The sequence below is a fragment of the Podarcis muralis genome, chromosome 5 (assembly GCF_964188315.1).
Source record: "Podarcis muralis chromosome 5, rPodMur119.hap1.1, whole genome shotgun sequence".
Taxonomy (NCBI): domain Eukaryota; kingdom Metazoa; phylum Chordata; class Lepidosauria; order Squamata; family Lacertidae; genus Podarcis; species Podarcis muralis.
In genome coordinates this window covers 76,559,795-76,686,428 of record NC_135659.1, presented here as the reverse complement: position 1 = coordinate 76,686,428, position 126,634 = coordinate 76,559,795, and the positions used below count along the sequence as shown (strand labels likewise).

General features: G+C 44.1%; 1 protein-coding gene across 3 annotated transcripts; it reads right to left on the bottom strand.

The window, feature by feature from the left end:
• Nucleotides 1–8,300: 8,300 nt before the first annotated feature.
• PPP1R16B (protein phosphatase 1 regulatory subunit 16B) lies at nucleotides 8,301–117,600 on the bottom strand. 3 transcript variants are annotated; one of them, XM_077929248.1, is made up of 12 exons: nucleotides 117,271–117,600; nucleotides 76,244–76,631; nucleotides 24,503–24,573; nucleotides 22,592–22,648; nucleotides 20,025–20,170; nucleotides 17,079–17,182; nucleotides 15,721–15,845; nucleotides 12,850–12,975; nucleotides 12,169–12,244; nucleotides 11,707–11,836; nucleotides 9,838–10,006; nucleotides 8,301–9,082 (listed from the first exon to the last, which is right to left on the bottom strand). In XM_077929248.1, the coding sequence occupies exons 2-12, from the start codon at nucleotides 76,488–76,490 to the stop codon at nucleotides 8,561–8,563; spliced, it is 1,773 nt and encodes a 590-aa protein (XP_077785374.1). In that variant the 5' UTR covers nucleotides 76,491–76,631; nucleotides 117,271–117,600; the 3' UTR covers nucleotides 8,301–8,560. The 3 variants fall into 3 exon arrangements, with proteins under 3 accessions (XP_077785374.1, XP_077785375.1, XP_077785376.1); XM_077929249.1 differs by lacking the exon at nucleotides 117,271–117,600 and adding an exon at nucleotides 82,770–82,859; XM_077929250.1 differs by lacking the exon at nucleotides 22,592–22,648.
• Nucleotides 117,601–126,634: the final 9,034 nt, after the last annotated feature.

Below are 126,634 nucleotides of genomic sequence, written 5' to 3'. Positions count from 1 at the left end.
TGGGAAGAGAGGCCTCGTGCTGCCTGAGAGATCCCTGCCCCCTCCTGCTTGCACGCAAGTAGGAGTTGGGATGGGGCTGCCCCGAAAGGCAGTGTGAAGCCTCCCTTCCCAGCTGAGGGACCCCCGCCCCCTCCTGCTTGCACACAAGTAGAAAAGGGATCGGGGCTGCTCCGATGGGGAGGCATCGCGCTGCCCGAGCCTCGCCGCCACCACTGCTCTCGGCCCTCCTCCGCCTTCCATGCCTGACCCACCGTGCACTGCTTCACCACCACCACCACCACCAAAGAACGAACAACTCAGGGGCTGCCCAGGCTCATGGATAAAGGAGATAGAAGCCTCAGAGGAAGGGGAAATGTGGTGATTGAGGTCAAGGCGGCGGCTGCCCCTCTGCCATCGCTGCAGCATCAACACCCCGAATGTAGTTTGTTTGTTTTTGTTTGTTTGTTTGTTTGAAGTGTTCCCGGATTCATTGAAAAAAATCTGGTAACCTTAGTATAGTTGTCCCTGTTGCAACAGCTATGGTACCCCTTTTTCTCATTGTGTGTATAAGTTGCTGGTGTTGCATTTAATTATTGTTGTTATACCCTGTCCTATCACCAAGGAGCTCACAGCAGCTTCCAAATGGTTCCCGGGTGGTCTCCTATCTACAGACCTCCTTAGCTTCTGCAGTAGAAGTGGGGCATGTGCTTTCATTCTCTGGGCACTGATGTGGCTAGCACCAAAGCATGCTTTGTGCTGTGACTGGTAGGGCAGTTTCTTCCAGGAACACATGTAGGTGTAACTGCAGCTTTCTGAAGGTTCTCAACGCATGCAGCCCCAGCCACTGGAAAATGAGGAACCACACACAACCAGCATTATTTCTATGTGCAGTTCCCCATCCAGTTATGTAGCATAACATGCTTTTGCTCACCTAGGGTCCCTAGTTGGACATGGTCTTTTTGCAGAACTAGGCCGCACCTCTTTGCTAGCATGTTTTCCAGCTGAAAATCTGAGCGATCCTTCTCAGAGATGGGGCTGTTATGCAGCAAGCCATGAACACAGGTTTTGCGATTCGGATGGGAAAATTCAGACGGCAATGAATAATAGGAAGCACGTTTTGCAATGGATGCTGCGAACATTCTTTTGCAGGGTGCGTCAGCTTCGCCCGTGGAATTAGCTCACTCATTTGGATTGCTCCGTTGCAGAAACCAGCCTTGCAAATAGTTCACGGGAGAACTCTGCCCTGCTCCTCCTTCCACAAGCCTCTATGCTATCAGAGGACCACTTCCTGACAGTTTTGAAGCCAGGATGGGCATGGGCAACCTGCATTACTGTCCTCCCTGCTTCCACACATATTCGCCCTGTCCCCTGTGGATATCCAATATTCAGCACAAGCACCATTCCAACGTTAGTATGCACTAGCTGTTCCTTGTCATGGAGAGCAGCACTGTGCATTTTATTTATTTGTTTCTAATACTGCTTCTTCCTTCCCACAGGGCAAACTGTGTGTCCATTGGCTCGGGGTGGGGGCAAGTCAGACTGGAGCAGGCCCCAATTTTAATTAGGATCTTGGCAGAAGAGCAATAGGGTTAAAGTCTTCCTCCTTGCCCCCTGCATACCTGTTAACTATCAATTTACACTTAATCCCAAGATGCACTTAATCCCATGTCCAGCTTGGCCTTAAACCACGTGCTCCAAAATTTCACAGAGGAGAGCAGGGATATACTTGTTCCAATGCCAATAATCACTACCTGATGTAACCCACTGTCAAGAGCTGTGACGTGCAGTTGTCCATCATGAGAAACCCCTGCACTGCAAGTGACTGCTGTCTAGTAAAGTATCTTTTGGCCCTGGACCAGTTTTGGCCTACACCTGTTGCCAGATGCTCCCCATCCTCCAGAAACAGCTGTATATATATGTAGGCATCTTTCAGCATAATGAAAAGCCAATCTGAGAGGGCAAGTCTTTCTTATATTGTGTTTTAACTCGGCACAAGGACTCAACACTCAACTTCTATCTTGTTCTTAAAAGTAATTTAATAGTTTTTAAATTAAAAATTGTTCTGTTAAGACACCAAAGCCAGAAACTAATACTGTCACACATATACTGTTTTGTCATCATACTCGCAGACAGTTTTAGATTTTATATACTTGTTTCAACAGTTAAGGAACCACCATCTTATCATACATACATTACAGCAATATGAAGTTGATTCCATAAAATATCAAATCATCCTTATTTTAAAAGTTGTATTAGATTCTGTGTGCCAAAATGACATTTTTGTACACAATGCTGCTAATGTAATATACAGGTGTAGTTCCCCTGCCAAGACCGCCCACGCCCCGTGGCCCCACCACATAAACAATCTCATTCTTTGTTTGTACATCATTTATGGAGATCCACAGAGTCAAGTTATTGCAAAGGGCTGATCAAACTGTTATTTCCTGAATGTGCAGTAGCTTATCTTCCCTGGATAACATTTACAGGACTTACTCTGTAATCAGCTTCCTTCCTTCCTTTCCAGTCAAAACCTGGAAAAGTTGAATTTTTAGATGTGAGATATGTTAACATCTAACTCTGTCACTATCTTGAAGGAGTGCACTTCTCCAGTAGCAACATTCTGTATATTGCCCTTGAGTGTAGGCCTTGAAGGACAGTATAATCTTCAGGTGAGCACAAAAAAATGTGTGTAGAAATCAAGACTGTCGTCCTCATACCTACTTCTTCCAGAATAGCCTCATTAACACTCACTGGATTGCTCTAGAGAAGAATTTAAGGGTTGTAACCCAAGACTCAACCTGTGCAAGCCACCATTATGCAAATAAACTCAAATGAATGAAAAGAGATCTATACTTTCCACATAAGATGCACCGAAAGTATCTTTTGTTAATACTCTGTAGGAAAACCATCAAGAAAATCCCACAGCTATATAACATAATGGGCTGCTTTTCTTAACTCTCCATTATGAAGCAACACTGCTCTAAAGTAAGGATACTGTTATAGACTTTATCTGTTGTTTTACCCAAGACCAAGATTTTGGAAATGTTAGGTGCTAATCTGAAAAACCCTGAGAAAGGGAGAGAGAAGCATAAGATGACTAGAAGCTGCATTACAAGAATAACTCTTGGGAACGTTTGTCTTGTCAGGAGTTCAAAAGCAACTTTAAGTTTCATGGAACTGTTGCCAAACACTAAGCAGAGCAGCTCTTCGTAAGACTGGAAGCCACTTACAGCTTCAACATTTCCATTTACTGAAAACCTTAAACAAGAAGAGCATAACCATAACACTCTTCAGACAGACACCCCAATGAAGCAAATGAATTCCTTGGGTGACCTGATGTGGATGCTTAATGCGAGACCCACTATGATAACTGCGTAGGAATCCACATCCAGAGCTATGAGATGTGCAAGACTAGAGATGGAGCAGAGCCATAAAGTTCTTTGATGCCCATTAGGAAGGCCTCATACTAGTGCTCTCCTATTGACAAGTTCCCTTCCTTCTCAATGAATAAGTTTACATATCCTTCACGTCTCCATATACAACTAGCATTTACATCTTACAGGTCACAGTGCCTGCAAGTGATTTGCTCCTGTGAAAATTGTGCAACATCACAACGGCTTTCATACATATGAAGATGTCCGGGAGGATGTTGCATCTTCGACCACAACCTCTCAGGGTTGCGAACTTCATATGTGCTTTCAGCTTATGGCAAATAATAAAGTTTTCTTTTGCATGTAATTATGCAGTTGTGATTAATAAACAAATGATCACTAGGTTGAGTTTTCAGCAGATGCTTGCCAAGTCTGGATTTGGAATGAGTACCCTGGAAGGGTGATAAGCTATGAGATTTGGTTTCCCCTAGTGGTTCTCAGAGCTACCTAGTGGTAACACACATTTTCGCTGCAGCATAGGAAGGTGTGATCTCTAAGGAGGGAACGGGTGTGCGGGTTGCTTTCTTTAAAACAACAACAAAGTACATAGGTTGGGCACCTGAGAGGAACACATTCCATGCTGCACTTCAGACAACATGTAGGAAATCCTCAAGTGTCAGGGAAAGGTACAAGAAGTGGGGGCTGACAGAAGAAGTAGCCTACTGGTCAAAGCCTATGTACAACTTTTTAAAAAATGAATCATTTTCAATTTTTTGGGGAAAAAAGGTTGGAAATGTAAGCTGTAATACAAAACACATATATGTAGGTGATCTTGCCTCTTCCTTCAGCTCTCTGTCACACTGATATGGTGGGACAAGCCCTGGAAATAATAATAATAATAATAATAAAATAATAATAATAATAATAATAATAATAATAATAATAATAATAATAATAATAATAATAATAATTTATTTATACCCCACCCATCTGGCTGAGTTTCCTCAGCCACTCTGGGCGGCTTCCAACAAAATATTAAAATACAATAGTCTGTCAAACATTAAAAGCTTTCCTAAATAGGGCTGCCTTCAGATGAGTTCTAAAAGTCTGGTAGTTGTTTTTCTCTTTGACATCTGGTGGGAGGGTGTTCCATAGGATGGGTGCCACTACCGAGAAGGCCCTCTGCCTGGTTCCCTGTAACTTGGCTTCTTGCAGCGAGGGAACCGCCATAAGGTCCTCAGCACTGGACCTCAGTGTCCGGGCAGAATGATGGGGGTGGAGAAGCTCCTTCAGGTATACTGGACCGAGGCCGTTTAGGGCTTTAAAGGTCAGCACCAACACTTTGAACTGTGCTCGGAAACGTACTATGGAAAGAACTGTGTCTTCAGAAATTGCCAGATTTATTTAGGTTACACGGATTATGAAGGATCTATAGGAAAATGGCACTGTGTAATTCACTAGCTGACAGCAAAATAGATGATGTGCAGTAACAATTACTCTCCAGTTGAGGGCACAGTAGACTTCTGTTCAGAACAGACACACTGAACATTAAAGTGATCTGTCACATTCAAGATGTTAAGGAACTATTTGTATCTTCAAAAACTACCCCCATATTCCTTGTGCATATCTACTTCTGCTTTTCCATCTGATAACAGGAAAGACAACAACCTGGTTTTGAACATACAGCTAAGCTGAATTGCGGCTTAGAATGAATGAGCAAACATGGATTCCCAGCCTGAAGGTTGTGATCACTTTGGTCAGCTTCTGCTGCCACCGCTGCCACACTACCCAGAACATCCAGGCTTATAGTTTGTCTCCCTTGCACAAACCAAGAGTGGTGAATCAAGGGGGGGGGGAGGGGGGTTTACAGCTTGTGGTTTAAGTGGGGTTGATTGAAGTTACAGTCCCAATGAAATCTGGAGGGCACTAATTGGGGCTTTTTCAAAATCTGTGGTGTAAATTATACTGCGAGGAGAAACAAAGAATGCACTAAGCACAACCTGATTAACTGAGCTGAAAGAGTTTTTGCAAGTTTACTGCATTGTGTGTGCAATCTTCGATTATTTTACTAGTTTTCTCAGCTCTAGCTCCAGAGGTGCTTTCTCAACAAAATCACTTAAATGAGATATATGAGCCATAACTGTTATTGCTTCTATACTCTCTTACACCGAGGCTTATTTACATGTCACATTTAGGCAGGTATGTGGCCCAGACCCAGGACATATATGGAGGAATTTAATGTTGTGCTATGATAGATAATTCCATCAGGGAAAACATTTCAGCTTGCTAGCTGGAGTGATCTCCCCCATGTGTTCTGCAGTTCTCACAACCCTCCAAGCCAATTTCAGGTGGCACAGGGGAGGGAAGTGGAGGAAGCCCTGTTCCACTAGTGGGAGTCTTTCCATGGGCTTCCACTGCTGTTGACTCATTGGTTGAATCCTGCCCATACTATAGCAGTAAGTGGCTATAGTTGCTTTCCCTCCACTGCTTATACCTGGCACATATATTGCTATGTTCTGGGGTGGCAAGGGGTGCCAAGATGCTGGGATTCCTCACAGCCTCATGGTTCTTTGTAGAGTTGGATAAGAAGAAAGCAGATGTGACAAACAGGATTGTTCAAAACGAAACAAAATCCTTCCAGTAGCACCTTAAAGACCAACTAAGTTAGTTCTTGGTATGAGCTTTTGTGTGCATGCACACTTCTTCAGATACACAGAAGAAGTGTGTATCTGAAGAAGTGTGCATGCACACAAAAGCTCATACCAAGAACTAACTTAGTTGGTCTTTAAGGTGCTACTGGAAGGAAATTTTTTTGTTTTGACTATGGCAGACCAACACGGCTACCTATCTGTAACTAGGATTGTTCAAGATTATCTTGATGGCTCTGGCAGAATGGTCAAGGACCCGACTCGGTTAAGGAGATGTCTCAATGGATCAGTGATTCTGGAAGGGAAGAGCCATTTGGGAATCAGGGCTCAACTCCCACATGTCACTTCCTCTGGCTGGGAGCAAGTAGGAAAGAAGGGAGCCGATCTAACTTTGTCACCAAAGACAAAGAACATACAAAGGCCTGATTTCACTCGATGAGAAACCAAAGCAATGACTGTGATGACCCATAACCACAAAAAAAGCCCCCCCCCCAAATAAACTATTAGGAAATCAAGTTCTGTTGGAGTGTTAATGATGTGAACCCTTTTATCTTATGCTCAACCTGTATGTGTGTTATAAAGCCAGGCATCACAAAGACACCACCACAAACTTCCAGTGACCAACTTCCCAAGGAAGCTCAACTCAAGTATATACTGAGCCCCCTGAGAGATTACCCCACTTGGAGATTGGGGACTGCACATGGCCTATAGCTGCTTTGAATGTCACTGCAGCAGCTTTGTATTCTGCAGAGGGTGAGACGGCAAGTCAGCCATCTTAGATAACTATGCTGTGCATTGTATATTGTTTTTGCCATAAAGGAAAAGCTAGGCCTCACTCTCAAAATGGATGCCGCAGTGATGTGGTCTTTGAGCTGTCAGAGAAAGAATTCTGAGTCTAATCTTTAAGAGATGAGACTGCACAGCACATGCAAAACTAAGCAGCCTTTCAGAAGTAAATAAAACTGATGTTTGGGGGAATTAAAGATGAATGCCACTTCTTGCACAATGGTGTGGCCGAAGGAGAGGCTACTCATGCTGAAGACCTTCAATGAGCAGCATTGTTATTTGGCCGCAGGATTTGCTTCCAGCCCTTGGATAATATTCTTATTGCTGTGTGATGGCTTTTGTTCACTGTCAAGAGCTTCTCATGCGAGCAGAATTACACGAGACAGATGATATAAGGCTGTCTTTCCATAAGATCTGCTATTTCTTGCACAATGTCATGACATGAAGTGTTTCCCCATCTGCAGTCACATCAGCCAATGAGTAAGGTGAGGTAATGCACAATGTCATGACACCACAACATGGGATAAATGTTACTGCTGCATGTTATGGTAGAGGAGAACTCAACCCAGCAATTTTCATTGAAGGCCCTGCATCTTTCTCAATGTACAGTACTGCCTATATTTTTTAAACAGCTGAGTGTTTCCAAACCTTATTTTAGTAACCCTGGTTACTAAAATAGCTGAGGAATAGCTGAGAAAAAGCCAGAAATTGTAAATATCAGAGGATGATATGAGAATCACAGCAGAACAGGAAGATTTTGCCAAAACAAAACAGGCCACACACTTTAATGTTCAAGAGCCATTTCAAATACTCTCTTAGGCATAGTAAGCATGGGCTAACCAAAAATACAATTACAACGGTCCAAGTGACAAAAAATAATGTTTAGACAAATGGAAGAAGATCCAATCCACCCTAATCTTTCCCCAACAGTGGTTTGGGGGGGGGGGGGAAATCCAAACACAGCTGCTCTCTGATGAAATATGATGAACTTAAAGTTGAATTTGCCAGCCATGTGTCAAATTATGCCCAAGTGCTAAGTGAAAGGACTGCAATGGAGGTGATGTGTGAACCATTAATCCCTTTTAGCTGTATCACTCCTCTAACGAGCTCATAATATCCCACCCATTTATAATAGGGTTGCCGCTTGCGGAGAAGACCTATCCAACTCTCTGTGTTGAGAGAGAGCACAACAGGAAATAGTGGCTCAAAAAAATTGGCAACAGGATGGCTAAGTGTCCCAACTGTGTTGTCACAGAACAGTCTACTGGTTGTTGTAGTAAAGTGCATATGTCTTCTGTGTGCAAAAACCTCACATTTGTGTAGGCAAAGTGAGTCCTTCAACAGTCCACCTACGCCGCTCGTAAAAGTGCTCGGGTTTGGATCGCATACCTTTGGTAATGGTGCACCAAGGATGTGTTGAGAGGGTTTGTTCCCAAAGTGCCATTTTTCAGGAGCATGGTGGCCCAAGAAGCTCAGAAATAGAGATGGGGTTAGCAATCACATGGATGTAATGAGATCTCTCTCTCTCTCTCGTGTGGACAAGAGTATGCAGTAAGGAGCTGTCCTGGATTTCTCTCTGCCACCTACACTTACTTGATTTTGTAATGGAATTGCAAAAGCAAAGTAAGGTACTAAAAATGAGTAAGCCTGGTACAGCCTGGCCTGAGATGACTGATCCAGATTCTCCCGTTCCGCAGTGATAACAACCAAGACTCAGCAGAGGAGGCAACATGCCTACCCAGCTTAGCATCTCAGCTGGTTAGCAATGAAATCGGATCAGGAAATTCTGCAGCACCCGTGCACCTTCTCCTCCATTTCTTCCATGGGAGCTTTGAACTTTAAGAGAGGTGGATCACCACTCGACACTGTGTAATAAACTGAAGTCCCATTGGACGTATAGGAAGGAGTCCTGGAGCTAATGAGGTGCTCTTTTGCTTCTCCCCCATTCTCAGCTGTGCTGCCCCCGTTGCTCCCAAAGTGTGTGCTGATGAAGGGGTGGTTGAGAAGCTTCGCTGCTGCCCGCTGCCGTTTCAGCTCCGCGAGGGTTTGGTGGCTCCTTTCTTTGTAGCCCCCCCAGATCTGATGAGAGTCGGGGACTCCGGGGGTTTCATAGGGCAGTGCTTGGCCTGCCTCATTGTCCAGGGCAGAATGCATTTTCCAAACATCTCCATTAGGGATAGAGTATTGGTAAGTGGCAGAGGATAAGTTGAGCCCGTTCTGGAGGAGGGTTTCCGAGTCACACTGCGTGCTTTTGGTTACCAGCTCCGGAAGGACTGTGGGTGAATCTGCTGGAGAGTTCTGAAACAGAGAAGAAAATGAAAAAGGCTCAGCCGTGACTAACCATTTATCTTTTTTTTCCAAAATATATATTTTTATTAAATTTTTCAAAAAATAAAAATTAAACAAAGAAAAACAAAGAACAATACATAACACTGTAAACACACTTATATACATATTTTCCAAATGAAAACTAATAAAAAGAAAAAGAAAGGAAAGGAAAAATACTTTTCATAACCTGGAACATTACCAAATTCTTGCTTCAAATACTGCAATATATAAATCTTAGTTAAAATATTATAAAAGACTTCCACCGCATTTACCACAGGTCTCTTACTTGTCTTACTCGCTTTTACATCTGTTCTTCAATCATTTCCCTTCCTTAGATTCTTTCATAATCAATCAAATCTTTATGTTCTCTCTATTCTTCACAGACTAAACATTTATCATTTGACTGACGCTTACTGATTTCCATGCACCAAGGAGCTATGCATGCCTGCTATGTTAGGCTAGCCTGTGGCTTATGAAAACATTCATAAGCCGATAAGCAGACACAGGGCAGTCTGCTTCCATTCTTTTTGTCAGATTATCCAAAACCTTCTGGGATTGGTGGGGAGGGGGGAGAGGGACAACCCCATGAGATCGGCATGAGGCGACAGATGAGCACACGCTGGAGCATAGGCTATTGGGATAACGAAACTTCCACTCTACTTTGGAGCACTGGAAATACCTTCACTCCAACAGAAGGATTAGTTAGTTATTACTTTGCCCCTTACTGGATCTGTGTTCTCTTGGTTGGAGCAAGACTCCCTGATGTCACCGTTGTAGCCAGAGGTCCTCTGCTCTTCTGAAGATTCTATTTGCTGCCAGATGATGGCCTCCTTCTCATACTCCTTTCTGTAAAGGTTGGTTCGATCAGAAAGGCTTGCCCTCCGTACCACTTTCCTGAGGAAAAAAGGACAGAGGAGAGGGATTGTGAAGATGATAATCACTGAAGTGGAGCAGCTACATTCATCGTTCTGTAGCTACATTTGCGGTGTGAACAGCCCTTCAGAATATTTCACCAAGTTGCATATAAGTTGCATATAAGCATCTTCAGGTCTTGCTAATAAGAAAAGTACCCTTCACCCTTTGTACTTATTATTATTATTATTAGAAGTAGTAGTAATAGTAATAGTGATTAGGCCTATGGGACTTCAGAGATTGACCCGCCAGGCCTAAGCGCACCCACCTTTCCCAGCCGTGACTCAAAGTCATTTTTTCCAAGGTGGGGTGAGGCAATATCTTGGATGCCCTCATCTCAAGCTGTATAGAGCTTTGTACACAAGAACAAACACCTTGAATTGAGCCCGGCAGCTTATTGGCAGTGAGTGCAATCCTTTCAGCAGTACCATAACATGATGGCGATAGGCTGCCCCAGTGAGAAGCCAAGCCACTGCATTTTGCACTAGCTGCAGCTTCTAGGCCAAGGGCAGCCCCATATATAGCATACTGCAGTAATCCAACCCGGAAGTTATAAGCAAGGGATTCTGACTCCCAGTTATATTTAATAATAGCAGCAGCAAAATGACTCCCCTTGCACCCTAAGTTATACTGTTGAAATGAAGAGCCCAGGAGTGGAGTTCTGCATGGAAAGGCTGTGAGCTCCTTTAAGTTCTGTTACTCAAATTCATAATTCTTTAATTGGCCAAAGAGTATATCTTTTACATAAGACTGCAGCTTGTGAATCTCAGGACAGTAGTAAAAAGAATTCAAAAGATCCCATGTGCAAGCCTGAAATCTGTCAACTTTTGCCTTGGTTCAGCAGCAGCTGAATTCATTGAAATGCTTGTATAAATTATTGTGGATAGGCAAATATGCAAATCTGCTATAATATTTTTGTCTAGGACATGTAATTGCTCCATAATTCATAACTAAAGCATTAGTTCCCATGATGCTAAATGGTCAGTAGGTGGCTCTCATTCCATGCTAGCAAACTGTGCGTCTTCCCTCAATATACTGTAGGTATATAAAAAGGTTGAGAATCCTTAACCCCTTAGTTCTCACATTCAACACAACACAATCCTATGCAGTCCTAAGAAAATCTCACTGTGTTCAAGGGACTTAGAGCATGTATAGAGCTGCATGCAACTGCATTTGATCAGATTCACTTCTTGTAACCCATGCCTTTCTCTCCCTTTCCCCCCCCCCCCTTTTTTTTGGATCTATATTTTAAAACTAACACAGATAAAATTGTTTTTGTAAGATCTTGGTAGCAAGAACCACCTGATGTATTTTTTTGCTTATGTTCTTCTGTAAAACAACACATTTTGGTAACAGTGCAATATAAAATAATAATAAGGAAAAGGTTAATTTTAGCCCCCGGTAAATCACACTGTAGGATTTCCTCCTAAAATATCTCTTGTAGGAAATCAGTATTGTCCCCACCACAAGCCCACATTCTCAAGTTAAATCTTGCAGTCCTGGCATGCATTTGCCATGTTGCCTTTCTTGCTGAATCTGCTTTTATTTATTGAAAGTAAGCTTACAGAAGTCAACTGCAACCAGTTGGAAATCCCACTAAGCGGCTACAAAGCTCAGACTCGCCAAGCACTAAGGCATGGAAATATACATCTAGCCAACATGGCTTCTCTCTGCTCACTCACCCTCTGCTTCCAGTGCTGGAGGTTCTTCTGCTCAAGGAGGACTTGTGCCTCATCTGAGACTTCATGATGACATCGTGCTTATGCTTCAGCTCCAAGAGCAGAACCTTAAACTCTTCTTCTTCACAGAGGTCTAAAGGGAATAGAAACCAAACCCTTGAGTTAAGCTGCCTTGCAATGATGTAGCTAAAGACTGCATAGTAACCACAGTCCCCAGCTCACACACTGCATTTTATTAGGAGTACTCCAAGCCCAGCAGCACCTAAGACTGAGAACAGAAAACATGAGCTTATTTTATTCATGTGCATAAACCAGTCTTGGGTTCAGATTCTTCCCCCTCCAGCAATTTGTGGGGGGTGGAGGTGTAAAGAACATGCCCCCAGAAGACTGATATTCAGATGGGGAGCCAGGATATGCATTTGCCCAAGAATGGAAAGTGCAAACGGAGGCAGAATTACAGCTCACCTATTGGCATCTCATCCATGGTGGTTCGGGCGCTCAAGCTTGCGCCGTGAGACACCAACAGCTCTGCCATATGCATCTGGAATAAAGGAAAGAAAGCAAAATTCTTACTAGTCCTCTGAACACTAGGGCCATGTCTTTTATACAGATGAACCTGGCATGGCAAGAAGAGCCCTGCTGAATCGGACCAAAAGTCCATCTAGTCCAACTTTCCCCAACCTGGTGCCCTCCATATGTTTTGAACTTCATCTTCAACCTGGCCAGAGCAGGTAGGAGAAGGCCTTGTCAAGAAGAGAGTTTGGATTTGATATCCCGTTTTATCACTACCTGAAGGAGTCTCAAAGTGGCTAACAATCTCCTTTCCCTTCCTCCCCCACAACAAACACTCTGTGAGGTGAGTGGGGCTGAGACTGTGGAGGAGCAGGGACGTGAACCCGGTTCACCAGATTATGAGTCTACCGCTCTTAACCACTACACTACACTGGCTCTCCAGTCAAGTCCTGCAGCATCTTGTCTCCCCACAGCAGGGAAGCTCACAGGTAGGATATAAGGCTCTCTTCATGGTTGCTCCCCAGCCAATGATATTGAGGTTCTATTTAGCTATCGTAGGTTAAAGTCTTTGAGGAACTACTTCTCATGAGTTGGTCTAGCCCTCTTCTGAAAGGATGAAAACAAAACACGTACGTGTCCCCAGAAGGCAGCAGCATGGAGGGGCTCCCAGCCATCCCAATCCTTGAGGTCCAGCCTTGCTCCATGGTCCAGAAGAATCTCTGCTGCGTGCAGGTAGCCATTGGCTGCAGCTATATGCAACTAGGAGAAGGAGAAGAAGGAGAAGGCAATACCTTTTATATGAGTCTGAAACAACCTAGAGCCTGACCTTAAGGATTAAGTGCATCCCAAAGACCTAAGCTGTATTCTCAACTGGGCTCCTGCTCCTTGTACCAATACCTCATTCAGCTTTGCATCCATTTCAGCAATTAAGAGTTCTTAAGATTGCTGCAGCTCCCAAGCCTTTCCAACTCAAAGCAAATGCTTAGCAATTGCCTCTTAATTTCTTAGCACTGAACCTGCACAGCTAGCAATAAGACTCTTTATTATCTGTAGATGTTTTGCCAAGCTCAGATAACCTGACCCTAATACAAAATCAAGACTGCCCCAAGCAAAGTATGGCAATGAGCACATAGAAAGTTGCCATATATCAAGTCAGATCATCGGTCTGCCTGGTCTCTTCCAGCCTTACTTGGAGATGGTGGGAACTGAACCTGTGTGGAAAATGTGTGCTCTACCACAATGGCACAACCCTTATGGCTCTTGCTCCTAATACTGGCCCAGCCAAATAAGCATGGCTTGATATAAATTTAATACCCACGACCTTTCCATTTCATCCATAGCCCACCATTAACAGCCAGACAGAACTCCACAAAACCAATAGGGGGCTCCAAGTGAACGGAGCATTGCTATGCTAGAGAAGCTCCTTGCATTCCTTGCCAGAGCTTGATGTGGAAAACAGAATTTCGTTATCAATTTTGCTACTGAAACAACTTGTCTTAGGGCCAAAGTAGATGTAACTGGACCTCCCAACACATTTCCCCTCTGTTGGAACAGCTGTGTAGCAGTAACACCCCACCCCCCGCAAACCACCACCATTTGGATCAGGGCCAAGTACTGGGGAGGAAGATTTAAAATTGTAGAGTTGCAGAACTGCAGAGTTGGAAGGCACCACGAGGGTCATCTAGTCCAATCCCCTGCAATGCAGGAATCTTCTGCCCAACGTGAGACTCGAACCCACAGCCCTGAGATTAAGAGTCTCCTGCACTACAAACTAAGCTATGTTGCCATACTGTTTTCCTGAATTAAAATGCCTAGCTGAAGTGGATATTAATATTATTAATCAAACAAACAAACAAAACAAACAAACAAACAGATCTTCACTCTTAAGATTCTGGTGAAGGTTGCTGCAATTTTAAATACAATATAAAAAATGATTTAAAACAAATTATGATCAGGGTGGGTCCAAAAATATGCATCTCAAGTGTCAAAGGCCAGGGTAAAGAGATGCATCTTCAGCATATGATGGAAATATGCAGTGAAGGTGCCAGGCACACCTCTGTAGGGAAGGAGGGATAGTAATACTAGCAATTGTCCCATGGAATGCTAAAATAAATAAAGTGCAGCAACCTGTGCATTTGATGAGAACCAGCAATTGCAAACACCAATTTCATTTAGGACACCTGACCTGCCACATTTCAGCAGTCGGTGGTGGCAGTTCTTAACATATAAACCTACTCTTAAACATCACAGTATTTATTCCAGATTAAAAATGAACGTGGTTTCGTTCTCCTAAGCACTGATGAGTGTGAGAATCAATTTAAAGCTCACTTGCAGAATTAACTCACACTGAACACTATGTAGCCACCTGTTTTGTTACCCAAGACCACAGCAAAAAGGGATGAGATCCACACACACCCAAACACACTCTCAAACTGTTCCTATCTGGAAGAGTTCATGCGATGTTGTGTTAATCCCTGACCCCTAACTACAGTAACAAAACCAGGTGTAGTTAGCGATCAGAATCTCCCATTTTGTGCCAGTGATGAAATGATGCTTTTTTTAGCCAGAAGGATGTCCTTGGAGCAATTCCTATGGCAGAATGCATATACAAGTGCTGTATATTTAGTCACCACTTCTCAGGTGAACCCTCAGAGAGGTTTAGTGACGCTGTCGTGAGATAAACTCCTCATTGCACACCAAGCTGAGCTGCTTAGAGGAAGGCTGTAAAAAGGTGGGGGTGGGGGATAAATATTTCAGCAGGAGCCCAGATGTCTGACTGTGGGTCAGTCCAGAGTGTGGGGAGTATTCCTGTGGGGGGGGGCAAGGGTGTGTTGTCCATGCCTGCTCATACTAGGGCCAAAGTACAGAAGGATTGTTTAAAATAAAAAAAACAGCTGAGAAGAGTTAAAGATTTGGGAGGGAGGGAGAGTTAACAGTTCCCTCCTTGCAAAATTCCCCTGATCTAAATCCCCTCCTGCAAAGCTGCTATTTGCCCCGCTGTGGAAAATACAACCCTTCCTCTATTGCCGCAGGGCCAATCAAAACGGAAACCCTTGCAGTAATTTTAAACACCAAAAATAGAAGCTTCAGGACATCAGATCATGGAGCTCTCATGTCTTGTATTTTAACACAGGCTTACCTATCTCACATGGTTGTTGAGAGAGAGAAAAAGGGGAAGAACTATTGAAAACCTTGAGAAAAGGCGAAACACAAAAATAACTAAAATAAGAGCAACATAACCCTCTTATCCTGGTTTCTTAATACTGGCCATCAACTGTAATAATAAAGATTTGATTGGGCTAATATAAAAATAATATACCACTAGAACTGAAATTCCTTTCAGCCCTCTTAAAAAGAAATCGCCTACCCTGAACATCCGTCATTTCAAGAAGATCCACAGCAAAAAAGCAATAAAGGAAATGTTGAAGATTTACAAGTCCAATTACATCCAAAGGCAGGCAGGCAGCCAGCTTCTGATAATAATTCAGTGAGAATATGGCTCACCAGCGTAGCACCTTGTGCATCGGTCTTGTTCAGATCTTGCCCTGTTGCTATCATCTCTGTAATATCATCAACCATTGCCTGTTCTGGCGCAGCTCGTGTCTCATTGATTTTCTCCTGTGTTATTCCTACAGTGAGCAAAAGGAGAGGAGTAGGAACAGCATGAGGTTCTAGTTGACTTAACAGGAAAATAGTTTGGTTAGCTTACAGGCTAACATACATGCTACAGGTATACAGTGTGTGTATAGGAGTGCGGCTTTTTAAAATAAATCTGTTCCAGGAGGCATGCTTCAACTTATGAACACCTTTTTTAAACAAAATTCAGGCGGAAAGCCAGATGAGAGAGGGAGGCATTTGGAGCAAAGAAACAGCTGGATGACAAAAGTTTTATAATAATAAATTAATAAAAATAATTATTTATACCCCGCCCATCTGGCTGGGTTTAAGCATACCTCCCTACTGCTTTTCTGTTTCAAATTCCTCACCAAGAGCAAACAGAGCAGCTTTTATTTTTATTAAAAACAAACAAAAAACATCAGCATCAGAATTAATAATGCCTTTATTTGCACATAACATGTAGCTAGCCCCTTAGACTACATACATAGAAAAAAATCAGCAAATAGTAATCAAAATGGTTACGGGGATGGATATACGTAAATAAATCTGCTGGTCTGCAGTCACTGACTTCAGCAGCTCTGGTGTACATGGGGGGAACATCAGGGCACAAACATAGTTTTGCATGGGGAGAGACTACTGCCTTGTTTACTTCCAGGAAGTGGTTTTCTTTTGCCCAGGACTGGGCACAAAACTGCCGGAAGAGCTGAACAGAGCTACTTTAAACCTAAATATTTTCATGGATGCGAAAAGATAACTTAATGTGCTAGATCAGGGATAGGGTAACAGGTAGACTACAGCTTCCGTTATTCCTAGCCTTTCTCTAATCCTCTTTTAAATTCCTCTAAATTGGTGGCTATCAATAGTTTGACTCATGAGAACATGGCCTGGATGCTCACAAATAATACATACCCCTCCTCCACCCCCCACAGTGTCACACCATGCCATGAAGGTTTGGCTTTTATATTGGCTTTAGAAGGCTGCATGCTTCTGCTGCTCAAGTGCTGCAACACACATCCACCCATAATACATTTTCCAATAGCAGCATGGCTGTTCCTTTACAGGGATGAGGGAACCTGTGGCTCTGCAGATGTAGCTGGACTACAGCTCTCATCATTCTTGCTATGAGCCATGCTGGGATGGGATGCTGGAGTCACCTGCACTGGACATTCAACCTCCACAGGAAGATGTCAAATAGCAACACAAGTCCACACCTGAAGCTCCAATTTCTCATAACCGGGCCTTACCCTGGTATGCCATGCAGGTCTCAATGACGTCTAGAGTTGGTTCGTCTTCACACAGGTCATATGGCATGTTCCCATCTGCATTCACCGCTAGCAGGTCTGCTCCACTGCAAGGAGAAAGACAGGCATGAGAGATATCAGCACACTTGGATCCAAGGATCTCAAGGGTAATGCAGAGCACATGTGACAGAAAATCTTGTCCCATCAAGCTTTTGAGAACTAACTGCTTTTAATGAAAGGGATGGTGCTGTGCTGTTTTTATTGCAATTATCTGTTTGCTTTATAGGCTTAACTCTATCAATTTTAATTGTTTTTTAATTATTGGTTTTTCTCTAAGATTTTAGCTGTTCTTTTTATTTGTAAGCTGTCTTGACTCCCTGGTATAAATAAATAGACAACAACAACTCAAACATGGTGCCCAAAACTTAACAGTGCATTACTGGAGACATATAGAGCTGTGGTGGGTTTCAGAGGTGTTTTCCCCCCAGAGCCAAATGAAGCAAAGCAGGTGGGAGTCAGTTGAGACCTTACTTTTGTCATGGCGATCTGTATCCCCATGACTACTTTTTCCATCTGCCACCAGGATTGCCCCCTAGGTGATAAGGAAAGGCAACGGCTAAGAAAGTCTTTCAGTGAATTCATTGGATTCTAAGGTGGAATGAAAATACCTTAAATTATAAACTCCCAAAGAAAACAATTCCTTCCCACTTAATACAGCAAGACACCCTGAGAGACAGTGCTGAATCAGAGCCTCCACCTGTCACTGTTTGGTCACAGTACTCTAATCTCTTGTCTCTCAGAAAACCAAGTGGATTAGACTTTGTAGATAAAGGGCAGGGGTCCTGCGACCTTCCAGTTGTTGTTGGATTACAATACCCTGACCATTGGCCATGTTAGCCAAGGCTGATAGGAGTTGGGAGTCGCAACACCATTGTGAGGGCCACTCCGCACCGCTGCTGTAGATCAAGAACACCCTCTAGTCCATAGTTCTAGCCTGAATACAATCAGATGATCACACAGCATAAATCCAGGCCAGTAGGGATATACCAGACCGTATAAAGCCCTTACTTCCACATTAGCTTCTCAGTCCAAATAGCATATGTCAGTAAGGAGTCACACAGACTGTGCTTTCTCTGGAATTTTATCACCACCCTACCTAAATCTATAATGCAGTTACTACATCAGCTGCCTCTAACCTTATGGATCTTTGCTTTCTTGCAAGAGAACCAGCCCCCACCACCCTCACCCCAAACGGTGAGAACTTGTCTCCCTCTCACCCCAAGATGTAAGAGCTTGTCTCTCTCACATGCATTTTCACTGTCCCATTCCCACATTTCTCTCAATCATGCATTCCGTTTTGCGCAGGGCACTAAAACCGACAGGCCCACCATTCTGCTTCAACAAGTCAATTCCCGTGCCTGTAACAAAATCCTAGGGGTGTCCCAATATATTCTGAACCACATGTGGCCTCAACGCGAAAATAATATCCTAATACAGATTAAGCTTGATCTGCCTTGACATTTATATCCCTTTGAAGTGGAGACCAGGCAGTCGCTTCCATTGATATTCATGCTCATTTTTCCTCCCCATGAGAACAGAGGAAATTACAATGTAAAACACACTTGCAGGTTCTTTTTATAGAGTCCGTCTAAATCAGCAAACAAAGCACAGGATCTGACATCCTTTGTACTGCTGCTACTTCTACAGGTCTCTCTGGGTTCCTTGTTGTGGCACTGAAGCCTTTTGATTCTGTATTTAAACAGACCCTTTGATCTGATAGACTTCTTACTGAATACTACTTTGATTGCAACAACCACATGCTGTGTTGTGTTCTGGAGGAAAAAATCCCAGTCCGTTGCTTCTTCTGATACAGAGAATCAACTGGCACAGTGCAAAAACAACAGCATTCTTATTACTGAGGCGCAGGCAAAGCAGAATTTATTTATCCTACCATATTTGTATCCCTTTCTTCCTCCAGGGAGCTCAGGGTACCCCCAATTTTTTATTCACAATAGCCATATAAGGTAGGCTCAGAAACTGGCAGTTATGAAGTAGCACATGCAAGATGGCGGACATCAGACTCATGTGGTTTACTTTTCCTTCTTCCTTTTTTTTTAAAAAAATTGAATCTCCATGGAGCATCAACACATTATACATTTACAAAGCAGAAGTGCAAATCCAATTTGTTTCCAGATCTAATTCAAGGTAAAAAGAGCCTAAACTCTTTGAGATCAAGATGTCTTAAGGACCATCTCTTCTCACATGAACTTGCCCATGTACTGGGGCACTGAGAGAGACTTTGTCCTGTGTCCCTCTGCCCTATGAGGCACAAAGGGTTGAGATGCAGAACAGGGCCTTCTCATCAGTAGCACCCTGACTGAATAAACTCTTCTGTGAACCACATTCTGGCAACTCTTAAAGTATACCACTCTAGCTTATATCAAGTGGTAACATGAAATGAAGTGTGGCATAAATCCAAACCTTCACTTCTGCCAAGTCTAATCAGAATAAGTCATGAAGAACTCTAGGACTGCTTACCCATGGGGGAATACCAGGACTGTTGCTCTGGAATGCAAAAATAATGGATGCTGTGTGGCTGGCTGCCCAAAATATTCATCCATCATGTCTTGTTCCTGCTACTTGCTGTGGTTTCTGGCTGACCAAGAGTAGGGTAGTGAACTGGATCAGACGAGTCTGATTCTGATGTCCTTCACCCCCATGGACCACCTTTGGCAGTTTGAGGTCCGCCTGCCTGTCAATCACCTGACATCAGAATGTCAGGTGACACATTGTTGGAAATCAAATAAGTGTTGCTGATCAGCTAAGACCAATAGCAGAGGGGATGGACTGGAAACACAAGAATAAGCAACAAGGACCCCAACTTGTATCAAAGGTATTCAAAACGGGTCCGGCCCAGCATAAGACAGAAAAGTAACACAGGTCACCTACTGCTGAATCAGAATCTTCACCAGGTTGATGTGTCCACATGTTGCTGCCGCATGCAGAGGAGTCCACAGCTCATTGTCCTTTGCGTTGACATTGGCACCATGGTTCAGAAGAAGCTTAACGACCTCTTCATAATTGTCTATGCAGCACTGTTGAGAGTTAAAAGACAACAGAGGTTTTGTTTCATTTAACAAAATCAATAACCCACTTAAACAACATAATAATCTCAGACAAGTTTATATTAAATGGTTTTAAAAAATCATTAAAAGGGGGGGGGGGGAAGCACCCACAGATTTTAAAACAGCTAACATAGTAAAATTATCAAAATATAAAAACCAAATAGACGTAGTAAAATTACATGTCTGGGTAAGATTGCCTAACAAAAATGGTTTTAGCAGGCCTTGAAAACTGTACAATGAGGCACCTGTCTAATATTAACTGGCAGGGAATGCTAAGAACAGAGGCTGCCACACTGAAGGAATGATTTCTTGCAAATGCAGAACAAACATTGTAGGCTAATTCAAATTCAGATTTATTAATAAGGCAGCCAAATACAGGTTTCAGCCAAACAGAAACATATGGACATAAATTATACATAAGAACCATACAGAAAGAAACTTGACCTGTACAATAAATAAAACATACATAAAAACAGAATCTTGGCACTCAAGGAAGGCCACGTGGCTTTGTCTAAGTTGAGCTGTGCTAAATGTTACAGACCTGTCTGAACCGCACAACAGATATTTAGCCTCATCCATATGCCAGATGGTAGCAACTACTGCTAAAGATTTCTCTAAATACTTATGCCTAGGTGTTTCATACACCTTACAGTGAAGAATATAGAGGCTGGTGTTTTCCACCCAGGGGCCACCACATACACAAAACCACTGATCTCTGGGGATTTTCTCGAATTCACCTTCCAGAAAACGAGACTTCACGGCTGTAAATGAAAATTCAGGGCGATGAAGGTGGATTTAGCTCTGATAAGTATTTCGCTTCCCCATGGTGCAGTTTTAAGGCAGGGAAAAAGCAGCGCCATCCATGTCCTGTTCTGCAAACAGATCTTGAAGCTGCAGATGTTATGGAGAGCTTGCAGAAGTGCCAGTTCCCGTAGACTGATGCGCTTAACTGGGTACATATGGGGGTGAGACGATCCTTTAAATAAACTGGTTCCAAGCTATTGAGGGCTATATATCTTAATTGTGACACCTTGAATTCGGCCTGGCTTGTTCCTGATACTTCGGAATGGGAGTGGGGGGGGGGGAATTTGATTCAATTCACATTTAAAGGCAAACTTAATTTGCACTATGTGGGCAGCTATCCATCACACTTCTCAAAATGGTGCAGTTCTCCAGTCAAGAGATGTACACAAAAATGCATATGCATATAAATGCATATATTAGTGAAAATAATATTTTAAAATGCATTATGTTAGGGGAAATCAATTTGCAAAAATGTGTAGTTTAGGCAAAACAGCATACAAAGATCCATACGTTAGGAGGAATTTGCACTAAAATGCTGGTGAATTTTCACAAACCGGGACCAGGATATCTAAAAGACTGCCTCATTCCCTACCCAACTGATCACTATGTCGACAGGAGGCGCAACCTGCAAATACAATCCCACCAGGAAGTCCATTGCACATAATGTTGGAATCGGGCCTTTAGTGTGGTGCCATTATGAAACAAACACCACCCTAGGAAATTCTAAATTTCAAATACCAACAACAAAAGGATATCTGGAGTTCAGTTGACTAGAAATTTGCCTTCCATCTGCAGTAGTGATATGACATTGTTACATGTTCACATTATCTATTAACGTTTGCATTTATCACCAAAATGGTATAAACTAACCCTTGTATGTCCTCATTTCTGCTCATGACTAGAGGAACAAACAGTTTTTAAACTATGTGATGACTGAACAATGAGCCTGGTCACTATATGATACTGAAGTCAATAATTTTAGTGAGCTTGCTTTCTGCAAATGATCCCTGTCTGAAGTTTTCCCACCTGTCTAGAAAGTTACTTTTACAGAGCGAAAATGTTTTCCTTTGTCATAGGGACAACAAAAAGGAAACATCATCATATTTATTTATTTAACTTAACTTAACTTATGAATCGCTTCCTATGAGTCACCTCAACGTGATTTACAATACAACAATGTATCTAAAACAGTTACATATATTAAAAAACAGTTTGCAATTACATATATTAAAACAATTTTTGAAACAGAACACCACTTTAAAACAACAATGGGACTTACATAAAATCAGTTAAACAAACAAACTAGAACAGATACCAACTACGATTAAGATTTTTAGAAGCTTTGCCGAAATATATATTTACATATATATCTTTATATTTAGCTTGTTTCAGGAGCTAGTTTGCATGTCAAAGTAAACAACTACCCAGTGCCAGAAAAATAATGCTCATTTGCAGAAGAATCTGGGCTTCAGCCATGGGGCATCAATAGCTGCATTTACAAAACCTACTAAGAAAGAACGAAATTTGGATGCAGTTATCCACCTCCAGAATAAGCTTAACAACCCTCCCTCTGTTGTTACTACCCACCTCCTCAGTGCCTAGAAAATAGGCATCCAGATGGTCTCCGGAAAACCCAGCAGCCATCTGATTTCAGAAAGTTGAGGAAATAAGGATACGACAGTGAGTCCAGTCTCATTTCCCCCGCATCAAAAGCCCATTCAAACACATTAGCAACCTGAATGATCTGCCTTATAATGATCTGCCCTAGAATGATCTGCCAATTATCCTACATGATCCTTTTCTCATCACTTTTGGGTTGTTTTGAAGATCAGAAACATGCATGTAGCACATCCAGTCTGAGGACTCTTCTGCTTATGCCGTCATCCTTTAACCTACACAGTTGGTTCGAAACACATAAAGCTGTCTTCTACTAGGTTAGCCCATAAGTCCAATATTGGCAGGGGCTTTCTGAACCAGCTGTGATCCACATCCTTGTATTAGTTTATTAAAAACAGATGTGAGGATGCTTCTGTGGATCTGGATCTCGGGGAGTGAGGTTTAAACATTCTCCCGTGCTATTTTACCCAACATAAAATTATTAGCCAGAGTGGAGTGTGTGCACGCTCTCCCCCCCCCCCCCCATTTCAATAGTTTTACAGTCATCTTAACATTTCAAAACTTCCTCCTCTTTCTACGGTTCCTGAAAATGATTTTTTAATCATTTCCTGCATATTCTAAATAAACTTAACTTATTCTTTTATTCTTTTAATTATACTTTAATTATATACTCTGATGAAGCTGCAGGTTATTACAATAACCCTGCCAATGTCCTTATCTGTTTACAATTTGTTTGTAAATATTCAATAAACCATTTCCATTCTTTTATATATATATAAAGTTTGTTATCTTGATTTTTTGTTTTTCTGGTAAGTTTCACCATTTCTGCATAGTCTATAAGTTTTTGTATCCATTCTTCTTTCGTCAGGACTTCTTTCCATTTTGGGGCAAATAACATTCTTGCCGCTGTAGTCTCATACATGAATAAATTTCTGTACTGTTTAGGTAGTTCTACCCCTATAATTCCAAGAATGAAATCTTCTGGTTCTTTTGGCAAATGTTATTTTAAACATCTTTTTCAATTAATTATATATCATTTCCCAGTAAGCTTTAACCTTACTACAAGACCACCACATATGATAGAAAGTTCCTTCTTTCGCTTTGCATTTCCAACACTTATTCGATTTTGATTTATATATTTTTGCCAATTTACTTGGTGTTAGATACCATCTATATAACACAACAGGGGAAATTCTTTGTAGGTGTGTGTGTGTGTGTGTGTGTGTGTGTGTGTGTGTGTGTGTGCCAATGGTGGTCAACCAATGGTGTACAGCCAGCTTTCCAAATGGTAACAAGGAAAACGTAAGTTAGTTTATTGGAATCCCAGTCAGGTAATACCTTTATTAGAACCCATCAAAATGTTACAAAAGACAGCCGTACCTTGGTTTTCAAACAGCTTAGTTCTTGAACGTTTTGGCTCCCAAACGCTGCAAACCCGGAAGTGACTGTTCCGGTTTGCAAACTATTTTTGGAAGCCGAACATCCGACGGGGCTTCCTGCAGCCAATCAGAACATTTTGGAAGTCGAACGGACTTCCAGAACGGATTCTGTTTGACTTCCAATGTATGACTGTAGCGACAAACCCACAGCAGGGAGAAACCCAAAGCAGCCAGGCTTTGTCTTTTCAAAAATAAGGAGCAGCTATTTTTTTCTTTGTCCCAGAATCCTAGGTGTGCTCCTTGTTTATTCTTTTCTACAGATCAACACAAACTACTGTACATTAACCTTTTATCTCCTTTGGCTTACTAAGTAACTGGGGACTTCCTGCAGTTCTAGTTCATTCCTCCCCTGCTACATTGACAGCATGGCAACAGCCTATGTGAGCATTTTCTTTCATCTGACCCTGCCTGATATCACACTTCACCTTCCCTGAACACTTACCTGATGCAGTGCAGTTAATCCATCTTCATTGCACAGGTCTGGGCTGAAGTTGTTGTTCAATAAATAACAGACTGCAAGAGACAAAACAGAGAAGTTTGTCCTCAGTAAATATTATCGCTAATTTCACCTTCAGATGGAACAAACAACTGGCAACAAAGAATAAAGAGAGGATTTCAATAGCTAAAATGCCCAAGCCAATAAACGACTCTTGCAGGGTAACAACAACAGCCTTGAGGCTGACAAATATCAATTATTATGAGGCTGTTCTACAGAATGGGATTCTCCCATGCCTGTTGAAATTTCCTGTGTGGATGGTGTTATTTTGACCACATAAGGATTGACACCTGGTGAATGAGTCCACTATTAGTATGCAAGGTTACATTCTAAACTGAGGAGATAGAATTCTGAACAGTATTACTTTTACTGCAGTGAAAGGGTTATATGTCTGAACACCTCCATACATAAAAACACACACATACACACCAAGACGCAAATACCTCCATGCATGAGTTAAATTATCCAATGGCAAAAAGCTATTAAACATGTATCCCCCATCAGCTAGTTCCTACATACACTAAGCGTGTTGAGTAAGAGCATTCCAAAATACAACCCTTCTTGTCTTCAGAACTCTACTACCATGGAATACCAAAGCAATGTGGCTAAGGCTGCAATCTTATACATGCTTACATGGTTGTTGTTTTTAAATTGTATTTTAATCCAACTTTTAGAAGAATCTCACTGAATATATTGGGACTTTTGCACAAGATTAGGCTGCAAGAGCCATGAACTGGTCCTCCATGGGTCTGGTTTTTGAATCACCAACAACATTTTGTCAATGAAAGCACTGCTTTTAGCATTTTGCTCACCCCTCTGTAATGTTCCTGAACGAATGAAAACACAAGCCAAGAAGATAATCATTCTCATTTCCTCTCCCCTCCAACGGCTTGGGGGAGCCAGTGCTACTAAAGAACCAGTATTATGCTGACCAAGGATATATAAACCTTAAGGGGAAAGAAGGCTACAAAATGAAGAGCTTTAAAAGGAACTAAATGAGCACTCCATTAAAAGGCTGTGCACACAGCCTATATGGTGTACAACATAAGCTGTATCAAGTACATTACAGGAGGAAATGTGAGTGTTAAAAAGCTACTTCTCTGTCAGCTATTCAAATTACAAGCGAAGACCTAAAAGATGTGTCTAAATAAATTGAAATCACAGATGTCATGGGCAATTGTCTCCAGTGCTGGCTCTACATAGAGTAGACCTATTGAAATTAATGAACCTATTTTAGTCATCTCAATTAACATCAGTGGATCTACTCTGAGTAGGAATAGCACTGGATGCCACCCTATATATGCATTCTGTCTCTAAGGTCCACTGACGTAAACAATTAGATGAGGGTGGTGGTTGACAATGTAAAGCCATTAGATAACTGATGTTTGTTATTGCTAGGAACAGCGAATGCTCAAAGGTGATCATACTTTGTTATTTTATGTAAAAAGAAAAACCCTGTCAATGCATGGGTTGGATTACCACAACATGTTAGGCATTTGCGATACCAAAAGTGCATTATCTACCTTTATCATTTTCAAATGGACAAACGAACTGATTCATAAAGGTAAAGGTACCCCTGCCCGTACGGGCCAGTCGTGTCCGACTCTAGGGTTGTGCGCTCATCTCACTTAAGAGGCCGGGAGCCAGCGCTGTCCGCAGACACTTCCGGGTCACGTGGCCAGCGTGACAATGCTGCATCTGGCAAGCCAGTGCAGCACACGGAAATGCCGTTTACCTTCCCGCTGGTAAAGGTAAAGGTAAAGGTACCCCTGCCCCTACGGGCCAGTCGTGTCCGACTCTAGGGTTGTGCGCTCATCTCACTTAAGAGGCCGGGAGCCAGCGCTGTCCGCAGACACTTCCGGGTCACGTGGCCAGCGTGACAAAGCTGCTCTGGTAAGCCAGCACCAGCGCAGCACACGGAAACGCCGTTTACCTTCCCGCTATGAAGCGGTACCTATTTATCTACTTGCACTTAGGGGTGCTTTCGAACTTCTAGGTGGGCAGGAGCTGGGACCGAAAGCCGGGAGCTCACCCCACCACGGGGATTCAAACTGCCGACCATACGACCAGCAAGTCCTAGGCACTGAGGTTTTACCCACAGCGCCACCCGTGTCCCATAACATATATAAACCATAACATGGCTTAATCATTATGGCTGTTTACCTTAGGAACCCTCAGAATGGTGGTCTAGTCTACACAATGCAGTAATGTGAGATGGGAATGCCCTCTAAATATTCTCCCAGCTACACAGAGAGGATGGCATGATCAAGAATCCTGGACCTCGCTGAACAGAACAGACGAGGGGCAACAAGCAGAGGACCCAGGAGACTGGCTCTTCCTCTACCTCCACATCAGCACATTAGTGTAATTTGCAGAACACAAAACTAGCTCACACAGCACTCTTCTTGAAGACACAGGCAGCCTAGTTCTCCCTCAGACAACCCTAATATAACAGACCTGTGAATGTGTGTTTACAAATTTGTAATTATGAATAGGATTCAGGACATAGATGGAGGAAAAATGCCTTCCAAGTTCCTGTAACTTGCTTAGCTGCTCTCTCTCTCTGTGTGTGCACATTTCAAAACATTTTTTTAAAAAAGAACAATGCACAAAAACTTGGCGCAGCTCTACTTAAAACATCTTAGGTGTATCCCTTAAAAAGGCAGTGTACTCTCAGAAGTTGTCCCCCCTTGAATACAGAGAAATACTAAATATATAAAAAGATAGCCTTATATTTTTATGGGTTTTTTCCTCTACCCCTTTCCCATCCTTCTCCTCCAAAAAAATATATATTTGAAAATCAAAATGAGCTTAACCAGCATCTATGGAATATGCAGTTGAACTGCACCTCACAGTATATCCAGTTTAGATAACTTGTGCAACTCATCTAGCAAATCCAAATTTATGTTTATGCTTCTGTTGCTGGCTGGCTAACCACACCGCCCTGCTCTTCTAATACCAACTGATGGATAGATGTGTCACTCAACAGAAGCTCTGGTTTGCTCTTGTTTACTTTGGATGTGATTTCCATTAGGACGCTTAATTCAATCTGGCTCATTTAAAAGCCATTGTGTACTAATGACACGGGGATCTGTATAATCATGTTGACCCTGCTTTCAGTGATATGATCCTGTTACTGTGCGGAGATTAATCTTGTCAGTTCTCCCCTCCCCACTTACATTTGAGAACAAATGTCAAAATAAACAAAACTTGCCAGTTCTATTCTTTTCTCCGTTGACGATGATATTTTAGGAGAAGTACCATGTACGTGTAAGTCATAAAAGGAGCCCATGAAACTATATATTTTCCATTGCTAACAATGGCATTCCTGTTTTATCTGTAAAACCTATGAATGAAGGCAGCAGACCTTTCCAGTTTTATGTCCAACATATGTTTTCAGAGGTTTCCTGCCCAATGCAGGATCCCACAGGGAAGGGAGCAAGGCAGGTCAGCGGCTGCAGGACCACTGACAGCTCTGAGTACTCCCTTGAGGGTTGAAGGCAAGCTGAGGGCAGATCGAGACCCTGCACATGACTTTCCCCAAAGAATCCTGGGGGAAAGTCATGCGCTTTAAATGTGCATTGAACTTGCTTCCCAACTATCCCAACTATCACAGAATGGCAAAATAAGCTATTTGAGTACATAGAGTTAGCAAAAATGACACAGAAGATCAGGCAGCAGAGTAACAAAAAATTTATTAGTGACTGGAATAAATTCATAATTTACATGGAAAGAAATTTAGGAAATTTAGGAAATATTAAAGTAACAGTAGGTGTAACATAGAACCTGTGAAGTGAAAAAACGGTTACAAAAGGAACTGCAAAAATGAAATTAATGTGTTATAGCTCAAACCATGGTGGAGGGAAGTCAGATTGATGACATGATAGGAACTAGTACTTTTGGAGAAGGTATATGTATTGGTATTTGTTGTTAAGTGTATTTATGTTTCTTTTTTACTGGATTGTATGTGGTTTTAAGATACTGTATGTTGGAAATAAAATTTAAATAAATAAAAAAAAAGAACTTGCTTGAAATGTAGGTATGGCTCTGCCCTGAGCCCTTAAAAGCATCTGCATCCAGACTACTTCTCCCAGGCTCCACCCCTTTGTGGATAACTAGTCTTAAAAGACCAACCCTTTGGTCTAGAGGTGGGCACTCGTCCTCCATTCCATAGCTTCCACCCTGTGCCCTCCTTGTTCTGCTGGGAGGAATTGGGTTCCGCAGGCTCACGGGAAGGTGCCAAACCAATGGCCTCAAGTTACAAGAAAGGATCTTCTGACTAAACATCAGGAAAAACTTTTTGACAGTAAGAGCTGTTAGACAGTAGAAAGGTCTCCTTCGGGAAGTTATGAACTCTCCTTTATTGGAGGTTTTTAAGCAGAGGTTGGTTGGTTGGATGGCTGTCTGTCATGGATGTTTTAGCTGAGATTCCTACATTGCAAGGGGTTGAGGTCCCTTCCAACACTACAATTCCATGATTCATTGTTAGGTCTATTCTCCACAAAAGTCATCTAAACTAGTGGTGAGCCCCACATCCTATGGGCATGTACTGTGTGAAAGAATTCTTCCTTTTGTCTGTCCTCAATCATCAATTCCACCGGATGGCTAGGTCCAAATGGTTGTAACTGTAAGACAGTGAGGAGGAGGAGACATCAGTCTCTTTCTCCATTCTATTTTCCATAATGTCATGGCGAGTCTGGGGTGAAGTCATGAGATACACATAACTTGAGCATGGGCATGTTCACCGTGCATACAAATCATTCTGATCACCCCTGGGATACAATTGCTCACATCAACTGTTTTGTAGAACAGATGGGATAGGCTCCCAACACTGGTAGGATGTTGTTTGTGAGGATTAGATGCAGTGAATGATCACATGACAGTTCCCCTTATTTCACCAACCCACCGATGCTACGGTGGCTTTCTGGAATAGCTTAGACAGCTGTAAGTAAAGATTAAGGTTTAATGGGGAATTTGTTCCTATTACACCTCCCCCCCCAAAAAAAGGGGGAAAATAATTTGCTCTATTCACACTGTAGATAAAAACATGCATGGCCATCCCTCTACAAACCAAGCAAGAAACTGACATATATTTCTGAAATGCAGGTTGTTAACCATATGGCTCTGTGTGAGCCATCTGATATTTTATCATCATTCAGAACATTAACTCTCAGTTACAAATGCAGTGGTGCTCAGGAGGCCCTGCAAATTTCAGAGTGTTTTCAGGCTAATGGCCAGTTTCCAGCTGATGGAGAAGATGCCATGAATGGGCCAGGCGTAGGTGGAATTGTATTCCTGCAGACTTGGCAGTGGCAGTAGGTTGGTTTTCCTGCCACACCTCATTACAATCCCCCAAGATTCTGCAACAATGTTCTGGCAACAGATCCTCAGTGACAACAGCAAAGGAACTTCCAGAATGCAAAGAACTGCGAAATGTACTCCAATCGTATACTGCTTTTATAGTTACACTCTTCCCATAGGATACCCTAGGAGCAGGAGTTCTGAGGTCACAGAAAATCCTTGCTGTTACCATTTTCAGGATATTTGAAAAGTCAGAGCATTGAAGCTTAATCCTCCATACGCACACTGGAGAGGCAGGCAGAACGTCACCTGCCAGCCCCATTACTGACATAAATAAATGGAAAGCAGGGAATGGTGTGTTTTCCCAACTCTCCGGACTCAGCTATACAGCTGCAAATAAAACGTTTTAATACAAGGTGATACTAGATAGTGATGGTGAGCCTTATGGAAAATTCAATGTATTTTTTAAAACACTTTTTTTAAAAAAAAAATAATTCAGAATGGTTTTTATATGTGTGTAGATTCCACTTCCATTTATTTATTCTCTCACCCACCCATGTAAGGTTGCGATCACAAGTGCTGGGAGTGAGCATAAATTGCAGGCCCACTCTAGCAAATAGCATGCAGCAACGTCTGCTTCACTAGCCACATTCTTTCACTGTTAAATTTGACTGTTTAGTTTTGCACTTTTAACTGCTTGAAGGGTCATGCACCGTGATATATAGCTGCAGCTTGTTCTAGTACATCAGGCCTACTCCTCTTATCTGAGAGGATCCAATCATTCTTCAGGGCTGGCTCTGCTTCTGAACACAGCTTCTATCAATGATATACGGCCAGTCTTACCTGCTGAGCCAGGAATCCAGACACACTTCCAAAAGATTCCTCAAGGCTCAGAGAGTTCAAAGCCCAAAGAGACTACCTCATGCCTAGAATGCACAGCCTTCATCGGGCCAGCTACACAATATGGTATCGCTGTGCAAGGATTTGGGCCTCCAAGGTACCATCTGCTCCTTACTGAGGCCGTGTGCAAGAGGAAATTTCACACAGCTAAGATAAACTGCTAGACTGGTGCCTCATCCCAGAATCTCTCTCTCTCCTGCCCCCCCCCCCCCCCCGCATTTCTTTTTCATGAATATCTCTTGACAAAGCCTCTTTGCTTTCAGATTACTGCTTAGTCCTGAGGAGTTATCACTCCTAGAAAACACTCTGTTACATTTCAGACCTCCATCTGTGTGCAAGCTTTCACTTTGCCACTGCGTCAGACTGCTTAGACGCTGGTGTTCAACAGCCACAAAAACAGTGTAAGGGTGTGGAGGAATGCAATTTCTGTGCAAACTGGCCTGATGCATGCATCCTGAACTAATGTGCAGATTGGAACAGAAATATCCTTCAGATTATAGTGGTACCTTGGTTCTCAAGCACCTTGGTTCCCAAACGCCGAAAACCCGGAAGTAAGTGTTCCGGTTTGTGAACGTTTTTTGGAAGCCGAACGTCTGGTGCGGCTGTTGGCTATTGTTTTCGGGGCGCCTGCACCAATCAGAAGCTGTGCCTTGGTTTTCGAACATTTCAGAAGTCAAACGGACTTCTGGAATGGATTAAGTTTGGCACTTTTGTTTTTGCTATTTATTTTGTGTGGTTTTTTTTGTTTTTGAGGCTTTTTCGGTTAATCTGTTTTTGTGACGGTATGGATGATAATTTTTATCATCTACAATACTGTCTTATTTATTTTATAGTGCAGTACATTGATTATTGCTTTCATTTTATGGATCAATTGTCTTGTTAGATAGTAAAATTCATGTGAAATTGCTGTTTTAGGGTTGCTTTTTTAAAGTCTGGAACGGGTTACTCTATTCTGCATTACTTTCTATGGGAAAGCGTGCCTTGGTTTTGGAACACTTTGGTTTTGGAATGGACTTCCAGAACGGATTAAGTTTGAGAAACAAGGTACCACTGTATTCAAGCTATCCTTCAGATTTTGCACTTTTCCAAATTTAGCAATATAGTACTTGGCTGTAAAAATGTACAAAAACACATTAAACTTGGTGCATCATCAAGTACATAGATCATTGATCTTCAGCTGGTGAGTTAATAGGGAGTAGCCTGGGGTCTTTTGCACCAGCCCTGGTTTTCCTACCCATTTCCCTCTTTCAAAAACTTTGCATACCCATTGGCAGGACACACTGCAAAATACACTGCCATCTTAAACTGGCCAGAGGCATCTATATTAGCATATGGAAATATTATGCAAATATGTGTCATCAGGATCCACCCCAAGTCCTTTAGGTGCCTAGCAATGGCCCTACTCTTACAATTAATCAACTTAAAGATATATTTAATTGGATGGCAACTCCATTTCAAAATAGTCATAGGCAGTGTAACTTGTAAAAGAGGCAAGCGTGCGCACAGACCTTGTTTTTTACTGCACCTATAAGGTCTGATAATAACCTAATGTTTTGGGAGCCAGCAGCTAATTTGCCTTGCTGAACTTTCAACAACCTTTTTGCTTTACAGCATTCTTTCTGTCCTCGGTCTCCTTTGAAAGATCTTTGGTACCCTGTTGTTAAGGCTGCCCACACAAGAAACTATTTTCTAGACCATCTCTTTCCCACCTCCCATGCTCAAAGTCACAGTCAAATTGCAACCGACTCCACTGTTATTAAGTAAAATATATGCCCACACCTCCTGCAGTAAGCTTTGTGTTTTCTGTCTGTTATAAGGCAGCCTCTTGTATAACTGTTCAAAAAAAATCAAATCACACAAACAACGGAAACTGACTCACTGGTTCAGTGCAGAAGGAACAATGAGACTGATTGCAAAACAAGTAATATCAAGTCTACAAAAGAAACAGGCTCTGGACTTCTTCACACCTTGCACTGCATAACTACACACTGCATGTGGCACCAATTAATTTGTGAACACAGCGAACCAAAAGTCACTTGTAATTCACATACATTTGGCAAGTACATGTCAGAGACTGTCACATTTAGAGACAGTGTAGTCTGGGGGCTGACTGAATAATCTTTGGACCAGGAAGCCCTCCAGTTCAAACATCACCAATGCTATATATTCCCTAGGGCTGAAGGGAGATTAGTAACAGCAATAGCCCGTTCCACTTCCCCGAGCAGCTCATATAGTCCTTAGGTTTGAGGAGGCCACACTCACTTTCAAGTATTTGTGCCCTCTGGATGTTGTTGGACTACAGTGTCCATCCTTTCTCACCATCTGCCATTATGGCTTTGGCTCATGGGATTTGGAGTCCCATACTAGTCACTAGAGGACAACAGCAAGGGAGGGCTATTGCCTTCATGTCTTGCTTGCAGGGCTTTCAATGAGTATCTTATTGGCACTGTGGGGAACAGGATGCTGGATTCGATGAGCCTGCGCTCTGATCCAACAGGGTTCTTCTTGTGTAACTATCAGAAGCAGAATACATTATGCAAAATAGAGAACCGTGGGTGAAAGTGTGCTCATTCTGCAGAATGTGTACAAGTCACAGAATCCAACTTTTCCTGCTGTTGAATCTGTGTTAACTTAATACTGAATTTTAAGGAAGGAAAGTTGCTGCAGGTGCCATAAGTTTGGTTATCATATTCCTTCCACCTGTCACAGACACCAAGGTTATCAAGTTCCATATCAGAATATGCGATAAAATACGCTACCTGGTGCCTGAGCCAGGAAAAAAATTCATCGAACCGATCACCAAGCTTCACTTTATCCAGGGAGATTGGTGATTAATGCAAACACAAGGGTTGCAATTTCATTGAGGAAGTGACATTGGGACTTTTTTAAACCCTTCTTCTATATGCTGTTTTCACAAATTAATCCTCCCACAGGTGCTATTTGTTTTGGAGGGGGAAATTAAGGCATGATACAGGTGCCTGTATGTTCCCACCCCTTACCCCACAGAACAAATAGCTTCCGTAAGGGAGGTTTAGATCAGGGGGAAAGTGCCAGAGGAAAGAATCTGAGCCTCTTCCCTATTCAGACCAGCAATATCCCATAGTTATATTTAGTAAAAATAATGTTAGATATAAGAGATCTATCCCAGGTCTGCCAGCCTAATGTGTAGCCAGAACCTTGGCCTTACTCAGGGCTGGCCAAGATGCTGCTCCTGCTCTGATGCCCATGCCCCCTACAGATCTGGGGTCCCACCTTGTCCCCTCCCTGCCTTCACTGTGGAGCCCCCACTGCTGCCAGCCCTGTCACCACAACTGTCTCCTCAACCTGAGGCTGTACCCACGCTGCCACCACAATGCAGCAGCATGGGCACAGTCGCAGCAGTGAGGGCAAGGGGAGGGGATTGGTTTGGCTTCCTGAGACAAATGACATCACCTCGCCACATGCACGGGCTGCCCCTGGTCTTACTTGTCTTAGCAGGTACAAAGACAAGAATCATTATATCACAATCTCCCCCGGTTTTGTAGCCTCCATGTGTTTTGGACTATAATCCACATCAACATCAGACAGCCTGGCCAATGGCCAGGGATGATGGGAATTGTAGTGCAAAGTATCTAGGGGATACCATGCTGAAAGAATATGTTTTAATGGATCAGAGTGAACATAGCTGAAGCTGTTTCTCTTCACTTTTCTTTCATAGATCTCTCTTTTTACCTATATAATAAAAATACCCTTAGCTTTAATCTTTGCTCTGGCACCCAAAACAGTGTCTCTGCTTGAGGGCAAGTTCTCTTTGAAACTATAATAAACTGTGTATTTGTGGAATTGCAAAGTGAAGAATTATTTCCAATATGATTCCCAGCAGTTGTTTTATTCTGGAGACTTGAGATGCAAAACTGCGTGAAAACATATATTCTGATGAGCCTGGAAAGCTCTTTATCTCAGCAGTACAGTCAAGCCCATTTAAACAAATGCTTCTTCTAAAAAAGGGCTCCTGCATCAGACAGAAACCTATTTGGGAAGAGAATGTAAACATTTAAATTAACTCTGAGGCAACAAGAGCCTGGTGAGCGAATCTCAGAAAACTGAAAGACAAATACACCAAAAATTGAACCTACCAAAACTGGGAAAGTTAATGGAATTTTTTAAAATCATTATTAAGTTGATAATGTATTCATATTTGAAACTTAGATACCATCTGCACATTTGCAGAAGATTTTGCTAAGGAAAGCTATTCCTAAGGTTTAATTTTATATCCATTCACTCAACATTTTATGGCATGGTGATTTGTGGTGACTGGCTGACCATATCCGGTAACATAAGATGAAAACAAAACTTATGGGGTGGGCCAAGAATCTACCTTGCACCCAGATCCTACACATATGCACCAGCAACCAGCCACGGATTGGCACCTACTGCTTCACTGGATGTGATGTCATGGTTTATAATGTTGAACTGGTAGGTACAGCTGAACACAAAACCATAACAATTCCATGGTTAATGAATACACGGAGGATGGAAATGGAAACACAAGCTTCAAATATGCAACAGCAAGTTGTGATTGAAAAGGGGCTGGACTAGATGACTCTCGGGGTCCCTTCCAACTCTACAAGTTAATAATAATAATAATAATAATAATAATAATAATAATAATAATAATAATAATATCTTTATTGTCATTTCCCCCTCTCGGGGACAACGAAATTACTTGACTGCTCCATAAAAACCCTAATTAAAACAATACAGTATAGTACAGCAAGAAAGATTAGATGACTTTATGATTCTATGACTACCACCCTTGACCTCCACACATTCATTTTAAGGTCAAAACAAACCGCCCCGCCCCCATATACCTGTAGGTAAGTAGGGCTCTCGGTACACGATTGGAGACTTTGATTTTTCAGGGTTCCTGATCACAAGGAGAGAGCTTTATATGCATACACCTGTACATGCAGAGACTCTATTCCCATTTTCAAATGTAGCTGTGGATGTCAGTGGCAGAGGTAATCCATGCAAATTCACTGTGCCTTGACACATAACCATAATATGTGAATATGGCCTTAAAGGTAAAGGTAAATGTACTCATGACCATTAGGTCCAGTTGCGGACGACTCTGGGGTTGCGGCGCTCATCTCACTCTATAGGTCGAGGGAGCCGGCGTTTGTCTGCAGACAGCTTCCGGGTCACGTGGCCAGGATGACTAAGCTGCTTCTGGAGAACCAGAGCAGCACACGGAAACGCCGTTTACCTTCCCGCTGGAGCTGTACCTATTTATCTATTTGCACTTTGACGTGCTTTCAATCTGCTAGGTTGACAGGAGCAGGGACCGAGCAACGGGAGCTCACCCCGTCGCAGGGATTCAAACCACCGACCTTCCGATCGGCAAGCCCTAGGCTCTGTGGTTTAGACCACAATGCCACCCATTGCCTTAGTTGTTGTCAAATGAAAATTTGACTATGGCAGAGACAAAATGTACAGCCCGCCCTCACATTCATGGGCAGCAAAATGATGAAGGGGCATTTCAACTATTTTTGGGTGGTGGGGGGGGGGACATGGGCAGTGATTTTCAGAACGTGTCTAGGTTATCCAGCCTATGTTCCTTCTACATGGCAGCCATTTCCACCCCACCTCAGGATTCCCCACTGAACCATGCTACATGAGAAGAGAACACTGGTCACAATCAGTGGCGGAGGAAGGGGTGCGGTAGGGGTGGTCCACCCCAGGTGTCACCACTGAGGGGGGTGACAAAAGGCCAGGCAGCACTCACCGGGGGCCCTGCAGTGAACCCAAGTCATACGTCTCTCCTGGGAGTGGCACAGTGGCTTAGACACCCACAGGCTCCTGTGCTGCCCCAACCGGTCCACCTCCCACCTACCCCCCCCCCAAACTGTAGGGCGGCTGAGTGGGAGGAGGCAGGCAGACTCCTCAGAGGCCCCTCAGAGCATCCTGCCCCGGCTGGCCCCGCCCCTGGGCGCAGGGCACAGGCACCTGATTGGCTTGCTCCGCTGGTCACAATGACACTATGGAAGGAACAAAATGCCGATTAGCAGCTGCCGGGAGGAGCAGAAAACAGCTAGGAGGAGCCCTGCTTTTGTTGCTGCAAGAATGCAAGAAGAGGTAGCAGCAGCAGGCAAAAGGGCATTTTACCCCTGTTCCATTCTTCCAAGCTCATTTGAACTTTTGGCCTAGCTTTCGTCTTCACTGAGCACTTCATCAACTCTAAGATGCAAGTCATTAAACAAGACAATAACTTCATACAAAAACTTGGCTTTTCTCCAAGAAGTGCTTTTAGGATTACTTCTATGGAGAAACACACCTGGAAAACATCATGCCAGAAAAGAAATATAGGCAAGAAAGATCCGTGAAGCTTTCCTGCTCACTGGACATTCCTGCACTTCTCACTTAAATTTTCCATTCCAGGGTAAATCTTTTGCAGTGATTGCATCGCCCCCAGCTCCCAAAATATGATATTTGGGTTGCTCCAAATGATATTGCAAATAGTAAACTGCCCATCCGTCATACGGATCCCTAATAAGCAATGCTCCCCCCGCAGAAGAGCAAGAGACTGAAAAATGTGTACTTCTGTCTTAAAGGTTTTCTGCTTCTACAATCATCATCACAACCACCACTTTATGTGCATGCCGCCTTGCCGCAAAAAAATTATGCTCAAAGCAGCTTAGAAAAATACACCAAAAAATATCAACCATTTCAAGAATAATTTCGTAACAGCAGCAATAAAATAGCAACATCCAGCAAATTTAACAGCAAATGAAAAATAAAAAAATTCAATGTCATACACAGTAATATTAAACCTCCGGGCAGTAGCAAAAACAAGGGAGTCTGAACAATTTCACCTTGGTCCCCGATGTCCTGGCCACTGCTGGTATGTTTGCCGCAAATTAACCTAGAATCAAGCTCACCAGGTCAGATGTCTAGGCCTCAGTTTCTCCAAAGGAACACGGCTCCTTTGGGCATCACCTTCAGGCAGCAGCTCACCCTGTGATGTTACTCACAGTCCCTTTCCTTCAGCAGCTTCTTATAAGGCTTCCCGAGGCGGGGGAGGGGGGTAGCTGGAAACATTCTTCCCATGATGTTACTCAGGCAAGCATGATTGGCATGAGAGTGATGGAAGGTGAGGGTCCCGCCCAAACCTCAAATGGTGCATGTTAATATGTTAACAGGGTTAAAAGTTTTATGATTCAAGGAGTCTACAGTGATCACTTCTGTCATCTCCATACTGACCCATAAAGGCCCACTTGCTGCCTCCTCCCAAGTATTATGTTTATCTGGCAGAGAGGGCAAGTCACAGTAAGCCAGGTTCATACAAGGGAGCAGGCATGCATGTAATGCTGTATTTACAGTGGTGCCTCGCAAGACGAAATTAATTCGTTCCGCAAGTTTATTCTTCTTGCGAGTTTTTCGTCTTGCGATGCACGGTTTCCCATAGGAATGCATTGAAAATCAATTAATGCGTTCCTAGGGAAACCGCCTTCAGACCAGGTCTGGGGACAGTCTGTCCCCCGACCTCTTCTGAAGGCTGGGTGGGGGGGACAAGGGCTTTTCTTCCCACCGTCAGCCTTCAGAAGGCTGTTCTGAAGGCTGGCGGTAGGAAGAAAAGCCCTTCTCCCCCCCACAGGACTTCAAAAGAGCTGCGGGAAGTCCGGCGGGGGTCCAAGGGATTCCCTCACTGCCGCCTGCGTTTAAAAGGACTCTGGGGAAAGCAGCGAAGCGCGCTGCTTTCCCCGAGCGCTCCTAAAGGTGGGCGGCAGTGAGGGAATCCCTTGGACCCCCGCCGGACTTCCCGCAGCTCTTTTGAAGTCCGGCGAGGGTCCAAGGGATTCCCTCCCAGCCGCCCGCGTTTAAAAGCACTCCGGGGAAAGCAACAAAGCGCGCCGCGCTTTGCTGCTTTCCCCGGAGTGTTTTTAAAGGCGGGGGCTGGGAGGGAATCCCTTGGACCCCCCCGGACTTCCTGCAGCTCTTTTGAGGTCCGGCGAGGGTCCAAGGGATTCCCTCCCAGCCGCCCGCGTTTAAAAGCACTCCGGGGAAAGCAACAAAGCGTGCCGCGCTTTGCTGCTTTCCCCGGAGTGCTTTTAAAGGCGGGGGCTGGGAGGGAATCCCTTGGACCCCCCCCCCCCCCGACTTCCCGCAGCTCTTTTGAAGTCCGGCGAGGGTCCAAGGGATTCCCTCCCAGCCGCCCGCGTTTAAAAGCACTCCGGGGAAAGCAACAAAGCGTGCCGCGCTTTGCTGCTTTCCCCGGAGTGCTTTTAAAGGCGGGGGCTGGGAGGGAATCCCTTGGACCCCCCGGACTTCCCGCAGCTCTTTAGAAGTCCGGCGAGGGTCCAAGGGATTCCCCCCCCCCAGCCGCCCGCGTTTAAAAGCACTCCGGGGAAAGCAACAAAGCGTGCCGCGCTTTGCTGCTTTCCCCGGAGTGCTTTTAAAGGCGGGGGCTGGGAGGGAATCCTTTGGACCCCCCGGACTTCCCGCAGCTCTTTAGAAGTCCAGCGAGGGTCCAAGGGATTCCCCCCCCCAGCCGCCCGCGTTTAAAAGCACTCCGGGGAAAGCAACAAAGCGCGCCGCGCTTTGCTGCTTTCCCTGGAGTGCTTTTAAAGGCGGGGGCTGGGAGGGAATCCCAAGGACCCCCGCCGGACTTCCCGATGCTCGGGGAAAGCAGCGCGCTTCGCTGCTTTCCCCAGAGTGCTTTTAAAGGCGGGGGCTGGGAGGGAATCCCAAGGACCCCCGCCGGACTTCCCGATGCTCGGGGAAAGCAGCGCGCTTCGCTGCTTTCCCCAGAGTGCTTTTAAACGCCGGCGGCGGTGACCATGCCCCGCCCCGTCCCCGCCGCCCAGCATCGGGGCATGGTCCCAATGGCGGGGGGCGGGGGGAGGCGTTCCCGCCCGCCCCTGGCATCGGGGCATGGTCCCGATGGCGGGCGGCGGTGGGAGGCGTTCCCGCCTGCCGACCGGCATCGGGGCATCATTCCGAAGCCCGGCGGCGGCAGGAGGAGCTGTCCCCGCCCTGCCGCCAGCCTTCGGAGGAGGTCCGAGAACAGCGGGGAAGACGCGCTGCGCTTCCCCGCTGTCCCGGAGATTTCCCTATGGGCTGTCGTCTTGCGAAGCAAGCCCATAGGGAAATTCGTTTTGCGAAGCGCCTCCGCGACGGAAAACCCTTTCGTCTAGCGGGTTTTCCGTCTTGCGAGGCGTTCGTCTTGCGAGGTACCACTGTATTTGACACAGTACACTGTAGACCCCAGAAGTTCACTGTCCAGACTGCAAGCGCAGGTGTGGTTGTCATGTGGGTAAAATGTGGCCTCGTTCTTTGCTGGCAAAGGCAAAAAGGTTGGCGTGCCAACATATTTCAAGATGCTACCAGCGGATTTCTGGCAGGAATCCTCAGCATATTTCCTTGACAAAATCATAGTGCCTACTTTGAGGGATCTGTAGTCCTTCTGTGTAACAACAGAACTAGTGAACTCTGCAAAATCAATGAAGCCGGATTTCAAAGTAAGTCATAATCCCTGGGGAATATTCCTCCAACACATGTAGCTCTCAAGCAGGAAGGGCGCTGGGAGCGGGGATTTCAGAGATGCAAATATGTCTGGTCCTGCAGACTGAGGTTATGAGATGAAAGGTGAGTATCGATGATAACCAAAGAGGACAACTCTTAGCTAAGCTCAGGGAAAGTGCTTCGAACTGATAAGTTGCAATGGTTAGAAGGCATGCAAATGTTTATTAATGCAACTGCTACAAAAGTCCACCTTGAACTGTGCCCAAGATGACTGAACCAAGATGGAAACCCTTATATTCCCTGCCTGATCACTGATTGAGGTCAAACAGGCCCCCTGCTTATTGAACGTCTGCTGCCTACCGAATACTTTAAAAAATAAAATAAAAAATCAGCAGACATTTTAACTGAAATCTGATTTTATAGTTTTAATTGTTTTTTTTATTTTCACTGTACTATCTTCCTTGTACGCCACTTAGAGACTATTGCAATTAAGCATTATATTAATTGTCTAAATAATAATAATGATACTAATAATGACATTACATTCTTCATAAAGTTAAATACGCTGTAAATAGGATGACTGAGGTAGAGCATGTGACTCCTAATCTCAAGGTCGCGGGTTCAAGCCCCAAATTGGACAAAATATTCCTGCATTGCAACCAGATGGCCCTTGTGGTCCCATCCATTCTATGATTCTCCTTGACCACTGCAGGAAAAGAGATGCTGAACAAGTGGGTTCTTTTGACATTCCTAATTATAAAATGTTTCATAGTGAGAAAAATGATGGAAGTATAGGCAGTTCAATACAATACCTAACTCCATAATCCCACAAGTTGGTGTTTGTCTACATTTAGTTCATGCATCAAAGGTTCAGTCTGAAAACATGAAGAACAGAATGGATTATTTCCTTTCTTCCTTTATTTAATTACATCACTATGGCAGGCCTGAGGGAATTACGGTACTTGCTTTGCCAGCCAACTTAGCATGTTCCAGTCAAAATCAAGTATTTGTTGGTAGTTACCTGCATAGCAACAGTTACTTGCATTGATAGGAAAAAAGCAAAAATATAGATTCTCATTGCTGACCTTTACAACCATAATTTCCTAACCACTACTCATGTTCTCTAGAATTTTATTTTTTAATAGTAAGAAAATCTAAGCACTTCTCTCTCTCTCTCTCTCTCCCTCTTCAAACAAAGGCTACATGAAGTACGTGCATATCAAAGTTCTGATGCATAGGAAATTTATCCTTCAATATCAGTTAGAGCAGAGGTGAGCGAACCTCTGGCCCTCCAGATGTTTGTTGAACTCCATCAGCCCCAGTCAGCATAGCCAAGGGTTTAACCAGGGTTGAGGAACCTGCAGTTCTCCAACTCACATCAGCCATGTAGGGGGAATGGTTAGAAAATTTTGTTCCCTTGTCCGTGTGTTAAAACCAATTCAAATATATGCTAATGCATGAAGTTTGGTCTACTTTGATATATGTGGAACCTCAAACAGGATAAAGGGGTCTGCATGCTTAACTCTCATGTCAAAATAAAAGAAACAGTGTTTTCTGCTAGTCAAATCTGTAGCCGTATGTGAAGATTATAACTGTCAGGCAAAAACCTGCACCTGCTCACCTTTTCCACAACAGGGCTGTTTCCACCCCTGCAATCATGGAAGGAAAATATTCTGCTCACAGGTAAGCAAAGGCCTTGAACCTACATTCCCCCCACAATCCAAATGTATAAGCATTCCAGCTGAGTAAATACAAAATCTAAATTAAAGAACCACACCAGATGCAGTCTACTAGGCCTGAAATTCAAAAGGGAGCGGGGAGCTATAGTGATCATAATTAGCAAAGCAACCGAAGAATTCCCCGTCTAGCTGTCTGCAACATGATCTCCTGTGCAGCCTGACACCATGTTAACAGTCAGGCTGTGCTTAAGGCAGCTGCTGCACAGCTCCCCTGAGAGCAGGAAGAAACACCCTTTGGAATCAACAGAAAAGACAGGAACCCTCAGCCAGTGCTTTTTCACACCTCGGGCTTAAATCGGGGTTGGAAAGCCTTCCACTTTAAAATGGCTCCCTTTCTACCCCACATCAATGTTCCTATGTGGTGCATGCACACATGGAAAGGACCATCAGAGGCACTCTCGTGCTGTATCTTGTGTGAGAGTTACCTCAGCCTGTCTTAAACAATAACTGCAGATGGACTTTACAGAAGGGAGGTAAGGTAACAGGTAAACGACCCCTGGACGATTAAGTCCAGTCAAAGGAAACTGTGGGGTGCGGCACTCATCTCGCTTTCAGGCCGAGGGAGCCGGTGTTTGTCCACAGATAGCTTTCCGGGTCATGTGGCCAGCATGACTAAGTCGCTTCTGACGCAACGGAACACCGTGACATAAACCAGAGTGCACGGAAATGATGTTCACCTTCCCACCACAGCAGTACCTATTTATCTACTTGCACTCACATGCTTTTGAACTACTAGGTTGGCAGGAGCTCGGACAGAGCAATGGGAGCTCACCCTGTTGTGCGGATTTGAGCTGCCGACCTTCTGATCTTACAATATGAAAGGGGAAAAGTCAACTGATGTTTTTCATCTGTCCAGGGGTGGATCCAGATCCAGAATAAAAATGCTGTAAATAAGTCAGAAATTAAATTGTTACAACAAAGGGGGGAGGGGAAACCTATGTAAAAATCCATATAAATTCCTTTATTGCTCTCTGGCACCATCTGGTGTTGCATGTTTATAACACATTCAAAACATATTATTGTGATGAACGTTGCTGAGTCCCAATGAGAAACAGAAACTGGAGGGCAATCAGATGACATGGGCTTCTCCTAATGATTAGTTGAAACCCCTTTCTTCCAATTTAAACCCATTGGTTCAGGCCCTGCCCTCCAGATCAACAGAAAACAAGTTTGTGCCATGATCTGCATGACATCCCTCCCCATGCCTGGAGTAAAGGTAAAGGTAAAGGGCCCCCTGACCATTAGGTCCAGTCGTGACCGACTCTGGGGTTGCGGCGCTCATCTCGCTTTATTGGCCGAGGGAGCCGGCGTTTGTCTGCAGACAGCTTCCGGGTCATGTGGCCAGCATGACCAAGCTGCTTCTGGCAAACCACAGCAGCGCACGGAAACGCCGTCTACCTTCCCGCTGGAGCGGTACCTATTTATCTACTTGCACTTTGATGTGCTTTTGAACTGCTAGGTTGGCAGGAGCAGGGACCGAGCAACGGGAGCTCACCCCGTCATGGGGATTTGAACCGCCGACCTTCGGATCAGCAAGTCCTAGGCTCTGTGGTTTAACCCACAGCGCCACCCGTGTCCTCCATGCCTGGAGAGGACTGCCATTTTGCTTCATAATCGTATGTTCTCCCTCAGGGCTAACCGTACCTAACTAATTTAACTTTACCTCACAGGTCTCTAGGCCTGTCACCACACCTTTGTCACTTGACTAGACAGATCCTGGTTAGATGGCACCAACTTGGATGGCTTCCAAAGAGGATTAGGCAAATTCGTGGAGGGAAAGAGCCATTGTGGCTAGTAGCCCTCTGCGGCCATGTTCTACCTCTTGTGTTGCTGGGCATCACAAGCAGGGCAAGGACTATCGTGCTCACGCCCTCTTTGTGGTCATCCCACAGGGATCTGTTTGACCATTGTGAGATTAGGGTGTTGGACTCTACGGGTTTGGGGCTTGATCCAGCAGGAGCTTTTGTTGCTGGACCCAATATTTCAGCTGAGCTGCACAGTGAAAGCTAGGGCAACAACACCCCAAGAGCAAGTATAGCGTAATGGATAAGAGGCCGAGCTGTGAACCAGGAAGTCTCTTCCCAGTCACGACCTAGCTAGGTGGCTTTAGGCAATTCTCTGTCAGCTTCATCTTACAGCCCCCTGCAACGTGAGCATAATAACAGTGGGGCTGCTGGAAGGACTACAACCAAATGATGTAGTGAAGGGCTTTGAACTCCCCAAAGCGCTAAGTGCTGCCATCATTATTAAAGTACTGGCACCTACTCTGCTGACAACACAGAGCTCCCATTTCCTCCTGGAGACTTGCCAAAGTATGAGCAAGTTCCCACACTTTGACACTAAAATGCCTTGAAGCTGTGAATGTTGCTAATGCAGGACAGAAACAGAAAGGAATCTCATGTACATTATGTGCAATTTAGGCCTCGAGCGGAATTCACAATACGAGAAATGTCAAAAAAGAACCACTTACTAAATCACCTCTGAACTGTGAACTCACAATTCTGGAGGAGCTTTTGCAGCTGGAGTAATATAAGTAATTATTTAGCACGGGGTATAATTTAGCTGTGCATATACTGGTCCCTAGGAGATATGGTTAGGGTGTCAGACTAGGTCCAGAGAGACGCATATTAAAATCCCTACTCAGCCATGAATCACTGGGTCTCATTGGCTCACAGTTACTCTCAGCCTAGCCTACCTCACAAGGTTATTGTGAGGATAAAATGAAGGAGGAGAATCATGAGCACCAAATTGGCCACCTTGTAGGAAAGGTGGGGTATAAACACAATTAATAACTGGTATATACACTATTCTGTTCATTTTACAGCATTTGAACATACTTTAGAGCAAGAGACTCTTAATCTCGGGGTTGTGGGACTAGAAGATTCTTGTGGTCCCTTCCAACTCTACAATTCTATGATTCTTGGTCTATCTCATCCTTCCTTCAAAGTGCTCAAGACCAGTTTAGATGAGGCTCCCACTGCCCTCCTAGTAAGGTTCATGATTGAGGCCTACACCCTGCTTCAGTTTAACAATGCCTGCAAATCAAATGCTCCCAGGTCATATATGTTACCTGGGCCAAACTATTGGAAGAGGGCAGGTAAGAAGCATTAGGAAAAGGTTCCAGGGACTTAAGAGATGCACAAATCCAAAAAAGGCAAGGCAAAGGGGAAATGTCCACTCTGTCTACCACAGAGCGCCATGTCTTGCAGCAAGAGCAACCTAGTTCCATGCTCAGGTGTTAACTCCAACTGTGTTCAGTGCGGCTTGCTCCCAAGTAAGGATGAAGGCAATTGCAACCAGAACACACTTCTGCTACTCAAAACAATTTGTTTTGCTCCAAACGCTCAGTTATTAGAAAGCAAGGGACCCATTGCATTTAATTTAGCAACTGAACTATGTTCATTAACCTCTCATTAGCTTGCCAAGATTAATAACACATGTGGATTTAATCCCATGCATTTTGCTGTTGCTAATAAGTCCACCCCAGTTCTTCGTGACAGGAGGGAATAAACTGGCATTTCAAAAGTAGCCCCAGAGAAGGGACAAAGATGGGACGCCCCAAGGCTGGCTGTAGGGTATTACTTAATCCCACAGCGCAGTGTTTTGTCTTCAAAATTTACAGCATAAACCAAACTGCTCCAGAAGCCAAAGTTGATCTCAGTAAGTTCATTAAAGTTAATTAATGCTTAAGTGGCTGCCTATACTGCTCCACGGAAGAGAGAGATAATTATATGCTACAGACGTAGATCACACCAACTTTCCGGGGGAGCCATGAGTCACTTCTAATTAGGAGATTTATGTGGCAAAGTTGCGAGCTTTTTTATTTTATTTTTTTAAAAGACCAAATTATTGCAATTTAGAGACAGCCTACATTTCTGGTTCTGCAGACTTTTGAACCACAACTTTGCCGGCGAGACCAACTGCGTAACAGAAGCTTGGATCTAGCCAAACTGAGGAGACAGTTTATTTTTAACAATGGCATATGAACAGCTCCTCGACTCCACACAATCATGTCCAAGGGATGTCAAGAGGTTTTAGCAACGGAAAGTGGCAACACATCACTCCTTTACTGTGAAATATTGGATAAAATGCCAAAATCTATTCAATGCTATTTTAAGCACTAACTGATAAGCACAGTGAAAAGAGTAGGATGACTTCCTACACCTGGAAAAAGAAGAAAAAATGTATCACCAAAATACAGGACAAAAGGGGGCACACATATCCGCATACAAAAACTGCTATGCATATATGCAATCTGCAAAATAATTACTATAATTCCAATAAAAATGCAATAAATCCCACCATACTGGGGAAGACTGTGAACAGGTGGGCACACACAGTCTGCTGTCCAGGTGTGAAATGTTGATGGGCAACTTCAAGGCCCCTGTGTTTCTTCTTCTTTAACCTGGACAGCCCTTTAAATAGAGTGCTAAGTCTTCATAATACAGTAGTTGAGTAACAAATGTAACTTTCTATATGGAAAAAAGAATAAAATATTATTATAAAGTAGGGCACATGGTCACCCTAGCATCTATGAATCATTAGTGGAAGAGGATGACTGAGAGTTTCATAAGGTTCTGTTCCTGGGTTCAATAAAGGAATCAAAGCTTACAAGCTGTGGGAGAGAAGCCATTGCTTCTTTGACCAGGATACTTTGCTGCACCCTACGAGGCCAGATTCAAAGTGGTGGTTTTGACCTTCAAGGTCTTAAAAGTGCTCCAAGATGGAGTGATCTGCAGGATACCCCTGTCCAAACAAGGATGGGAAACTGGTGGCACTGCAAGTATTGTTGGACTGAACAGTGCTATTTTTCTAGATAAAGAGGTGCAGGAACTCATCATGAACCCCTGCCTTGTTCTCTTAGGAGGGCAATGGTGCCCACCTGAGAGGTGCCAGAACTGAGCTCTGGCAAGTTCTGGCTGGAAAAAAAGAAGCCCTGGGACTACACCTCCCATCGTCCCTGACCACTAACCATGATGACTTGAACTGATGGGAACTAGAATCCAACAACATCTGGATGATCTTGACTTAGATCAGGCATGGCCAAACTTGGCCCTCCAGCTGTTTTGGGACTACAATTCCCATCATCCCTGACCACTAGTCCTGTTAGCTAGGGATGATGGGAGTTGTTGTCCCAAAACAGCTGGAGGGCCATGTTTGGCCATGCCTGACTTAGATCAACATCTGAATCAAACACAGAAGCCTCTCTGGTATGCTCTAAACTGATGACTGATTCCACAGAGCAAGGCTGATCAAGAGTTGCAGCACCAGGGATAGCTCCAAGTGAGCAACTTTCTCCACCTAAAGTTGCCAATAGACTGAGCCTTTTCAAGTCTCTGCCCTTAGATTACATCTCCCAAACTCCACCCCATTCTGGATCATCTCAGATGTTTAAAGGGCTAGCACTCTGGCCTGAAGATGGGCACCCTTTCCATGGCCTCCTGACCAGTGAGGTACTGTGAGAGGCCTTAGGTTCTTTGGAGGAAGGCACTCCCTTAAAGTCCAGCCTCTGGCCCTACAGGCCCTGGGCAGGATGGGAGGTTGTTCTGGGTCCATCAATCTCAGGTGCAATGGTTTTCCAGTCTCCAGTAGCAGGTTAAGACCTTTGCCTGGCTCCTCATCTGGAGACTGCAGCCTCCAGATTTGAGTCTTAATTGCTGCTGGTCTCTAGGGTCATGATATTCCAGCACTCAACACTTGTAATGCAAAACCAGACACTTTGGAAGCAATAGTACCTCTTCCACCTCTGCTGGTTTGAATTACTTTTGGGACCCTGAGTAGAACCTGAAAGAGAAAAAATTCACACACACACACACACACACACACACACACACACACACACACCGGAATAGCCATGAAGGAAGAGAGATAAATATAGCAGGATGCCAAGGTAATGGCTGCTGAACTCCATTATCACTCTAGAATTAGAGCAGTAAGTCACAGCAGTTGCTACTTTCACGACATTAACTGGAAATGAAACCAAGGCAAAGAAATGTTTGCATTCTAAGGGCAAAATCCACATCAGATTGAGGTCAACGGGAACTTCTCCCATCCATATGGATGAAAAGTGGTTTACAGACATTAACAATTAAAACCAAACTCTCCCTTTCTCATACCAGCTTGGAGTCAATTTACAGGTTTAGTAATCCTGCAGAAACAATCCCTGAGCTCTCTTCAGTCTCCCTTGGACATGTAAACACACTGAAATCTAAAGTTAGATGAAAGAGAGAAACATCTGAAAAGGTCACAGTCTCTCAACTCAGTCATCCTAAGGGACACTTCACACCAGAGAAAATCTGAGCATAAGGACACCTGCATATGTCATGTAACTACAGCGCATCTTGCAAAGTACAAGATCTTCACATGCCCTTTTATAGCTGCACACACACACCAACACACACATACACTGTACGTTGCATGCTGCATGGAGCTACAATTACCCCTAGATTCATGGAGCATGTATAGAAAGAAAAACACTAAATAAAAAATGGGGGGAAAGAAACATCACTCTCACACACTGGTACACCACAAGCAGTGTATCATGTAATTTTCTCTCTCTCTCTCTCTCTCTATATATATATATTCTTTAATGAATGAGCATGTGACAATAGGAGAGATGTTATCATGGCAAGCTGTAACTCTTGGACTCCTTTGCACATTGGGAGGAGGAATGAGGGAGACAAGGCAACAGCAGGGTAGGGGGAAGGCAAAAGTAATCTATAGACAATGGGAAAAGATCTCCTAGTTGCTCAGACCAGCAAACAAGCTTGATCCAGACTCCTAAAAGCTTCTATGGGGTCAATTACCTGCCCAACTGGTAATTTAAGGTTTCATTGGCCTCTCTCTGTGAAGATCTCGCCTTCCTTTGCCCAGAACTAACTGAAGGTTCACTGATGAAATCTCCATTTGGCATCCCCTGCAATCTCCTTCAGCTCTTGATACTGACACGAGTTGTCAGCTCCACAGGAAGGCTAGAGGTGACTCCCAAGGTGTAATCATCATCTCTTGTCCAAAAGAATTTCCTGGTAGCTAGCCTTTTTGCTGTCCCACACCTCTGATCAGAAATGTAGCATAGGGTTATAATGGTTCATAGAAAAGAAACTGGCAAAAGAATCTCTCTCTCTCTCTCTCTCTCTCTCTCTGTGTGTGTGTGTGTGTGTGTGTTTGTAACACATATGCAAATGGTCTGGAATAAATACTCCCTGCAACCCTCTAGTTCCCCAATATTCAATCTGGGAAGCAGATGCCAAGGAACCTAGTTTTAAAGAATGCTACTTTCCAAATCCAGGATTCACCTGCCCCGCCCCAAATGTTGGCCCAGGAAAAAAAAAAGATCACTCCCCACAAGGAAGATGCATACTACCTGGAAATACTACTGGTATTCAGAAGCATACTATGGAGCAAGAACTCTTTCGCCATTGGAAATGGGAACTATTCACTCAGGATACAACCCTGAACAACCAGAGATGGAGGGGAGATCCGTTTTAAACATGGAATTTTATGGTTCCAACCCACTGACCTTTGTTCTGTTCTCTTGTGTCTTGCACCCACATACCGTATTGGCCTGAATATAAGCCTCACTTTCCCCCCAAATTCCAACCGTCAATTCGTGACCTTACGGTATGCAGCCAGGAGCGCAGGGCAAATAGCACCAAGAGTGCGGCAAAGCGGTGCCCTCCCCATGCACAGTCCCCTGTCCTCTCCCCGAAGGCCGGGATGGGAGAGTGAGGAAGGGGAAAGGTCACCGGCAACGCAGCACATCCCCCCCCCCCAATGCAGCCAGGAGCAGCGAGGAAGGGAGTGGCTTATATTCAGGTTTTTCCCCCCCTCCAATTTTAAAGGTGCGGCTTATATTCAGGTGCAGCTTACATTTGGGCCAATACGGTATGTCCAAGCTATTCCTGAACTGCTGGTTTTATTTTATTTTTTAAATGTGAGAATTGTTCACATTTCTAGCAAAACTGGGGGGAAACCCCACTTTTCATCAATATTAAGGAGTAAGATGGGAATTTTTTTTGGGGGGGAGCCCATGTGAATAAGCTCAATGGCAAGATTTTCAGCAACTTCAACGCTTGGTAACAACAGCAGGATTTTGAGTGAATTTTAAAAATCAGCAAAAGCGTGCAAGGCCACCTTTGGCTCTAGATCCCTCTGCAGTTTAATCTACTGCCTACACTCAATATGCCATTACCAGGATTTCACTTTTTTTAATACCTGGAAGGACATTCCTCAGGTTTCATCAAGAGAGCTAATAAGGCAGGCTGACACTGACCTGCCATGTTAAATGAGATCAGTGCCAAATTGATTTTAACTTCTCGTGTAGAATAATCTGCCCAAGCTCACAGATGACATTTTCCTTTCGTAAGAAAAATAGGATCCGACGGAAACTTGCTGACCTGGGCTTTTGCTTTAACACCAGCTGAAAGAGAAAAATGAAAGCAATTTGGAGTCGAGAAGGGACTATTGCTCACCAATCTTTCCAGCTGCGGCTTCTGGCTTTGATCATCATTTAGTTGCCTCTTGACTATCTACTTAGACAAGGTGTGTGTGCCCCAAATACATTCCTAGCATTGCACTGTTCTGCTGAAAGAGTTATTTTAAGGTTTGTTCACCCATTAGACATCAATCTACAGTTAAATAAGGACCAAGGTAGCCAAGAAGTCTAAGAACTGCGATCAAATTCCCCCCCCCTTTTTTTAAAAACCAGCCATGCAGATGTGGGTAGGGGAATTGTGTCTGTGGCAATAGAAGTTTGGTGTGTGGGATTCATTAGGATGCTTTTTTCCTACTGGAACAAATAGCAGTTGGGGGATTATTCATTACCAGAAAACAATGAAAGGGTCCACTCCCCTTCCTCATGCATCATGGTTCCAAATGCAATTCAGAGCACTCCATACTGATCTTCTTAAAAAAATACAGGAGATGCGGCAATGAATCTCAAAGACCTCAGTGGTATCTACCCATGTGTTCTGAAACTGATACCAATGGTTCTTTTTCAACAATCCTGTTGGACTATGGCAATTTTGAACTCTTATTATTATTCTTGTAGCATTTCTATGGGATGTTAGGGAAGCGGTAGTACCTCTGGTGAGGGACACGTCATGCTTCTTCTGGGATAGGTTGTCCACCTTTGGCCCCCATTCTACACTCAGCTCTCACCTGCGGCTCTTAGAAACTGTCAGCATGTGACAGAGGGCACACGCTGGGAAACTGCTTTGACTGGCTGGGTACACCAGGTGAGGGTAGTTGATGGGTCTCAAGCCCTTGGTGAGTTAGGGATTTCCCCTGCATGCAAAGAAAGATTGAGTGGACGAGGCCAATAGTGGGTCCAATGGTCAAGAAAGCGGCTTCTGCATGTGCTGTAGAGCGGCAGAAAACACTGGTAGTGTATTCCAAAAAATATCAACCATGTCCCTGATAGCAGTACCAAATGTGTGACAGGCAGCAGAAGCTTTCATGGCACTCCTGGACTGGTGGAGAAGGGGCCTTGAGGGAATAGCCTATAATCCTAGTTTAGATGAAGATTACATTGTGGTGAAGGAAGTACTTTCTGTGTATGCTCTAAGGTAATTTTTTCTGACATTAAGCTGTGGCTGTAAGGATTCTGTAACTAAATCCTGCTGTACTCTGGCTGAAATTAAGACCAGTAAAAAAAAAAAAAGTTAACATGAAAAGGCAGCTCATCCAGTATCTAGTGATCCTGTGAATACGCTTGCAGAGCCTCTGATCTGATGCACTTTCCAGGGGTGAAGCTGCTAATCTTCATACCAATGACTTTTAATCAGAGGTGATTTCCTAAAGCATCCTCATATCTGTGAATATTCTTCCCCCCCCAATAGTTAACTACTCTTTAGTGCTACAGAATGTACAAAATACAAAGAAGAACCCCACACTGATGATTCAGTTTGATGCTGCAGGTAAGCAGCTAATTTTGAAAGCTCACCTAGTGAGTTTGCTGGAGAGACAAAATTTAAACCTAGGACTTTCTTTTTCACAAGTCAGTTTCTTTGCCACCGGACATTAAGCTTTAAATCCTTATAAACAAAGAAGCATCATGGGGGAGGGAAAGAATGACAATTTTTGCAGTGTGAATTATGACTGTCTCTAGTAGAAATAGTATGTGAAGAAACCACTAGGCTTTTAGATTCTAGCAACAATAACAAAAATACCAGTTACGCTTAGCACACACCCTGGAGTTTCCTGCTTATAAGCAGCAGGAGTTTCCTGTTCTGTTAAGAGCAACATGTCATGGAGGAATCAACAGTTTCGATTTCCCTTGGCCACAGTAGAAGAAACTTGCCGCACATTCTTGTTCACTTGCAACAGCAGTTCAGCGCAATGCAGAAGGCAGGCAGTGACAATGCAAGGACTAGAGCAGTGCCACTGTGAAAGAAAACTACCCCAATGTCCGTTTCCCTGAGATGTAGCGGTTTGAAAGAACATGACTCTTTACCACAACAATTTCTCTTTATAATCTCCTCTGATGAGATATATATCAGAATCAGACCCATGAAACCTGCGCAGAGGTATTGACGTCAGATGTCCACAAACTGAGGGTTGATAGTATCTGAGAGAAAGAGCAGAATCTGATTCCAACACCAATATGTATACGCCGTGAGACAGAAGTCAGGCTCAGAGGTTCGTGTGTGTTCTACAGGTTGGGATGGGTTGAAAATTTGGTTCAGATCACAATTTTAATATAAACCTATGGAACCTGCACTCCCAGAAACAATACGCAAACCAAAGCACAGCTATCTTTCAAAATCTACACTTGTCTGAATTTTGCAATGCAGCTGCCTGGCCAAGTCATCTGTGCAGAAATACATATATTAGTGAAAATAACATACAAAACTGCACTGTGGCAGGAAAATCTGCTTGCAAAAATATGCGTTTTAGGGAAAATTGCATACAAAACTGAATGCTAGGGGAATTCCACACGAGAATACTGATTAATTTTCATGAGGAACCTATTAAGAAAAATTGGAAAGCAGTGCAGAAATGTGAAGAATCTAACTCAGAAATGAGAAACAGAGAAAAACTGAAATTGACAGGTGCATCCAACTGCACGTACAAGGAGTGTGAATGTCAACTGGAAACTAGTGGGGGAAACCAAGGAATAAACATGGGAGCTTTTCTTGTACATTTGGTGGCAAGCAATAACAAACGCGGGTGGCGCTGTGGGTAAAAGCCTCAGCGCCTAGGGCTTGCCGATCGAAAGGTCAGCAGTTCGAATCCCCGCGGTGGGGTGCGCTCCCGTTGCTCGGTCCCAGTGCCTGCCAACCTAGCAGTTCGAAAGCACCCCCGGGTGCAAGTAGATAAATAGGGACCGCTTACTAGCGGGAAGGTAAACAGCGTTTCCGTGTGTGGCTCTGGCTCGCCAGAGCAGCGATGTCACGCTGGCCAGGTGACCCGGAAGTGTCTCCGGACAGCGCTGGCCCCCCGGCCTCTTGAGTGAGATGGGCGCACAACCCCAGAGTCTGGCAAGACTGGCCCGTACGGGCAGGGGTACCTTTACCTTTACCTAATAACAAACTAGTTACTACATACACCATCTCTGTTCTCCAACCAGGAGAGGCATCATCAGAGTTCCACGACACATTCCAGCCAGGCAAAAAACCACTCAAGGAGGCTGCAAAGAAAGATTGCTAAGAGGAGAGTGTGCCAAGGGACAGGGAAAAGGCTGAATCCTCTTCCTCCCCAGTCCTGAGGTTCCCTATCCCTGGGTTTAAAGAAGGGCAATGCATACATGTGGGCTGCTTAACCCTTAAAGAGTGGCTCTTTTCCACTCAAAATTGGCCTCTCAGCTGCTTCTCTCTTGCTCTCTCTTTCAACGGAAACGGTAAGAGATCAGCCGTAGCTATTGAACAGGAAGCCAGACGCTGGTATTCTTCTGAAGCTTTCAGGAAATGCAGCACAAGAGAAACAAAACAATCAAAGCTCTGAGGAAAGGAAAGGCTTTTTCATTTTTAGGAAAAAATGGAAGCAACTAGAAATGGCTTTGCTGCAAGAGCGTTTGAAATAGTACTTGCACAGTGGCAGAAAGGTTACTAATGGCATTCAAGTATGCCCAGTATGAAATCAAATATTCTGGGTACTCCACAGGACCCAGATCAGGGGTGGGGAATCTTTCAGCCCAAGGACTATGTATATGCATATATACTTGGCAGTGATCAAACTTGCTTGCAGAAGTTTATGATACAGTTATGTGAGCCATGCCTATTAATCACTTTCATGGTCCAGTGCAGAACTATGCTTGCATGCATCTCATAAAGTACAAACTGGGAGACATGAGAGAAGTGGAAGTAGCAAAAAACTCCTGGGAGCAGAAGGTTAGGCCTGGCTTTTGCTATGACAAGATAGGCCCCTTCTCCACCAGTCCAGGAGTGCCACGAAAGCGTCTGCTGCCTCTGCTACATTTGGCACTGTTATCAGGGACGTGGTTGTTATATACTGTGGAAACTCGGTTTTTGAGCGTTTTGAAAGCCGAATGTTGGGTTTTCGAATGCCGAAAACCCGGAAGTAAATGCTTCCATTTTCGAACACGCCTCAGATGTCGAATGGTCTTCCAGAACAGATTACGTTTGAGAACTGAGGTACCACTGTATTGGAAAACACTACCAGTGTTCCCAAGAGGAACACCTCTGGGCAGTAAACAGGCAGGCTTCTTCTGACTGGGCTGGGGCCCTACCATATGGAAGCCAGCTCAGAGAGATACACTGCTGCTTGGCTCGTTTACTTCACTTGTCATTTTGGTCACATCACTTGGGCAGAGCTGCTCAGTTCCGTTTGTTTATGTCTTGCCTTGTATATGGCAACAAGCTGCTGAGATACATAATTACAGAAATGCTTGGTGCTTTCCCTATTGGGACAAACGAGATTAAAAGAGATTATTTCGTTTGCCTAGGAGGAAGTGGCTGAGTTGTATGCTTTTATTGGGATCAAGGGGCCAGATCATCATCACTATTGATTAATTTATGGATCACCTTTTATGTTCGTCATTTACAGGCCATTTACAGGCATGCCATAAAGACAGCTAAAAATAGCTTTGAAACTGGTTCCAAAAACTTCCCCTAAAGATAGGTTTAAAAACAGCACAGTATGAAAACCTAAGGCAGAGACCCTTTGATCCATCTTGAAAAGCTTGTCAAAACAGAAACATCTTCAATAGTTTCAACAGATAGAGCTTGTGGGCCTCATGTTGGCAGTCTGGGTCGCAAGGATCACAGACAGTGCATGTAAAGCAGTTTGAACACCCTCAAGGACTACACAGATGCGAAGTATTATGAAAGAAGACAATGCCTTTACTTGGAATTATTAATTCCACTGTGAAATGCTGTAGAACAGTGAAAGGCTATAACTTAGTAGTTAGAGCAGGGAATGTACTATACCCTGGGGAGGCGAATCAGTAGATGATACTGAGCTAGGTAGAGCAATGCTCTATTTCGGTATAAGGCAGCTTTCAGTTTCCCCAACTCATCCCAATTTCATGAGCAACACTCTCGGCTGAACTTGAACCCCTGAGAGCCCTAATCATTGACAAAACAGACGTCAACAGACAGTCTCTTCCCCCAGTGTATACAAGCAGAGGAAAGATAACCAGGGTCAAGGGACAACAACTGGATTTTCTTATAAATCCTATCAGAGAGAGATTAGCTCACTGTTTCACCAAGCAGCCAACCCCACTTAATGAGAGCTGAAGTAGACGCCATAATACAGTCACACATTTCAGTTGCTGCTTTTAATGTTAACCGTGGTTCATTGTTTTGGGTGAAGGGATGTTTAGAAGATAGATAGATGATAGATAGATAGACAATACCATCTATCTATCTATCTATCTATCACCTAAGATTTTTATTTATAAAACTCTGGGTGAGGGGCAGATTCCTACCCGCATGTCATAATCTATTTATTTATAAATATAGAAATAAATAAGTGAAGTAAAGCCCAGGGTGGGGGGAACACACCTGCATCCATTGACTTGTAAAAGCTACAATCATAAACACATGGAACAAAGGATAATCACTGAAGAGAGAGGGAGCTGTTTCCAAGTGGGCAGATAGGGTCAGCCCAAGTAGGGTTGCCATATTTTGAAGAGCAAAAAAAGAGGCCACATTTGTTGACTTCTACTTTTAACTATGGATCACTATGATGACTCTACCCATGAAAAAGAGGACATGTCCTGGAAAAAGAAGGCATATGGCAACCCTACCAAAGGTCCATCTAGCTTTCTATAGAAGCTAAGTAACTGCCTCTGGGAAATCAGAAGCAAGGCCGGAAGACAATCCTGTTGTTTTCCTAGGAACTGGTATTCAATGATATACTGCCTCAGAACCTGGAGGTTTGATACAGAAACCCTCACAAACAGAACCAAACTGTGTATTAGCTTCTAAACAGAATGGAACCTCCCCAGCATCGACACTACCAGTGTCATCCCTTAGGGCTCCAAAAACATGTGTCAATCTCTAACTACCACATTAGAAACCCTCTTCTCCTCCCATCACAGTTCTAAATACTGTTAACATGATGGACATCAGGAGCAATAGAAAAAGCAACAAGGAAGGATTTTGAGGCTAAAAGGTCTGGAAGCACTTGTTCTTTCCAGGAGTTCTTGTGTGCTTGTACTTTGACAAAGCTGGTTAATAATTTACTCTGGAAATTTAGTATCCACTATATAGTCAAATAATCACTATTTAAGAAGGTGATTGGCGAGTAATTCCCCTCACAAACATATACAATGGTACCTTGGGTTACATACACTTCAGGTTACACACACTTCAGGTTACAGACTCCACTAACCCAGAAATATTTACCTCGGGTTAAGAACTTTCCTTCAGGATGAGAACAGAAATCGTGCAGCGGCGGCACAATGGCAGCAGGAGGCCCCATTAGCTAAAGTGGTGCTTCAGGTTAAGAACAGTTTCAGGTTAAGAACAGACCTCCAGAACGAATTAAGTACTTAACCTGAGGTACCACTGTACAGTATACACCACTGACACACCTTGCTAGAACCTTCCAGAATCCACAGAGCAGAAAGTAGCCCTTTTGGCAACGTCTGCCATGTTTTATTCCAAAGACAGGGTAAAAACCATCTAACCAGTTGGCAAAGGAATACCACATGTTGCTTCACATTTGTCTTCTGCCCTGCTCGTTTTTGCCTTATTGTACTTATTTTGAAGGTTTTGCTCTTTGTCCAAATGAGGGTATAACAAGACCAGATTCAAAAGACCTGTACTTTCTTTTTCAAGGGACAGGGGATCAGAATAAAGCACAGGATCAATGTTTGCATGGGAAGCAGTTGAGCAAACAGCCGTATTTTAGCATTACAATAAGGCATTTTGAGAGGAACTCCTCCCTGTTCTGTATCAAATACAAGAAGGGGGCAGCAGGTCCGTACTTCCCAGTCCAATCATCAATGTCGACATGCCTCCTTGCTCTGCTATCCGTCTACATGTTATCTACATGTATGGAGATAGATCTGCCAAGCATCTCTAATGCAGGAACCACTTCTGTGGATATAACTATGCTACTAAGGCCTGGAGCAACCTTCTACAACGTTACGCCCTCCATGTGTTATTGGACTACAATTGCCAAGACCCCTGACTCACTGATCATGTTGGCTGAAGCTGATGCAGCTTCTTCCCAAACACCTGGGGGGTACCAAGATGGGATGTATCATGGATGACTTTAGAGCTATTTCCCAGAAAATCAGAACGTCTGACCTATCTTAGCTAGAATCACTGAACAAATCAGAGCAAAAGAACACCTACCATTATGCCATGTGTTTTTGTGGAAAGTTCACCCACCTCTTCCTGTGCCATGAGTGGAAAGCACAGAGACACTTCCTGTGTAACAAGAGTAGGGGAAAGGGTGTGATAGAAATCACATTCCTAAACTGGGTGACCACAGCCAAGTGGAAAAACCATTCACACCCAGCTGATGGAGGATTGCCAAAGCCAAGTAGTTTTGTTGCTGCAGGATTTCTATTGTGTTGGTTTTTTTTAAAAAAGAAAGAAAATCATGCTATTTCACCAAGTAATAATATTAATTTAAACGTAACATGGAATAAACTCACAATCCCGACCACTGAAACATTGATCCAGACTGAGTCATTTTTGAATTGGTGCAAGAAAATTGGTGTTGGTCAAGGATTTGAGGTGATGGAGAGCTTGAACAAGGAACCCTTAACAAAGACATGTAAACTGATTGTTTCATGCTATCACCGACTATAGGTGCACTATGCAAAGTGCAAATGTAATAATGCCAATTCTACTGAGATGATGATCCTTGTTAGCCTCGGAGGTCTGGAAATGCCCAATTTCATCACCCTCTAGAGCAGCCTTTCTCAACCTGTGGGTCCCCAGATGTTGTTGAACTACAACTCCCACCACCCCTAGCTAGCAAGGCCAGAGCTCGGGGATGATGGGAGTTGTAGTCCAACAACTTCTGGGGACCCACAGGTTGAGAACTGTTGCTCTAGAGCCAACCCTCCAGCAAATGGACACCAACTGGGGCATTTGACTCAATGCTTAGTAGCACCAGTGATGTCCACTTAAGGCTTGCAGAACTGCTTAGTATTATAGCTTTATAAGCATTATATGCAAAGACCGACCTCACACTCCAACAAACTTGTGGGATGACGAATTTTGAAGAACCATCTCTAGCAAAGTGTTATTTCTGGCATCCTCGCCAAGGGGTATTTATGGAAGAGTACAATTTAACTGTCAACCGAAGTATGACATAACATACTAATTACAAGAAGAAATTAGAAAAATGTGAGTCAGGATGGGGGAAGTTCTAAAAGTTCCTAAATAAATTGACACAGTTGCCTCCTTCAGACCTCCATCCACTCATGTTCATTTTGTAGGGGGGGCTGTGGGAGTGGGACCATGCTGCTGATATTGCCACACACCACTGGCTCAGTCCCCAATCTCTGTGTGCAGAACCAGAAGTTAGAAAATGAGTACAGCTGTACGCTAGTAGGTTTTCCATGCATTTACATAAACACGTACAGAAACTCTGAAAGGTGGCAGTATGTTGAGACAACTATTGTTCTAGTTGCTGTCTGACCATTGCTTTGCTGTGCAGACTAATAATACAGGACTACAGGATGATTACTGATGCTTTAGCCATGGGGGAAAGAATCTCTTGCTGTGCGTGAATCTTCTATGCTTTTGAATAAGATACTCACCAGGGTGCAGGGAATACGCCGTCTTTACAGTGAAAGAGAAGGGACAGAGAGATATGAAAAACAGTTTTCAATGAAGAAATAAAAGTCACCTCCAGACTGCCAGCATACTGTAAATTAAGGTTTGCAAAATCAAAGTGAATTAGAGTGCTCTCTTACAACAATTTCGCTCAACAAAAAAGCCCCACACAGACTTTAGGATAGTGATGGAGAAATTCACTAACAAGTATGGGATAATGCTCAACAGGGAGAGATATAACGTCTACCCCAGTGGTTTTCAACCAGTGTGCCGTGGCACCCTGGGGTGCTGTGGGCAACACTGACCTCTGTCCCTTTTTCCTTTCCTCCCTCCTCTGATGCCCTCTCACATCTCTGCCTCCCAAAGGCTTGCACAGCTGTTTATTGCAGCAGCCCTGGCTATAAGCTCCTCAGGCAAGTGATGCCTCTGGGGTACCTCTCTTTGGGGCAGGAAGGGCAGCCCAGAGACCAGGAACAGAAGCAGCAGCTGCCCAGATGACTCCCAAGTAGAAGGGAAGGGAGAGGAGGCTGACAGAACACTACACAAAGGAAGGTGTTTGAAAAAGGCTGAGAGACTGCCAGCTCTACAGGCAAGGGGTGGCATAACTGGGCTCCTGAGCCCCACAGGGGTGCCGCAGAAAGAATGCAGTTGGTTAAGGGATCCGTGGACTCAAAAAGGTGGAAAACCTCTGCTCTACACAATCAAATCAAGATGCTCAATGAACAGGTTGTCTGGAGGAGCCTTAAAAGAGAGTGATGTGTATTGACTGAACATGAAGCAACTCTGAATGGGAAACTGAGGCAGGGTTACAACTTTGCTACTGTATAGAAGTGCCTCTTTGCTTTCACTTCTTCTCTGTATTTTCACTTATGCTTCTGTATTTTAATTAAACAATAACAACCCAATGAAATAAAAAATTTAAGGTCTTATATATATATAATAAATGTTCATAAATGTACCAACCAAGCACATACATAGATATGTGGACCACATGTCTGGAGCAGCACAGCAAGACCGCCCTGAAACCATTTTGACTCCCAAACTGACCAAATGTTTTCTCTGCAAGGAGGGAAGGGGTGAGGGAACCTTCCCATTGTCTCAGGAATTGGGAAATCACCATCTCAAAGGAATGGCCAGACTACCAGGAAAGGCAATCAGATAAGGCATTATCAGATAACCTGACAGATGGGGGGGGGGACATTCAAATTTCTGTTGTAGACCACCTTTTCTGTGATGCAGGTATGATGTTTGTGGGGGGTGGTCTTGGGTTACACCCCTTCTGTGATGTATGTATGATGTATGGAGGGGTGGTCTTGAGCTCCAGGGAAGGCAATTTAAAATGTCTATATAAGGGCAGGCACACCTTTGTTCTGGATCCTCCTCCTTTCTCCTGCGTGTGAGGGGAGCACCCTGTTGTAACACTTCAATAAAGATCAGACTTACTAGCTGCTTTGCTTCTCAATATTCTCTGGTTGGCCTCTGTTATTTTCTCCTACCGATGGAGAACCTACAAAGGACTCTGTAAGGACTCTTGGGTCCCCCATAAGGAAATAAGGGCAGATTTTGTTTATTACACCAAAAACAAAATGCACCAGTAGCCTTCAATGCTCTCTCATCCATGGGAAATGAAACCCAACAGGGTTGCCTCTGGAACATCTCAGCACTTGATGAAATGAGGCTCAAGGAGAAATGCTTTTCCTCTGTCTGCACCCTTTTGTCACGCATGAAGCTCCTCGTTTTGAATCTGCTCTGCTATCTTTAAGACCTCATGCAAATCAAGTCACGGGTGAGACCTCATGCAAATCCAGTTGCATTACACCCAGCAGACCACAGTGACTGCATCCATGTGCCTGAGATTGCTTCTCATGCATTAATAAAAAATGGTCACCAACACTGCTGCACAGGGATTGCTTTGAAGGATCTTAGGGTCCAAGTCACACCACCAGTTCCAGTATGGCTCTTGCCACGTGCATGCATGTGGAGGGGAGCCCGTGGTGAGGCAGTTGCTTGACTTGCTAATTGTGGGTACAGAACTCTTTCTACAGAGCAGCTTTCAATGTGCTCTTGGCAGAGTCAAAGGACTTGCAGACACAGTGATGGACCTACAATCATATGCTTTGCCTCTGCTTCTGATATTGATACATGCACAAACTGTTACTCTACTGGCATCTCTCTTGTAACTAACTTCTTGAACATACTTGCACCTTCCAGACTGGACTCCATATCTTTCATGGCTACAAAAGAGGGAGAAAGCATGCAAGGTCAATATTGGGGAAGGTCCACCACTTCTCTGTTGGAAGACCTCGATACTGAAGGCGTGATTAAAACCCAGACATTTATGTCACTTTCAGACAACCCGTTTATCGAGCATTCACGCTGATTTATTTGCGCAAAGCCTGCAGGGAGGTCAGACAACGCCAGCTATTCACTGAGCTGATTTGTTTGTGGAGAGGTTATACAATGCTACATCAAGCCATGGTTATCCCACCATTTCCAGATGGGGCAAGGAAAACAGGATTGGTGTGCAAGAGCACCAAATCAGCCTCAATTGTGCACCCTGAACTCATCCATTTGGGATTGAATCCCACCAGAAAATAGTGATGCAGTCTTGAAGGGCCGCTTTGTCAGTGCAACTTACAGGAGGAAAGAAAACAGTTAAGATACAAGGTACACCAATATGGGAAACTGAAACAACTGCTGCACAAGCTGGTGGTTGGATGCACCACATGACATAACACCGCCTGTGGCCATCGTGTTGCTCCTACACAGTGGAAACAGGAAGCCACCTTAAGTAGCTGTGTCAGTTTTATGCATAGAGGATGTTGGCAAGACACTTGGAGATAATAAATGCAACAACTATGATGAAACTGCAAGAGGAATATAAATAAATGTCAAATGGCTAGGAATTTTTAGTTAATTTTATTAAACAACAGCTAGGAATTTTAGGAGCAGGGATTTATTGCATGCTCCTGTGAAAAGCTGCAAGGGTATTCACAGGATCACTAGATACTGATGAGCTGCCTTTTCATGTTAACATTTATTTATTTTTACTGGTCTTGTCATTCTCTCCCTCCCCTATGATCAGGCATCCCCGAACTCAGCCCTCCAGCTGTTTTGGGACTCCAGCTGTTTTGGGACTACAGTTCCCATCATCCCTGACCACTGGTTCTGTTAGCTAGGGATGATGGGCGTTGTAGTCCCAAAACAGCTGGAGGGCCAAGTTTGGCCCTGCCTGCCCCTGGTGCTTCTTTGTTTATAAGGATTTAAAGCTTAATGTACAGCGGCAAAGAAACTGACCTGTGAAAATGGAAGTCCTAGGTTTAAATTTTGTCTCTGCAGCGAACTCATTTAGGTGAGTTTTAAAAATCAGCCGCTTACATGCAGCATAAAACTGAATTAACCATGCAGGGTTCTTCTTTGTACTTTTGTATATTCTGTAGCACTAAAAAGTAGTTAACTATTGGGGGGGGATATTCACAGATGTGAGGGTGCTTTAAGAAATCAACTCTGATTAAAAGTCATTGGTATGAAGATTAGCAGCTTCACCCCTATGCAGGGAGGGCATCAGATCAGAGGCGCTGTAAGGATATTCACAGGATACTGATGAGCTGCCTTTTCATGTTAAGAACATTTTTTTTACTGGTCTTAATTTGAGCCAGAGTACAGCAGGATTCAGCTACAGGATTCTTAAAGCCACAGCTTAATGTCAGAAAAATTACCTTAGAGCATACACAGAAAGTACTCCCTTCACCACAATGTAACCTTCATCTAAACTAGGATTATAGGCTTTTCCCTCAAGGTCATTTGGAAATGCAGATTTGGGCTTTGGCACTCTTTCTTTAGAAACCTGAGTATGAGCAAGACGTTAAAGCATGATGAAAAAAGTTATGTTTCAAACTGAATGGATTCAAAACACAAAGTGGAAATATGAATGAGCATTGTCTACTGCAAGTCTGAACAGGAAACACAGATTAACAAAAGTATGTGAAGAAAAGAAAATGCAAAAAATGGCACACACAACACTCTCTTATCAAGTTAGCAGTTTTATTTCTGCAAACAACAAATGTTAAGGAACTGGATTTGTGTCACATCTGTACTATAATGAACTACAAGACATGGTGGTGAAAGCAATGAAGACTATGAAAGTATTGGCTAAAGTAGACTGATGTCATAAAAGAGTGAAGCTCAATGAATGATTTTTGGCAGATTCCAAGAGGTGGGCAGGGTCGGAGGGAAGAGGTACAATAGGACAAGTGTTTGGAAGAACAGAGTGGTGGGGGGGCCTTTAAAGAAGCAGGCAAAGGGAAAGCCTGGTGCCTAAAAAAAAAGAGTTGGGAAATTATTCCAGATGAATTAAAAGGAAGAGGGGGAAGCCAGAAAGAAATGAGAGGGGAGTAAAACAAGGAGAGAGGAACTGGGAAGAAAGGAGAAATGAATAAATACAAAACAATGCAGGAATAGCTCACCAAAAGTCTGACCACACACCTTAAGAAAAAGTTCTGAAACATGGACTGATTATTGCTGCAGTTACTAACATGAAATTGGACAAGGACTTCTATAGAGATCCTGCCAGCATCTGTGTCAGCACTACAATGGAAATGGTTAACAATATCTATATCCTTATGGTATAAAAAATAACACATAAATTATGGGTCTCTGAGGGACAGGAAGATTCTAGTCATTTTCTACTCAGTACGGTGGAATTTTATTTCATATAGTTCAGTTTCAGATTTACATGCATCTCTCCCTATATCATGATCTTCGTTTGGGTGTTACTATTTAATATGTTTATGGGACGCAGGTGGCGCTGTGGGTAAAAGCCTCAGCGCCTAGGGCTTGCCGATCGAAAGGTCGGCGGTTCGAATCCCCGCGGCGGGGTGCGCTCCCGTTGCTCGGTCCCAGCGCCTGTCAACCTAGCAGTTCGAAAGCACCCCCGGGTGCAAGTAGATAAATAGGGACCGCTTACCAGCGGGAAGGTAAACGGCGTTCCGTGTGCGGCTCTGGCTCGCCAGATGCAGCTTTGTCACGCTGGCCACGTGACCCGGAAGTGTCTGCGGACAGCGCTGGCCCCCGGCCTCTTGAGTGAGATGGGCGCACAACCCTAGAGTCTGTCAAGACTGGCCCGTACGGGCAGGGGTACCTTTATCTTTACTTATTTAATATGTTTAGAGTTTGCTTGCCCTGCCTTTAAGTTGGCTATATTATATATATTTTTGTTATTGCTCATCTGTTTTTGTGGTTCTGTAATAATTTGAAAACTAAAAAAATAAACTAAAAAAATAGTCTGGCTTATCATGATGTAGAAATGCAGTTGTAGGAAAGAAAGAGAGAGAGAGAGAGAGAGAGAGAGAGAGAGAGAGAGACTTGGGAGAGGTTTAACAATATTACCAGAGTCTGACTATCCATGAGCTCATTCAGATATTACCAAAATGTAATAATATTTGTGAAAGCATTTTGTTACTTATTGCAAAGGGGAGAGGAACTGACCACACTCCAAACAAAACAAGCTGGCAGGAGAGTTTGCATGCATGGAAATCTTAGCATCCGTTATCAGGAGCTACCTAGACAACTGCTATAGCAACTAGAGTTAAATAAGGATTTAAAGCATTTGGCAACTAAAAGGGAGTTATGAGCTTGGGATGTGCTGTAAAATGAAAAGGCCTGAAGGGAAAGAAACTGTGAGAGTGGGAGACAAGTGTACAGAGAAACAGTCCACAGAAGTAGCGTTTAGCAACACAGCCACAGGAACCATCCAATTATTTTGGCCAACATAATAAATGTGACTACTACAACATTTGCCTTGACAGCAGCAGCCACCTAACATGAAGGCCTACGTAGCAATCAGTGGTGCACAGATGGAGAGAAAATTGCTTTAATCTAGGAAGAAAATGGCACTTTACACAGGGAAGAGGACAGTTTGCTTGTTGGTGTTTATTTAAAAAAATGCTCCTTGTGAAGGACCAGGGTGAGCTATCCCTTTGCATGTCGAGGTCCCCAAGACACCCCCCAATAAAACACAGTTGACACATGATTTTAGTTTTAAGATTTTTGGCATAATTTTGGCCACAACTTTATTAAAATTACAAGCGATATGAGTGGTTGCTTAGGCATTGGTTGCGACTATCTGACCCCGCACGGGGCCAGACTGACATTTGCACACCCGCAAAGTCAGAAAGGGAAAACATTTTGGGCAGAGAGATGGAGCTGGGTACCATGCCTCACCTCTCCCCAAATGCTCCCGTGGGCTCTTGTGTAGCCCTAACCCCTTGAAAGGCTTCAGACAAAAGCAATAGTGAGCCCCTGGATTCCTTTAATGGAATACCCTTCCAGCAGCAGCATTTGGAGGAGCAGGCACAGCCAATCCATACCCCTCCACCAACCAATTCACAAAACCAATGCCTAACCGCAACCTTACTAGTTGTGATGATTTGTTACGCAGTAGGCAAAAACCAAATGGCACCAGCCAATCAGCCAAATGGACAAAATTCCTACCGGGCCCCTGCCCCAAAGCAGACAACCCCATGATAGGCATAGCAAGGTCAAGCAAACACCTGAAAATAGGGAGGGAGGGCGGGTGATCCGATGCGCACAGCGAAAAGAGGAAGCTCAACGCTGTGCGCAGGGTATTTAAAAGCTATGTCTATCAATCATGAAATGGCAACATTTAAATCTCCCCAGCAACAGTAAGCTCCTTTCCCCACCCAGCAACAGTGGGTGTCTTGCTAGCCCCCACCGCAACACATGCTCTCCATGAAGGAGAACACGCTTTATGCAATTCTGGTCCAACACATTTTGCTGCAGGATGCCCTCTTTCCACTTCTAAGTCAAAGTGCATAGAACCCTACATAAGCCAAGTTGTTTTGGGCACCTGAGGCAGAAAAACCCATCAGCAACATTCCTCCTTTATTCACCACCACCATAGTAAGTTCAATAATTAGACACAAGGCAGCCACATCTCTCTGCCTAATGGTAGGGCCAGCCCTGCAGATATTTCCACCTTGCTGCATCCTCCCATCGCATCCTCTGGATATCTCTTTTTGCAGAAGAGGAAACACAGTTTTCACAATGCAAATTTCAATCACCACACACAACCCAGTTATGTGCCCCTGGCAATGGTGACAAGGGCACCCTTCATCATTGCCCATTCTCTCCCCATAACGTTCTTATACATAAAACAATGCCAGTGCTGTGAAACTGACTTTCAGATGTTGTTACGCAGTGAAACATGACTGGTTAACATGGCAGCATATTGAAGCTAAGTCAGAATGAAAGCAGTTTCCTGTCCTTTGTCTGGCATTGTGTGGTCCTGCCAAAAGGAGGGAGGAAATGGTAATCATCTACCGCTGAACTATGGCTACTCACTTGCTGTTGGACACAGATGGCATTTTCAATATGCACAAGGCAAGCAGCAACGTTTCATTTTTTACTGTTCAGTTGATGCAATCTCTTTGCATGCAACCCTACTTCACACTGGGATTAAGCAAGCCTTAATTCATCAATGAACATCTTAATTCACAAATTAAAACCCATCCCATCTCAATGAATTGGCAGAGCAGAGACTGAAAGGCACACAGCTGAGCAGGCTGAACATATGCACCAAAAGCTTCCTCTCCCTACCATATTATGGAAAATGCAATTTAAAGAAGACTTTTCCTTCCCATTTACATCCCAAACTAGCAGATGCTTTGCCTTTCAAGTTGAAATACCAGCACTAATGGCAGGCGGCTGTAGCCAACAGCACTCAGCTGAAATCAATTTCAACACAGGTTCTTAAATATGGATCTTCTAGGCAGTACTGATAGGATTAAGCCTTGTTCATTTTTAAAGCTATTTTATCTCCAACGTAATATGAAGCATTATATATTTGAATTTCCAAAACTGAGGAACAAAACACTACCAAAGATGGACTTTTCTTTTATACATGCCAGCTTTTGCTGATTGAAAGTACTCATATTGCCCTTTAAGTCCTAACCAGCTTGGGGCAGGTTATATGACACCCAGATGACCCTGACTGGACCCTAAGGTCAGGCAGAAGATACAAGGCCTTTTCAGTGGTGGCTCCATATCTGTAGAGTTATGTCCCATAAGTGATATGATTAGCTCATTTCCCATTTTCTTTTAGGTGGGACTTAATGGATTTTTCATTTCAGGCCACTGGGGTTTTTAGCGCTCTCTGTTTTAGATTGCGATATTGTGAACTTTATATTCGTTTGCTGGTCTGAAGTGCTTTATGCTGTTCTTTTATTTATTAGAGGGTCATTGTTGTTGTTTTTTTAAATAATATTTTAGATACTAGTGTGTTTTTGCTTATTAATAAAAAAATAAATATTTGTGTAACCTATGCTAGGAAAACTTTGTTTTAAAAAGCAGCATAGAAATTCTTGAATAGACTAAATATAAATAAAATAATTTGCACTGTTAGGCCATCAGACACTTCAGAAAATGTGCCTGATACAACCGCAAAAAGGCAACATTACTAAGTTTGGATAGCATGCAAGAATTCTACAGATTAATCAAATCACTTAAAGATCAGATGATTAATTAACTAAACATTCTTAGCCGCTTGACAGCCAGGCCTTCAGCTGCCAAAATCAATGACATTCACAGCTAAGAGGGATACTGTGTCCTCTGGTTTGCCTGCTGAGATCTGGCAACACAGAGCTTGCAAAGCAGATGGCAACCTTAAGCATCCGAACTGGTTGTACCTCATGCAGACACACCAATGAGAGCAATTCAAATGAGCTCCTTATGTGCTGCTATGGAAGGAACACATTTGTTAGTGCTGCTACAAAAAACAAAACAAACAAAAATGCAACATTTAATCTGCTAGCATCAAAATGAACACCATTTCCAGGGATAAGGGAAAGGAACTATGCACATAGTCAAGAGTTTGGCATTATCAGCTAGCAATTATTGACATCATTCTCTACCAATATCTAACACAGCTTGGAAAGTGCTAGGTCCCTCGCCACAGTGTTTCCCTTATGACTCGGAAGCAGGCTAAGTAGTAGAGAAAGTGCTTTGTACACAAAAGGTCCCAGGTTCACCCCCAATATCTCCTGTTAAAACAATCTCAGGTATCAGGGCTGGGAAATATTTGTATCTCAAACCCTACCACCAGCAGCCAGCACACACAATTTTGGGCTAGATGGTCAACGTGCACCTCGAGTTCTACCTTGAGCCCAGCAGAGAGATGCTCTCTGCTCTCACAGAGGCAAGATGTACGTTTGTGTGTTCTCGGTATAGTTAGAAATAAAGCTTAGCAATGTAGCACTATACCTGCTTCATCCTTTCATTTCGTTTCGTTCGTAAACTCTGCTGGGCTCAAGGCAAGATGAGCCGTATCAGCTCAAGGGCCAGAGCAGATCAAATCTAACGGTTCCAACATCTACAAGAAGAAGCCCAATACAATGGTTTAATCCTATAGAGTGGTACCTCGGGTTACATACGCTTCAGGTTACACACTCCACTAAGCCAGAAATAGTGCTTCAGGTTAAGAACTTTGCTTCAGGATGACAACAGAAATTGTGCTCCGGTGGCGCGGCAGCAGCAGGAGGCCCCATTAGCTAAAGTGGTGCTTCAGGTTAAGAACAGTTTCAGGTTAAGTACGGACCTCTGGAACAAATTAAGTACTTAACCTGAGGCAGTGGTACCTCTGGATATGAATGGGATCCATTCCAGAGCCCCGTTCGCATCCAGAAGCAAATGTAACTAGCGATGGCACATCTGCGCATGCGCGCGTCTCTTTTCGTCACTTTTGCGCATGCGTGTGACGTCATTTTGAGCGTCTGCACATGTGCAAGCGGCGAAACCCAGAAGTAACGCGCTCCATTACTTCCTGGTTGCCGCGGAGCGCAACTCGAACACGCTCAACATGAAGCATGTTCAACCCGAGGTATGACTGTACTTCTGCTACTCCTTTCAAATGCCATAAATATTATGCAGAAAAATTGAGGGTGATTTCTGGGGACAATGTACTGAAACAAGAAGCTGAACCTAGAGGTCAGACAGATTGCCTCCACCAGGGAGATTCTGTACTTGGGTCAAAATCCCTCCTTAGAAGTAAATACCAGTTTCAGAAGAAAAGGGCTATATGGAAAATTCAAGGCACCTTTGTAAAAAGTCTGAACATCTAGGGAATAACTGGAAATTAAAAAGGAGTACATTAAGAGAAAGCAATTTATAGAAGCTAATTAAAGGCTCTCTTTAAAAAAAAAGCTTTTCTAATTGTAGAAGTTGGTTTTATGTTGAAAGTGGTGCAAAAACAGGAAGTGAACAGCCACTAGAAGGTGAATGGATGATTTTACATACATACACACAGCACATACGAAACACCACTGTGCTCATTATCACTACTATGACTGAATTAAAGGATCATCATACAGGAAAATTCTACAGTACATGATGAATACTGAATTGATGAGCTATTTCAGTTCTTCCTAGGTTAAGATACTTTCCTTTAACAAACTAGGATTATGAGATCTATCATACATCTTCAACTTTAAAAAGGCTCTTAAAGGTATTTAAAGAACCATATTATCCGTTATCAGGAGGTGTTCCTCTGTCTCACCTTGTAAATTCTGTTCAAGCATCTGCTCATCAGAGTATCCTCCTTCATTTATCTCATGTGTCCGATAACTTAAGCTCAAATCTGCTTATGTCCCAAGATACAGGACAAGTTCAAGTGTTTCTGGATTGCACCACTTGAGTGAAATGCATTTGTGTAGTTCTTTAGTCCCAACTACTGTTCCCCTCCTCCCACCCAATTTCGGGTTTCTGCCTGTCAAACTGCCCACAACTCAGGCCAGTCAGTGTGCGTGTACACACACAGCACGTGAATGTTCACTCACAAAAATTAAAAACACCCAGGGGCGAAACTAGGCTTTATTTCACCCCGGGTCACACACACAGGTTGGGAGCCTCTAGAGGCTTCACCTGGCTAGAAGTCTGGCTAGTCCCCCAGTAGATACGGCTCTGAAACACCTACAAGCAGAAAGCCAGCCTGCTTGGAGGGGCTACTCTTTTTCATTTCAACCTCTAGTTTCCTATATAAAATGAATCCTTTTCTCTCTCCTTTCAAGTTTAAAGAAATGATTAATCACATGATTCCCCACCCTCATAGTCTGACAATGTACAGCCCAGGAAAATATTTCTAGCCCATTCATTCATTTCACAGTACTTGTATCCCAACTTTCTATCCCAAAATCACTCAAGGGAGGGAGCAAACAAGCACGAAAGATCAAGAAAACAAGTTGAAAGGAAAGATAAAGTGACAGCCTGATGGCAGCTGGCCAAAATTAAGCAACCTGCCGGTCTAAAAAGACAGTGAAATGCCACCAGAGAAGGGTGATATTATCCCATTTGTGTGTGGGCTACCCATTAGTCTTTAGTGTGACATGTCTCTTTGTCCTCAGAATCCTAGGGTTTCAAAGAAACAGAAAATGAGGTACTTTAACACACACACACACACACACACACACACACACACACTGCTTTTAGCTAGAACTAAATATCCCTATAAACTCAGCCAAAAAGTATCTTGAGCACCTAAAATTTACCCATAGCACTTATTAACACATCTTACCTATAGCATTTCCCTTGAAGCAACTGAAGACTTAAGGCCCTTCCAGGCATCCTTTTTATCATAGACTCATAGAGTTGGAAGAGACCATGAGGATAATCTAGTCCAGGGTTTCTTAAACTTGGGTCCTCCAGCTGTTTTTAGACTACAACTCCCATTATCCCAAGCTAGCAGGACCAGTGGTCAAAGATGATGGGGAAACTGTAGTACAAAAACAGCTGGAGACCCAAATTTGGGAAACCCTGATCTAATCCAACCCTCTGCAATGCAGGAATATGCAGCTGTCCCTTACAGGGATCGAACCTTCAACCTTGGCATTATCAGCACCACACTCTGACCAACAGATCTATTCATTGTGCATATATTTTATTTAATGTGCATTTATTTACTTAGACAATATATACCGCTTACTTACAGTCATTTCTAACAGGTGTACAGGAGATTCAATACAGTGAGACTAAAAATGAGTTGAAACTATATAATCAGACTTCAATTAAAAGCCTGCTGAAATAAAAGAAGTCTTCAGTGGCACCTGAAGTTCAACAGGGAAGGGGCTTGTCTGAACCCAAATGAGTTTCATGAAACTGGTCCCACAATGGTGAATGAATGGCTCCTGGTGGATATGAGCCACAGGGGTGGGGACTACCAGTGACCCTGGAGATCTCAATGATTGGGTAGGGGTAGACGAGATCAGGCACTCTGTAGAGGGATCCTGGGCCTGAGTTGCTAAGGGCCTTTAAAATTCATACAAGAACTCTGAAATTGATTCGTGTTCGTGATGGTAATGGTGCATTCCTCAATCAGTGCATTCTCCATAACTTCCTGCTGACTCTTCACACCACAAATGTACCATCGCAGAAAAACTAATAAAGTGGAATGACGGGTGGACCGTCCAATATGTATCCACCACCAACACAGGATTATTGTATTAATGACATGTTGCAGAATTGTTGTTGTTTAGTCGTTTAGTCGTGTCCGACTCTTCATGACCCCATGGACCAGAGCACGCCAGGCACTCCTGTCTTCCACTGCCTCCCGCAGTTTGTTCAAACTCATGCTGGTAGTTTCGAGAACACTGTCCAACCATCTCGTCCTCTGTCGTCCCCTTCTCCTTGTGCCCTCCATCTTTCCCAACATCAGGGTCTTTTCCAGGGAGTCTTCTCTTCTCATGAGGTGGCCAAAGTACTGGAGCCTTAGCTTCAGGATCTGTCCTTCCAGTGAGAACTCAGGGCTAATTTCCTTAAGAATGGATAGGTTTGATCTTCTTGCAGTCCATGGGGCTCTCAAGAGTCTCTTCCAGCACCATAATTCAAAAGCATCAATTCTTCGGCAATCAGCCTTCTTTATGGTCCAAGCTCTCACTTCCATACATCACTACTGGGAATACCATAGCTTTAACTATACAGACCTTTGTTGGCAAGGTGATGTCTCTGCTTTTTAAGATGCTGTCTAGGTTTGTCATTGCTTTTCTCCCAAGAAGCAGGCGTCTTTTAATTTCATGACTGCTGTCACCCTCTGCAGTGATCATGGAGCCCAAGAAAGTAAAATCTCTCACTGTTGCAGAATACACATGTAAAAAAGCGGGGGAGAACCCACTAATACGGAGGGGCCATTCCTGTAAAGATGCTTGCCCTTGTCCAGTTAATTGACCTAGAGTCCTGGACCTCTAAGCAGTGGCTAGAGAGGTAATTAACTGGATGGAACTAGCAATTTACCTCAAGCCCCATTACTGCTGCAAAGACATGTTTGTGCAAATCTCTTCTCAGGATCTATTTGTGCCTTGCCTCCTACAGTGCCCTCCATAAAGATTATACTGTGGGCAGGCTGCCTATCAGAATAATCCCAAACTTGTCACTGTTGCCTTTAGCTTGCCTCCTTTGTCCTGCCTACCTATCAATCTTAGGGTGAGATTGGCAGATTTTTAAGCAGGGATTATACTTGTTTGTTTCCAGCTACAATGGGAGCTAAGCCTGTAGCTGATACCACGCAAATAAGCAGAGGCATTTGCAACAGGATATGCTAAGGCTCCCATAGATTTTCCTTTTCCTTTTTTTTTCTTTTTAGCCTTTCCTTGACAAATGAGTCTCAAATCTAAATGACATCATAAATACCAAACAGCATAAATCTTTTATTTCTCTTTTGAAGAGGAAAACCAATTCTTGCTCAAGGCAGTAAACAATTCCCACACACTCTCATAACAATTCTCGTTTTTAAGTCCAGAGGTTTTAAAATCCAGGTTTTTGGGTGCCTTGACAGTTATATAAAGATGCTCTAAAAGGCAATATACACTTGTTGCATACAACAACACGAATGATCACTTTAGCCAATCCACTGATACAGCAACACCACTTACGCATTCTATGAGCAATGGCTTGGAGTTTGGTGGGCAATTCCCCTCTTATGGATAAACACTGCTTTTGGAAGGATGTCAGATAGCATGTGGCAGGGGGGGGGGGCAGAGCTGGGGAAGCAGCTTCCAATGTAAATGACTGTCATGAAAGGCTAGAATATGAATGGAGCCCTCCGGGTGTTACTTATTCATTTCTTGGCTGCCATTCACCACAAGGTCTTTGTGTGGATTGCAGCAAGTGAAACAATTACATTTTAGAAACAACTCAAACCATTCCATCCAAAACAGAACATTATCACTTCAACAATAGAGATGGGTCCCACAAAACAAAATACCCTAACTGTCAAGGGCCAGGGAAAGAGGTACATCTCGAGGATTATGGCGGAGGTTGTACAGTGCAAATGCTAGCTAGACACACTTCTGTGCGGAGAGAGCTTCACCATTTAGAGCAAGGGTTAGCAAACTTTTTCAGCAGGGAGCCAGTCCACTGTCCCTCAGACCTTGTGGGGGGCCGGACTATATTTTTTTTGGGGGGGGGGAAATAGTGAACAAATTCCTATGCCCCACAAATAACCCAGAGATGCATTTTAAATAAAAGGACACATTCTACTCATATAAAAGCATGCTGATTCCCGGACCATCCGCAGGCCAGATTTAGAAGGCGATTGGGCCAGATCCAGTCCCTGGGCCTTAGTTTGCCTACCCATGATTTAGAGGCTGCCACAAAGAAATCCCTTTCCTGGACAACCATATTGAACTCAGTGGAAGATGCTTTTCTACTGCAGGGTTGCTAATCTGTGGCCTTCTGGATTTTGCTGAAATAGAACTCCCATTTGTCCTAACCAGGATAGTCAGGGATGACGCAAGTTACGTAGTCCAAAACATAAAGAAGGCTGCAAGTTACCCACCTGTGGTCTAGAACAGCTAGGATGCCACTGAGATACCACTGCAGTATTAGTTTTAGTTCCAGTATTTCCAGTACTATCTAAACTTCATTTCCCATTTGTTTCCACCTCTTCAGAAAGCGAAGAGTTCTTCCACTTTCTTGCAGCAACTTCAACTTGAGCATCAAATCAAACAGCAATTCAGGTTGCAATTCTTTGCACATTTCCTTGGAAGGGGCAAGTCCTGCTGAACTCAGTAACTGCAGTGTTTGTTTAAGTGGGCAGTGGAAAGCCAATAGGTAGAGTCATGAGCAAGAGGCAGCAAGATGTTAGGAGACAGAGCATAGCATTCCCTAAGCTAGCTCTCAGGTGTGGTGGTGAACGTGTTCTTGCCAACAGGGTTGAAGTAAGAATCAATGACCAGTACATTTGGTTTCTGTAGATGGAACAGAGGGGTGGGAGAACCATTTTGTCTTTTGTTTCATACTGTTAAATGACATGTGCCAGCCCTGGATACATTCTCTCCTAGAAACATAACTTGTACTTCATTTTTAGTCCATACTGATTAAAGAACCATCAACAGATAATTGCATAAAACAAACCTTTGGTAAATGTTTAATATATACCTGGTGTATGTGTATATGTTGCTGTTTATACCAATTCTGCAAACATTTCCTCATTCTTCTCTAATTATTTTCCTTGTTATTCAAAACCAAAATATCATATACACATTTAAAAGGCTTTAGACAACACATCCTGATTGCTACTTGGAATGAATTTACTTCCTTTAGAACTGCTGCCAGACATTTGATACATACAAAATGTCAATGCAGGAAAAAAATAAAAGGGTCCCCCCTCCATTTCCTCATTCACTACATCATTTGATATCTTCCCTCCAACAATCCAATCTTTAAATCTTGAGATCAGATTACACAATAGTGTCCTATTGTCTTGTCCCAGCTGAACAATTTATGCCTAATGACCAAGGGCAGTAGGGAAATATCTGGGCTAATCCTACTTTTATCATCCTCTCGGCTTCTAAACAATTTGTTGTGTAATTCAGATCTCAGATGGTGTTTCCTTTCAAGCCGTATTATTGCATCTAATGGATCTAGCCGTAATGTCTGTTCCAGCCCAAACTACATCCAAATCACATACTGACAAAAGATAAATAAACTGAACAGGCTGTGAACATTTGATGCAAACTCCATTGATTTTGCGGGCCATTTGTAGCTATTTCTTCTAATTTGCCACCCAAAGGAATGTTTATTATTAGACTCCACCAAATATGAAACAAATTATTGGGGAAATGTAAGAGAAGAAAGTCCTAAAAACAACAACTATTTTTTAAACTTCAGATAGAATATCCATCTTCACAATCAATAACTTTTTCCATGCAAAAACAAAATAAATCTCAGTAAAGTCGTCAAGAGGCAAATCGTTCACTTTCCTTCTTTCCCCCTACTTCCTGTTTCATCCTTCTTGTGAGATGTCTCCTGAAAAGAATCACCATAAATCCTTATACCAAAACCCAGAGCAGCTATTATGCGTTAAGTGTATCTTTTTCCACTTACACAACATATACCAAACAAAGATCAACATTCCAAACATTTCACCTAAGTCCAATTCTTTAACACAGGCATGGTTACAAATGCTCATTTTTACTTTAAGTCTATATTACTCTTTTCTACAACAAATTGGTAGTCCCCCATCCCCGCCCAAGTAAATGCATCAGGGTGACCCAGAAACAAACCCCGTTTTATACCTGTAGCCATGCTGCACACACTTTGGGTATTTTTTCCTTTCTTAAAAAACAGACTATTTTGTTTTGCTTCCGCCCTAACAGATCAGGAATCTGCTAGAGCAGCCTTTCTCAACCTGTGGGTCCCCATATGTTGTTGAACTACAACTCCCATCACCCCTAGCTAGCCAGGCCAGAGCTCAGGGATGATGGGAGTAGTAGTCCAACAACATCTGGGGACTCACAGGTTGAGAACCGCTGTGCTAGAGGATGCAAAACATGGAACAGCAGTCAAGGGATGGGGGGGGGGAGAAGAGAAATGTTCATTGTAAGCCTCACACTGGACATATTACATATGACAGTCTAAAGGACAATCATCCAGGGTCCTAAATGAGCACTCAGATGCACCACTGGGCGCTTAGCACATGGCTTACAGTCAAACCTAGCAAGGGCACACAGGGCAAGAGAACTTGCAGCATCTCCTACCTTCCTCAACATCGTTCCTTAGTGATGCCTCCAGCAGCGCAACACTGGCCTCAAAGGACACCTTCTTGCGGCTGGCAACGTTCCTCTTCTTCTCATGCTTCCTCCTCTTGTGCTGCATCTCCTTCTCGTATTGCGCCCACTTCTTCAGCTGCTGAGCGCGGCGTTTCTGGGCTGTCCGGAGCCGCTCGAGGGTAGGCACCTTATCCAGTAGCTGCAGCTCTGTCAACAAGTCCATGTGGGTGTCCATGGCCCACCTGCCAATGGGTCAGCCACACTCCTGCTGGACCAGAAGCCCAACCTTGCGACAAGATGCCTGACACTACGGGAACATGCTGCGGCTGGACTGTGAGCAGCACTGCGTAGATACTGGAGAGCACATTGTGGTATCCTGCACAGTGAGAGAGAGAGAGAAATGCAGAAAACAAGTAAGCATGTGTTGCGTCTGGCGAAAACAAAACAGACATAAAAGAACGCTTGTGCCGATTGCTACATTCTAAACAGCCATTGAATGTTCTTAATGATGAATGTTGCTCTTTTTCCAAAAACTTCTCCCTGCAAAAATGAGGTGTATATTCAGTTGCAATTAGGTATTTGTTCAGCTGACAGGCCTTCAACTTATCTGAATATTTTAAAAGTAAATGCACACCAGGAAAGGAGGAGGATTACCAACCCAAGGAGGAATGGCTTATAAAACTGATTGGCCTATACAGAAATTGGCTACTAAATTAAGAGGACATAATAAGGAAATGTTTAAGGAAGAATGGAGACCATTCATAGATTACCTATCCAACCATCACCCATACATGAAAGTCGAAGGCAGAATTTGAAGTATAAACAGTGGATTGTTGAAAGAACTAATGATATTGTGGTTTGGACAATAAAAATGTGTGTTATAAAACAATAAAAAGGTTTAAAAGAAACAAAACACACCAGGAAAGGAGGGTGGGAAGTCAAGAAGAAACTATGTTTTTGTTTTTTTAAAAAAACCTGTATATGATGAAAAATGCTTTGAAATAACTTTGGAGAATTAATGAAAATATTTATGTTTTTAAAAAGCATATGCCCATTAAAGAACACTGAACTCTCAAAGCAGTCTTTTTAAAGCCACGGTTATCCTACAACAATAACCCTTGAACTTGTTTCAGTCTCCCTGTCCAACTAATGCACCCATCCAGATGTTCATTTCTTAAAATTGCAACAAAGGAAATGGATAAGACTAATAATAACTTTTCATGTTTTCCTTGTTTTAAATGTTAAAACCTCAATCAGAGGTCTTAAAAACGATTCCACCTGGCAGTGTCCAGGGCAGCAGAATCACTTTGCTATTACAGTCGTACCTTGGAAGTCGAACGGAATCCATTCCGGAAATCCGTCCGACTTCCAAAACATTCGAAAACCAAAGCACGGCTTCTGATTGGCTGCAGGAAGCTCCTGCGGCCAATCTGAAGCCATGGAAGCCCTGTTGGACGTTCAGCTCCCCAAAATAGTTTGCAAACCGGAACAGTCACTTCTGAGTTTGCGACGTTTGGGAGCCAAAATGTTCGGGAACTACGGTAAGCTGTTCGACTTCCAAGGCATGAATGTATAGCAAGATTAAAGATTGGGGGGGGGGGGAATGTTACAGTGTGTGGAGTTCACCAGAACATGAGAAGAGCTTTGCTGGGCCAAGTCAAAGGCACATCTAGTGCAGCATTCTGTTCTCACAGTGGCCAACCACAGGCATTTGGAAAGCCCATAAACAGGACCAGAATGCAACACGCTTGTGAGTCCTAGTAATTGGCATTCAGTGTGCCTCTGACACTGGAGGTAAAATATAGTCGTCGTGGCTACTAGCCACAATTTTTAGGTTTAAAATACAATCATTGCCTAACCCCAAAAATACTCAGTAAAAGGTCCTAAGGTACAGAAACACTTTGGGATTCTTTGTTCCTGTGAACAGACGGCACATTCTGCTGCGTCTTTACATAGCGGCAAGATCCACTGGGTGTATCTTAGGTATGTGCAGGGCTTTTTTTCAGACGGAGCTCAATTGTGGCACCTCTCAGGTGGGTGCCATTGCCATTATAAGAGAACAAGGGAGGCATTCATGGTGAGTTCTGGAACCTCTCTTTCTGGGTACATGCACACAGAACTGGAGTCAGGAGATCTGATCTCATATCTCACTATACCATCCCCACTGAGTCGATTGTATGGACAAGCACTAACACATGCCCACTTTCCCCCCAAATAAATCAAACGCACACTGCATATATATCTGAAAATCATATTTTTAAATTGGCCTCTGTTCAATGTACTCCCTGCTCTATTGCGAAATGGCTCATAGCACATGCTTTGCATGCAGAAGGACCCAGGATCAATTCTCAGCATCCCCAAGGTATGGCTGAGAGAGGCACATGTCTTCTGGAGAGGCCCTGCCAGTCGGTGAGCCAATGGTCTAACTCTGTTTTAGACAATCCCCCGTGGAAAATTTGCTCATTCGTTCACTTATTTTGAATTCTGTGTCTGTGTTTTAAGAAAGTTGACATTTTTTTTCTGTTGGGAGTGGGCTGCAAGACCTTAATTAAGTCAACTCCTTCTCAGGTTTCGCACCATTCAAGGTGCTTAGCCTGGGGGACCAGTGACAAAAGGAGGTCAGCAAAGGAGGACAGGCCAAGGAATCACAAAACGGGACAGGAAGGCTCCCAAGGCTAGCTTCTGCCTTCAGCAACGTTGGTTAGACACTAACACTTATTACCATTATTATTCTTTTCTTCAAAGGTCATATCCATTAGGTTTAATCAGACAGCTGCCTGCCGATAGAAGCACAGAGAGAAGAAATGTCATGGTGCATCTGCAGCAGCACAAGTGGATGCCTTCATCTGCCCCAGCTGCAACAAAACATCTCCCTCCGCATCGGTCTCTACAGCCACAGCAGGTGATGCAAACTTCCAATAGCTAAACTTCGTCCCCAAATGCACACTCCTCCATTGTCTGCCGAGCACACACACCAGGTTCTGCCCAACTTGGCGGGGACAGTGACACGCGTGAAATCATGTGGCAGGAGGGTTTCTAATGGGCCCTGCCCTCCATTTTGCAAAAAGAAGGGGGAAAGGGGAAGACGTATTATCTCCTTTCCCTGTGCACTGAGTACTCCCTGGCTCTTGAAAAAGGCTAGTATCACGGCTAAGAATACAACACAGCATGGTTTATCTAACCCCTGTCTTTTGGAAGAGCCAGATACAAACTATGCACTAGCTTTAGATTAAACAGCAACAACAAAAAATGGCCCGGCCTCTATCACTCCACCACCCTCCTTAGCAGAAAGGGGAGAAGAGGTAAGTAACCACAAAGCTCTTGAAATACTGTAACTCTTTGCAAAATGCTTCATTCTTTGGAGGGCAAGTTGAGCGGTGTGTGTTTTTCCCCCTTTTAAAAGCAGAGCATTTCTGACTCACCCAGCGCTATGCCACACAGAGTGAAACAAACATCCCCGCTAATAGGAGACAGTGAGAAACAGAGACATGGGTGAGAGAGCCTCTGGAGGGATAGATATGTTTGGAAGCAAAAGCAGAGGTGGAAACTTGAAGAGCTCTCAAGGCAACCTAACTCCTACTCGTAGCAACACAGGGGGAGGGGTGGAAAAACTACAAGGAAGGCTGATCAGAACCCCAGGTGCAAGCCATTCCGTATGCCAGAGCACATTTTCTGCTTTCCACAAAAGCACCAGGGTACATTTCTCACATCAGCCTGCCCATGGGTGAAGCCTCCAGAGGGGCCCCATTGAGGCTCCTAGACTGTGTGTGTATGAAAATGCACATGGGGTGTGTGTGTGCCAAACTAAGTCTTTGACACGGAAATAAAGCATAGTTTCAACCCAGCTTATGCTCACTTTACTTATGCGATTACAACCTTTCATGGGGTAGGGAAGAATGAATGAAGGAATGAATGATGGAGGGAATTTGCTGTTTCACCACCAGCACCTCCATTTTTCCCCTCCTACCCGCACAACCAGAAATACCTTCTTACGTCCTTCCACCTCACTTAGTGGGCTTTGGGAAGGTTGCACAAGGCCCCTGGGATGCTCCTAGAGCCCACCTATGATATTACCAGAGCCTGGTAAACCAGCTGTCTGCCTTGCAGTTGGGGGGGGGGGGCGTGTTCCAGGGGTTCCTGACTTTGCACGCTTTTGCCTTTGTGCACAGACCCGCAGAAGTGGCAGACCTACTGTCTTACATTTATATCCTACCTTGCCTCCAAGAACCTAAAGGTTTGGTATCTGCTTCTCCTCTTCTCCATTCCACACCCCCCCCCCCCAACAGCAACCCTGTAAGGTGGGTCAGGCTAAGAGAGAGTAACTGGCTCAAGGTCACGCAGTGGACTTCATGATTTGAGTGGGAATTTTAATCCTGGTACGCTAGGTCCTAAACTGATCCTAACCACTATCACACACATACAATTGAAATACTACCAGAGGTGTATCCAGGCTGCTATGTTTTTCAGGTGGGATTTAATCATATACCACCAAATTGAGGTTGTATGACTAAAAGGTGATTTGGAGCTCTTGTGCGAGAAACCCGCTTGCACACACACACACACACACACACACACACACACACACCATGTTTTAAGAAAAACGACAGGAAAATGCACAGGAAAGTATAGGATAACATGTGTTTGGTGCAATATTGTCTAACCTTCCGCAAATAAATCAGAATTAATGCTCAATAAACATTAAAGCTCCCCGCAGACAAATCTGGGTGAATGCTTGGCAAACTGGTCACCTGGAAAATGTGTCTTTTCCTGTTGAAGGCAATATATTCGTAATTATTTTCCCCTCCGCCAACCCCACCTGCCCCCCCTTGCACTAAGGAAAGTGAATACAAATTAATTAACATTGTGCAGTCTTTGGAGGCTTCAATGCTGGATATTACACATAACAACAAGGGAGAGGGGGAGAGAGAGATAAGTTCCTGAGGTCCTCAAGCTTGTTCATGACTTGTTACATTTTAGTCAATCCTAATAAAAGGCATTATTGCTACTGTTTGGGGAATGGCTTTTTCGCTCTCCGATAGACCAACATGACTACTTATGGCTTGTGTATATTCCCCGCTTTTCACACTAATTGCATTTCACAGTACATAATTGCGCCTGCTAATTTAAATAAGTAGCCTGCAACCATTGCTCCGTATTTCCACTGTGATTTTTTTCCTCATCCTCAAAGTTCTGCCTTTTCAGCTCAGTTCTGAAGAACCTCTTGCAAATGCACCATGGACTCCCCTTTGCACAGAGCTTTCCTCTCCATTACCTGTTCAATGTTAACTGTAGTTTGCTGTCCAAAGTGACAAACTGCGGTTAGCAATCCACAGGAAACAGAGAGAGGGAAGCTATGCACCAAAGGAGAGGAAGTTTGGAGACCCTGCAGCAGGTTCCCAGGTTGTTCAAAGTTTCTACACGCAGGGGCTACCCTGAAAATTAAGGAGGTCCACCAGTCACAAAATGGTGGCAGGTGGTAAGGGAGCAAGTCACAAAATGGTGGCATGGCGTTTTATGACCCCCAGCTTTTGTGAGTTGGCAGCAGTGGTGGCTGGAGCCCATTAGGCAGGATGGACAACAGTAGGTGGAGCAAACTCTGCCAGAGCCAATGACTGGCAGAGGCAACTCATTATAGTTTTATCCCCATCTTCCTTTGGGCAGATGACACTAAGGAGGAGGAAGTTGAGAAGTACAGTGGTACCTCAGGTTGCATATGCTTCAGGTTACAAACTCCGCTAACCCAGAAATAGTACCTCAGGTTAAGAACTTTCCTTCAGGATGAGAACAGAAATCGTGCTCTGGTGGCACGGCGGCAGCGGGAGGCCCCATTAGCTAAAGTGGTGCTTCAGGTTAAGAACAGTTACAGGTTATGAACAGACGTCCAGAACGAATTAAGTTCTTAACCTGAGGTACCACTGTAGTTGTTAGTAACGAAGGCAGGTAAGTGTAGACTGGCTAAGGGCTGACTGAGGTTGATGAAGCTGAGCCCCGTTTGCCCAAAGAGATCAGCCTCTCTTGCTAAAAACAGGATACAAACAATGTGCACTCCTTTCATGACACACCAAATCAACTCCCAGATGTGCTCACCTCATGCTGCCTAAAGGTAGGCACCCCCAACCCCATCGTAAAGTTTTCCTTCTGCTTTCAAACACAGCACTGTGTGGATCCAAGCAAAGTTCTCCCACATCATGTTTGATTCCTTCTATGGACTAAATACAGCAGTTGCTACTAAGTGCAGCAATAAGGATCTGAAAGAATCACCTGCATGCAAAACTCCAGTGAAGGGCAACCGGCTAGTTGCGTTCTGACTTTGGCCCAAGTCATTAATTAGCACATGACACGGTTCAGAAACCCAGTGCATACCTCTGTTCCGCCGCTCAGGCTGCCCATTTTCAGAAATGACCTAGTTTCCTTTCCAAAATCGAGAGAGAGAGAGAGAGAAATACAGTTGCCGGTTTCGGTTTTTGCACAAACTGGTCAGTCTAATTATAGCACAGGCACAATGTTCACTTACCTGTGAAGCAGCAGAGGCCACTGTAGTTCACAAAGCATTGCATCTGCGCTCGTTTGCTCCCTCCCCCCCAAAGGAGAGTGTGCTTCTCCTCTCTACAAGCTCAGATCTGTTTCCATGAGCTCAGCACTTCCGCTTCTTGAGATGTGCCGCGAACATCCTGCAAGCCATGAAGCGCAACCAGAAGAAGTGTGGAAGGAAGAATAATATCGACCTCAAAGGGCAAAGTGAATGAGAGAGAGAGGAGGGGGGCGGTGGGTGGGTGGACGTGAGGCCATTTTACGGTAAGGCAGGCTTGCAGGGCTTGCAGCAGCAACAACAAAAACCTCATCCAAAAACCAGAAGCTGAAAAGGAAGGTGGCAGGGAAACAGCAGCGAAAGGACAGGGCAGTTGTCTGCTAACATCTAACCTCAGCTCACAAGATTTCAATGCACAGCTCTGGGTAACATGCAAGTGAGAGGGGGGAATAGCCCTGGTATCCTCAGCGCTGGAACCTGCACCCTCAAATGTGACACTTGTTTTTATTTTTCTTCTATTATCCCTCCTTGCAATGTGTGGAGATTGTGCTAATGCAGAGGTTCCCAAACTTTTAAAGCCACAGCCCCCTTCGTTCCATAAACTCATCCCCGGTGCCCCCTTCCCTATAAAAAGGATTATTCAGCTCTCCACCTCTTTCCCCCTTTTCTTCCTCATGTAACACTAATGTCTCAACAAATGAAACTGATCTGTAGAAAATATACCATATTTTTCGCTCTATAAGATGCACCAGACCATAAGTCCATAGTTTTTGGAGGAGGAAAACAAGAAAAAAAATATTCTGAAGCCAGAACAGCAAGAGGGATCGCTACGCAGTGAAAGCAGCAATCCCTCTTGCTGTTCTGGCTTCTGGGATAGCTGCGCAGCCTGCATTCGCTCTATAAGACGCACACTCATTTCCCCTTACTTTTGAGGAGGGGAAAAGTGAGTCTTATAGAGCAAAAAATACGGTAACTGGGGGGGGGGGGGAATTGCACATACTTTTGTAAACCAAGAAATCTTTAATAAAAATGTTTTTTTAAAAAAAGCATTATTCAGAACATCAGTTTGCATGACCCACTAAGGAAGATAGTAGTACAATAAAATTCAAAGCAGCAACAATTGGTTGCAAATTAATCAAAATTCAATTACAGTAAAACTATTTAGTTTGATCAATTCAACAAAATTTATGAACTTGAGCCAGGAATACCAGCTTTTCAAAGTCTGATAGTCAAGTACACTTTCAGCACACACACCCATGCCCCACTGACCCCTTGCCTCTTAGCGACCCCCATGGCCATCCCAACTCTACCCAGGAAGTGGTACCATCCACTTTGGGTACCACTGCCCTAATGTGCCCTTCTCCCTTCTCTCTCTCTCTCTCTCTATATATATATATAACCTCTCTATATATAACCATGTCCTGTAAACTTCACCCTCATGTAAACAAGTGAGGGATCTTTCTATCCATCACTTCTACTCATAACTCCCCCCCTCCCCACTTTGAAGGCTCTTTTCTCCAACTTAGCGTTCAGTTCCATATGCAGAGGATTTGCTGGGATAGCTCAGTTGGTATAGCACAAGACTCAATCTCAGGATTGTGGGTTCAAACCCCACATTAAGCAAAAGATTCCTGCACTGCAGGGCATTGGACTAAATGACCCTCATGGTTCCTTTCAACTCTACGATTAACAGTCTGCAACTACATTTTGTGTATATTTAGCCTTACACCCATGTCCCTGTCTTCCTCCATCCCTTTTGTTGTCTGATTGTTATCGAAGCTTTATTTTTACTCTGGTGGGGAACACGTCATGCTCCTTCTGGGGTAGTTTGTCCACCTTGGGTCCCCACCCTGCACTAAGTTCCCACCTGTGGCTCCTAGAAGCTGTTGGCATGCGACAGCAGCCACAACCCAGGAACAGCTTTGACTGGCTGGCTAAGCCAGGTGAGGGTAGCCGATGGGTCTCAAACCCTCAGTGAGTCAAGAGTCTTCCCCTGCCTGTGAAGAAAAGCTCCAGAGGACTGAGCAGACAACGCAAATAGCGGGTGCAACAGTCAAGAAGGTGGTTTCTGCATGTGCTGTAGAGGCAAGTAAGGGGCAGATGGGGCTCATCAACAGACTTGACAGACTCTAGGGTTGTGCGCCCATCTCACTTAAGAGGCCGGGGGCCAGCACTGTCCGGAGGCACTTCCGGGTCACGTGGCCAGCGTGACAAGCTGCATCTGGTGAGCCAGAGCTGCACACGGAAACGCCGTTTACCTTCCCGCTGGTAAGCGGTCCCTATTTATCTACTTGCACCTGAGGGTGCTTTCGAACTGCTAGGTTGGCAGGCACTGGGACCGAGCAACGGGAGCGCACCCCACCGCGGGGATTCGAACTGCCGACCTTTCGATCGGCAAGTCCTAGGTACAATAAATCGAGATTAACAATACTCCAATTGGATATTGCTCCCGACTGGAGCAAGGCACGAGAGCTTGTAAAACAAGATGCATAAAGAAATTTGATACATATTTACAAAGCTTAACTTCCTCCTGTGTATCTGAAGAAGTGTGCATGCACACAAAAGCTCGTACCAATAACAAACTTATTTGGTCTCTATGGTGCTACTGGAAGGATTTTTTATTATTTTGTTACCTAGGGTTACCAGAGATTCTAGCTTCACTTGAAACTGATCAGAAAGCTGTGACTAATGCAAAAATTGGGTGGCTCAACTACTCAGCAGGGCAGAATATTGCCATGATATTACACCACTGCTGAATGATCTGCACTGGCCGCCAATTAGCTACCAGGTGGCCTAAAAGATCATCTAACCTTTTATACTCCCATCTGATTACTGTGCTCTGCAGCACAGATCACACGTCCTGTTTTGCCACCTGGGGTGAAATGGGAAAAGGCTGCCTCGCTTCAGTCTCTCTTAACTGGCTTGCGTGGCAGCAATAGTGCCAGTTCCCAGAGAGATATCACCAGATCTCCTGCGATTTCAGTGAGATATCCCTGCTGCAGTGGAGGGCAGGATGGCCGTAGGGGTACCGCTTCTTGGAGTGTGGTGGTTAAGAGCGGTAGTCTCGTAATCTGGTGAACCAGGTTCACGTCTCCGCTCCTCCACATGCAACTGCTGGGTGACTTGGGCTAGTCACAAATCTTTGAAGTCTCTCAGCCTCACTCACCTCACAGAGTGTTTGTTGTGGGGGAGGAAGGGAAAGGAGAATGTTAGCCACTTTGAGACTCCTTCAGGTAGTAATAAAGCGGCATATCAAATCCAAACTCCTCCTCCTCCTCCTTCTTCTTGGGGTTCAGCTGCCTGAAGAGGATGCCTCATCCCGCTGCCTCATGGGGCAACCTGCAGATAACAGCTTATCTCGAGGTCCACGTGCTGTCAAAATTGGGCCTTAGTGTGGGGGTACCTTCAATTTGGATCTCCCCACTGTTACACATCAGAGAGGCACCATCTCTGTCTTTTTGGAACCTGTGGAAGTACCGTATTTTTTGCTCTATAAGACTCACTTTTTCCCTCCTAAAAAGTAAGGGGAAATGTGTATGCGTCTTATGGAGCGAATGCAGGCTGCGCAGCTATCACAGAAGCCGGAACAGCAAGAGGGATTGCTGCTTTCACTGCGCAGCGATCCCTCTTGCTGTTCTGGCTTCTGAGATTCAGAATATTTTTTTTCTCGTTTTCCTCCTCCAAAAACTAAGTGCGTCTTGTGGTCTGGTGCATCTTATAGAGCGAAAAATATGGTAGATATTTTGATCCCTGTTAGTATATTTAGTGGATTTGAAATTGTTTTTAACATATGCAATTGTTTTAAATATGCAACTGTATTACCCCCCCAAAAAAAAACCTTTATAACAACTAATCTTAAAATATGCAATAGTTTTATATATGTTTCTTTTAATTGTGTTGTGAAATTGCCTGAGAAAGAAGAAGAAGAAGAAGAAGAAGAAGAAGAAGAAGAAGAAGAAGAAGAAATGGTGTAAACTCTACAGACAAGATTCAGGACCAGCCCTCAATTCTTCACACACAGAGATTCTACCTTCTGGAAGTATAGATATAAAAGTTTAAAAACAATATTCTTTATAAGGAAATTGATCCCTGCAGGCAGTAATTGCTATAAGCTGGTAGGAAAGAGGAATGGAATTATAATTGCTATTGTTATTAATTTATATACTGTATGCTATATGTATTATATTTATATATTAATTTATATACTTAGGGGCAAAATGATTTCTAACTAGTTTGCCAGTTATAATATCCATATGTAATTAAAAATCAAATGAAACAATTTCATCAAAATATTAAAAGCAGACCTAATTAAACTTCACAATAAAACAAGCTTGTTAAAAAGCATAGCAATTAAAACAGTTAAACAAGCAATTAACATTTGTTTGTGTACTACTGAGAATGGTGGTGAAATCCCAAGGTCTTGCTGCTCATATAGACACTTTCTACCATCTAGTGCTCTACAGCAAGTGAGGTTGGCAGTGGCAGAGCTTTTTTGCTCATCCTGATCCATTGCAACTGGTCAGAGTCAGGTGTCACAAATTCCCTCTCTGCCCAGCTGGAGCATTCAATTCCTTATATATGTTGTGTTAAGCCTCAGGCATAAAAGCCAGTGGCAGAGTGCAAAGGTACAATTCTGCCCAACCTACTACCCAGGGAAGCCTCAAAGCAAGCCAGTCTATGACTTTTCATCTACCACCTCAAAGAAAAACATATATAAGGCAACAATCCAGTACTGGTTTAACTGGTAGTAAGTCCCAAGAAATAAATAGGACTTATTTCTGAGGTGATATGTATAGGTTTGCTCTGCAAGTCTGCTAGCTCGTTTAAATTTGGGGGATTTGGTTCTAGAAACAAACACAGAATAAGTCAGGCCATACAGCTAAGTAATATCTATCCCAGGGGTCAGCAACCTTTTTCAGCCGTGGGCCGGTCCACTGTCCCTCAGACCATGTGGTGGGCCGGACTATATTTTGATTAAAAAAAATAAATTCCTATGCCCCACAAATAATCCACAGATGCATTTTAAATAAAAGGACACATTCTACTCATGTAAAAACACGATGATTCCTGGACCGTCCGCAGGCCAGACTGAGAAGGCCATTGGGCCGCATCCGGCCCCCAGGCCTTAGGTTGCCTACTCCTGATCTATACTGCCTGGCAGCAATTTTCCACAGCTTGAGACAGCAGCCTCTCCCAGACCTATCTAAAGAAGCTGGGGAATCAAACTGGGGAACTTTTGCATGCAAAGGATGAGCTCTGCATGAGCATAGATCATGCTGTGTGTTTTCTGAACCGAAAATATGTTTAAGCTATGTTCAATTACTTTAAACAACAAATAACTGTTTGGGGCTATAAATTAGGTTGCACTTGGAGCGACTGTCCTTATCACCCCTCACAAGCATCATTAGTACTCCCCCCGCCCCAAGCAAATTGTGACCCTAACACTGGGTATGATTAGATGATAAAGACAAACAGCAAACATTTCCTCTGGGTTACAGGCAGTCAAGTGGAGGACTGAATTGGCTACCAGTAAAAATAATCTGGATGATGGAAGGTGATGGGACAGAAATGGACAAGGAGAAGGAAGTCAATCAAGCAGACAGCTTTCTCCCAGCCCGTTAACATTTCTTCCCTGAAAATGTTGATCAGAAGACTACAGCTTCAATAAAAATGACATTTGTGTCTAAGCAAGTAAACATGGCCACTGAACACCTAATCATTTATTGTTCAGGAAATGGTATTTTCAAAAACCGTACACTGCCAAAATGCCCAGAGACGGTCAACAGAAATGCCATCAGCACATAATACCCTTTTTAGAAGAAGAAGCTCTGAATTGAAAAGCCTGGTTAAAGTACACATTTTAAACATGCCATTAACCAATAATTTGACCGTGCACATGCCTGGGCCAGGTGAAATCCATTCATGATTTCGACCTTTAAAGCAGCGCCAAGGTAAGACAGTAAAAGATGGGAGGGAGAGAGGGAAGGAAGGGGATTTGGAAGTAAAGATTGGTGGAGGTGGGGGAGAAATAACAGACAGCTCCAAAAGGTAAGGTGGAAGTAACAGCTACCGCATAGCCCTGTCCACACTATAAAGCTCAATTAAGTTTTTGCCACTTTAATTGCCGTAACTTACCCCAAGGACTCCTGGGAATTAGAATCTGGCAAGTGTTTAGAATTCTGCTACAGAACCATCCCTCAGGATACAGAATGATGTTAATCTGGTCTTACCCTTTAAGTGTAAAATTAAAGTTCGACGGGGCCTTGTAAGCCACCTGATTCAATCCCCTGCTTGCAACCAGAGCCAGAACATTCCCAAAAGATGACCATTTAGTCTTGAATTTCCAGATGATGGTATTTGATTGACCCTCCCAGCTTCTTCAGTTAAGAAGCCTCTGAATGTCTTTCAAGGTTGTCGGTTGCATTGCTGAGCACCAGCGTAAGGCTGGCTGGCACACAGCCTCCTCCCATCAGTGCCAGAACCTTTTGTAAAATGCCATGCAATACCTATAAGCAGGTGTTTTGGAACCAGTCTGTCCTGCCTTGGGCAATGGAAATCAGAGTCCCTGTAATCCCTGGGCTAAGTAATTGGCTTGCTCTTAACAGCCCACCCAAATACCAAGGGCGAGTGTCCAAATGCTATTAACACCTGTTTTGAGCTTCCTTGTGGCTGTCAACTTAGAATTTTTTTAAAAAAAGTACTATGTCCTCTCTGACATCGCACTGAAGGGCTATTCAAAGGATCATTCTGATGCATGCAGAAAGTGTAAATAAGTTGAATCGGGGGTTGGAGGAACAATCTCCCCCCATTCTGAAGGAAAGCTACAAGCTGCTAGTCAGCTTTAAGTCTTGATTTATAGAAGCCATTCATAAGTTACCTGAATAACATGACTGCCACTTCCCTGTGGCTGCATCTTGGAACATCCAAACAAAAGAATCACATAAGAGGGTCTGATCATATGGCCAAAGCAGTCCTGCAAGATGCTAGCACACTGACTTTGCTGCTTCTTAAGCAATAATCCCATACAACAATTTATCTAAATGCTAGGGGAACTGGTTTAGATTCAGAAGTAATGGAACCATGCAGTTCCAGTTAAAATATATGAATTGGACTCTGTGGTGTATTGGGGAAAGCCAACAAGGAAGAGAAACTGCCAACCAGTGGTGTGGGTTTTTCTGGGGGAAAATTATGATGCCCTAGAGCAAGGGTACCTATCATTGTGCCCTCCAACTCCCAGCAGCCCCAGCAGCATGGCCAATGGTCAGGGATGATGGGAGTTATAGGCCAGCAATATTTGGAAGGAACCTATTTTAGCGACTGAACTAATTTAGTGTATTTATTTTGCTTGTATTTAGTCACTGAAGCTAAAATCCTTGAGGCTGCCAAGCTCCCTACTACTGCATTTGAAACTGGCATCCATTCACTGGGGCTGAAGTACTTACAAAATAGAACACTTTCTGCGGAAAAACAAAGCATCACTGCTGCCAACCCAGAATGGCTCCCTCTGTCCAGGATTTGAAGCAGCTCTGGAGAAGAGACCATCACTGGGTCTTTTTAACCGTGAAGGACAGAAAGTGTGGGATGCTCAAGCCAAGGGTCACAGCTTTGGATGCTGAAGGTTCTGGGTCATTGTTATACATTACTATAAAGGTAAAGGTAAAGGACCCCTGACAGTAAAGTCCAGTCATGAACGACTCTTGGGTTGTGGCACTCATCTAGCCAGTGTGGTGTAGTGGTTAAGAGTGGTGGACTCATAATCTGGTGACCCAGGTTTGATTCCCCGCTCCTCCACATGCACCTGCTGGGTGACCTTGGGCTAGTCCAGGGGTCTGCAACCCGCGGCTCCGGAGCCGCATGTGGCTCTTTTACACCTTTGCCGCGGCTCCGGGGCGGATACTAGCGAGGGGAGGAGGCGCATTGTGCGCCCCGACACTCCCCACTGTGGCGGGCGCTGTACTGGCTGTGACGTCACATGGGGGCGGTGCGTGCGTTAGTCACGCATCATCCCGACGTCATCTTCCTGCCCACTGTCAGATCGCGGCTCTGGAGATATATTTGTTTTAAATGTCGCAATGGTTTTGCGGCTCCCAGTTGTTTTTTCCTTTGGAAACAGGTCCAAGTGGCTCTTTTTGTCTTAAAGGTTGCAGACCCCTGGGCTAGTCACACTTCTCTGAAGTCTCTCAGCCTCACTCATTTCACAGAGTGTTTGTTGTGGGGAGGAAGGGAAAAGGAGATTGTTAGCCGCTTTGAGACTCCTTAGGGTAGTGATAAAGTGGGATATCAAGTCCAAACTCCTCCTCTTCTTCTTCTTCACTGGCCGAGGGAGCCAATGTTTGTCCATAGACAGTTTTTATGGGTCATGTGGCCAGCATGACTTCTGGCGAAACCAGAGCAGCACACGGAGACGCCGTTTACCTTCCCACCAGAGTGGTACCTATCTATCTACTTGCACTTTGACGTGCTTTCGAACTGCTAGGTTGGCAGGAGCAGGGACCGAGCAATGGGAGCTCACCCTGTCATGGGGATCTGAACAACTGACCTTCTGATCGGCAAGCCCTAGGCTCATTGGTTTAGACCACGGCGCCACCCGCGTCCTTTACATTACTATATTCATTGTCTACTATATTTTTTTGTTGTATCAAAGGAACCTGATTTCTTACAGAAGGAAAAAGCATACAATTTAAAATTAAAATACTGTAGATCAAAATATTTAAAAACATTATTCCTCCACCGCAATCTCCCAGGAAGCCTGGAAAAGACTCCTGTTTGACACCAGTCAGTTCAGCTAATACTGAGCTAGGTGGGCCAATGGTCTGACTCAGTATAAAGCAGGTTCCTATGCCCAGATAGCCCTTTACCCAGATGACTCATTCAATCAAGCCAAGTCACATGCGAAACACAAAACTTTTCTAAATGGCTCATTCAGAAATGCAGCATCTGGTCATCTCAACTGAGAACACCAACAATCCAACTAAAGATGAAAGAGGAGAGGAATGACCTTGTGGTGTCTTTGTTTGGAAGGTTCTCTCCAGCTTCATCAGTGGACCTCTAGCTGGCATCAGGACCCTGGCAAATTTATCACCTTCCAGAGTGGGATGTTCCTTTGTAACTATCAGCAGCTAATCTGAGCTTCCTTGGATGACAAAAATAGCTGCCACATCTACGTTAGCCGCATCAGATTCTCCACTCCTGCTCTCGCTCTTCCCTATGTTGAAAATTTGTGTCCATCTTATTAAACTGGATACACCAAACTAGCCTTAAATCTTCCTTATTTATAAACAAACAAACAAACAAACAAACATGGCAGCACAGCTCCTGCAATCTTGGTTCCAAAGAGAATCAATGAGCAGCAAAAGCTGCTGCTGCTGCAGAAATATATCAGGAAGTCTGTGTGCTGTGTAGCACAGCTACTTTACACCCACCTCAGCATGGTTTGTGTGAATGCATACTTGACATAGCTTGCCCTTCCTACACCAATGGAATTACATGCATGCTCTGCAGAAATCTCAGTGACCAACGATCTCATTTCCCAGCGTGTTTGTAAGTAATACAAAAAGTCTGACCTCTCAACACACACACACACACACACACACACACACACACACACACACACACACACCTTCCGTGCTTTAAACTCCCCCATATCTACTCCCTTAAGAACCTTCACTCAACTGCATGCCTTTTCTCAGGTTCTTCATATGTTGTCTGCATGTTAAGGACAACAAAAGATTCGAATTGCTCTCCTTAAGATTTTCACATAGTGGCAGTTTTGGACACTGTGGATGGGTAGGAGATGTAGTTCCCCTACCTAAATTCTGACATGTTATCATTGACAGGGACACTGTACCAACTGCCTTCTCTTGCATTTCTGAAACAGTTCTGTGTATTATTCAACCACTCCAAGAGCACATAGGAATTTGGTACTGAATACAACTTTTTAAAGTGGTTTCCCCCCTGATTTTCTGTTGCAATAATAAACCATAACCACATTAACAAATGCTGCAGGGCTGATGTTCTTGTCACATTACCCACTTTCTTCTTTGAGTTCACACTTCTGCTTCAACTCACTGAAGCATCAACAAATTGGTAGACACACATTTCGCCATAGTGTCCCATGCGCTAAAGACGGGATCAATGCTAGTGCTCCAAGTATCTGCAAATTTGTCGTTCACTTTAGGTCCTCTGCATGCTCTGTAATGTTGTGTCCTGTAAAACATGCTACACCCTGAAAATTGTATTTTTTGTTTACAAAAACAAAACCCTCCAAGAGATTAGTCATGAAGAACATAGGCTTGAAAGTATGTGAGCAATATCTCTGTCACAGTAACACTGGTCCTAAAAGACCAGTGGCTCCTGGTCCATTTCTGAGTCCTAAAACACTGGCCCTAAAAAACATTGGCTCCTGGTCCATTTCTGAGTACAATTCAAAGTGTTGGCGTTGACCTTTGATGCCATGGGTAGGCAAACTAAGGCCTGGGGGCAAAATCAGGCCCAATCGCCTTCTAAATCCAGCCCACGGATGGTCCTGGAATCAGTGTGTTTTTACATGAGTAGAATGTGTCCTTTTATTTAAAATGCATCTCTGTGGGGCATAGGAATTCGTTCATCTTTTTTCCCCTTCAAAATATAGTCCAGCCCCCCACAAGGTCTGAGAGACAGTGGACCGCCCCCTGCTGATAAAGTTTGCTGACCCCTGCTCTAAATGTCTTCAGCCATGTATTCCTGAAGGAGTGTCTCCTCCACCATCATTTAGCCCAGACACTGAGGTCCAGCTCCAAGGGCCTTTGGGCAGTTCCCTACTGTGAGAAGTGAGGTTACAGGCAACCAGGCAGAGGGCCTTCTCGGTAGTGGCGCCCACCTTGTGGAACACCCTCCCATCAGATGTCAAGGAAATAAACAACTATCTGACTTTTAGAAGGCATCTTCCCTTATAGGGAAGTTTTCAATGTCTGATGTTTTAGTGTGGTTTTATAATTGTTGGAAGCTGTCAGAGTGGCTGGGGCAGCCCAGTCAGATGGGTGGCATATAAATAAACTATTGTAGTAGTAGTAGTAGTAGTAGTAGTAGTAAGCTGATGACCCAGGCAATATGGGTTTTGGTAGCCTGTGTATGAACCTGCTCTAACTAACCAACACTGCATTTGTCACTTCAAACCACAAATCTATTATACTCTCTAACCACCACTTGGCACTGTAAATAAGCACCCTTCTGTTTAAGCCCAAATTGAGACTTAGTTGTCTCAGTTGGCTATTTCCCCTATGTAACTGTGTGTGTGCAGGTGCGATACAGTCACCCCTGTGGAGTACAATCATCTGTAACTTGCAAGTTCCCACACTCGCATGAACAGGGAAACTGGCGGACCTGGTAATAATGCTTTCGGCCAAAAGTGTTATTCAGTGGTGAAGGGCACTGCCAGTTAGCTGGAAGCAAAACCTATAGAACCATGACTAATAGGAAATCTCTTACATTAATAATGTGTCTTTCAATTCCATAGCTCCCAATGCTCTTTGGAAGCAATGATTTATAATTAAGAAGAAAGCAGCGTATTGCAGATCAAGAGAGCGGTGCAAGCTGACCAAAAGCCAAGCACTGATTTATGAGATGTGCCTTGAGATGAAGACTAAAGGAAGGCTTCTCAAGTGTACTTTCCTAAATCAAGGAGGAAAGCATCATTCCAGTTTTCCTAAAAGAACAAACCCTTTCAGGGGAAGGTTCCCTTCCCCTTTTACCAGGCATGCAGTTTTGAGAGGGGGAGTTCACAAATGTTCACAACTAGTTCACATGTTGTTGGAGCAGCTGCAGCCCCAGGATTGCTAAAGCTGTGTGGGTGTAGATCTCATTAGTCTGCTGGTTGGGAGGACATTGGGAGCATCACTGTTATTAGCCATGACACTAAATGGAACCTCCAGAAGCAACAGCCCCCAGACAACAGATGCTGGAGGCTGTTGTCTTTATGCCCAGATAGCTAGTCACTGTGGAAAGGAGGACACTGAACTAGATGAAACCTTTGGTCTGAAAGCAGGGGTCTTAAGATTCTGATCACACACAGTTACTGTCCTACTGAGGCCACCGTGCTTCGTCTGACACAGGAATCTTTTCAATATAAGAAAAAGCTGCACATGAATTTGTGAGAGTGATGGGTGATGTGTCTCAGAGCAGTGACTCTAAAATTCAAGCTGTTGTCTTGACACAGAATGCTGCTGCTTTAAAACTCCTTCCAAATAATAAAACTAGCATGTTGTGAAAAATTATCACTTTAATTTTCCTGCTCTAGCACGTAGTCTTAAAAAAAAAAAAAAGGGTGGGCAAAAAGTATATCAGGATTTGCAGTAGATCAGGAAGGATTTCCGACGGTGATTTGTGTAACAACAACAAAATGACTTCCTACCCTCAATTAGACAGATGAAATGAAGAAAACTTTCAGGGACCAGGAATAGATTTTTATGTAGACTGCAAGTGTCCTAGTCCTGTGCTGCCAGCCATGGCAGAGCTCAGTGGAGGGAGAAGCAAGCCAACCAGCTGAGTCTCAGGGGGGGTACTTGCCTGGAGGCAAGAGTCCATATGCAAGGTTCAGTCTAGTCTTAAGGTCAGGAGTATCTCAGTTCATGGAGTCGGATGATCCAGGGATCAAGAAAGTTGAGAGTCCAAGGTCACGAGAAGCAAGCAGCAGCAAGGTCTGGCCAGGGACGATTAACGTTGTTTCCAGAAACTGAGGCTGGAAACCCTGCTTAAGAAAGCTGAAGCCAGCTAGTTCTCAGCAGGGGCAAGAAGGCTGATCACCAGCCGGTGGAGTCACTTCACCTTCTGCTCCTTCAGGCTGCTGCTCAGCAGGTGAAGCCAACTCCTGACCCATGACAGCAAGCTCTGTTCAGTTCTGGTACTCAAAACAAATCCCTCAGCTCAGAGGCAACGAGCTCAGTTTGTCTTCTGCACCTGCCTGCTGCTGTTAGAGATCAAGGTTCTAGTAAGACATGAAGTAGACACACCCATTAGAAACAGTGGTTGGTATCCAACTAAAAGGACTTTGGGCTGTGCAGATAAATCTGTTATGGGGTTTTCCCCAATGCTTCAAAGCAGATTCATGGAGAGTGTAGAGATGGATGCACAGGGAGATTAGAGGGAGAAGTTGTTCTGTTGCACCAGTGAAAATTCTTGCACTGCTGGATCTATTTAGCTGGATACCTCCCAATCTTCTCTGCCTAACTTTTCCCCCAGTACCAGAGGAGAAATGTCAAGCAGGATAATCTGCTTCAAAATTTCAGTGGAGGCTGCTAATAGACATTTAACGATTTATTTTCTTCCCCCACATCAAGCCTTTTCAAGTTCTCCAGCAAAGTCTTTTTGCATGTTCACGTCTCTTCCCTAATCACATTTCTTCCCTGCACTCACTTCCCTCAAAACTTTCACCTAGCCAAAAAGAAAACGGAAAAAAGTACACTTCTTCCTTGAATCTTGGTACCTTTTCAGTTGGATCTGCCACCTTCATTTTCCTAAAGGATTGTTGGATGCTCATTCTCTGCAGCAGCAATGTAACGAATGATTACACAGAAACATCTTGTGCCTTTGGCTTGCTGCTACCAGCACAGATCCAGAAGCAGGGGAACTGGTCCAAAACCAGAAGGCATAACAACTGAAAATGTGTGTGCCAACTTCGCCCTCAGCGGGTTGGATTTCACAGTCCTTGTACGGCCTGCAACTTTCACAAGCACCTTGAAGACTGCAGCGAATGAGAAGCCCCCAAAGCCCCATGTTGTCCTGTTCTGGTCAAGGAGGAGTCCACAGGGCAAAGCAGCTCAGTTGTTGCAGCACCAAGGAGAGCTCCCTAGCAGACAACTTGCTCTCACGGAGGGGTGGAAGTGAATTAAGATTTTAGATTTCTGCCTCCACTCTGCCTCTTCTGTGCTCTTTAGAGAATTGGGATGCATGCACAACATGCATCTGAAGCATATTATTTCCCCCCAAGGAATCCTAGGAACAGTCGTTTGTTAAGGGCATGTGAGGGGTAAACTACTGTTTCCCATGATTCTTTGTGGAAGTCATGTGCTTTAAATATATGGTTTATATACACAGCCCGAGGCTGTAGCCAATGCTAATCCTACCAAGAGTAGACCCATTGGAATTAATACAACATAGCCATGTCTGTTATTTTCAATAGGTCTATTCAGCATAGGACTAGCATTGGATACAATCCTAGGAAGTGTAGTAGGCTGGGCTGGGTGATATCAGCTTTTCAACATCGCAATGTATCACCACCAGCCAAGCATCGTGATATAGCAATACATCGCAATGTTAAAAGTGGAGGGAGAAACAAGCTGCCTTGGGCCCAGCCCCATAAGTGAAACCGCCTCTCCTTCCTTGGTAGAAGCGGTGGCGGTTTCACCCCAGCACCTCACAGGCTGGGGTAGATGCAGCTCATTTCTCCAAGTGCCGGCAGCAGATAAGGAGATGGTGAAGGTGCCACCATGCTCTGGCCCTCAAACTGGTTCTGGGTGATGTATTGATACATCACCCAGGCCTAGTGGTGGGGGACACTTTTCAGCCTGCAAACCATTTTTCCTTGTGGAGAATCTCCCAGAGGCTGCATGCCAGTGGAGCGTAACACCAAGGACAGTAATAAACAGAGCATCTTCGTATATGGTGGTCACACATTCCAGCCACACAGAAGTTTATACACATATACACCCATCCACCCAGAAAACATGAAGAAGCACCACAGTTCAAGGATGCAATCCTGCTAGGCAAAAGCACTAAAGGAGGATGTGAAAGACTGGCAAGGAGTTTAGCTTGGGGTGGGGCATGGCCAAGGGAGTGTTCCAAGGGCCAAGTAAAATGGACTGAAGGGCCACATTTGGCACCTAGGCCTGAGGTTGACCACCCTCACCCAAGTTCAGCCTAGGAGGAAATATGGATCATCCTGCAGTGACAACCATTTCAGGAGCAATAAGAATGTTAGATACCTACTGGATTTGACCAAGAGGTCCTCCATTCCAACATCCTACTTCCAACAGTGGCAATGCAGATGCCTCTGGAAAGCCCTGAATCTGGCCGTCCTGGCGATACAATGGTCAAGTGGCTTCCTTGCCTTCTTCGAAATCTTACACAGCATTTTCCTGATGAATACGAATCACAACCACCGTTTCAGAACTTATTTGTATTATTTTAAGTCTTATTTATATTAAATGGGGTTGAACCTCTCAGAACTCCACATTTTTAACTGTGTTTCCTTCTTCAATCAGGTGCCCCCTCTCATCTGAGCTTTTACTTTTCTTTTTTAGGGGAGGAAAAAAACCCAAATCATTCCATTAGTCATACTCTAAGCAGTGAATTAAATTATCGGTGCTGGTTGACAGCTGACTTGACAACAACTGGCCACTGTCCAAGGTCTGATTTCCCAAAACATAAAGGTATGCCTGCCAAGGACCCTAAATTATGTTATGCGGGTCGTGAGTCTTTTTCTCCCTTTTCTTTTTAATGAGCTCAATGCTTGAGCAAAGCTTCGCAGCAGCGGCAAGCTAGGATAAAAAGATCACGCAGAATATGGATTCTCTAGTGCAAGCACTTAAAGAGACCTTCAGTATAAAAGATAATCAGCACTGGGGAACAAATACGGATGTTCATCCCTGCAGGAGAGTTATGAATTCGCTTCTTTCCTTGGCACATGGGTAAGGATGTTGCAAGACAGCGGTCAAACAGAAAGAGCTCTGTAAATGAGGCGGCTTCTTTCATCTGTGCTCCCATCCATGGCCTGAGTAATTGAGCTGGGCACCGGAATGACACTTATACCCCAGGAAAAGGAATCCTGCAGCAGCTGCAGCTGCTGCAGCTCTACTTTACAAGGTGCAATAGATCTGGGGAGCAGTAACCCTCATTGCCTAGGTCCTGGTTTAGTTTCACTCTGCTGCCACCTAAGAGCAGGCAGCATCCTGGCCAGCCTTCCAGGAGATGCTTGCCAGTGCTGAGCAGGGACCAAAGGAGTCAGGCGTCAGGGCTGTCACATGTATACTTGCATGCACACAGATATACAGTCTAGGCTCTAGGAAATCTGGAAAACTCCACATTTTCTTTTTGTTTTGAAATGGCTGATCCACAGGTGCAGGTAATTGAGAAACATCAACCAAGCGTTTCAATTCAACTGACGGTTAGGCTTTTAACCGATTAACAGCTCAGCTAACCAAGAATATCCATTCATTTAAGCCTGATATGCAATGCATGTTGATTTTCGATAATGCATCGGGGTTTTAGAGTGCCAGAGAGAGAAGCTTGGAATATAAAATGTTACATAATAAAGGTGGAATATTAAAATAATAAAGGTGTCATTGAGCATGTGCATAGTATTTTCCCTTACCACTATAAACAAATACAATCACCCTACACACATCCAGGATTCAAGGGAATGGTTTCTAGCCAGTAACCTAGTTAAAAAAGTCAAGCACCTGAACTGCACTTTGAAGCCCAAAAGAAATGCACCCTTATAGGAAGGGGCTCCCTTATTTTTATTTGCAAGTGTCAGCAGTATAGTGCCTGTGGGTGCAATGGTGTCCTTGATGGTCTTCCTCCGGTGCCCACAAAAGCTTCTGACACCACCACACTCACTGTCCCCTTGGTAACAAGGCTGTGAAAATTATTACCTTTTTCCTCCCTTGAAAAGCAGAGAGAACTGAAGGATGAAGTTGGAAGAGTTCCACTCTTCCCCACTTCTTGCTTTCAGCTGAACAGTCTGTGCTTCAAGGCTCAATCTAATTCTACTTGATCCACCGTTTACCTAGATCCCTTGGAAAACTTAAGCATGCTCGCTCTCGCTCTTTCTGTCTTAGGGCAGAAGTCACCAGAGGTGGCATCAATGGCACTTGTTCAATAATCCAAGAGAGAGAGAGAGAGAGAGAGAGAGGCAACCCCTGCTTTATCAGGTTATTCTATGTCACCTTCCATAGGTCCCAATCTGTGCTTGCATCTCAGTAAAATGGGAAGAAATACATGTTTAGCTCTTAGTCTATGGGTGGGTAAAGACAGGGTGCTTCCAGACAGTTGATATTTTGCAGGTGGGACTCCATCACATACCAACAAATTCAGGTTGTGCAATTAACAAATTCAGGTTGCAGATTTGTGGCTCTTGTGCCAGAAACTTTTCACAGAAAGGAAAGTGACAGGAAAATGCACTGGGAAATGTGGGATAACAGCAGCTTGATGCAATGCCAAACAACATCCCTGCAAACACACCAGAATGAATGCTCAACGAGCAGCCAACACCCTCTACCTTCCCTGCAAACTTTGTGCAAACAAACCAAGATTTGTGCTGAATAAACAGGTCGTGTAGAAGCGACCTTCTGACATCTTGCCTCTGTCTACTCCCGATTTAATTCCATTCTAAGTTCAGATGCTGCATTTAATGCTCAATAAACAGGTAGTCAAGAAGCAACAGTGGTTCCCCTGAAAATAAATGTTAAGACAGGCAACCACCAGCAGAATTGTGTGTGCATGCTTGGGCTCATCCCGGGAGCAGATCAAGGCACCTGGTTCTCAACCTGTGGGTCCCCAGATGTTGTTGGACTACAACTCCCATCATCTCTGAGCTCTGGCCTTGCTAGCTAGGGGTGATGGGAGTTGTAGTTCAACAACATCTGGGGACCCACAGGTTGAGAAAGGCTGCTGTAGGCTTTGGCATGAACTGAGAGGTGCTCCCCGGGATCCTACACAGAGCCCCAGAGAGGCCTGAGGAATAAGTGTATCACTGCTACCCCAACAGTATTGCTACCCACCCCAAGCCATTGCTTATGTATTCAGTCCCCACTCGTGAGTTACCTGTCCATTCACACTGCAAAGCTGCCAGTAGATCCCACTTCACTTGACATGCTGCGCTGCCACTAATGCCCACTGTTTCAAGCCTTAGGCTTATGGGAATCAACAGAAACAAATAGAGTACTTGCTTCAGGTGCAAAAACTCTGCCTGGGGGAGAGTGTGGGAAACTTGCTCTTTCCCCTCGATAAATGGAAAGTTATCAGACTGGCTTCACATTCTCCATTTAGCCTCAATAATCCTGAGCTCTGCCAAACTGTTCTAGATGTAAACAGAAAAATAACTACTGAACTCATTTCCGTAATTCCAGGAGAAGGGGCAAGGGGGGGCTGGGATAAATTGCCCAGGATGTTTGCTGTATTGTAACACAAAACCCTTATCTCTGCATACCAAACCTACTCCCCCACTCTGAACTCACCTTTTCAGAGAAGATTAAGAATGAAATAGTCACTTGCTCTAGTTCAACATATCATACATTTTATTAGGCAGGCAGGCAGATCTACACACATTTAAAGCACAAGTCAACACACATTTCAAATGCATGACTTTCCCTGAATAATCCTGGGAACTGTAGCTTTCTCCTCACAGAGCTACAATTCCCAACATCCTTAACTAACCACGGTTCTCAAGACCCAATGGGGGAAATCAGGTGCTTTGAGTGTGCTTTTAATGTATGGTGTGAATCTGTACTAAGGCTGAAGGTATAACATAGTCTAGGTCAGGGGTCTGCAACCCGCGGCTCCGGAGCCGCATGTGGCTCTTTTACACCTTTGCCGCGGCTCCGGGGCAGATACTAGCGAGGGGAGGAGGCGCATTGTGCGCCCCGACACTCCCCACTGTGGCATGCGTTGTACTGGCTGTGACATCGCATGGGGGCGGTGCGTGCGTTAGTCATGCACCGTCCCGACGTCACCTTCCCGCCCGCTGTCAGATCGCGGCTCCGGAGATATATTTGTTTTAAATGTCGCAATGGTTTTGCGGCTCCCAGTTTTTTTCCCCTTCGGAAACGGGTCCAAGTGGCTCTTTTTGTCTTAAAGGTTGCAGACCCCTGGTCTAGGTGAATGTGAAGTTTAAGTACCACGTTTTCCACCTGTACATTTGCATTTTTAAGAAGCACTTATAGATACATGTGTAGCCCCATGTACTTATTTTTTTAAAGTGGAAGGTTGTCTTCCCACCCCTTCTCTCCAATATGTTCCTGCTTGTCAATATCCTTCTTAAATTGTGGCGCCCAGAATTGGGCATAGTACTCCAGATGTGGTCTGACCAAGGCAGAACAGAGTGGGACTATGACTTCCCTTGATCAGGACATTATACTTCTGTAGATGCAGCTGTTGACTCATGGTCTACTAAAACCCCAAGATCCTTTTCACATGGACTACTGGCAAGCCAGGTGTCCCCCATCTTATATTTGTGCAAGTGGTTCTTCAGTTAGCAACCGGTAGGCCCTGGGCCAAATCTTGCCCACTGGCTGATGCCACCTGCTTCAGCCAACCTGAAAGCAGCCCATTTGGGATGCATGGGGCTTTGATCTCTGCCACCTCTCCCTCCCCTGTCAAAGCAACCCTCCAGCAAAAAAATAATAATTGCTGACCAAGGTCCCAAGAGACCTGCCCAAATCACCCAGAAAGTGACCAGAACCCTGCTCAAGAGAGAACCTTCAAAATAAAATACTCAGACCAAAAATACATTAAGAAGCCATCAAGAAGCTACAGCGCATGAGAAGGGGAATGAAAGAATGTTTCTGTCATTGAGCAATGCAGAGATTGTGCACAGAACTGAATGGTAGAGATCCATCTGCATGGATGAACAAGCAAGCACATGGAAAGAAGTTGGAACGGCAAGCTGCCTAATTGGAGAAGACAGATTTCGGGTGAGATTGCAATAAGCCTCTTTAAGTTTCCCTAAAGGGTGATCCAGCTGGCAAATCAGTCCCAGGAGGTGTAACTTGACAAAAGTGGTTGGCTACAAGGCAGTTCCTTTCCTATCCTGCGGCTGCTTTTTTCCTTCAGCTTTCTTTATGCCCCTGTAAGCCTAAGGAGGTAACTAGGTCTATACACCTTGGAAAATTTTCATGATTCTACAGCTAAAGAGGAAATGGGAGTTCTCTGTGTGCACATGCATGCAAACACACTGTATCCACAATGCATTACAAAACAGAAAGGAGGATGAAGAATAGTAAACGAGATGAGGGTGGGGTACCAAAGTTTTGTTGCAGTAGAAGATAGAGGTTACAGGTACGTGTCAAAAGCTTTATGGAAAAGTTGGGTTTATTCTGAATGTGGGATGTGAAAACTGAGACAAGAAGGTCTACATAGGGCATGGCGTTTGTGCATATTTTTTATATGGAAACTTTAGCCACAGTGAATCCTGAGTAGCATTAATTCACCGCCCCCCGCCCCCAGCAGCAAGGGAAGCCTCAACTAGTGTAAATGAGAGCTTCCCTTGAAAACCAAATAACAGATTCAGAAATATGTTTTTTTATCAATGGCCATTGCAGGGAATTCCCTACACCCAATGGCTCCAGGTCGCTCAAGCTATTCCAGACCTAGCAAAAAGACACACATAGTAACTGCATTCATGAAATTAATGTCTATTATGGTCCTGAATGTACAATGCTCTCTTGACCACTGAAACAAAGTAGAATAGGCACCTGCACCATTCACTACTCCAAAAAAAAATCCACTATTTACCGATCAAAGTGTGGTTGTCTAAGGAAAGGGTAGTTTGCATTAGGTTTGAATACAGTGGAGGACTGACTGAGAAATCTTCACTCCATTGACAATGCAACATAGACCCTTTCTCAATATTGCGCACATGGCTTTTGTAAAACAATCAAACACTGATTCACTCTCTCTCCACAGTCCAACAATATCTTGGAACCACAATATGCAGTTATATATTTTTTTCCCCAGCAGCAACCAGTTTTCTATACTTGGCCGAAAGAGCAAAATGTGAAGTTTTAGATTTAGGGTGTGAGTACACCCTAAATGCAGAATTCCATGGCTTATATCCTGCTTCAAAGCCAATAATTTCTAAACCAAGGAAGCAGTGCAGTTTTCAAAAGGAAGCTCAAGAAAAGCCGCAGAATGGCAGAAAGATTAATGGATATGTAAATTTACGGCATGCAATGCCTTAAAAGAAAACATTATGAAAATGATCTACAGGTGGTACATGACTCCTGCTAAGTTAGCAAAGATCTATCATTTGCCCAATAACAAGTGTTGGAAGTGCAGTGAAACGGAGGGAACCTTCTATCACCTTTGGTGGACCTGCCCGAAGATTAAGGCTTTCTGGGAAATGATCTATAATGAAATAAAAAAAGTTCTGAAGAGAACGTTTGTTAAAAAACCAGAGGCCTTTCTCTTGGGTATGGTGGGCCAAATGGTGCCAAAGAAGGATAGGACATTTTTTATGTACGCCACCACAGCAGCAAGAATTCTTTTAGCAAAGTATTGGAAGACGCAAGATTTACCCACGTTGGAAGAATGGCAGACGAAGGTGATCGACTATATGGGACTGGCAGAGATGACTGGCAGAATTCGAGACCGGGGGAAAGAGGCGGTGGATGAAGATTGGAACAAATTTAAAGTTTATCTTAAAAACTGTTCTAATTTGGAAAACTAGGGGCTCAGAGTTATAAGAGATAAAGAACTACAGTTGTATTAATAACTAACTGAAGTTAAATACATGAAATATATTTAAGTTATGATCAGAGGGTTGCTGAAAAATCTTGAAACAAGAATGCAGAAAAGGGGTGGTATGGGGAAGTCATGTTTTTGTTTGTTTATGTCTATGTTCTTGTTTTGTTTATTCTTTATTTATGGAAAACTAATAAAAATTTATTATAAAAAAATAAAAAAAAAAAAAGAAAGATTAATGGATATGATTAATGAATGAGGAAATTTATTTACTCCACCGAGGCTAGACAGGAGATGATCAAGAGCTTTGTATGTGTGTATATATAACAACATTTGAGAGAGATGCCTATTAAGAAAGAGTGTGAGAGACAGCTCAAGCTGTTTACACAGATTTACATAAGTAGTAACCCATCGGAACATTTGGGCTACTATCAAGTAATACTTTTCCACTCAGACCATGGTGCAATTAGGTACTTTTACAACCCTGTGCTTAATGGTTTACAAGACTCCCCCTCTGAAAATGGCACTAAATATTTATTCATCTCCTTCAAAATGTGGCAAGACAGCACAGTTGAGTTTGGGAACTCTTCTGCTCATTCTGCTGAATGGGAGCCTGGACTTCTGCCCCCCCCAAAAAAAAATATTTCCTTGATTGGACCTTGGACCACTGCCTTCTGTCAGCTACTTATTGATTTTGAAATCAAATCAAGACTATTCATTCAAGTTTCTCTCTCTCTCTCTCTCTCTCTCTCTCTCTGCTCCTCTAAAGCTGCAATAAATAGGGTGGCCAAGTTTTGGGGTTAGACCAAAATTCTCCACCCTATTTGCAGGGGGCAAAATGAATGGGTTGGGGTTAGATTTAACCAAGTACTCTTGTGAAGGGATTATAATTCTTCAATGAAACAATTTGGGTATGTGATGGGGGGGGGGAATCCTCAGCTCCCCACCCCCTCAATAAATTAATGCTGAATGTTCTTACTGGTGGCAGGAGGAAGCAGTGACCTAAGAAAGTATGTTCCACTCAGAGTGGTGGTCTGCAGGCTAGTGCTAGTCAACGAGCCATTGGCTCTTGCTCAGCTTCCAGGAAAGGGTCTACACACCTTGTAAATCCTTATCACCTGTTCTCTAGGATTACTGAGCACTTCCCCACTTCCTGTTGCTTTCTTTCCCACGCCCTCCTTCCAACATGTGCAGGTCTCCACACCCTGCAGCAGATCCCGCTGCTGCTGCCACCTTCCTCTCTCTTCCTCCTCATTTCCACATGCATGCAGGACAGTGTCAAAATGGGGTCATCATTTCTACCCCGCTACCCAGATCCAAATAGAACAGCCTCCCGATTAAATCCAGGATCATCAAAAACAGCAAGAACAACCCTCCTCTCTCTTCCTCTATTAAATGGGGAGACTATTGACCCTTTGTATCTTCCCTAATTTAAGGAGGAGGGTATGTAAACTGATAGGACATGGGTGGCACTGCGGTGTAAATCACTGAGCCTTGGGCTTGCCAATCGGAAGGTCAGCGGTTCGAATCCCCACGACAGGGTGAGCTCCCGTTGCTCGGTACCAGCTCCTGCCAACCTAGCAGGAAGTTTGGAGCATGTCAAAGTGCAAGTAGATAAATAGGCACCGCTCCGGCGGGAAGATAAACGGTGTTTCTGTGCTCTGCTCTGGTTTCGCCAGAAGCGGCTTAGTCATGCTGGCCACATGACCCGGAAAAACTGTCTGTGGACAAATGTCGGCTCCCTCGGCCAGTAAAGCGAGATAAGCACTGCAATCCCAGAGTCGTTCACGACTGGAGTTAACTGTCAGGGGTCCTTTACCTTTACGTAAAATGATGGGAAAAGCCATCACCTTTTAAGAAATTGTCCATGTCCTTTTTATGAATATAGAAGACACATTATCTTCTGACACAAAGGGGGCTTTTAAAGTTGAAAGGTGAAGTAAATGTGTTAATATGGTACAAATAGGTTACTGGTCCCTGGCACATTGAGGGGGAGAATTGCCAGTCTGCTGCATCAAATAGTTTGAGAAGCAACACCTCAGGAGAGCTAGACGCAGTGAGAACCAAGCCCTTTGCTTAACAATAATAAAATAATCTTACTATTAAAACTGGGGTCCAGTGTTGCACTTGAAATTATCCACCCTTTTAACAGGAGGTGACTCTGGGCAGGCTAACTCACCAGTTTTCAAACCATTTAGGGGCAGCTTATGGATCAACCTAAACACGGCTGGCGAACATTTCTTGCTAGCAAAAGCCATTCAAATTCCACACAAAGCTGTATCAAGCACTGAGAGAAGACCCTGCCCAAGTTGCAACCCTTCTTTGGGTAGCATCAAAGAGAGAAAAACTGTCCATTACTTAAGCTTCTTAAGTGTATTTTTTGTCATGAATGGGGGAAAGGATGTCATTTGGGGTTGGCTTTTGGGGGGGGCATTTTATGGCAGTCTATGCTCATTTGCAAAGAAATGTCACCACCTCCCCGCAGCCAAGGTCACACCTGACATGGACTAGTATCCTTTCATCCATAAGGAATCACCGTGGCATTTGCTCTGCTGCATGTTTGGGAAAGTACAAATTCATTTGTTCAATAGCTTGTCTCCAATTACTGCTTTCCCCGAGGGAGGCAGGATCACAACTGAAGGGTAAAAACCACCAGCATCCAGAAGCTCAGGGTGGACACAGTCAACAACAACAACAACAACAACAATTTATTTATACCCCGCCCATCTGGCTGGGTTTCCCCAGCCACTCTGGGCGGCTTCCAACAGAATGATAAAATACAATAGTCTATTAAACATTAAAAGCTTCCCTAAACAGGGCCGCCCTCAGATGTCTTCTAAAAGTCTAGTAGTTGTTTTTCTCTTTGACATCTGGTGGGAGGGCATTCCACAGGGAAGGTGCCACTACCGAGAAGGCTCTCTGCCTGGTTCCCTGTAACTTGGCTTCTCGCAGCGAGGGAACCGCCAGAAGGCCCTCGGCACTGGAGCTCAGTGTCCGGGCAGAACGATGGGGGTGGAGATGCTCCTTCAGGTATACTGGACCGAGGCCATTTAGGGCTTTAAAGGTCAGCACCAACACTGTGAATTGTGCTCGGAAATGTACTGGAAAAGCAATTCACCTTTCACACCTTTGTCCTCCTGAACCATGAAGGGGAAAGCCTAGAATGGTGTCAGGAACATGGAGGCAACCTCCCCTTCTTCAAGGGTTGAGGGACTCCAAATCAGAAGCAGGAAGGGAGCACAGAGACAACCCCAGTAGCACTTCCACCAGTGTGCTTCTCCAGCCCAGAGATGTGGAACTGTCCTCCTTGGACTCAGCAGACTCCATTGCTGGAGCACCAGTGAGAACAGAGACTCCCTCACTCCCTCATAACTAGTCAGGGCAGGTGGGGATAACAACTAGGATGCAGCTGCTGCCACTATAATAGGGAACCATATCACAGCTCTCCCCGCCCCCCCCCCCAACTGTTCACATCAGAGCAGCTTAATGAGCATTAGATCCATATCTACTTGTGTACATGGGGATGTCCATGGATCTTCACCCTATGCAAAGGTATTCATTAGTTGGTTAGAAATTACTTAGGAATGGCTCAAGGGCTCCGGTCGGTGTGAAGCTGGTTTGTGAGAAACAACACATCAAACAGTTGCATTTTATAACCAAGTAGGGATACATATGCATTTTGGGTAACTGTGAGCACAGATTGAGAACTCAGCCCTGGAGAGCCAGTGAGTGCGCAGTAAACAGAGTAGGAACACAGCCTTAGCTTGTGTGCTGCTTGCTGAAACAACATTAAAGCTCTGTTCTCGTTGCATAGCCTGAGCCTCACCACAGAGCCAGACAAAGAGAAGCTTTTGCCCGCCTTGCTCTGTATTGTGTCTTTTTTGCTTAAGAAGAAAGATGCAATCACAAAATCTAAACAGAACTGAAGTCCAACAAGAAAGAGGGAAACTGTGCTCCTTTAAAAAGAAAGGTACAGTAATGGATGCGAAGCACAACCCTAAGTTTATTAACTGAGAGTAAAGTCCCATTGTGCTCCATGGGGTTTATTCACTCCATAATTATACTGGTGTGCTTAGGGTTGCAGGTTTAGTACTCAGAAGAAAGGCAAACTAAAATAATACCACCATATTGAAGGAAGTTGTACAAAATTCGCTGGTTCCATAGCACAAATCAACTTGAGAGCCTGAGATAACAGCGTTCAAAATCCTGGTCAGCCAGAAAATGCATTGGGGGACCTTGGACCAGCCATTCTCTGACAGCAAGTGGGAAACCTGGGGCCCTCTGGATGTTACTGAACTACAACTCCCAGCATCTAGGTCAATGCATGCTGGAGCTGATGGAAGTTGTAGTTTTGCAACATCTGACAGACCAGTGGTTCCCCTACAGCCAAATGTGTCGTGGGGGTGGGGGCCATGGCCCTGGGTACACATTTTTGAGAGGGCGCAATCAGGCACCCCCATGACAGGCATGGAGCCCTGGCAGCTGAAAAACAGCAGCAGGAAAGTTGGTCTAGTAGTGGGCAGGTGGGTGGAGGCAGCAGGCAAGGAGCCTGTTGGAGGCAGGCTCCATTCACCCTCCATGTGGCATCCACAGACGCCCTCCCAGCTGCCCAGTCCACCAGGGGGCACGACACTTGCCCCCAGATGACAGCAACCCACACTATGCCACTGCCTAGTACAGCCTTACTTACCTCACAGGGGTTTTTGTGTGTGTTTTTTGTAAAGATAAAAAGGGGAGGGGGGGACTGAGCCCTTTGGAAGAAAGGTGGGATCATAATGTAATAAATCCATAAAACAATTTGCAGTAAAATCCCATACACCCAAAACAAACCAGGTGATAGAAGCAGGAAGCAACATCATTAAATCAAAAGCCCAGACAAAACTATTGCTTGAGTGCCACCATCTATTGAGTGGATCAAATTGGATCTCAGTGGAAATGGGCCCCAATCAAGTTATGGTGGCACAAAGTGGATTTATAGACAGGCGGCAGTTAGATTTTGATGGAGGCGAGGCCCAGAGAACAATTCAGCAGTGTTTTTTTGGTTTTGCTGCTGTACAACCAGAGAGAACCAATGACTGAGAAATGCAATTCTTATTGAAATGTAAATAACAGAGACAGCGTGACCAGCCGCACGCAGCCAAACACTAGCATATAAGCACTCCATAAACACCAGCATCCAGTCAAAGGAGAGCATGAAACGGCTCTATAGATGGCTGTGCAGTATTAGGCATTAACTAAAACACACTGTTTCTTTCAAATGCAAAAAGCAGGCTAAACATGATGCAGCAGAAAAAGGGGGAGTAGGGGACAAATGCCAAGATAAAGCTGGTACCATGAGCACAACAGAATCCACACGAGGTCAGTTCCCTAATAAAGAAACCTTGTTAGAGATGAGTCAGCTGGATAAAGATTTTTAAGAAGAGCAAGGGACAATGCTGCTCATTTCTATGCCTAGGATTCAGAGCAAGCCTCCACATGGGACCAGTGTTAGAAACTGAGATATGAAAGCTAGGAGCTAAATGCCACCTTAAACCTAGGTTGTGGGCGCAACAACAAAATGCCTAGGCACGCTTTTTTTAATAACAAGAATACAAAGCTGAAAATGAATGAATTGCAGCTAAAATATTACGTTCATTTTTCACATGGTGTAGTCCTTCCCCTGCCCATCTCTCTAATATCCTTGTCTCTTCTCCAGCCTGTAGCTGGAAGTGAAGAGGCAGAAAAAGGCCCTCCTTTCCTTCCACTTGGCAGTTTTAATCCGAAATCTTAGGCGCAGTACTGCGCCCAGAGCTCAGAAACTGCTCGTGCTAATGAATTTCCATGTCGCAAAATGCGCCTAGAACAATGGGAGTTCCGAACACTGCATGGGGCTAACTTTCCTTTCCTTTTGACACCCCCATTCCTAACGAAAACAAAAGGTTTCTCCCTCTGTTACCAGCACCAACAGCAACATTTCGGTTTCACGTAAAACCTGACGATCATCTAATTGCACCACCACACTGAACAGGAGTCCTGACAAAGAGAGCCACACTATAAATCAGCAGAGGAGATAAATTACACATGTTATCTCTCATCACCATGTAGCTAAGAACATACCACATTGTTTTCTGTCCTATCCTGAATATTAATGTAACGGTGGAGAATCTCTGGCCCATGGACCAATTTTGGCCTGCCAAGGAATCTGTGTTGGCCTATGAGGCCATCTCCCACAAGCCTCACCCACCTGACCATCAGCTGACATCACTGGATGACCTCAGCTGATGGGCAGGGAGCAGTCTAGTTTGTTAGCATGCTGTCACGGCAGCAACCATCAGTCAGTGAAGGACAGGGTTCAATTCTATCAGCTGACGTCACCTAGTGATGTCAGGTGATGGGCAGCTGTCAGTGGTTTGTGGGAAATGGTCTTACACGCCAATTTGGATTCCCTGGCAGGTGAGGATTAGTGAGCAGAGGGTTCAATCCTGCTGTCAAAGCAAGCACCCACATGCAGATAAACTTTTGAGGTGTTCGCAGGATCGCTCACCTTTCAGTCCTTTGATGCCATCAGGATGTCAAATGACTGACAGCTGGGTGACACGACCCTACTTGCATTAAGGGGAGATAATAAGCACATGAAGGCCTGTCCTACCACACATTAGCACCTGCTATGTGATTGTTTAAAAACCTACTTGGCAAAAAAACAACAACAACAAAAACCTACTTGGCAGGAGAATGGTTCAGCACACTCACCCTAGGGTAGTTTTTGTGGGTTCAGTATGGTTCCCAAATGAACAGAAAATATAATTTGTATTAAAAAGTACAGCCACCAAGAGCGGTAATCGTCATTCTGCAGCAACAATGTCTGGCTGAGGATGCAGACAGGATGCACTCAATATAACTGTAAAAAGTTTAAAAAGGAAAGTGAGTTCTGTATCCCAAAAGCAGCAAGATGAGACCCTAATGAGACCAGTTATTTATTCTTCCAGTAACATCTGAAACCTCTTCAGGTACGTACAAGAGAATCAAAGAATCAGTGCAAACCCTGGAGCACTCTTTGAGGCCATCCCCTTCCATAGGCAAGCAGTTCTGTTCCAAGCTACCTGCGGCTTCTGGACACTGTTTTCAAAGAAAGCCCTATGAAGGATACATTTCCATAATCAGTGGCCGCTTCGGATGCTGTTGAACAGGCCAACAAGCAAATGCACAAATAATGTGTAATGTCCAAAAGGGAGTTCATGCTGGGAAGATGTGGAAGCTTCAGCCATGCATGCAATGTTTCTGTACCAAGAGACCAGAGCATCACTGCCTGCTTTGTGCTAAGGCAGAGAAAAAGCCTTCAGCTGAACGACTCAGCGATGGGTGCCAAACATTCCACATTTAACTGGAGGGGCCTGCATTTCAAAACAGTGCAGGTCAACAGAAGTACATCACCAAGGTGGCCGCTCCTGACATTTCCCTTGTGTGGGGAATAGGATGAAGACTCTGTGCATTACTTCCCCAAAGCCCTGGGAACCGTACTTTACCCCTTGCATTGCTACAATTCCCAGTTCCTTTAAACTACAGCTCCCAGGATTCCCTTAAACTACAGTTCCCAGGATTCTTGGGGAAGGGGAGAAACCATGTGCAGTGGTACCTCAGGTTAAGTACTTAATTCATTCCGGAGGTCTGTACTTAACCTGAAACTGTTCTTAACCTGAAGCACCACTTTAGCTAATGGGGCCTCCTGCTGCCGCTGCGCCGCCGGAGCACAATTTCTGTTCTCATCCTGAAGCAAAGTTCTTAACCTGAAGCACTATTTCTGGGTTAGCGGAATCTGTAACCTGAAGCGTATGTAACCTGAAGCGTATGTAACCTGAGGTACCACTGTACTTTAAATGCATGATGTGTAGGCAGAGTGGACTTTTTAAAGGTTGCAATCCTATTGGTTGTTTAATGCACCTTGTGGGTTTTGTTTTTTCTGCATGCATACCTGTATTTTGTTGCTGAAAACCCATTTTGAGCTTCTTTATCTGGAGGAAAAAATACAGTGATACCTCTAGTTGCAGACTTAATCTGTTTCGGGGTGCCGTTTGCACCCCGAAAAGTCAGCAACTAGAGCGCCTCTTCTGCACATGTGTGCAGCACGATCGAGAGCTTCTGCACGTGCACGAAGCACGTAGATTGCTTCTGCGCATGCGCAGGTGGCAAACCTAGAAGTAAACACTTCTGGGTTTGCCGCGTTCATAAGCTGAAAGTCTGTAACAAGAGCGGAACGCAACACGAGGTATGACTAATGTGTTTTAAAAGATAATAATAATAATAATGATGATGATGATGATGATGCACATTTACCTGAGGCTCACTGAAGGAAGCAGAACTGTCTTCCAAGTATGCATGCAAGGAATTGCACCACACATGACATTTGCAAAAACATATTTTGTGGTTCTAATCACCATCCTAAATACTAACAGTGAGCTCATTATCCAAGTGGGGATTCCTTACATAAGCAAAACATTCACACAACCAAAAGCCTTTGAGTAACCCTGAGGTTTTCAGAATTGAGAAAAAAGAAAAGAAATAATTAGGGGGAGAAACCCAAGGGTGGAAAAAGCACTAACAGTTCAATGAGGACTATCTGAGAAGATTCATTGGCTAGAGGTTGCTGAGTGTCTGTTCAGAAGCAGGGGGTGGAAAATTAGTGTGAGAGCGGGGGGTGGGGAGGAGAGAAGGTGCATGGAATGCAGTGTCCGGAATATGGGCAATCTGCATGCAACATTTGCTGCAGGGTCATCCTTGTCTTCTTGATCTGTTAAGCTGTGAGTGGCTTGGGCCCTACATACATAAGTTTAGAGCAGGGGTCAGCAACCTTTTTCAGCTGGGGGCCGGTCCACCATCCCTCAGACCATGTGGGGGGCCAGACTATATGGGGGGGGGATGAACGAATTCCTATGCCCCACAAATAACCTAGAGATGCATTTTAAATAAAAGGACACATTCTACTCATGTAAAAACGCAATGATTCCTGGACCACTCATGGGTCAGATTTAGGAGATTGGGCCTTAGTTTGGGCGTTAGTTTGCCTACCTGAGGTTTTAGAGAGTATTCCCCCCCACACACACACCATTGCAGCTGCCAAGAAATGAGCCCTTTGTGCATCTAATGAAAACAGCAAGGGCAGACAGAGGCGTAACAACATTTTCCTGGAGGCATCTCCCCATTTCCCAAAGGTAGTTTTAAGGGTGAATTCACAGGCACCTCTCATTCCGCGACTGCTGTGACAGATCGTCAGGCCACACAGACATGGCTTTCATAGCAGAGAAACCCAAACTCATTTTGCCAATAGGACAGCTCCTATAGCCAAGGCTGATCGAGAGAGTACTGCTGTACAGATATTTCAGCACCCTTATGGAAACAGATAGCCATTTCAGTGCTGCAGTTCAGAAGCGATGAGAAATGATTACATTTTTATACTACCCTACTCCCAGGGAGCTTACTGTAGGTGGGCACCCTTGGTTCTCCCTTCTATCCCATTGTATCATCACAACAACCCCGTAGCTTAGGTTGGACTAAAACACAGGGGGAGAGGTTCAAATCTCCACTCCACTGTTGACTCAGTGCATGACTGAGGGCCACTCACAACCATCAGCCCAACCTATCTCGCAGTATTGTTGTAAAGTTATAAGGGAGGGAGGCGAAAGGATACCATATGTGCTACTTTGACCTCCTTAGAGGAAAAGCAAGACATATAAGTAAATAGTATCTACAACAATAAGGTGTTGGAACCTGCCTATGTGACTCAGAACCAAGACCTTTTTATACATACTGAGAGTGGTTAATATTAATAGTTCCCAATAGTTTGGATGGCTCTCCTCATCACTAGGTTAGGCAATTATTATTTTATTTATAAATGTCCACCTGTGTTTTTAGCATCCTACCTGTGACAAGGCCAGAGAAGATGCAAATTTCATTGTGTTTTATTGAGGAAAATGCTATTCTAACATACTTTATTATATTACCGTAAGTGCTATATAAATGATGAACATCATCATTAAATGAAAAAAATTTAATAGTATTGTTCCTAATGCGGCTTAGATGCTGTACTGAGACAACATACATCATCCAAGACATGAAAACTCTCTCTTTCCTCTCCCAAATTAGATTTTTACATTGGCATTTTCGCTTTGAGAGACTCAGTGGAAAACTGCAATAGAGCAATCAATCCCAGATGCTTCGGTATTCCCTACTTTTCAAACACCATTTCATTTTTTTAAAAAAATAAAAAAGCACTCACATTTTGCTTAACTACAAGATGGTGCCTAGATCGCAGTTAAGGTGGAAGAAAATTCAAAGTGAAGCAAAGTGAAAGCACAAGAATGGCAGAAGGAAAAAGAAGGAAAAAACACCTCTAAATTGGCTGCCACTCTGCGATAATGGAAACTCTGCAAAGTGATAACACCCAAAGCCAATCGTGCAATGGAATAAACTGCCACCTGTCCCAAAGTAGTACACCAGGATTAACATATACAGCCTTATCCTCCTTCATGTAGGAGGACTGAACTAGATTATCCATTTGGTTGTTTGCAACCTCATCTATCACCAAAATACCTTCAGGAGGTCAAGGGTGCAAGGGAAGCGAGGGCACATAGCCTACTCTCTGAATTGCAACCTCCCCCTCTGCTTCCTGCATCACAAATTTATCCTTACTTCTGATTCTTGCACCCACTCAGTAGGAATCACTTACATATGGAAACATGCTGGCTATCCTGCCCTCATCAACCCTCATCAACCCAGCTTCACTGATTTACATAAGCAAGGGGGTTATTCAAAATTTCTGGCATGCAGAAACTGCAGATCTAGCTTCGTTTAGCAAAAGTTGCCCATCAAGTCCCCCCCCCCCTAATAAAATTGCTACATCTCCCAAGTGCACCCTCTGCAGTACTCTGCCTGGCCCAAGGGTGTCAAAGCTCATTTTGTCATCACAGCAACTGATGACAGCCATGGTGGCTCTAATGCCTTGGCCTGCCCAGGCCCAGTGTGAATGACATCACAGCAGTTTCAACTGGATGATTCTCGTCAGCTGTGAATGTGCAAGTGAAATAACGCAAGTTAATCATCACTGTGTGTAGGAGACAGATTTGAGTACATTAACAGGCCCATTCGGTGCTCAGAACAGGCAAACACACTGTACATTAGGATACACTATCAGTGCAGCTCATATTTCCTAATACCACATCTAATTTGGCATTTAATGCAGAAAAGGTATGCCCTTACTGAGAACCTTAGCTTTTTAACCTATTTGAAGAAGCAAGTTCCTAACATTTTTTTTAAACAGACTTTTGCCATTTTAAAGGCAAAAATACCCTCCCACAAAGCAGCTTACAATCATATACAATTCAAAAAGCTGCAGAGGAACGGAATACAGAGCCCTTTTCCAGACCACATATTGGGTTTGTGACAGGTGGTGGTGTTAGAATCACACCTGCTGTCCCTGTCCCCAAATGATGCACATGCAACTGACCTTGGAAACGGATCCTGCAAACAGTCAAACGATATATGCACTGGCATGCTCAGGGATTACATGAACAGAGCCTATGCATGGTATGTTGGTAAAGTCAGTTTAAACACACACAGGTTGGAGCACAGTCTCTGCATGTATATTCACTTTACTTGGCTCATTATCTTAAAAGTGAACATCAGTAAGCAGCTGTGTCAAAGGAGTAGAACCCTTGTATAGCTGACCTGAAGCTAAGAGGTTCCTCCCTGTCTCCACACCTCCCATCCCTAAGTTTTAACTCATACATCACCCTTCCTAACATTGCTTTGCTTAGGGGAATGATATTTTTTTAAAAGAACTGAGCATGTCATTGCAAATGTCACCTTATTCCAAATGAAGACAGCAACTTAGATGAAAGCAGATAAAAATACAATCATACGTCCATGAATGTAAAATCCTTTTATAACTTTCAAATTTGATGTTTCAGAAAGGACTAATTCCAAAATCTCGGGGGCCCCCCGTCTCCTTTTCCTTCCCCAACTGTTCTGCATCTCTGCCCTGCCTCACCCACACAAGTCCTCCCTCTCTAAGCTCCCATGCAAGCATCCCCCTCATTTGCTAACACAGCGGTGGCATTACGACACCCTCAATCACACTCCCCAACCCGATTTCCCTCCTGTGGATATTTGGAGAAGGCAGGGAATGGAAATAGCAAAAGGGTGTCAGGAAATAACTGCTATGCATTCACCAGAGGTATGCAGAAGACCAGGGCAGAATAATGCATGCAATAGGAACAGGAACACACATGGGAGAGAGAAATGTACACTGCACCTGCCCACGGCTTAAGAGATTGAAACATCCATAGCAGAAGGACTCCCTTAAGCCACCAAGGAAACATGAATATGCACACATTATTGCATATATGCAGCCACACTCTAAGGAAGCCAAGGAAGAAAGGCGGAGCCTCAAACGCATTGGAGCTCCGTTATATGAATGCAAAGCTTTAGGAATGCTTTTCTGTTTCTGTATGGATTTGGATCCCGCTAACCATACAATTGCAGAGCTGGAAGGAACCCCGAGGGTCATCTAGTCCAACCCACTTCAGTTCTCAGAGCCTCCAATCTATCCCATAAGGTCTGCTTACATGCGGGGCTTCTTTTGAGGCAAGGCTCAAACCTCAAATACACTCCAGTGTGCCCTGCATCAGCCAACACAATGAGGGCAAGAGCACCTCTAACGATGTGCAGAGTGCCACTCCTCCCTTTCTCTCCCCTACAGAAAGAGGGAGAGAGGACCCCCATCCTTTCCTCCTTACACGTGTTGACGGACCGTGTGAACGTCTGCATAAACATGCCCCCACACCTTTGGGTTTTCCACAGGTGAGAGCCCCGAGGCCATTTCATTAGCCTTTCCTTCTCAACTTCTGAAATAAAACGCTGGAAGTTCTCTTTTTGCGTCCAGCAAAACGCACGGGGGGGAATAACTCAGGCACAGCCTAGGAGACGATCTCGAACATACGTGTTAGACCCTTCTTCAGGTAATACGCGAGGTCTCCTCCGCATCAATCCCTAACAAGAACAAGAAGAAAAAGCCACCCACCTCCTTCCTGGGTGATTCCGCCGCGGCTGCAGCGGCTCCGAAGCAGCGATGGTGGCGCCTAGGTGCGAGACGCGCCCGCGAAGCGACCCGCTGCAAAGAGCCGCTCTGAACCAGCCGCAGCTGCTCCGCCACTCGCTTAACGCGGCTCAGCGGCAAGCAGCCCAGATCCGCCCGAGGCGGCTGCCCAAATCCCCACCGCAGCCGCCGGCCCCAAGCGAAGCAGCGGAACCCTGCAGCCGGCGCTCCGGGGAACTGCTCGCCCCCAGCAGCCTCGGTGTCCTTTGCGGGCTCAAGAAGCAGCAGGAGGCAGGAGGACTCACCCAAAGGAGGGCGGGCGGGCGGGGGGAGAGAATGAAAGCCGCCGGAGCCGATGGTACAGCCTTTGGGTCCGGTCTTCGGTGGCCCCGCCCAGCTCCGCCCTACGAGGCAGGGCTATGCAAAGTGGAGAGGAGGGAGGTCGTGGACCAGGGATGCTGAGCAGGGAGGAAGGTGATGAGCGGCGAGCGGGAGCGTAAAGGAGGGGAGATGGGAAAGGCGCGGGCACAAACGGGAAAGAGCCAGGCTGCAGGGTTAAAAGGATGCTCCACCAAACCTCGAAATTGTGTTCCCAGAGACGAATCAGATAGTTGGAACACACACACACACACACACACACACACACACACACAGACACACACACACACGCATATATATTCCTGTACCCAATGCAAGCATATACACAGTCCCAAAGTACAGCTTTTTTACACTGTAGTGCAGAGATCTTGGAGGGCAAAGTTGTGAGTAGCACGTGCCCCCCTCCCAGGTAGTCTGCAAGGGATGATTACCCATTTTTATGTATGCATTTATTTGTGTGCTTTCAGTATTCTTTACCCTATTTACATATTTTCAAGAAACAGGATATAAGCATAAGCACAACATTCTCAAAGCAATTGGTATGCTTAACAAAAGAAATGGCCACAGGGCAGCTATATAAAATATGCATAATAAGCAAAATCTCAATATAATTCTCATAAATGAGCACAATGGGGGGATAGCCTTTTTCTGGGCTGAGGTCCACATTCACTCTATCCTAAACTCTTAGGAGGCTTGTTGCATGAGTGGATGTGGCTATCCTACACTCTTACAGGCACACACCCCTGTTAGCTGATCCTAGGTAGATCAGCTGAGGAGGGAGTTTGTAGCCCTATCTCCCTTTATTGAAGTATTGATCTGATGAAAAGGGATGGGGTGATTTGCATTTCTGTCAGAGTGCTGGACTCCACCCATCCAAGCACCTTGTGTATTTATTGCTGCGGCTGTTGGCAAAAATTGGGGAGGGGAGGGGGGGAGAAATCAGGCCCCCAAACTGTGCATAAGCCACCTCTGAGATGTAGGTGTCAGTCTGGTCAGCTTTTGCATGTGAAATAGGCTGGTCCATCTTGTATTTAGCCTCAGGCGGCAAAATGTCTGGGGCCTGTTTTGAAAATAAGGCTGCTCTTCTAAACATGCATCATACTTGAAAGTTAACAACATCAAAATCATTAAGGCTTAATTCTGTTTAAGACATATATGTAGGGCAAAGTTCGCCTTCCCCAATGCACTTTTCTTTTTTACAAGGGCTAAATTCTGATTAAAGAAAAGAAAACCCATTCCAACTACTCTGTTTTGGTTTGAGGCTTGGCAACAGTGCTGGTTTAAATGCAAGCATTCCAGTTTAAGTGGTTTGTGGGTTTCAGCCATAGCAATTACTGTTGTCATACAATCCAGGAAAGAAAACCCAATAAATAAGCCCAGTTGGACTCAGACTGCAATCTTATGTACACTTGCAGTGAGATCTGAGTTGTAAGTGTGTGAGAGAGGGGATGAACATGGCTCCCATTAACGTTGTATCAAGCCAGAACTTCTTATAGTCTAGAGGCCCTTCCGATGGAGATCAGTATGAAATTTCTGCAATGCTGGATTTTTTCTAGTGGTCGCAGAAGCCTTCCTCAGCTTGGTCCTCTTCAGATATCTTGGATTGCAATTCCTATGAGTATGTCTGTACTACTTGGGGCTGATGGGATTTGTAATCCAAAACATTTGGAGGGCACCAGGTTGGGGAAAGCTGGGCTACGGGGATGAATAACTTGTAGTTGTACTCAAGGTTAAGAGTAAAACTTGAGCAGGTGCTGCATTAACACTGCTTTGTACTTCTAGGTTGCTGAACAATCTCAAGGCGCTCAGTATAAGTTAATGAATCAACGAACCAAATAAGTTGTTTGAGACAGTGTCTTCTCAAAAGCTAGAAGTCTTTGTTTGTTTGAAAGTATTTAGCTTTAACTACTAGACTAGTCTGCCAATGTTTAATCAAAGCCCGTATTTGCTGTGAAAAGATGTACGGTTTTCTCCCTACAATGCCTTTGGGAGTTCATTAGCGTAATTAGGGGTCAGAGCATTAAGCACAACTGACAGAAGTGTGGATTAAAGCAGTGGGTCTAGTAAGGTAAACTCAAATCCACTGGCTATTTATTTGAGATCTACCATATACTGTAGGCTTACAGGAACAGCTGTGAGCCCTTTGATAAAGGAGCGAGGGTTGATTTTCCCTTGGGTGGTCCACAACATGTTACAAAGAGCAGGTATGCCAAGTCCTTACCCCAAGGGCCTTACAACATATAATAGACACAGGAAAGCAACATTAGAAGGGTGAAATGGAAGCATGAGTAGGCAGGGGAAGAACATGTGATTATTCCAATGACACATACTTTTGTTAGTTTCAATAAGGTATAGGACAGGTGTGGGCAACCTCTGATCCTCCAGATGTTGCTGAACTACAACCCTCATTGACCTTGCTTGCTAGGGCTGATGGGCATTTTGGTTCAGCAACATCTGGAGGACCAAAAGTTCCTTAGACCTGATATAAGGATTAGTAGGGTGGTGCTGTGGGTAAAAGCCTCAGCGCCTAGAGCTTGCCAATCGAAAGGTCGGCGGTTCGAATCCCCGCGGCGGGGTGCGCTCCCGTTGTTCGGTCCCAGTGCCTGCCAACCTAGCAGTTCGAAAGCACCCCTGGGTGCAAGTAGATAAATAGGGACCGCTTACTAGCGGGAAGGTAAACGGCGTTTCCGTGTGCGGCTCTGGCTCGCCAGAGCAGCGATGTCACGCTGGCCACGTGACCCGGAAGTGTCTCCGGACAGCGCTGGCCCCCGGCCTCTTGAGTGAGATGGGCGCACCACCCTAGAATCTGTCAAGACTGGCCCATACGGGCAGGGGTACCTTTAGGGAGAAATCAGCCCTGAGTGCTCACTGGAAGGACAGATCCTGTAGCTGAGGCTCCAATACTTTGGCCACCTCATGAGAAGAGAAGACTCCCTGGAAAAGACCCTGATGTTGGGAAAGATGGAGGGCACAAGGAGAAGGGGACGACAGAGGACGAGATGGTTGGATAGTGTTCTCGAAGCTACCAGCATGAGTTTGAACAAACTGCGGGAGGCAGTGGAAGACAGGAGTGCCTGGCGTGCTCTGGTCCATGGGGTCATGAAGAGTCGGACATGACTAAATGACTAAACAACAACAACAACAACAGGGAGAATGAAGGAGCACCAAACCCAGAGGGAACGGGAGAAGGGCAGCAGTAGATTGAGCTTAAGGACAATGGATAGGAGATTAACAGACAGAGAGCAAGTGGGTACCCCCATGTCTAAAATAAGTTTCTGGATGAGAATGAGGCATTTAAGCAGGCAGGGTTTGTGCAAACTAGCAGTCTCAAGGACAGGCTACAGAGCAGCCAGCTTAGCAAATATGTCACACCCAAGCAGTCCAGATCCACCTGGGCACATACAGGGTGCTATCTATCACCTTTTACAAGTCAAAGCGATTTACGAACATAGCATAAAAACAGCTAATAGTTGTTAAAACAGTACAAAAAGTAACTAAAGATAGGCTTTAAAATAATACAAAAATATCTAAGGCTGAGAACTTTTCATCCAGTTGTTCTTCAGGGTCCTTTAGCAGTTGCTGAATATTGGTACTCTGGAAACCTTTCTAGCTGAAGGAATCTCCCTTTCCCTCAGCTACATTCTGCTTGTCCCCCAGTTTTCTAAATCTTCATGGCCTGAACCTACGGCATCACCTTTTTCATCTGAAGTAGAATGTATCAAAAGCCACAATATGACATGAGGCTTTGGGGGACTTGCAGGCTACCCACCACAGAACTTGCCCCAATCCCAAAGGCAAGGGCGACAGGGTTCCTTTGCTTTTAATTAAGGTTGCCAACTGATGGAGGGAGGGAGAATAACTTGGCCTGCTCCTATATCTCTAATAGCAGCAGATGTGCCTAAGCTGTGCTTTCAAAGCATGGAAGTAAACATCCTCACCTGTTTCTTGATAGAGAGAAAGAGAGAACCCTGCTGTTAAAGAAACAGCTACAGTGGATGAATAAAATTTGGCAACCATGCCTTTTAATAATTGTGTAGAAGTTGGGCTTTCACAGGCCCCTTTTAGTCTTGTAAGTAAGACAATAAGCACATACTACAGTTCTGCCTTGTATAACTGCTGAATTACAGGAGGGGCCCTTCCCTCCTTTATTTTGTGCCAAGTAAACTTAATTGTGGTGTTAAGGCTGCATGACGAATACTTCTGGGGAGGAGAAAATGTCTAACCTAAATTCACAGGCCTTAAATGTATCTGCACTAAATGTGGGAGTAAAAAGTAAACCATAGATCTCGGGAGATGGGAGAATCTGACACAGCTTTGCGACCCAAATGGAGGCAGTCCCTCCAGGTACCTGACCTAAAAAGCAGAAAGGAAAGTTACAGCCTGGAAGTAAAAAAAAAACAACAACAAAAAGTTTGGCAGTGTGCCTTGTTCAGGGGTAGGAAACCAAGGGCCTGAGGACCAAAGATGGCCCTCCAAGCCACTCTTATCTGGCCCTCAGAAGCCTCCTTCCCAGGCCACAACCTTCACTGGCCCTGCTCCACATGCAACTCTGGTTCTTTGGCTTGGCTAGAATGTGTCCTTGAGCTGTAATAACACTTCTTGCTTGCCTGGAGAGAGAGAGATCTGTGTAGAAACTTCTGGCTTTTATGTGGCTGGACTGGAGCCTATTGTGCAAAGATAAAGACTCACATCTGTTGCCTCACCTCTGGCATGCAGCTCACAAGGGAATGCAGTCCTTGGCTTTAAAGAAGTTTCCCACCATTGGCCAAGTAGGACCCAAGCAGCTAAATGGCTTTCTGTCCCCTCACCTGTTCAAGGTGCATAATACTCAAGGCCAGCCATGTCATTTTGGCATTTGAGGCAGAATTCCAAACAGACACCTCTCTCCTTCCCTGGCAGTAAAAAGACAATCAGGGCATGTTTTCTGGAACAGCATCCCTGTTGAGATACAACAGGCGCCTGTTATCTGTACTTTCCGGAAACAATTGAAGACATTTTTGTTTTGACAAGCTTTTCCAGCTGGATGAAAAGGGTTTCCTTCAGCATTCCTTTTGTACTTCTTAACACCTCCCCATTTTTGAGAGGAAGTACTATTTTAAAAACTATTTTCAGCTGGTTTTATGGTATGTCTTGAAATAAAAAAAATCTAAGGTTATATATATATATAATAAATGTTCATAAATGTACCAACCAAGCACATACATAGATGTGTGAACCACATGTCTGAAGCAGCACAGGAGGACTGCCCTGAACCATTTTGACTCCCAAACTGACCAAATGTTTTCTCTGCAAGGAGGGAGGGTGTGGGGGAGCCTCCCCATTGTCTTTTTGTTCACAAATCCTGTCTTAAGGATATGTCTGTGTATGAATAGGGTGAGCCTGTGACCTAGCTCAGGAACCAAGTATTTGTCATTACTAAAGACTGGCCAGGCTCCCCAGGGTATCCAATCAAGTAACCATTAACAGGTAACTTGCCAGATAGGAGATACACAATGCACTCAGATTTCTGTTGTAGACCGCCTCTTCGGTGATGTGGGTATGATGTTTCTGGGGGTGGCCTTGGACTCCAGGGCGGGCAATTTAAAAAGTCTATATAAGGGCGAACACACCTTTTTTCTGGGTCCTCCTCCTTTCCTGCGTGTGAGGGGAGCATCCTGTTGCAACAGTTCAATAAAGATCAGGCTTATGAGCTGCTTTGCTTCTCAGTATTCTCTGGTTGGTTATTTTCTCTGACCGATGGAGAACCTACAAAGGACTCTATAATGGCTCTTGTGTCCCCCATAAGGGAATAAGGGCAGATTTTTGTTTATTACAGTCTTTAAATCACCTTCAGAGGCATGCAAAAGGCGGTTCAATAAATTAATAAACAACAGCGGCAAATAACTAACCATTTGATGCCCTTTCATGAAACACAAAACTTGCTTCCTCACACTAAACCTTACTAGACAGTAAGCCCCCTTGAAATCAGTGGGACTTACTTCCGAGTAAATATGGGCCAAATCCACGCCAAACAGTTAAAACACTATGATACTACTTTACCAGTCATGGCTCCCCCCAAAGAATCCTGGGAACTGTAGTTTGGCAAAAGTGTTAACAGTTGTTAACAGAGCTCACAGAGCTACAATTCTCATAGTTCCCAGAGAAGGATTGGTTCTTAACCCATTTTGGGAATTCTAGCTCTGTGAGGGGAATAGGTGCTTCCTTACAACTCTGTGTCCTTAACAAACTACACTTCCCAGGATTCTTTGGGGGAAGCCATGATTGTTAAAGTTGTATGATAGTGTTTTAAATGTATAGTGTGGATGTAGCTATCTTTACAAGTGTATTATAAAAGAGGTAGCGGCTCTCCTCAACAGAACTTACTTTTGGTTAGCCTTCTGACACAGCAGAAAGCCTTTTTTGTCTTCCAAAAATAATTTGCTTTGCTAACCTACTAAATTTTAAACTCCCTGTATCTTATCTGCATGTATGTCTATCTGCAGTTTTCTTCATCCACAGTTGTTATTGTATTTGACGTATTTACTCAAACGTAATGCACACCTTTTGGGGCCAAATTACATCGTGAAAATTAGGGTGTGCATTAGATTTCATGGCACATTTACATTTGCCAGCAAATACTTTTTTGATTTCAAGGTTTTGAAATTTGAGGTGCGCATTAGATTCGATGGTGCATTACATTCGAGTAAAGACAGTATTATGGCACTTGATTCCAATATTTTGTAAGGCATCTTGAGGTTTTGTGGGGGTTAATGGAACGATGTTATACAAATATATTGTTTTAATAAAGAAATATTTTCCCCATGTGACTTTTCCCCATGTACCTGGAGATGGAGGGGAAATGAAGTTTTGAGGAAATATGAATTATACGCAGCATTTACTTGGTCATCAGTACCAAGCTTTGTTATGTCCTTTATTAGCAAAATTGAAAAACACAGTCATGTTTTGGCAACAGGCACCTCTTATTTGTTGTTAAGAGAGGCTTCTTAGCCAGTCTCCCTGTAGTTTTGGCTTCCCATCAGTATTATCTGGTTGGCCATTGTGAGAACAGGATGCTGGACTAGATGGGCCTTTGGCCGGATCCAGCAGAGCGTTTGTGTTCTCTCCTTTGGCCACAGGTAGATGGTGACACACAAACTGAATCTGACCCTCACATCCCTTTGGCCGAAGCTGTGCTCCAGAATCTTGTCCTGACAAATAATTAATTTAAGGAGTGGGTCACAGGAAACAATAGCAGTTTAAATGCCACAGTGGCAGTGTGAAAATTAGCAAATACCAAGAAAAATCTTGTCCCACCTTAAAGTCTAACAAGCTTAGTGTGACATTCGTATTATCAGAATAAGGGACTCTAGTGGATGGAGAGCTATTCTACAATAAATCTGTTTAACCTTCAAGACATCACAAACATGTGTGTGTTGTAACAGCGCTATCCCTCTGGGATTTGTAAGGATTAGTAATTAATGGAGGAACCTGGTATCCTGTTTTAAATTCATTTGAATCAAATTCCTAATTATTGCTCTAGAGAGCTAAAATTCACACATGATGTGTCCAGGTCAGATTTGCTTCTGATGTATATTTCATCAAGTCTGCATGTTAAAGCTTCGCTCACATCAGTCTTATTAGAAAACCCCATTTACACAGACTGTCTCTATATGCGCTACTGGACCTGCTCGTTTTAAAACATCTAGTGCTTTCAGCTAACCCTGTGAAGCAAAATGCCAACATGAGGAGGCACCCATGCTACCTGAAACAGTAGAAATATTATATTTATTATTATATAGATGACTGGGTGTCTGGCAAGAAACTACTGCCGTGTTTATTTCAGCTACAGCACTGTTTTAGCTATTGCTTGGGAATGTAAGAAAGTGAAATGCTTCTGGAATATGATATATAATGAAATTAAGAAAATGTTGAAATATACATATACTAAAAAACCGGAAGCTTTTCTACTGGGAATTTTAGGTACAGACATTAACAGACAAGATACTAAGCTTTTCCTATATGCAACAACTACAGCAAGAATTTTATTAGCACAGAAGTGGAAACAAGAGGAATTACCAACAAAGGAAGAATGGCAACTGAAGTTAATGGAGTGTGCAGAACTGGCCAAAATGATGGGAAGAATATGAGAACAGTGGGACCAGAAGTTCATCAAGAACTGGACTAAATTTGTAAATTATTTGAAAGACAATTGTAGTCAATCAAACACGTTGGTAGGATTGCAAGAAGCTTTGTAAGGAAAGGTATAAAAATCACTGCAGAGAAGAAGAAGAAAATATGATGCTTTGATGTTTTTGATTTGAAAGCAATGGTTAAGCAGTGAAAATGCAGAAATTTGAAATGAAAGATAGAAAATCACAAGGAAGGTTTGAAGGAAGTCACGGCCCTAAAAAGCCAAAATGTATAAGAGGAGAGATTGTAATGGAAAGCATTATTGTAAAATTAATAAAAATGATATGGCGGGGGGGGGGGAGTTTTAGCTATTGCTACTAGAACAGCCTATTAAATGATACTAGACTTCAATCTTCAACCTATAAAGCACAAAGAATTCTGCAAACTGTGGTTTACCTTCCCAACACCCTTAAACAAGCCACAGTTCCCATGATTCTTTCAGGAAAGCATATGCTTTCTAACAATAGAACCATATAATTGTGGAGTTGGAAGGGACCCCAAGGCTGATCTAATCCAACCCCTTGGAATACAGGAATCTCAACAAGATCATCCATGACAGGTGGCCATCCAACCTTTGCTTAAAAACTTCCAAGGAAGGAGAGTCCACCAGCTTCAGAGGAAGTCTGTTCTACTGTCGGACAGCTCTTACTGTCACAAAGTACTTCCTGGTGTTTAGTCGGAATCTCTTATAACTTGAATCCATTGGTTCAGGTCCTAGGTTGACCGTGTTATCGTGTAGGACAATTCCTGATTGCTTACCTATCAGGAATCCTAAGCGACTTACACCCATCAATTGATTTCA

Excerpts from the sequence above, each read along its gene's own strand:
- PPP1R16B (XM_077929248.1), bottom strand. The coding sequence starts at position 76,490 with ATGGACACCCACATGGACTTGTTGACAGAGCTGCAGCTACTGGATAAG. Across the intron at positions 10,007-11,706 it reads TCCAGCACTGGAAGCAGAGG|GAAAGTGGTACGGAGGGCAA; the intron begins GTGAGTGAGCAG and ends TTTTTTCCTCAG. Across the intron at positions 9,083-9,837 it reads ACCAAGAGAACACAGATCCA|AACTCTCCAGCAGATTCACC; the intron begins GTAAGGGGCAAA and ends TCTCTGTTTCAG.